Source organism: Haliotis rufescens, unplaced genomic scaffold, assembly GCF_023055435.1.
Source record: "Haliotis rufescens isolate VD_foot unplaced genomic scaffold, xgHalRufe1.0.p SCAF_7, whole genome shotgun sequence".
Lineage (NCBI taxonomy): Eukaryota > Metazoa > Mollusca > Gastropoda > Lepetellida > Haliotidae > Haliotis > Haliotis rufescens.
In genome coordinates, this window is record NW_025964361.1 from 12,628,109 (window position 1) to 12,758,728 (window position 130,620).

Consider the following 130,620-nt stretch of genomic DNA (forward strand, 5'->3'; position numbering starts at 1 on the left):
CAGAAGTCCAGTTTCCAGTTCTATTCTGTTCTTCGGTGAGGTGAGGTAAAAGTGGGTTTAACGTCGCGTCCAAGATTATTGCGTTTATATAGCAGTTTTAACATGAATACCCCACTCAGACACAGTATACTGACTCCGAACCGACCAGTCCTTGTTTTAGCCCCTTAATGCCGAGCGCCAGACAGGGTAACAAGTACCATCTTTTATCGTTTTTTGGTATGACGCGGCCGGGGATCGAACCCCGGACCTTCCGCTCTCCGGGCGGACGCTCTACCCGAGGCGGCCCCAGTTCCTGGGGACGGACCATTTGATATTATGGGCAGGAAGGGGTGAAGGGTTGGAGAGCCTGGAGGATGGAAATGGATATGTTTATTTAGACTCGGGGCCGGGTGGTGAGAGGGTGGTACGCGTGTGTCCAACTCAGTCAGAGCTAGCACCACCACCCGGCTACTCCATCACGCCTTATTTATAACACTGGAAAAAACTTACAAACACTGGTATGATGTATGCCAAGAATTACAAACAGTCAGTGATGCGCAGTGATGACGAGGCAGTTCTATAGTGAATTCTTTATTTTAAAATCACCAACGACGGTGATGCAAGAGTATAAAATTATAACAATTACAAAACAATTGATACTATGATAACAATGGCGGTTAATTTTGACATTCAGTGTGATGGCAGGTTGCAATAAATTTCAACATTTTCTTTAGAATGGAATCATTTCTAGTATAAACAGGAATTTCTAGTACTTCGGGTCAGGCAATTGATAATTAGAAGCAATATGTTCCTGACGAAACATGGAATTCGTTAGCATTACACACACTGCCTCCATTCGTATCCAACTCGTGTTATTCCGGGACAAGCCGAATTGCGGGTTACGGAAAGGGGCGAGTGGTGACGAATGCACTGCCTCAAGCCAATCTGCATATCACGTGACTGGACCTTTTTTCTTGTTTGCATAAACAAACGTAATTTGTCTGAAATCAGAACAGACCTGTCCATCCATTTCAGCGAGCTTTACACAATGTTTGGCGCGATTATAAATATATACTAATATACAACCGCGACATTGAGATGTTATCATTACACATTACAGTGAGCGTGTGGCCAGCTGTCCATACAATTTTAGTGCACGGACTTGTATATAGGTCCGTGTTTAGTGTAAGACTATATTAAAACAAGCTATGAAAAAAAACGTTTAACTTTAGCAAACACCAATAACGACTTTCTTTTCCCCCCTGAATCTAGTCGATCTAAGCATATTATTTTAGATTCGTAACTGTGTTTTGGGAATTAAAAATGGTCGTCTATATATACACAAGTGTAGTAAGGATTTACGAATTGTCAAAGAGTAATTGCGTTATGAAACAGTTCATATAAATCGACGTCCAAAGGCTAACATATGTGCGAGCCCAATATTGGCCTATCTATATACAACTCCGGTGTTGTCACGCACTATTTCTCGATCGAAAACAATAATAATAACCCCAAATTGAACACAGAGCGCTTATCCATAACTACGATATCAATATCAACACCCAGTGTTTGTGATATTATCCTGATCTATAATGACTGTTGACTGTAGTTGTTAACTGGGGCAACAGATGTCAAGCACTGGCAGCGCGTAGTGTAAAAGGACGATGACCGATACTATTACACATACGACTACTGATTAGTATGGTCTCCATCGCGCAGAGCATCCGTTGTATTTTACATGTAAAATCATTGACACTATACATAGTCCGTGTAAAATACAGTCATGGCTTAATTGGGCCAACGAACTCTCTAAACAAACAATTGCTGAGGATATGTGTGGACCCTGAACAACTCTTTGCCAATGCACGATGAATAATCACATCTACAGGGTACAATCTCATTTAAATCAGGTCTGATTTTAATGAGATTGACATGGTTACAAATAGTACCGCATTTCTTCTTAAAGATGCTGGTTCTCTAGAAGACACCGGGTTAACTCAAACTAGAAGAATACAAGCCGCGGCCGATTTCTATAATACACTCTGGTTCTAGTAAAAATAGATAGATAGATTATCCCCAGTTAGAAGGCATCTCATGAACAATCCTCACAATGAACAAATAAACTGAGAGGCAAAAGAAACTATCCCTTTCAGTTCATGTTGCCATATGTTTGAATTTCACTTTAAAAAATCTTAAATTAGCGATATTATATCCAACATATGAACTGTACTGGCGCTTAGTTAGCACTCGATCTGTTTTTTTCCTGAACTGTAGGTCCGGCAGTACAAGCACAGTGATTATAATGGGTGGGTGGTACAGACAGACAGATAGACCGATATATTTATGAGGTGAGGTGAAATGGAGTTTAACGTCGCGTTCAAGATTATTTCACTTATATAGCGACGTGCATGCACGTGTGTGACTGTGTGTGTGGCTGCTTGTACTAGTCCGGACTGATGCCGATTTATAGTGCTAGCCCACCGAGATACCATGCCGCAGTTTAACATGAATACCCCACTCAGACACAGTATACTGACTCCGAGCCGACCAGTCCTTGTTTTAGTCCCTTAATGCCAAGCTCCAGACAGGGTAACAACAAAGACCATCTTATAACGTCTTTTGGTATGACGCGGCCGGGGATCGAACCTCGAGCCTTTCGCTCTCCGGGCGGACGCTCTACCACTAGACCACGGAGGCGGTCGATTTATTTATGAACGTCTCACTTGAAACAATAATTTACAACCAATCGCTTAGCGAATTTTGGAAGACACTCAAACAATATATTTTCATATGAAAAATAGGTTTTTAAATTATTTATATAAAATACCTTGTGTTATAGCTAAAATGCTGTGGCAGGCTTTGGAAGCGTCTAAGATCAGTAATGGACTGGACAAAACAGTATGGAACTGGTCGTCATTTTGTAAACCTAAAAAAATACGAATTTTACTGTTACAAACAGCAAACAAGTTATGACGTATAAAACTGTTCGCAGGACATTTGATTAAAACATGCTTCTCTTCTTCCACACAGATTTTACAATTAAAACACATTAAAGGGAACATTTTCGTAACGCCCTGTTTCAATACGTCATGGTGCTACACGACATCGGAACTTGGCAAGTGCTCTTTTGTGAGCCGTGAGTAAATGCTGAACAAGGTATGCCTCTGATAATACTGTTCATACTGTTCAACTGTTTGTATAATTTCACAACTTATTATAAAACCAGTACAAGAACGGTTATACCTAGAGGTTTCTACGAGTTTCTGACGCCATTCTGTGTGAGCAATTCTTTCTGTTTCAGCTAGCTGACCACGGAAAAATCCTTATTCTCTCTTCTGTTGTACAACGGATACCTCTGTGTTGAAGGGCGTTAACTGCATGCTGAATGGTCATACGTTCCCCAGATGCCAGCTCCATAATCGAGGATATACCCAACCACTGAATCATAAAGTTTCGTGAAAACGTTGAAAGGCAAACCAACCAGGCTTTTGTATTTCGCAATCAGCAGACCCAAAGCTCTGCTTGCAGACGTCACCGCGCATTTAGCCATGATATTGTAGTTCAGGTACTCAGGGCCATTCCCAGGTGGGAGAGCTGGGTTACTATGTAGGTAGCAGAACTATCGTAAGTCCCCATGGTACCTAGTATGGTGACCTACCTTTGGTTATTGGTGATCTGTAGCCCATTTTGATTGTGTACTGTTAGGAATTGTTCAAATATTATGATTATATGATAGTTTCAAATCTACATCTGTGATAGTCTAGTGTTATTTACTGTCCTTTGTCGACAGATTTTTATGTCTATACTTATGTATTATTAATGTACAACTTGATTTAGTCACGATATGGCTGAAATATTGCCGATGTGACTTTAAATCTCAACTCACTCCCTCACCCAGGTAAGAGTATTGGTCCTTCACTTCCAAACTCATATCACCACACCCAAAATTAACTTCCGATCTTGGCAAGGAGGGCCCTCTAAAGTGGACCACATTTGACTTCACTTGGCTAATGGACATCTCATACTCGAAACACCAACTGTTCGGTGCTGACAGCATACTTTGAAGATCCTCTCCATTTTCAGCCAGAAGTACAATATCATCCGCGTATGCTAATACACTGACAGCTTCACCGTTCACAGACCCGTGAAGATCAGGGGTAGAATAGGTCTTCAGCAACCCATGCTTGCCGTAAAAGGCGACTATGCTTGTTGTAAGAGGCGACTAACGGGATCGGGTGGTCAGGCTCGCTGACTTGGTTGATACATGTCAACTGCGTGGATCGATGCCCATGATATCAATCACTGGTTTGTCTGGTCCAGATTCGATTATTTACAGACCGCCGTCATATAGCTGGAATATTGCTAAGTGTGGCGTTAAACAAGCAACCAAAAAAACAAACCAACCATTAGGAAGATAAAGTTTTCTTCAGTTGGATATTTACAGAAATATTGAGGTAACATTAAATTTTTTATGTCTGGAAAACAGTAGGCGATTGTTCCCCAAAGTTTGTTTGTTGTTTTAAGCCGCAGCCAGCAATATCCCGAAGCCTGTAAATAACCGCACCCGGGGCCAGGCAGACCCGTGGTTGATAGCATGAGCAACGTTCCACGTCGGTATACGGTCGACCACGTTGCGCAGCTGATATTTCCGGGAGGCTCCTTGAGTCCGTTGTTTATCGTAGGGCTCTGACAGGAAATCGAGTACTCGATAAAGGATCTGGTTTAGTCAGACTCGAGTGTTTGTGTTCCAACGACTCAGGGGACAAATCTAATATTATGAGGCCCTGGTGGGTTTCAATGACTTGGGGAATATCACGTTATCGTAAAAGTAAAAAGAATATATCCCACCGCCAACCCACCCCAAAAAATGTTACCTACCATGACAGCATGTTGACATAGCAATCTTGCGCTGCGGATAACCAGAGAATAAGAATATTATACATCGTTTCGGGCTGGTATTACATATTAATTTGCTTCCATGAAATATGCTAAAAACGGCTCTCTATGGTATTATTATACTAAATAAGCTGTTACATTTTGTAACTCTACTTTTTGTTTAATTAAAAAAGAAAATCTCATTTCAAGCACGATACATGTCATACCTACGGTAGTTGTGTGGCAAATAGTCTTATCACACCGGAAGGGAATCCCTCTGTCAGGTGATTCGTCACATGACCTAAATGACGTCAAGTAACCATCATGTCGGAAAGATGTTGTCAAGAAATTATGTGAATTCACATTGCTGCGTTAACACATAGGACGTAAGTAGTTATCTGAGTTAATTGTGACGTGGACAAGTTTGTGAAAAGTGCATGCGCTTGCTCACATTTGTAAACTGTTCGATAGTTGACAGAGCTGTTGAACATCTTGTGTGACTTCTGACATTGTCAAATGTAAATGTCTCGTGACGAGTGGGGATGGTAGTGTCAACTTGTGACATGGTTGACATGAAACAATTGCAGAAAAATTCATCGAGTAGTCGTACTGGTTTTATTTAATTTTAGGAATCAATATAATCAACAGATTAGGCCTTACAAAATACACATTTATTTGTCAAACTTTTAGACTTTCGTCCCAAAATAGCCTAGGCAAAATGATAAATACATCTAGCCTACGAAATTGCGAACAGAATAAAAAAACATGTCATGTGTTATTATCACTTTATGGCTGCAATGTTTATTTTTAAGTCATTTTTTTTTTATAAATGTTTCCATCATATGATCGTTTTTCATGGTTAGAACGTGTAAACATGGCCATGTTGCTAAAAGAGGATGTTAAATACAAAATGAAATTTCAGTGTGCCTCCATTATCATGACCGTTACTAGTCCACAGGTTAGTATGATAGAAACTGGTAGCATTTATTCGAAGGTGCCACATCTTCTGTTAGTCAAAATATATTGGGGCCGTGGGTGTGAATCTCATATTTAGTTACCCTATCTACAATGATTCTTTATTTGTCGGCATCATAGCCATGCTTGCAGTTTCACAAAAGTGACAAACGTGTGTTCCTTTGGGATTTCATCTGGCACCCACCCATACACAGAGACAGATATATATATATATATATATATATATATATATATATAGCATGTTGAGCTGATGCTAGTGGGTAGTGCTGATACTGATTATCAAAATATATACTCGGACCCTGTGGTACCGCGTCATTCATCGTATCGCGGCATTTGTGATTTCCTGTAGTTCACGCGGGACACGTCTCTTAGCAGCTGTCTGTTAATGCAAATGAGTAACCAGGAAGTGTTCACTTCGTAAACAATTTCAATTTCCACGGAATGTTCCGTCTGCTGTAAGTAAGGAGTTATTAATACGTTGATACATACTTCTGTGATCTTTTTTAATATTGCCTTACCCCCATCTATCAATGGACAACGATATAACCCGCAGTTCCCCAAGTAAAGTTTCTCTATTGAATTGAACTAGATCATCTTCATATTCATGGAGACTAATAAGGTAACGGAAGTTACATAGTCCGCACATTTTTTCCCGCTCTGTGCCAAGAATCTATTGGGAGATCATAAGGGCCATAATGCCAAACTTAGAAATACGTTCTTCGCTAGTAGCCAAAAGATAAATACATACTTTGGGCATACTAGGAGTGCTTTTTATATATTTATTGTTGACGTTAAACATTGTTCCATTTTGTGACATATTATTGTCATCCAATTTTTTTATAAAGAATCTTAGATTATCATTTCTGATATTTTGTTGTTGATTTTTAAAATATTTTTCTCTTACTTTTCACTAAACATGTATTGAAAACCGATTACTGATAACACATTTAGAATTTTACTTATCCTGTCTTTGCACTTGTCTGGACAAATCACTGATGTCTGGCATGATCATACCAAGTGGTTGGTAAAATTATGTCCTCTTTTTATCCAATTCGGACCTCCATACACAACTTTTCTCTGTGCTGCAATACGATGGAGTTCTTTCCCTTGGCAATCAAAGCGCGAGACCTGGCTTTTACTCAGAGCTTCTAATGTAAATAATGAACTTTTATCAGTAAAATATGCATTATTAGATAAAAAAAATTGACATCTGATATAGAGAACACGAATAATCATAAAGGTTAGTGAGTGCATTTTGTTCCGTTTAGCGTACATGACAAGTACCGCGATACCCCGAGGTTGCAGGCTACATATATCATGTATATTTTATTATGATTATACACTACTGTATGATGTATCGATGCTTAAAAAAATTGATATTGGTACAAATAACTTATTTCCTTTTTTAATATGTCCTGAAATTATTTGCTGAATTTTCATCCTGTCCATAAAGTATTTTCTGTTTTAGCAGCAATGATGCTTAGAGCATGTCGAGTGGGGGCTGGGCAAGAACACATAGTGGCTAGGCATGCCAGGAAATAGCTTTCACAGCAAGATATTATAACTCACAGCAGGCATGGTGTTTACAGTGGTTGCTTTACCTATCGACAACAAATTGTTTTGAATTAGTTAAATAAATGAGATGCATCTTTAATTATTTTCTAGAAGTTTCCCGCAATGTTATTGAAAATAAAATTCACAGACACACACTTCGACAACTGGTCCTCATCTTATGTGTCAAACAGCAAAATAAAGACGTTTCAAGCAAATCTTTAAATATATTATACAAAGTGATAATTATATCAACAAAAATATATCGAAAAGTTGCCAAATTGAAATCAGTTATTATTTCCATCTTTTTGTGCGATCGCATGTAATGTAAGTCAAATGACATCTCGACTTTCGTAGCCTCGATTCATAGGATCGGACACGATGTTTAATGCCAAAATATGTGCATAAAAAATCTTTGTCACAGCTCATAACCTACCATGATACATCCTTGAAGTTCCATATTTGTAATATGGATCGCGATTTCCTGCTTAAAACATTCAAAATAACGTGATTTAACCAAAACCTTTCGTCAAGATCTGAATATTATCATACACGAGGACGGTACCGTTGCTGTAACTTGATTGGCTGCCTTAGGTCACATGCTTAAATTTGACCAATCACGAATCTTGTTGTAGATTTTGGTAAGAAAGCGTCATTAGAAACCAACTTTTATCCAATACAATCGAATGTTACAGCTACGAAAAAATTCAGTGGATGTTACTTCCGTGTTATCATTATTTCGATGTACATGTTATTCATACGCAGCTTTGAAAACAGAGGTATTTCCTCATTTTAGTGAGTGGACAGTCACAATTATTGGGAAATGGGTGGTGACAGATGTTATTTGTAATTCTTTTTAAAATAAGTTTCCGATTACGTAAATGATAAAGATAAAAAAGAAATGGGTAAGTGTATTTTATGAAATCTTATAGGCCTATCTGCCGACAATCGTTAAATTTTCGCTTCCTTTGTCCTTAAACTGGACATTGTGAATGTGTTAGCTTACCTTTATTAATTTACAACAAACGTAATTAAGTTGTAAATGAATTATATAAAAAATATAATAAACATAACTTTCATAAAGAAAGACAAGTTCTATGGATGAACAACTTCTTTATTACAATTAGTCCTAACACCTTTATCAAGCAAGTGATGGATGGTGCTTACTTACTTACTTACTTTGGAGATTTAACGTGCGCTTTCCGACTGATGCGTATTTTGCACACGGGCCCGGCCAGGCCATTTAATGTGTTTCCGAAAGGGGCGAAAGTGGTCTGTGCAACCCAAGAGGGGGGTTTTAGGGGTTGCTTATATAGAATTTGGGAATTTTGAGATTTGGAATAGGTGCCGATGGGATTGGGGAGGAGAACTAAGGGAGCTGGGTATGGTGGATGTTTGTTTGGTTATTGTGTTTTTAGATGCGTTTTATTAGTTCTGTTTTTATCAAGAATACGCCTAAGGCCTTGAAGTTTTCTAATTTATTTTGTGGGTTTAGTATTGCTTCTAGAGTAAGAGCCTTGTGGTGCTTACTTACTTACTTTGGAGATTTAACGTGCGCTTTCCGACTGATGCGTATTTCGCACACGGTGTGTGGTGCTAAACAACATAGGTATATATACTTATTAACATCAATGTTTATACAGTAAATTGATTGATGGACACAGAGAGCTGATTAAGATGATTGGAAGCCAGTCAATGACTAATGGTGCAGGGTAAACAACGGAAGCTGATTGGGATGATTGGAAGCCAGTAAATTAGAAGCCAGTGAATAGTCTAATGGACACAGAGTCAGCAAGCAGACTGATAGAGATGATTGGAAGCCAGTGGATTAATTGGATGGACATGGGGATTTAGCAATTAGGTGATGGTAAGCAGGCGGGACGTAGTAGCCTTGATCTCTGTTCATTGCTGGCTGGATCCTTTTGATGTAGATGGCTTCTAGGAGTTTTCTGATTTTGTAGTCTGACTGATTGTTGACCAGGATCTTGATGTTGTTCAACTGGATGTTGTGGTAGGGGTGGGTTTGGCTGTGGTTGGAGATGGCTGATTTTGAGTCATTTTTATGTACTGAGGTCTTGTGTTCTTTTATTCTAATGGGTAGGGGCCTGGATGTTTCACCTACATAGGAGTCGCCACAGTCACATTGTATGTGATATACGACACCAGCTGGGTCTTCTTTGTTTCATGTAGAGGGCCTGCCATTGGCACTGAGGATGTTCTGGATTGTCCTGCCTCTCTGGAATACTGTATCAATGTTGGCGTGGTGTTTGAGCAGTCTGCGGATCTGGTGGCTGGCTGTTCCTATGTAGGGAAGACTGATGACAAACGGGGCTGTCTGTTGTCGTGGAGGCTGCTCTCTTGGGCTGAGGATGCTGTTGATTGTTTGTTCAACTAGGCTGGTAGGATAATTGTTGAAGTTAGTGAAGACATGGTGGAGGTGGTTGAGTTCAGTTTGTAGCTGTTGTGGCGTGGAACAGATGTTGACGGCACGGTTGTTTACCCTGCCCCATTAGTCATTCACTGGCTTCCAATCATCTTAATCACTGATAAATCAGCTCTCTGTGTCCATCAATCAATTTACTGTATAAACATTGATGTTAATAAGCATATATATACCTATGTTGTTCAGCACTATCCATCACTTGCTTGATAAAGGTGTTAGGATCTACTCTGAAACGTCGCACTAATTGTAATAAAGAAGTTGTTCATCCATAAAACTTGTCTTTCTTCATCACACCAACTTCTAAATGCCACTGAAAGAAGAGATAACTTTCATATTTATAAACAATAGGATTAAATAGACCTTTAAAATGGTGTACAGACAAAATGTAGTAGCAAAGATGTTTTATAAGCAGATAATTTCCTTGATAAATGTTGGCTTCATCTACACAAGTTGAAATAGTTAATCGGCACCCATGCTGCCAAAATAGTGTCTTTCATGCATTTCACCCATGACATGAATATTGTCATATTGCCATTTGTTCACGAGCTGTGTGGTAGGGATTTAATAAAATGTTCTTGAAAAATTGAGTTGTTTTACTTTTGTTACTCCAGAATATTTTTTTTTTTTATACCTATCTACCTTTTTAGAACAAAAGTCAAGTAAAAAAATTGTAAGAGGCTTTTGAAAAACCAAAAAATAAAAAAAGTGTGGCCTTATCCACTTGCTTTGACATAACAATGACAGACTTGGGTTTAGGACTGATGGGGATCAATTTTTTCCGCATCCATTTGGAGAAATTATCAAAATTCATCTTGTCATGATAATCACCTGTTTTGAGTTTTTCATATAAAATAAGTAGTGTATTTGGTACAAATCCATTCTCGGATCCTGCATAGATTATGATCAGCCAAGGTTAGGGCGTCGGACCTATAGTCATATCACCCTGTGTGTGCTTTGCAATAATATCTTCCATTCCTTTCACACCTTGTGATTTGACTGTCTTTTGTGCCAACTCCCATATGTTTATAGCTTATCTGTAAGCTTTCCCTTGGACCCTCATAATAATCAAATAAGTTTTGGTCATGTCATAGATACTGTCTAGAGTTTGCAGCAATTTTCGCACTACATTTTGTCCAAATTGGCAAATAACACACTGGTAAAAATCTTCAAGTTGGGATTTAATCATTGGACTTACTAACACTGACTTACTTGGGCAAATGAAACTACTCTTGTCTTTGTCATCAGCAATACCTTCTGCTCAGACCAGTGGCAATGCAAGCTTGCTTGAGATTAATTTGTACCTTCTTTCGCCATGTAATTTATGTGTATAGGTCAATTCTCGGCCCAGATTTGGCCATGCTTACCATGCTTTGACATATTTATTTGTTTGTAAATGTAATTAACTTCTATCAAACTACTTTTTTTTAGAGAATTTGGGTATTGAATTGTAACACTTGCCTCAAACACATTTTGTGGGTTGGTTCAACTTATCCTGGATTACCAGAAGGCTGAAATTTTGTCACTTGTAGCGCCACCAGTAAGTGGCTATTACGAGTTATGTCCCTCTTATTGACCGATCAGATTCCACCTCTGATATCACTTGCATTTGTTTCAAACTAAAGATGAGCCAAGACGATCTCATCGATGATCAAGATCTATATAATACAACAGGTCTTACCTGCTCATCACTTGATCACCCTGATTAAAAACATAAAAAGATTTGGAAGATATCTGTCGATGCTAAGTTGATGGCACCCATGCTTTGCAAATCGTGCAGTCAACCAAAATCAGAATGGCAGTTGCCATGATGTTTACTAACCGGATGTCAATTTTGTTATGAGATTTTGATTGGACTATACATGAACTTGTTAGTCCAGCCAAAATTTAACTCTGAAAATCCAGCCTAGTTAGGCCTCCAGTTTTCCCATTGCCTAATCACACCCCCATCATGACCTGGGTGTGTCAATTGTCTCATCACTCCCCAATCACAGCCTGGTTATATCAATGTCATCACACCTCCAAGTTGTTAGGATCAATACCATTACCAGTCTGTGTGAAGAAACATTTAAATCTACAACTCAAACTTGTCTCTTGGCACCATTTTCAATGCTAAGAGTATAGTGTTATGTCAACTATGATTAGCAGAGCCGACTAGGCTGAACTTAATGTTACTGGACTTGGGTATCCGACTGATAGCTAAAGTCACAGACTGCCTTCCCAATGGTAGTCACTTCTTCGTCTTACAAGCTGTTGAGTGCTGAGAACCTATTCCAACCAACTGGGGCTGTATCAGTTGATTTTGTCTAATTTTATAATGAATCATACAGCTAGAATAGTGCTTTCTGTGCCATAAAACACCAGTCACTCACTCAGTTCAGTAGTCACTGATTCTGCTATATCTGAACTTCCTTTGTGTCATTGTCTATGTCAGTTAAGAAATTTCCAGTGGCATTATGGTGGCATGTAAATATTCATCTTTGCTACAGTCCAAACTGCGGCTTGCACAATCAGGTCACAATCCTCTTCTACAAACTGTAAGGGAGCACTAATGATCGAGAAATCCATGATCATCGGCTATTTATACAGATCATAGAGATCATTAATTGTCAACTAAATATCGATCAATTATCATTAAATATCGGAGAAGTATTTGTGAGTAGATACGCAAAAAAAGAATTCCAAAAGAAATCAACATATTTCACTCCACTGGTGAGTGGTGGCACAGTTTTGCAGGGATTACTTTGTGGACATTTGAGACATCACAAAAACAGATACTTTTCATCTTTAGCAATTAACATTATTTGTCTGTTTATCACAATAGTTTATGTAAGGTAATATTGATGACACAATTTTCATATCGATACTTGTTAATTTTCCTTCCCATTTATTATTCTGATTATTGATCTTTTTGCCAGCCATAACATACGTTGATTCCATATAGTCAATACTAGCTGAAATTAAGGACACAAAAGAACACACTTGAGTTGTGACAGACCAGTTCAAATCATATCAGGGTTAGATTTGGTCTACAGCAACCCATGCTTGTCATAAAAGGGGAGGGCGGTCGGGTAGCCTAGTGGTTAAAGCGTTGGCTCGTCACGCCGAAGACCCGGGTTCGATTCCCGACATGGGTACAATGTGTGAAGCCCATTTCTGGTGTCCCCCGCCGTGATATTGCTGGAATATTGCTAAAAGCGGCGTAAAACCATACTCACTCACTCACTCATAAAAGGGGACAAATGGATTCGGGTGGTCTGACTCGCAGACATGGTTGATGCATGTCATTGTATCTCAATCGTGTAGATCGATGCTCATAATGTCACTCACTAGATTGTCAAGTCCTGACATGATTATTTAATGACCACCGTCATATAGCTGAAATATTGCTGATAGAGGCATTAATCAAGAAACATACATTTATTTTAACTGTTTGTCACCTCCTCTGTTTATTATTTATGCTACATTTTACTATGTTATGACAAACAGTTAAAATAAATGTATATATCAGCGTTAGAAATTGGCGCTAGTCCTGTAGTCCTTACCAAACTGCCCAATAGTAAAGGTATCCTAAGGACTAGTAGAAATTGGCCCATTTTAAGGGTATTGCTATATGTTATCATTATAAGGACTAGTGGACAAAAACTGTTTCTGACCCTGTGTATATAGATCATGTATTTATATATATATGCCACTAAATTGTTTTTATATAATCTAAAACAAAACTTATTTTGGGGACTGTGCAAGTCTAGACTGCATTGTTATTGGGACCAGCTTGCTGTACGAACTATTAACATGACCAACTATATATTATGTATAATATCCATTGCTACTGACAATCTGCTTCTGCTCACTATGGTGTGGGAGGGACACTGCTATGTGTTGACCTAGTTGGAGTGCAGGTGTTCATGGACATTTGTATGAACTGGACCAGTTGTTGATGTGTCATATGTCACCTGTGACCAGGGATATGAGTGAAACTTGTGTTAGTTACCAATTAAAAGAGGTCAAATATGTCAGTCCGAAAATCCTTTGAACTAAATCAAGATTCTGTTTTGTATGTCGATTCAATTCTTACTAAGATGGCATCAGTGGTTTATCACACACTCAACATTAAACGGCTAGTAAATTGTGCAGTCAAAGACTACATCATATGGCTTCAGGTCAATGAACATGCAGGAGATAACAAGCTTGGTCAAGGACGATGAGAAATTTGCAATTAAATATCACTCAACATGATTCAACTATTTCAGTTGTATTTCTTGTTATGTGACATTGTTTTACATGCAAAGATTAAGAGTACTGTGTGCCTTTGTCTCATAAACTACAGTGGAAATAGCTGTCAGCTGTACACACATGGGTGAGTGGGGTGGGGGTTTACCTTCATGAATAAAATACATTACAAACTAGACTGACATTAAATATCTGAAATGAACATATTTCACAGAAAAAACCCTGTTAATTTATCTTTAAAAATTTAATATAAAAAGGAGCCCAGAGACTCACTTTATTTGTAGATACTGCAGTAATCTAGACTTGCATGGGCAGTTTGGATATATTTGTTTCAGGGTCTTTATGACAGACTTGTCACAAACACAAGTCCAGATATGAACACCAGATAGTGTGAAAATAGGATTACCTTGCATAATTCAGTACAGATTTGTTTGTACGGTGTTTTAGATGGCATGAAGATGTGTGTTTGTGGGGAAAATAAGGAAATGGATGATAGCCTGTGTTTTAACAAATCTGCGGTATCATCTAGGGTGTTATTGCGAGGGACTGTATTTTTGTTTGTAAGGTGGCACAGCAATATTTGTTGATAATATAAAATGTTTTTGTTTGACTTGTAAAACTTTTAAGCAGAGTGCCATAGGCCCTTAAAGATAATTTAATTCCCACTTACTTCAGATAGATTTGTTATCATGTTTGTTTTGTGTTATCGTATTTGTGTACTTTTTATAACTGTAATTTCATCATGTTGATGACTGATCTTGATGATGTTGGTGATAGATAAACAAGCATATAACTGATGTGATTTAGGGTCAGTGGGTCCATAAAATAATAAATCCCAGTAATGTAGAAGATCCATGCAACTGAGTGAGAGTTGATGAACAAATATTGCTTTTTATTATAATTTCAGAGTCCATGATGTTGCATAAGTACAATTCTTAAATATTTTTAAACAGTACTGAATGTTTGATCTGTAATTAAATCTAATGTAGATGCAATCAGGCCAATATAACATTACAATGGCCATGCCATTTGTATAAGAGTGCGGATACAAATTTTTGAAAACAAGGTATGGGTGCACGTAAGCATAAGCAACATGCTTAAGTACTTATAACACAATTTGTGTTTAACATGTTTAAGAGCCCAAACTTTGTCATTTTATTGTAGTGTTTGTTGAAAACATGTCACCAAATGATTTAAGTTATGTTTTCTTATATACTGAACCAAAAAGCGTTAAGAAGCATGAATATTATGGGGGATTTTACATTAGTGAAAACTGAGTTTCTTTAATGTTTACGGTATATGAAAATAGTTCATGATCCCGAACCTTTTAGTTCAGTATATGTGAAAGTTATCAGTATGCTTAAAAAAAGGGGGAGGGTGCACACCCTGTACTCTTCACTGTATGGGTATATGATAAATCACTGTAAAATGTTCGCTTGTATGATCCTGATAATGCTTTCAACAGGGAAGCAAATCTGTTGACTAGATTACTACTCTGAAAATAATCTGGAGTGGCAAAGATTTAGGTCCAGATTTACCCGATAGCAAATACATCCTATCTACCTGGCCTTTATATATATTTGTCACATGTGGCCTTGATCTGATGATAGCCTGGAATGTAACTGGTCAAGTGAGTGGCGCATGGTATATATTCACCAGGAGATAGAGGGTGATATGGTGAGATAGCATGTTCATCACTTTCTATCATGGTCTTCACATGATTCATGACTAATTGGGTTTTGCAGTAAGAAAATGTGGTCCTCTGTTGTGTTGGGTTGTGGATTTCAATGGTATCTGATGTATATTACTAAAAAAAAGTACAACTCCCCATATGTTCATTTAACTACAGTTAATCTGTAATCATGGTAATGCTGTTATGGCATTTAGAAACTTTAGTCATATAGTAAATAAATATATAATAAACTATAGTGTTCCTTAAACATGTTAAATTCATCATGTTTAATCATCTTAATGAATAGTAGCAATTAGGGCTGCAACGAATACACTATGAGGCGAACACGATTTGTATCATGAATATAGGGTAATGAATAGGAATAATAATTCATGAATACAATAACAAGTCAGCAGTTGATGTATCATATGTCATATTCAGCATGTTCAGTGAGGCAACAACAACATGAATTATTTGACATGGTTTGTTAATTTTTAATATATTATTAAATATATTATTAAATTATATACTGCATTTATCCGGGTACTAGTATCTGCTCAAATGCAACGATGACCAGTGACCACAATACTGTCAAATTAAATAGTATAAGAGTGTTGTCTTATGAAAAAATCTATGCATAAAATATGTTCTTATGGGTATTTTTTTTATGTAAATGCATATGCTTGCATATTCATAAATATTCGATTCTAGTGGCCACGAATAACGAATTCAATTCATGAATGGATACGGTTCAATTCACTGAATACGCGAGTGAATCGTAACAGCCATAGTAGAATGTTAAACAACACTAGAAGACCCAGTAAGCATATTGTTTGGCTGGTAATTTAACATGCGAATATTCCGGTCAAACGCAATTAACTATTAGTATGTTATATTGTAATATAGCATGTGGTGAACAGTCTGTGTCAAAACTTCTCAATCTACTGGCCCTCTTGGCATCAGTTTCAGTATATTTAAGTATTGTATGGCTATCGTTAACCATTTGCAATAATTTCATTGGCTAAAGCTTTCCAAATTAACAGTATACATGTATTGTTATGCATCAGTATTGGCCTCATGATAAAATCCTCATAATCATGATAATCATATCCATGCACACTTTGGCATGCACTGAACAACAATGCTCAAACAAGGGTGATTTCTTATGCTCCAAATCAAAATATGATGTGAATTAAAAGTTGAACCCAAATTTCACTTGCAATTAGTCAGTCGGGTGTTAGACATGTTAAAAAATGCTGGAAATTTGTTAAGGTGTCAAACAAATTCTGAGGAAATTTATTGGTTTGGTTTAATACCAAGATGACCAGGTCGACATCAAACTCAAATGTTAAATGAAATCACGTTGTTTTGTCTCAGGATACATTTACAATGTTAGCACAGAATAGGTCCCCACTACATGCAGTACCCCATGCTTGTTGTGAGGTCTGACAGTGTGTGACATAGCTGTTTGTGTGTAAATCATACCCTGATGGCTAGGAACCCCATTCACAAGCAGTCATACTGTCGTAAGTCAGTGTTTCATATAATTTTAAAACCCAACAAGACAGTCAGGCAGGTGGCCCATAAATGTTGCCTGCCCATCATTAAAGTTATCTGCCTGCATTCAGACATGGTAATATCGAAAAATAAGAGACAAATCGTGCCTTGAATCAGTTGAAATAATGCAAACAATTACTTGAAGTTATGATAAAACTGAATATGTAAGTAGTCTTAAAATTATGTGCCAGACAGGTGGAGGAATATTTCAGACAGCCAGACAGAAAAGTTACCAGCCATAGGCAGACGGGCTGGTGCTCAGGGCAGGCAGTCAGTTATTTTGGACACTGGTTTAAGTAGGGAGTGACAGTCATAGCATTACAGTATCGTTGTGAAACTGTACCCTGAGACATTGATCATGCAATCATGTTTGCCTGGCCCAGAATCAGTTATTTTCTGGGAGCCACGATGTAGCCGGAATATTGCTGACCATGGCGTTAACTGTCCCTCACATTAGGTTATGAACACAAACAGGTTTCAACACAACTCTGAGTTTTACCCTTATGTCCACAGAACCTCATTGTGATTCAAGATGGCAGCCGGGAAATCCAAACTGCTCAAGGTGGTTCTCCTGGGAGATGGTGGAGTGGGGAAAAGCTCGTTGATGAATCGTTTTGTCAGCAATAAATTTGATTCTCAGTCCTTCCACACCATAGGCGTAGAGTTTCTAAACAAAGATGTCGAGGTCAATGGAGAAAATTACACCATGCAGATTTGGGACACGGCAGGGCAGGAGCGGTTCAAGAGCTTGAGGACCCCATTTTACAGAGGCGCTGATTGCTGTCTACTCACATATGCTGTGGATGACCTGCAGAGCTTTAAGAACCTGTCGATGTGGAAGAAGGAGTTTTTGTATTACGCTGATATTCAGGATGGGAACTGCTTTCCCTTTGTCGTCCTTGGGAATAAAGTGGATGTAGAGAAGCGCATAGTTTCAGACGAGGAAGCAATCGCTTGGTGCGGACACAATGGCAGTATTCCTTATTATGAAACCAGTGCAAAAGACGCTACAAATGTTGACAAGGCATTCAAGGCTGCCGTGAAACGACTGCGCGAACTGGAAGACAAAGTGGAAGTTAAGACATCCCATGGAAACACAGTGGATTTACGAAAGAAAGCGAAATCTAATTCAGGCTGCTGTAGCTGACATTCCTCGTTCGGTACAGATACTTATACATGTATATGTTTAGAAGTTTTACAAGAATGATGTTTGTTATCTGTGAAGATGTTGCTGTTGATCCTGTTTCCAAAATCATAATATGTCTACATATTTTGGAGCAGCTGTTTTAGTGTCTGTACATGGACAGTCGAAACTGTGCTATCATCATTTACATGAGTGATTATCAGATGATGTCCAGTGGCGACTGAAGAAATGGTTTACGACTTCTAATTCATCACTACTAACGAGCCAGGATATCCCTCCAGTGAAATCATTTATTTCCTGCACAATGCTTGTTGGTATATAGATATATTGATATATATACAGAAGACATATATTTTACAAGATGGTACATGTGATCCTACTTGGAGGGTCTTGAGTTATTGTCATGATGTCCCTTGTTTTGATACAGCTTTAATATTGCTAAAAGCTCAGGGATTTACACGGCTACCAGTTCATTAGTCCAAGTCTATTGAAAATCTGGAGAGACTAGTTGTTTTCTGCCAAAATTGAGTTTTTGTACATAAACAAACCACTTCTCTGAAACAAGCTGTTGACTCGTTGGAGAGGAAGAATGGTGTTACCCCTGATGCTTCGTAAAACCATACTCACTTGCTCACTTGAAATCCTGTTCTCTGTCATGAAATTTCAATTAATATATGATTCATAAGAAATTGCAGCCTGACAGGTTTTCACAGGTTTTGAGCCGATTAGTATGATTTTACGCTGCTTTTAGCAATAATTTGGCAATATCATGACAATCCCTTTTAGAGATCAAGATGTACATAATTCAGATAATGTTGTTATTTTATTTATTACAATGAACATATGTTTCCTTCAGTTAATCACACCCACCTAGCAAATGTCCCCTCGGATGCCAGTAATATGGACCATGATGAATAGAGGTGAATCAGATTCATTACAATATTGACCACTCATCACTGTAGGCCTAGCAGTAGACGTTCACTGTGTATATGACCAGATTGTTTCATAGTGCATTAATATGTTTGCTCAATCAGCGGCAGAGATTGAACATACTCAAAAATTAATTTAAAATTGTATATATTTGAAATGGAGAAAAGTCTGAATAAATAGTGTAACCAATTCCAAGTTTTTGCTTTATGTTTCACAAGAAGTCTAGTGGGTACATGTATATGGTGGGTTCATCACTTATAATTACATGTCTGGCAGTGAGATATAGGAGTCATTGCTCTGCGGAGTGACAATAAATGGATATTGTGACTTCAGACATGTCAGAGGTGAGGTGAAATTGGGTTTAACGTCGCGTCCAAGATTATTGCACTAACATGTGCATGCATGTGTGTGTGTGTGTGTGTGGCTGCTTATAACTAGTCCGAACTGATGCCGATTTATAGTGCTAGCCCACTGAGATACCATGCTGCAGTTTAACATGAATACCCCACTCAGACACAGTATACTGACTCTGAGCCGACCAGTCCTTGTTTTAGCCCCTTAATGCTGAGCGCTAGACGGGGTAACAACAAGTACCATCTTTTAACGTCTTTTGGTATGACGCGGCCTGTGACTTCAGAACCAGTGTCATGCCAGGATATGATTATCCTGAGTTTGAATCCCAGATTTGGCTGTATTTTTATCCTTGGTGTGTCTGTACCACCACACTCCTCATTAGCTTCACCATTGTGGTATGTCGACATCCTGAAAAAGAATCCTCCAAATTTAGCGATGAGTTCACAAGAGGGTGTATGCCTCACTGTTGACATCTGGTGCCATGTTTAGGCATGATTGGTAAGTTGTTCTTTGGTCCCTTGAGCTGACATGAAGTATATGACTGCAGTAAATTGTCAACATGACAAATGGGCATGGGAAATTGTCCTCAGGCAGTGAGAAGACTATTACAGAAACACAACTAGCCAGATACAATTCAGATCTCTTAAATCCATTATGTCCATATTCAGCCCTGAACTGCAAGTGCAGAGACAGTGTATTGGATGCATTTTGTGACCACAAATTAAAATACAATTGCATGGTGAATACATGTAATCTGTGAAACATTTTTCGTTTGATAGCACTCTAGTGTATAGGGGTGAAACGGTACATTTGTGCACTGGTGCATCGTGAGTTTTCATACGATGATCCGATACACGATACGTTTTTCACTGTATTGATAGATTCCGTGAGTTTTGATGTAAATATGCGTATCACATTGTTACCCGAGTGTCGTGACATTTATCATATCATGACCTTGGTGTATCGTTTCACCCAGAGTAGTGTCACAGGTATAGACCCATGGGGCGATCTGATTGATGTATCAATAGTTCAGGGTTGGCTATTGCCCAGAAATAATGATATCGAAATCATAAAAACTTTTGGACCAAGATATCTGCTGTGTCAACCAGTAGGCAACGGTAACAAAACTGTACACATTTACTCTTTTATAATCTTTACATCACTCGATTGAAGAAACCCCAAAGAGATCCAGATCAGAACTGGCCTTCTGCAAGCCATGCTTGTCATAGGAGGCGAAATAACGGGATCAGGTGGTCAGACTCCCCGACTCGGTTGATGCATGTCATCGTATCCCAGTTGTGTAGATAGATGCTCATGATGCCAATTACTGGATTGTCTAGTCAAGACATGATTATTTACATGTTGCTGAGTGAGTTGGTAAACAACAAATAAAATGCATCACTGAATACTTTATAATAATTAAAAATGTCGATTGTTTGTTATTTCAGGTAAATATAGGATTTAGTTGATGGTTATTGTGTTCCTATTAGTTTACCCTTGTATGCTGAATCACCTATAAAACTTCTATGTTCAGTACACAATAAGGGTGAGTACACACGCCTGCAGCCCCTTCCCCCTATACGCTGTATGTTAATTCAAAGTCTATACAACTTTGCATCAGCAGTGAGTATACAACATGTACAAATGATACATAGCATGCTATTGTGACAGGTGACAAGATGGACGCCACAGGCTGTTCATACTTTGTACAGTGACATAACACCACCTGTGTGTTCAGCCTCAACAAGTTCAATTGATGTCCAGACTGAGGATAGTAACATAAAATGTATTCACTTTGACAATATATCATGCTTTTATTTGATGAACCAGTGTTCTAAAATGTGTTTGTTTATTCACACTGTAATGGGTAATATTTCAGCTATATCACAGCTGCCTGTAAATAATACTAATTATTCAAATTGGAACAGTAACCTCGTGATGAATGACGTGATCCATGCCCCAGGCAGTAAGAGTGGTTGGGTATTTAAGGTACAGTGTGACACAGTCAGCAAAGTTGCACAGTGTGATCAGCTCATCCTCGTTTATCTGATCTTACAAGCAAGGGGTTCAAAGTTTATTTGTTTGTTGTTTAACGCCACACTCATTAATATTCTAGCTATATGCAGCGGTCTGTAAATAATCGAGTCCTGTGATTGACATCGTGAGCATTGATCTACACAATTGGGATACGATGACATGCATCGACCGAGTCAGCGAGTCTGACCACCCGATCCCGTCGGTCGCCTCTTACGACAAGCATAGTCGCCTTTTACGGCAAGCATGGGTTGCTGAAGACCTATTCTACCCCTGATCTTCACGGGTCGGGGGTTCATCAGGTACAATGACAAGCAGTCACCAAGCCTCACCACCCTATCCATTAACCTCCAGCCTGCTAAATTGTTTCAGCATAAGGCGCTGTAAAGAGGGTGGATGATTTCAAACAGTCAGTGCTTCATTAAACAAGGGACAATTGAAGAAATATTAAGCACATTTATTCCTGATAGAAAACTACAATTCACAATATAAAAAAATATCTTGATATTATTAATCATACCAAAGGTTAGACCAAAGCAAACATAATATTTGTACATTTTCTTGAACTAACCTGAATTTCGTTATTGAAGGTGTGATGCATTTCATGTAAGAAACCTGTTTAAATCGTTAAACAGTAATTGCAAGTTTTATTTGGGGATGTTCTCTGACTATGCGCCTGTCAAATGGGTTCGCCTGCAGCATTGAGAGCTTAAGTTGCCTCTTATTCTATACCTCTTATTCTATACCAGGAATCCCATGAAACTCTTGGGGCTATTACAATATGTAATGATGTTTTACATTTGTATATTTTGCCCATATTTCAATAGTATAACTGCTGATGTGTGTTTATTACACATTTTACATGATCAGCATACCTAATTTCTTGACCTGCATGAAAATGGTGTCGTGAAGATAAAATGGTGAAGTAAATGGAAATATGACAGACCTGACAACATGTAGTAGACATGGTAAGGGCAGAAACAAATATGCAAACATGAGTTCAGTGTCAAGCACCTGCTGCACAATGTGCACCTGGTGGATGTCATGCTGTATGCACCACATACTCTATTCGCTGCAATAAGTGTCCTGAACGCTTAGAAAATTGAAAAAAATACTACAACCATATTCGACCAGTTACATTTGTTTTCGGAGATCGAACAGTACTGAACAAACAATTCAAACGTCAATGTAACAAATTATTTTTCGATAATGATTACTGGGAAATAATATGACCCTTCTTCACTACTGACATCTGTTAAAAGTTTGTAATATACACAAGAAACTATGGACTGTGATGTAAATTTTTTTGTCCTAGTAGGGGGCGCTTATAAAGATTAGTTACAGGTTAGTCGTAGTTTGTGAGGGGGGCGCTTAATATGGCGACTACGGTACACACATACGTGCACAGCTGTCATGATCTCAAGTGGCTAGTGTTAGCTTTCGTCAGTAATGTCTTTACTGACTGACACAATATGAAAGTAGCATCATAAAACAAATTACCATAGTGTGTTCCTGATGTTAACATGAATACATGTAAGCCAGAATATATCCTTATAATGCATGTTCCTAAGCCCATATTCAAATGTGTAACAGCTGCTATGGTTGCTGATGCCACAGTATATTAATTGTTTGGCTTTTTTAACTTCCATGCAAAAAGTTAGATAAAATTGAAGATAGAGGCAAAAGTTTTATTATAAATCCCAACTAACACAGTGTGTAATCATAGGATGCATAAAAACAGCTTCTAATGAAAAATCAGAACTGAAGATGATTGTAGGTAAAACAAAGATGCATACAAGCACACCGCAATGAAGCATGTTCTGTGTAATATTGTATCACATGCCTGCCCAGTCTGATCTATGTCAGTCTTCACATGACTCTGACTGACACCTCTGAGTGACAAACTACTTGATCGCCCTACAGCATGTGATACGAGACGTAACACCACGCCAGGGCGTAATAGTACCGGTAGTTTACTACACACCTACACGTAACTGGGTCAAGTTGTGGACAGAGCAATGCATTCTGTTATAATCAGCATGACACTTCCCTGTTGACTGATCTAGTGAGATGCTCATGGCTGCAGAGGAAAATCTACATCCGGATATTTGAGATGTTACATCTGAGTTGATTAACTACCACAAATGCTCCCAGACATCTGAGACATCATTTGACAAGGCAAGAGATTTAGCTTCTGAAATAAATTTTGTTTTTCTTGGTTAAGCTGTCATTTAATAAATTATAGAAAGGAGTCAAGAGAATCACATTTTCAAACTACTAAACTTGGGGGGGAGGGGATTTGGTATTACTCTGAGCCTGGATATTTGTTTGTAATAAACACATTACCACACATTACTTTTGAAGCAAACAAAGGCAGACAGTATTTTGACATAATTATTGTTTTCAAGCATTTTTTCTGGAACAATATCTGTTTTTTGGCAAAATCCCAGCTCTCAGAATATCAAATTGTGAGCCCCTTATAGACTTGTGTAGGAAGTTCTGGATGCTATTGCTTCATGCTCTGTTTGAGGGACTGACATAACCTGTAGGATGTAATTTTGTAACTCCCTGAACATGTCAAAGAGCCCTCAAGGTTATAATCTCTGCAACTCCACACATGAGTTCCACAGCCACAACTTCTATTACATGTATCTATATTCATACAAGGGCAGTTTCTGTAATTTGAAGTCTTCCTCAACAAATAGCAACAAAACAATCAATATTGTTTCTCTGAAAACATTGTAATACTGTATTGTTGAAGACTATTCTACTTGTGATGTTATCATGTCAGGAGGTGTCCTGTGCATTCTTTCCTGTTGGCTTTTGTCCTGGTGTTAATTGTGCCTTGCTTCCAAACCCTCTTTGTGAGTTTAAGAAGACAAGGCTTGGACTAATTGGCAGTCTTAGCAAGTAGGATATCATTCAAAACCCATTTGGTTCATCTGAAAATAGTGCCACAGCACTGTAGCTCACCTGGATATGTAGTCAATAGCTTAAAACGTCAACAAAAACAGCATCTTAATATAAGATGCTGTCAGCATTGCTTTTTAAATAAACTTTGCTTCTTGTAAGAAGCGACTACATGACTTGGTGATGATGATGTTGTATGCTTAAAATTTCAATTGTTGGTTTGTCTGGTCCAGACTCGGATATTTACAGGCGCCATATACACACGTACATGTTACGTGCGTCTGCGACAGATATAGCCTTGAACAACAAACAAAAAATCTATTCTACTGTTGCTGTCCATTTGTAGGTTGAGTTTATTACATTAAAGTCAGATCTTTTATCAACCAATACAATTCCTCTCTGCATGAACAGCTGAGGATACCTTGGAAGGTTAGGTCAGGTGAGCTACAAGGCTCCTGAAGTCTCGGTGTGAGTGAACGTATCTGATTTCTGTAACAGCGGTATCTATCGGAGTAAAGATCTGATTTGAATGAGACTGTGTTTGCTGTGGGCACAAAGGTCTCTCATTCAGCTTAATTCAACGAAGACACTCAGAACACATCTTGATATCCCAATGTCAGGAACCTATAAATGCATCTGGTGATATCATTTACTTACACCACAGAATATCCGGGGATGCAGGTATTTGAAATGGATACTATTGATCAAGCACATACATATGCCAAGCTGCCTTGTCTAATGAAGCTGATGTTAACTCTATCCGGTTACACAATACCCTGTCATGAAACACAATCACTGAAGCTCAGGGATAGACAGCTGACAATGATATCAGTGTCTTTCTCCATACAACCCTGGACAGGAGGGGATGGATTTCAGACAGTGTGAGTGAGTTGAGATACTTTATGTTTACTGTACAAGTGTGAGAGACATGTTTACTGTACAAGTGTGAGAGACATGTTTACTGTACAAGTGTGAGAAACATGTTTACTGTACAAGTGTGAGAGACATGTTTACAGTACAAGTGTGAGAGACATGTTTACAGTACAAGTGTGAGAGACATGTTTACTGTACAAGTGTGAGAGACATGTTTACTGTACAAGTGTGAGAGACATGTTTACTGTACAAGTGTGAGAGACATGTTTACTGTACAAGTGTGAGGGACATGTTTACAGTACAAGTGTGAGAGACATGTTTACAGTACAAGTGTGGGAGACATGTTTACAGTACAAGTGTGAGAGACATGTTTACTGTACAAGTGTGAGAGACATGTTTACTGTACAAGTGTGAGAGACATGTTTACTGTACAAGTGTGGGAGACATGTTTACAGTACAAGTGTGAGAGACATGTTTACTGTACAAGTGTGAGAGACATGTTTACTGTACAAGTGTGAGAGACATGTTTACTGTACAAGTGTGAGAAACATGTTTACTGTACAAGTGTGAGAGACATGTTAACAGTACAAGTGTGAGAGACATGTTTACTGTACAAGTGTGAGAGACATGTTTACTGTACAAGTGTGAGAGACATGTTTACTGTACAAGTGTGAGAGACATGTTTACTGTACAAGTGTGAGAGACATGTTTACTGTACAAGTGTGAGAGACATGTTAACTGTACAAGTGTGAGAGACATGTTTACTGTACAAGTGCGAGAGACATGTTTACAGTACAAGTGCGGGAGACATGTTTACAGTACAAGTGTGAGAGACATGTTTACTGTACAAGTGCAAGAGACATGTTTACTGTACAAGTGTGAGAGACATGTTTACTGTACTAGTGTGAGAGACATGTTTACTGTACAAGTGTGAGAGACATGTTTACTGTACAAGTGTGAGAGACATGTTTACTGTACAAGTGTGAGAGACATGTTTACTGTACAAGTGTGAGAGACATGTTTACTGTACAAGTGTGAGAGACATATTTACTGTACAAGTGTGAGAAACATGTTTACTGTCCATGTGTGATATGCATGATGTTAACTGTACAAGTATGAGATACATGTTTATTGTACAACTGTTAGACACATGTCAACTGTACACATGTGAACTATTTTGTGTGTGTTGTTCAAGATATGTGGTACGAGAAACATATAACAACACAGCTTAATCATTGTGACTCTTTATGATTCATTATGCTTGATTTCATACATGTCTTTGTCATAGAAAATGTAGACATCAGTATTTCAAAAGATAAAACATACAATAACAATGATAAATATCAAAATATATAAAATATTAGCAGTGCTTTCAGGTAGCACAAGCCAAACCTTTTTACATATTTCTTCAATGGTCAACATGGTCATAGTAACCAAGGTAATGATTGATATGGAAGAATCAAATCAATCTCATAAACATAAATTCTACAATACCTAGTTGCATGAAGATCTAACAACACGGCCATAGGACGTCGGGGAAGACCTTTCTTATCAGCCAAACAGTGCCCATACTTCTAAATTCTCTGTACAAGTTAGTGAATCTAACTGGGGAAGTTATCATGATATAACATGTATACTAAATTTTCATATAATAATTAGATCCACAGCAAGGGCTTTCATAAGTTATCATTGTGTAACATTTATACAAGGTGTCATATAATTATAGAGCGGTGAGTAGTACATATTAATCAAGGGAAAATGCAGATACAAAATATTAGTAGTTTCAGTTATAGCTTTTAAGATAGATGCTAGCCAAAGGTAACGAGAACAAATCTCCCAGACATACTATTGAATAAGACAAAAGTTATGTCTACATAGTTTAATAGATTTAAAGCTTTTAGATAAATACGAGCCTAGGGTAACAAGATCCCATCTCCCACATATAATATTTAATAGGACAAAAGATATGTCTTCATAGTTTTATAGATTGCCTTGAACTATTGTATTTAAGTAAATCTGTCATCACCTATATTAGAATAACATTCACCAAATACTTCATTGAGGATTAGCCCCCAGACAAGCTTGTCTATATGTGAAACCATAATTTCTTTCCAAGCACCCAGTAAATATGTCAACAAGATTAGTGCCAGTCCAACAGGATTAACAGGATTAAGTATTCCCCTCTGTCTAGTCAATCATTAACCATAGGGCACACCCCACTGTGTATCAACCAATAATATTCCTTTTTATTGACTCACTGGCGAAGCTAGCTCTAGACAAAGTGGATATACAGCCTATTCCCTTTAGTAAACTAGAGATAAAAAGCAAAAGCAAAGCCTCCATAGCAGAAAGATGGCAAGCCCAATGGGACGCAAGTAAGATCGGCAGATGGCTATACAAAATTCAACCCAAGGTCCAACAAAAGCCAAACTCATACTCAAATGAAAGGAAAATTGAAATTGCTATCTCGCGCCTCAGACTCGGTCAGTAAAAGCACTATGACAAGGTTTGTTCATCTTGCAATCAGGCTGAAACCATTGCTCACGTTTTACTAGAATGTCAAGACCATGCCCCAGCCCGGTCTAGGTTAAAACAAGAATTACAGTTAGATCCGCTATCTGTCATAGATCTCCCAAAGTCAAGAGATGCAATAGCGAAGGCCAAACTAACTCTATTTCTGAGAGATGGACAGCTACTCGAACGTATATAATCAGAGCAGCCAAGGATAAAAATGAAATCATATCAATATAAGAAAATAGAAATCATATCAATACAAAAACAGAAATTATGTGAATACCAAACGCACAATAGATACGTGTACCCTACTCACACACAGGAGTCCCAAAGAGATACAGGTCAGCCGAAAATGCTTAGGCAGAAGATGACCTCTTAAACACTTAATGCAGCAACAACGATGTTAGGCAGAAGGTGTTTAGACGCTCTAACCAAGCAGACCTCTCTCCCACAGCCGAGAGGGTTGTACCGACTCTCTGTGGCACCCTCAGCTATATTCTAAGATATTGTAAATTGTTAATTGTTCTTGTTAATAAAAATGTGATTAGTCTCCTGTGACTGACTAATTCCCCCAAGAAAACAAGCATGCCATTTGGAAGGTTTTGCTCCTCAGAACAGGACCATAATATCTATCTCGTAAATGAACTGAAAATGACCAGTTCTGAATGTAAATAATAAAGGCAACATCATAATAGTGTTTATATTTGTAATATACACTCTGTTCTTTCTGAGCGCCATAGCATCTACACCCACACAGGAGTACCATCAAAAGAATATTTGTGTTCTGTGAGGTTACCAAATCAAGGTGGTATAAAAGAAATGAAGCCACACTGTTTAAGAAGCTAACATCTGATTGGCTCAAGAACCCATGCATCCTTCATTTAGATGTTGTGTAACCTGTTAAAAAACTGATAAAACATACGGAACTTGTTATCCAAAGGACACTTTCACATTCATCATTGTAATAATTAGATTTCCTTTGTGTTCATTGTAATTCCTGCATTCTGATTAGCTGAATTGGTCACATGTCATTGCATTCATTTCCCAATGAATGTAAAAAATAAGCCACTCCCATCGAGGACTACTTTTAACGGAATGTCGGGGGATCCCCATATTACAGTCGAGGGAAATTGCTTTCTGCTCACGTGTATCATTATACACAGGACATTTAGCAAAATTAGTGTGTATGCATTGTCCAAACTACCCACTGAGGCTGAAGGCCTAGAAGGAATGAAACAACAAACATGCAGGCTCCCTGGCGTGTTTTTCCCCGCTCACCTGGGTTCCACAAATTTCATGTCTTCAGGTTTCATTTCTAACCCGCACATTTCCAACTGTGTCTTCCCGTTCTCAGGGAAATTATGTTCGAATGTGGCGGTAACTGACCATGTCGTCTGAAACAGCCGTGATTGACAGGTCCTTTGAACTTTGTTTTGATCCTACTCTCTGTTGATTGGCTACTGTCTTTGTGGGCGCGGATTCATAGTTTGCACATCAGTTTCATACCTCAATAAACCGAAAAAATACACAGTCGATCCTTAATTAAATATGTCCCCAGACTGAGCATGCAAGGTTCTACAACTCACACTCTCTCTCTGTGTATGATCTCAATATCTACACAACACACTGCAAGACAATAATCTCTTAAAAACAAACCTCATATACTTAGAAACTTCTATAAACTCCTAAATAATGTCAAATGTAACAATCTCAATACATAATCATAATAATTATACCATCCTGCCAAAATAATTAAAACTCTTTCAGTAGAATTTCAATTATTTTATGGTGTGTTCCCTTGTATAAGGAAGACATGCGGTGACGCAGGCCACCAAGAGGACAAGCAGACTCCAAGTGTTGGGCACACAGAAACATTTTTGATGAAATACCAAGTCCTCTTACACTGAAAGCAGTGTATAACATCTCAAGACAGTGTATAACATCTCAAGACAGTGTATAACATCTCAAGACAGTGTATAACATCTCAAGACATTTTATAACATCTCAAGACATTGTATAACATTTCAAGACAGCGACTGATTTATCAGAACAGGTCTGGCCTTCTCCAGGATGTCCAAGTGTGGATCAAGTGACCTCCCAAGTCCCTCCAACACAGCTATGGCAAGGATCACATTGGCAAAGTTGCTCTCCAGCTTCACACGATGTGTCCTCAGAACCCGGAACACTTCCGACAACAGTTCCGCAACATGTATCTGGAACATCAACATCTTCTAAATATGTGGAATTTCCGCGATCCTCTAGATATTGAAAGCAATGAGCCGACAATGGTTTAAGAAAAACATGCATTTGAAAACTCTAGTTGTGGAATGACACCTCAGGGCAGAATAGGTCCCTTGTGATCCATGCTGTCTGTATGAGCTGACCCAAATCCAAATGATGATAGAGTGGTGTGGCTGGTCCAGACCCCATTACTCACAGGCAAATGTTCCATTTAGAATTCTACACTAGAATGTGTTTTTACTCAAAAACATATATCCTCATCCTCTCCCTCTCTCTTCACCTCTGCACCAGTTAAGGGGATGACCAATGCATATGAGCAGTTTCATAGATATGGCAAGTTTTGTTGAAAAACACTGAGTGGTTTTCAAGTCATGGCTTGGAATAGGATTGGAACACTGATGCTGATGCCAATGCCAATGCCAATGCTGATGCCGATGGGAATGGAGCCAAAAACAATATGTCTCCCCTCCCTTTGGTGGAGAGGGGGGGGGGGGTGGGGGCGAGGGGTAGGAGACATCACTTTGTAAGTTAGTAAGTTTCATCACACTAGCAACTAATTACTAATATACTTGAGTATGCTTGAAGAAAAAAATATCTATCTCCTTTTTTTTAAACTATAAAAAAATCAGTATGTTCACAACCTTAGATAATAATAATAATAATAATAATAATAATAATAATAATCATTGTTTGTTTGTTGTATTAGGCTGCTTTGTTGTTTTAGGCGGTCTGTAAATAATTGAGTCTTGACCAGACAATCCAGGGATTGACATCATGAACATTGATCAATGCAATTGGGATCTATGACATGCATCAACCAAGTCAGCCAACCTGACCACCCGATCCTGTTTGTCGCCTCTTACGACAAGCATATTCGCCTTTTACTCAAGTATGATGATGATGATGATGATGATTACCCCCGCTTTTCATGAACTAATGAAATGACTAACATGCAGTCGACTTTAGCCAATCAGAAAGCAGCTATAGCAAGCTTTACAGATAGTTTCAAACTGGCAACTTCCATGCCAGGCTACGCTTAAAAAATATGTTGACAAAGTTATCAGGAAGAGAATATATGGATGTCAACTTCTTTATTATGAGGAGCACAACGTATCGGAGTATATGCTAACTCCTTCATCAGGTGAATGAATGTCATGAGGCAGAGAGCATATATATATGTACATGTTAGAACAACAAAATTAATAAGATAACAAAAGGTCGAAACTAACAAGGGGTACAAGCTAACAAAGGAAGCCAGCAGATGATTGGCGCTGATAAGAAGATTAGCAATAGACAGTGGAAGCCAACGCTTAAGTAATCAGATCTAAGTAATTAGTAATGGACCACTGGTAAAATGGGGGTGGGGTGGGGTAATTAGCACTGACAGGTGTAAGAATGGACACAGCATATACTCCGATACGTTGTGTTCCTCATAATAAAGAAGTTGACATCCATATATTCTCTTCCTTATGTAAATCACTTCTAAATGCCTTTCAAAGACCTGACAAAGTTATCGATTTAAAATTCGAAAACTGAACATAAGGACATTCTGGAATATCTAATTCATGGTCATGAATGTATAACAGAACTTATCACCGGCTATGCAACGTCTCTTCTGTTCAAATTTTTATCCCATTGACTGTCGATTATCCCAATGACTGTCATTTGGAATGAACTTTGTTGAACCTTTTCGAGGTTGCATGATTAGAAAACACATTCCGACTGTAACTTTCCTGAATTGGTAAGTGACACTCTGATTGGTCGGATGAAAGGTCGTTCTGACATGACCTGTATTGGGATGTCCTCAGATCTTTGCTTAACAGTAGCAAGAACTAACACTGATATTAATGAGATTGACTTTCATTGAACATTAGAGTTATCTCCCCGCCTTGTGTCTCCGCCTCCTCACCTGGGCCAAGCTGAGAGTGGCCTGTCGAGCCTGCATCACCACTGCCGCCATGTCCTGTCTGAAGGCCTGGGGGTCAGAGCACTCTACATGGGCCGTCTTGTGGAGGAACAAGTCAGCAACCACCTCTCCCTGGAATAACACATAACTTTCAGCTGGTATGTTGAAATTTCAATCACGCCACAGCAAGTACTGTAAATCGTGAAATTAATGCGTCTCCAAAAGAATGCGACCACTGACCCCTAGCCAAAAATGCGACTCAATATGAATGCGACACCCCCACCCCCCACCACTCTTAAGCATCAGTGGATTTATAGCTAAAGAAATTGTCCTCTGTCAGATTTACAGGAGAATCCTCACCTTAATCCAACCTTACATTAATCTAATCACACACCAAATAGCACCACTTATTAGCGCTGAGTAGAGTATGTCCGCTAAAACAATGCATGCGCGCTGGCTCTTGTCGGCCTTTGATGCAGTCGCAAAGAACAAAGACACCGTGTTGCGTGTGTGGCGTCTGTCTGGACTTGCAGGTGTGATCAGTGATGACCGAAGTGAGTAGAACTCTTGTCTTGACCCCGGCAGTGACAATTCACAGGATGTAATTAGTGTTTGAATGACATTGTTTATATATATATATTTATATATGACATTGTTTTCAGTGTATGTCTAAGTTGGTATTTTTGTTATCCAAAATGTCTTATTGTTGATATATATGCGATGTTTAATTAATAATGCGAGCAAAGACCACTCGCATTTTTCGCATTTAATTCACGCTTGCGTTAATTTCAACATTTACAGTATGTCATCAATGAGAACAAGACCAGTCCTGCCTGAACTTTGAAACTTCCAACAATTTGTAGTCATAAAGTGAACTTTGGATATGAGTGATCAAACTGCAGGGTTCAACTTCAGTATTTCACAGATGCATCCTGCTCCTAAATCATTAACCACAGGGGCTCTGGAGGAAAACAAATGAAGTTAGTGATAAAGATTAAGTTAGATTTCATTTTGTAGAATGATATTTTAACCCTAGCTGTGAGCCTCATGTAGCCAAGGCGTTTTTGTTTTGAAACACATTTTGCCAAGATTTTATCAGTAACCAGCAGGTAATTGCAATTTAGAAGACAAATGTAGATACATCATAGGGTTTAAAGGAAGTCATAAAGGATGCTCACTGGTATGCAATGAGAGTATTAACTTTTTCTAAGAAAGGTATATAACATAATTCAGTCAAAATAAATAAAAGAAGGAAATTCCTCTGCATTTTTTTGTGTCAGTCACACTTCTTAACCACTTAATTAAGGGTGAGTGAGTATGGTTTTACTCGCTTTTAGCACTATTCCAGCAATAACACGGCGGGGGACACCAGAAATGGGCTTCACACATTGTACCCATGTCGGGAATCGAACCCGGATCTTCAGCGTGACCGAAGACCCGGGTTCGATTCCCACCATGGGTACTATGGAGGCATACAAGGAAATCCTTTATCATGTTTGCCATGTGTATAAAGGTATTATTAAGCCAGACCAGCCAGTCAAGCCTTTTCCATTTGTGAAATATAAAAACACAACTTGGAGTTCCCGCTGCAAAAATACAAAATACAATTGGTTTTTGTATTTCAATTTAGGGACGCTACTCTAAAATAAATATTGACATCAATCAAAGAATTATTGCCATTGGCTAATTCTCTACCAACAGCCAATCATAATGCACATTTACTGAACCAATTGTCGCCATAGTCGCCTTTTATGCAAACAATGAGTAACAAAGAATATATGAAAATATGTGTTTTTATTAACGTATATACAGGATTGGGCAATTAGGACCCTGGGGCTAAGTAGTAACACGCTGGATGTGACCCTTAGCATGCTGGGTACTTAAAGAGGAAGGGGTGTGTGTGTGTCCAAAACAGTTTCTCCTGTGGGAGTATGTTTTGAGGCCCAAATCAGCAATCAGTCCCCAAAGGTATGGATGGGAGGCAAGTATGTAGGCAAGCTATGGTGAGAAAGTAATAAAAGATGACATGCAGATAATTGTTCAAAGGGAGATGGGTAAACAAAATAATTCATGCGTGGGAACTTCTTCAATATGGCGAATATAAGAAGTGCTACCTGATATGCATTGTGGGTCAATTACCCGAGTCACTGTTGGTATTATTGTTTGATAGATGAATTTGTTAGTTGATAAAGCATAATGTTAATTATTTTTTATGATTTATATATATCTAGTAAATTCCTAGATATTTTTTTATATTTGTATACTTATCCTGCATTACTCCCTAATGCATATAACTGGGAACACTGCCTTTGGTCTTTGGTCATGTGGGAGCTGCGTGATGGTTTGGCCTCTCAGCTAGTTGGAGCAACTTCTTCAAGCAAAGACCCTCACACAGCTCTTTTCTCTCTCAAGAACAAGCAGTAATATGCATTAAGGAGTAATGCAGGATAATTAAAAATATAGTATATACTACTGTTATGCAGATGCACAATATATTTGAATGGGTCATATTAATTGCGGTGCTGGACACGTGTATTTACGCTGTACCTGTGCACACAGTGGAGACCTGTGTAAAGGCTAAGTAGACAACCAGCATGGTACAAGGAAAGTAGTTGTGGATTGAAGAGTTATGGATGTAAAAAATGGAGATAGCCTAATCGTGCCGGTAGGCGATGTTGTTATTGCATAAACTCATATTTATGCAAACATAACAAAGAATATATGAAAAAATATGTTTTTATTAACGTTTATAGAGAATTAGGAGGACTGATTGCCGCTGACCCTGGGGCTAAGTAGTAACACGCCAGATGTGTTCTAGGGTTACCCTTAGCCCGCCGGGTACTTAAGGAATTGGGGGGGGGGGGGGGCCAAGACAGTTTTTCCTGTGGGAGAATTAACATAGTAACATTTAGTCTGCTAGTCTACCATTTGTTTGTTGCATTATGACACACTCAGCAATATTCCAGCTATATGATGGCTGTCTGTAAATAATCGAGTCTGGACCACACAATCCAGTGATAAACATCATGAGCATCGATCTACACAACTGGGATACGATAACATGCATCAACCAAGTCACCGCGTCTGACCACCCGATCCCGTTAGTTGCCTTGTATGACAAGCATAGTCGCCTTTTACGTCAAGCATGGGTTGCTGAAGACCTCTTCTTACCCAGATCTTCAAGGGTGAATCTTTTGTATCATTCTTATCAAATACAGATGACAGATTATAGATAAACTGTTGTTTGTTTGTTTGTTGTTTAACGCCACACACAGCAATATTCCAGCTATATGACGGCAGTCTGTAAATAATCGAGTCTGGATTGATATCATGAACATTGATCCACACAATTAGGTTCAATGACATGCATCAACCAAGTCACCCGACCTGACCACCCAATCCCGTTTGTCGCCGCTTACGACAAGCATATTCGCCTCTTACGACAAGCTTAGTCGCCTTTTACTCAAGTATGTGTTGCTGAAGACATATTTATATCCTGTCATAATATCATTCTTCTTGATTATTGTCGTCAATACACACTGTGAATGAATAATAGAATTACCATGTGAGTGGGTGTGTTTGTGCTCCACTTAAGCAATATTACAGGAATATATTGGCCAAGAATATGCTTCCAACAATGCACTAATATAATATGGGAATCAAACCAAGCCATTCAGCATGATGCTTTACAAGGGCAGATCAAAAGAAGGGATCCAAAATATCAAATCGTCTCTCAGTCAATTTTACTGCCAACAACAATGTACATTCAGTTTTCAAAATAGGGGGTGGTGGATCCGCCTATGCTTCATCCAACACTTTAATGCTACTCAAGCAACCCACACAACTATGGTAATGAAGTAGAGTTACCTCCCCTTTCACCACTGCCGTGAAGACCTCCCTGAACTTGAGTCTGTCATCTTTGCTGAGGGAGGCGGTGATGCCACAGTCAAGGAACACCAGCTTCACCGGGCACTCTGTCTGCACCATTCCCGTCACGACTGTGTCACCCACATTCACCACCACCAGCTGATGGTCCTCCTCCTACAAACACATAAGTCACACCAGTGTCACACACATTCACTACCACCAGCTGATGGTCCTCCTGTGACAAACACACAAGTCACATCAGTGTCACACACATTCACTACCACCAGCTGATGGTCCTCCTCCTACAAACACACAAGTCACATCAGTGTCACACACATTCACTACCACCAGCTGATGGTCCTCCTCCTACAAACACACAAGTCACATCAGTGTCACACACATTCACTACCACCAGCTGATGGTCCTCCTCCTACAAACACACAAGTCACTGTAGTGTCACACACATTCACTACCACCAGCTGATGGTCCTCCTGCGACAAACACACAAGTCACACCAGTGTCACACACATTCACCACCACCAGCTGATGGTCCTCCTGCGACAAACACACAAGTCACATCAGTGTCACACACATTCACTACCACCAGCTGATGGTCCTCCTGGGACAAACACAGAAGTCACTGTAGTGTCACACACATTCACTACCACCAGCTGATGGTCCTCCTGCGACAAACTCACAAGTCACATCAGTGTCACACACATTCACTACCACCAGCTGATGGTCCTCCTCCTACAAACACACAAGTCACAGTAGTGTCACACACATTCACTACCACCAGCTGATGGTCCTCCTCCTACAAACACACAAGTCACTGTAGTGTCACACACATTCACTACCACCAGCTGATGGTCCTCCTGCAACAAACACACAAGTCACATCAGTGTCACACACAAGTCACACCAGTGTCACACCAGTGTCACACAAGTCACATCAGTGTCACACACATTCACTACCACCAGCTGATGGTCCTCCTGCGACAAACACACAAGTCACACCAGTGTCACACACATTCACTACCACCAGCTGATGGTCCTCCTGCGACGAACACACAAGTCACACCAGTGTCACACCCAAGTCACGACAGTGTCACACACAAGTCACACCAGTGTCACACAAGTCATGACAGTGTCACACACAAGTCACACCAGTGTCACACACAAGTCATACCAGTGTCACACACAAGTCACACCAATGTCACACAAGTCATGACAGTGTCACACACATGTCACACCAGTGTCACACACAAGTCATACCAGTGTCACACACAAGTCACACCAGTGTCACACACAAGTCACACCAATGTCACAAAAGTCATGACAGTGTCACACACATGTCACACCAGTGTCACACACAAGTCATACCAGTGTCACACACAAGTCACACCAATGTCACACAAGTCATGACAGTGTCACACACATGTCACACCAGTGTCACACACAAGTCATACCAGTGTCACACACAAGTCACACCAGTGTCACACACAAGTCACACCAATGTCACACACGTCATACCAGTGTCACACACAAGTCACACCAATGTCACACAAGTCATGACAGTGTCACACACATGTCACACCAGTGTCACACACAAGTCACACCAGTGTCACACACAAGTCACACCAGTGTCACACAAGTCATGACAGTGTCACACACAAGTCACACCAGTGTCACACACAAGTCATACCAGTGTCACACACAGGTCACACCAGTGTCACACAAGTCAAAACAGTGTCACACACGTCACACCAGTGTCACACACAAGTCACATCAGTGTCACACACATTCACTACCACCAGCTGATGGTCCTCCTGCTACAGACACACAAGTCACACCAGTGTCACACACAAGTCACAACAGTGTCACACAAGTCACATCAGTGTCACACACATTCACTACCACCAGCTGATAGTCCTCCTGCGACAAACACACAAGTCACATCAGTGTCACACACATTCACTACCACCAGCTGATAGTCCTCCTGCGACAAACACACAAGTCACACCAGTGTCACACACATTCACTACCACCAGCTGATAGTCCTCCTGCGACAAACACACAAGTCACATCAGTGTCACACACATTCACTACCACCAGCTGATGGTCCTCCTGCGACAAACACACAAGTCACTGTAGTGTCACACACATTCACTACCACCAGCTGATGGTCCTCCTGCGACAAACACACAAGTCACATCAGTGTCACACACATTCACTACCACCAGCTGATGGTCCTCCTGCTACAGACACACAAGTCATGACAGTGTCACACCCAAGTCACACCAGTGTCACACAAGTCATGACAGTGTCACACACAAGTCACACCAGTGTCACACATAAGTCACACCAGTGTCACACACAAGTCACACCAGTGTCACACACAAGTCACATCAGTGTCACACACATGTCACACCAGTGTCACACACAAGTAACACCAGTGTCACACGAGTCATGACAGTGTCACACCCGAGTCACACCAGTGTCACACGAGTCATGACAGTGTCACACCCAAGTCACACCAGTGTCACACACAAGTCACACCAGTGTCACACACAAGTCACACAAGTCATGACAGTGTCACACACAAGTCATGACAGTGTCACACACATGACAGCGGTTTGTAAATAATCAAGACTGAACCAGACAATCCAGTGACTGACATCATGAGCATCGATCTACGCAATTGGGATATGATGACATCCATCAACCAAGTCAGCGAGCCTGACCACTCAATCCTGTAGTCGCCTCCTACGACAAGCATAGGTTGCTGAAGACCAATTCTAACCCCGATCTTCATGGTGATAAATGAAGTTAGCCAGAAAACATAGAAATATAAGCCAATTCACCTCAACACATCGTGGGAATATCTTCAATTAATTAGATATAATTATAATTATTGGAAATTTAGATCATAAAACAATGAAAAAAAAATTAAACTGTGTTTAAAATGTTAATTTTTAGTTGAGTGACAAATTTACAGTATATTAAATTAAACAGTAATGTATACATAAATTAGTACTGTGGCAGACATGCTATAAACATGATAAATCAGATAGTTTCTTGTTCTGTATATGCTGAGGTAAAGAAACATTAACTCATCTGGATAAATAGTCATTCCAAACTTTCAGTCAGGGGATCTAATACAAATTGTCAGCAGAAAACAATATGCTGCACAAGAAATAGAAATGCTTGCAAGGCTTCACTACCTGTTTGAAATCTCCTGCATTCTGCACCAGTATATTGCCTGGGTGTAAATCTCCATGGACAAAGTTGTTAACAAACACCTGAAAGACCAATGATTATATTGAAAAATAAAAGTGCAAAAGATATTCTGTGACTTGGTCTTATATTGAAGTTGCAAAAATTATTGAATGCCCCTCGTACCAACCAGAGCAAAAATGAACTTTTTCAATCACTCACTCAAATCAAAATCAATCAGCACACCCAAATGAATGTGCTTCATGTAAAAGGGATTTGTATTTTAATTTGACCATACATGTTATCATTACTTGGGTGAGTAAATATTATTTCATAAATACAGCCACAAGGCTGAACCTCACCTGAATTTTTCTGAAATATTTGCAACATTTAAACATTATAAGACACAAGAAAAGGGTAACAAGAATATGCACATAGAAATAACACAAGTTGTGATACAACAAAAAGACATGAATATTTCAAAGTGATAGGCCATAACAGGGTCAATAATTCAAATATGCCCAAAACACCTTGTGTCTGGAATAATCTTCCCTCCAGTATGACATGAAGAAGCAATTCATAAATTATTTTGTTGTTTAATTCTGCAATCAGCATTATTTCAGCTATATAAAAGTGGTCTGTCCAGACAGGACCAGACAATCATGAGCATTGATCTACGCAATTGGGATATGATGACATGCATAAACCAAGTCAGCAAGTCTGACCACCCGATCTCCTTAGTCTCCTCTTGCGACAAGCATATTCACCTCTTACGGCAAGCATGGGTTGCTGAAGACCTATTCTAACTCAGATCTTCACCGGTCGTACCATCTGTAGAAGAGCATCCACTCCCAGCTGCGCCAGCCTCCTCCTCAGCCCTCCCACCTGGGTGTCATCCTCACTGAGGAAGTCCGAGATCGGCTCACCCTCCTTACAGCCGGAACACATAACACATCAAGAGTTAATGCAGTTTTACACAGATGCTTGATTGGGCTTCACACACCCCTGTGAGGAATTGAACCTGGCCTTTGGCAAGACAAATGTAACTTTTAACCCTTTTTAACTACCCTACAAGGGAGGTGAGATGACATGGCGAGGTTGTGATCAAGATCAGTTTCAAATATGCACACAAGTAGAGATATTTCTTGTTTAGGAACCCAGTTTTAGTCAGTATGGGTTTACACCATTTTTAGGAATGTTCCAGCAATATCATGCTTGAGGATACCAGAAATGGGCTTCACTAATTGTACCCATGTGGGGGAACCCAGTTTAACATTCAACCACAACTGTAGAGTACTTGGGCAAACACATTCTTACTTACCCAGCTCATGAACATGACATAAGTTGCTGACATATGTGCCTTGTATCCTATAAAAGACAAACATTTCTAAATGTCCAGCAACTCTTCAAGCAGGTTACATGAAGGAAACTCCCTTTACCTCAAATGTTTCCACCAAAATGTTCTTTCTGACCAGGGGCCAGAGAGGGCAGGGAACTCGGATGTTTTCCTGCTGGAGGAAGTCCTGGGCGAATCTGTCCAGACAGCGGGCCTCATGGTGCATGTTCATCTGGCGACAGACGATGGCAATTTTACTCTCGTGATAGGATTATATATAGATTGTTCTTCGTTCATTCATTTTATTCATACGTAAGTTTTTATGCCTCTTTTAGCAATATTCCAGCAATATCATGTCATGGAACCCCAGATATGGGCGTCACACATTGTACACATGTCAGGAACGAACATGATCAAAGTACACAATTTGATTTTTAAAATTATTTTTTCCTGAAATGAAAAGCTATGAGTGGCTTTGACTGGGTGTTTATACGTAAGTAATATGTTCATTTATAACAGTCTGTGACAAAATCATTTGTGGATGCTAGGCCAAATTTGTATTTTAGGAATACTTTAGTCTTTCTTTATGGACTAGTTTCAGCTGATGTGACTTGACCAGTAGAAATGTTGCTTGACTCAGGCTATTGTCATGCTAGTGGCTAAAGTAGCAGACTGATTGATCATGATAATTTTAAATTGATTATTAAAATATTTTTTTAAAAATGAAAATGTGTGACTGGTTGTGATGAGAGTATATACTTAGCTACGTAAATGTATATATATTAGGTTGAACATTTAATATGAAATAATACGCTTTTTAAAACCATTTACACATACATAATCAATCATAAACAATTAAAATCAAACAACATTGAATACTATGCTTGAATAAAGAAACACCTGAGAATCACCTGTTTTTTCATGGACTGTGCAAACTCCGCAACACACTCTGTTAGGCTGATCCAGCGCAGACTAGGAAACACAAACTCCATGCAGCGTGCCATAACCTTCATCAGTGTCAGGTCACGCGAATATACAGCATGGACATCAGGGTGTAACACCTGCACAAAGTCAGAGAGTGAGTGAGTTGGGTTTAAGGCCAAACCTTAAAACAAACCTTAAAACATAATTGGATTCAAACCTACAATTATAGGTGTCTGGTGTGCCCATGGGATGCAACTCTGCACAGCAAATTGCAGCACCTTAGCTGAGTGGGCCAACCATGCCCCCTCCCCCACCCAGCCTAGAATCAACAACTTCACATCAAAGCTGCAGTCAATCATGATCCACTTACAAGATGGCGACTGTAAATAATTAAGTCTCAGTCATGCTGACCAGTGGATGACAGCATGAGCAAGGGACAGAAAAGAGGTCACTATAATTGAAATCAGATCTTTTACTCTGATGTGATACCTCTCTGCATTAAGATCTGAGGACAATCTCCTAGAAGTTCTGTCAGGTGAACCCTCAGCGACCTTTGACTACCCATTCTAAATGAAGGATGTGTGGGTTCTTGAACCAATCAGATGTCAGCTTTCTAAAATAATTTGGCTTCATATCTTTACCTTGATTAGGAAACTTCTATACTGACACAAGAATACCCACGCGGACATAAATATTTCTTTTCTGGTAATACTTTTTTGGATGTATATGTCAAGGAGCTCAGATACGACAGGATGTATGAAATATCTACGAAAATATAATGGCGTGGTCTTCATTCTGTACATTTGGGAAAGGTTGTTTAAGCTCATTTTCGAGATACAGAAATCAGATATGCTGATCTGAACATGCTGAATGCTGAGAATTTAGAAGTCTTGATGCTGATTGGCTGCAAAGAGCTGATCTATATTGATTTTGGAAAGTTCTGATGATACACAATCACCCAGGTGACACTGTAACCACCTGATACACCTTAGTCAGCTGTATCAGAGTCAGAGTCTGGGTTCACAGGGTAGTCCAACTCATTTAAGAAGTCTACTCCATGGAGTAGAATACTGAATTAAAACTGAAAGTTCAGGTGACCAATAAATCTCATTTCCAATTATTCTAATTTTTGTTTAAGATATATAGTTTATAGCAAAATCATAAAAACTCTTTTGCAGAGCTGTCTATGAAAATGGTTTGTTTTCATGGTAAAAGTACAGTGTTATTTACAGCTGATTCTTAATAATTCAAGAATTTATGAATCCTAAGTTTAGAGCTTAATCTGAACTGTTAAATATTTTTTACAATAATTTTATCATTAGGAGGAATCATCAATGGTCAATTACCTTTATTGCAACAGGAAGTAGACACTCATTATTGAAGTCAGCAGCCATCATTCCTGGCTCTATGTACAACTCTAGACGTTCATCTGAAAGTAATTTAGTATGTTCCTGTACCCGAGGACAGACTTTTAATCAAAATAAGATCACTTGCATGTCTATGCATAGTCCAATCAAAATCATGCAACCAAGTAGACATCAGGTTCGTAAACATCATGGATTTCAACGTGTAGATTTATATCGACTGCAGGATTTGCAAAGCATGTGAACCGTCAACTGGGCATCGACAGATATTTTCCAAATCTTTTCATGCTTTTAATCAAGGTGCCCAAATGATTTGAGGCACTTTCGTGAGGCAAGGCCCATTTTATTACAATAGAGATCTTGATTATCAAGCAGATTATCTTGCCTGGCTGCCGCCATTTTGTCTGAAGCAAATACATGTGATGTGAGGGGTGGAATCTGATTGGTCAGTAGAAGGGACATACGACAAGGGTGGAAACTGGACTTCTGTAGTCAGTGAACACCATTGCCTCGGGAAGATGATGCCAACCCTACCTTTAGTCATAATGAAAAGTGCTTGGGCAGCATTGGCGACAATTAAACCGATCACCACTGCGCTTGACATGTTTGATGGTATCAATCTCATTAAAATCAGATCTTAGTTCTCGCTATCGCGATATGAGAACATCTGATTATGGGTCACGTCAGAACGACCTTTCATAAGACCAATCAAAGCGTTGCTTACCAGATCATGAAAGTGACGGTCGTAATATGTTGTCTAACCATACAACCTCGAAAAAGTTAACACAGGGTATTCTGAACGACAGTTACGGCCTGTACAACTGATTCCGTCAAAATTATTGTCTATCTCTCGCTTCCGTGGGATAAACACTTGAACTGAGGAGGCATTGCACAGTACGTGGGAAGCACTGCCATACAATCTCAACCATATATTAGACATTCCGGAATGTTCGTTTGTTCAGTTTTCAAAATTATATTCAAGAACTTTGTCAACATATTTTTCAAGTGTAGTCTGAAATGGAAGTTGTAAGGTTGAAACGAGTGCCGTAAAGCTCGAGAAAGCTGCTTTCTTATTGGCTGATGTCGACTTGTTTGTCATTTTAGTGGTCGGTCAAAGTTTGCGAAAGGTCGTTCTGATGTGACACATAATGGGATGTCTTCAGATCTTTGTTTAGGGGCAGTGAGAACTCAGATCTGATTTTAATGAGATTGTGATGGTATTAGAGAAGGATCCCAGCGAGAAATATCAGAGTGACTTCCCTTTGCTTTACACATGACAAGAAAACGAAATCTTTTTTTGTTTCCATTTTTTACACACTTTTTAAAGTAAAGATTGGCGGTAATGAAAAAAAAGGGGTAGTTTGTACTACTTTTTTTTTAACATTTGGACTTTGAAAGAGCAGCACATCCATAAACCGAGAAATAAAAAAACCTGTTGCCTTATTTCATGATTTGCTTCCACCACATACATCGTCTAACCAAACATTCACGTGAATCATATCTGTCACATCATTCATGACTACTATACTGACTATAAACCTACAATAGAGCTACTCATACCTGATACATTCTTCTTTAACTGTTTCCTAAAAGTTTGATTCAAACGTTCAATCTCAACACCTGCAAAGGAAAAAGCAAAAAATAAAACATAATTAAAAAACACAAAGACACTGGAAATACTGGAAATGTCCTCACCATGTATGGTTCAAGGTGATGTTACGTTATTGTCCCCGATTTCACTTTACCACATGTTTACAGGTACATCAATCTCATATTTGTTCCTCCAAAGAAAATTTTTGGAATAAACTGTCATTATTCTGCTCTTCTTACTGAGTGAGTGAGTGAGTGAGTGAGTGAGTGAGTGAGTGTGAGTGTGAGTGTGAGTGTGAGTGTGTGTGTGTGTGTGTGTGTGTGTGGTTTTACGCCGCTTTTTGCAATATTCCAGCAATAACATGGCGGGGGAAAACCAGAAATTTATTTGTTTTCTTGTTTTATAAATAGAACTGTCTGTAATTTTGCATAAAGAAACTACTACAATTATTTTTTTTTTAATAACATTTATTTTCAATTTTTCTTAAGTAACCTCAAATCAAACCTGACCATTTTTTAAATATTAACATTGCCTCCTTGCATCATGGCATATTGACACAGAAAACTCTGCCTGACCTCATCATTGCTCATAAACATGATCAAAATATCAGGATTTGCCACATTTTCAAATACTTTTTTAACAGTGGCTCAGACAAGTAAGATATGTACAAAGACATTATTGGTACGAACATGCAAGAATTTAACTTGGTGCATCAATTATTTTCTAAATAAAATATTTCTGATGGGTATTTTACCAACTGCAAAAGTCCTTTGTTCAGACAGAATGTCATCAGCCACATCCTGTTCACGAATGTCCTCTTGTATTTTCTCCAGGTCAAGTGCACCCAGGGTGTCTCCTCGTACATAGGCTTTGTATACCTTAAATTCAATTAAAGGTACTGGCTGCAATAAGTATTTCAACAGGAAAGTACTAGGGCTTGGACAGGTAACTCGGGTACTCAGGTTGGGTGGTTACTGAGAAGGACCCGGGTACCCACAGGACTACCCGGAGCTGTGGTTAGGCATGTGATATATTGTTTAAGGACAAAAATTATCTAGAATTCTATTGTTACACTACAAGTCACTAATGTTTGCATTTCTTTCTGACTATGCACCCATTTCTTCTGACTTTTATATGTTTGAATTAAGATAAAACTTCAGTCAACTTCAGTGTATGAATGACCAGATTGTTTTATACATGTATCTAAATACATTTTGCCATGGACGGGCAAACTATTCCCAGCGGGACATTTTGTACCCAACTTTTGAGACCTACAGTGTGTACCCGGGTAGGTTGGGTAACAGCGAGGTGGGTACCCAGGTAGTAAATTTGGACTCATCCCAGCTCTAGAAAGTACAATTCTGCATTACAAAAAAATACTTCTATAAATACATATATCACTCTTTTAAACTGATGAGAGTGAGAACCGGGTAAATAAAATTGAAAAGTAAAGTATTTAACTTTGATTGAGAAGCAATTATCTACTTTCTATCAATATTGACTTGGTCATAGATGGCCATCATAAAATGAGTCCCTGTCATTTTGCCAACTAATACCCCCATTCCACTAGGCGGCGATCCATGGTGATCTACGCGATCTGAAGGAGTGCCATAGATCGCCATATAATGAGGCGATATAGGGGTACTTGTGATCCGATTGCGATCAGATAGCGATCCAATAGCGATCTATGTGATCCGATAGCGACTTGATGGCGCTTGATCCCCACCCATCACCCCAAAATATGGCGATCTTGCACGATCAGTTCCCGCTCCATTCGCGATCCGATGTGATCAGGATGTGCTCCAATGGCGCTCTATTGGCGATCCGATGGCGATCATTGTGATCTATGGTGCTCTTCTCTGATCCGATAGCGATAGAGTGCAATCTATGAAGATCCGTTAGAGCTCAAGTAGCGCTCTAGGCGATCCGATTGCAACCTGATCGCCGCAAAGGGGCCCGATCCTATAAAAACCTGTGGGGTTCCACCGCGCTCTTCAGTTCTGTGCTTGGCAGCAGACGGGTATCACCATGAACCATAGAGATGCTGCCATATTACAAGTGATTTATAATCTCGTGAACCATGCCATCGTGAACCAGCAGATTGCTATTCTGGCCCAGCAGCCTCGAAGAAGAAGGAGAAGGAAGGCTTTTCGGGTGAGACCCTGGAGCGCCATTGGAGCCCCACAGAGCGCCACAGGGTGGTGCTCCAAATCGTGAACCAAACAGTGAAGCACAATCAGAGCGCCATCGGAGCACAATCGGAGCGCCAATGCATCTCCGAGGCGCCATCAGATCGCCATGGAGCGCCGAAGATCGGTAGGCCAGCTTTTGTGGCGATCGACGCTCCGATTGCGACCTTGGCGATCAAGTAGCACTCCGATGGCGATCTAAGTGATCAATTAGCGATCTGATGGCGCTCTGGGCAGAGCGCCACGGATCTTTGTGCAGGGGAGTCAACCGGCAGCAACCTTGGCGATCATGGAGATCAGTTAGCGATCTGTTAGCGATCCGTTAGCGCTTTTGGCGATCTTGGCGCTCTATATGGCGCTCTCACGGAGCGCCGTGGATCGCCTCCTAGTGGAAGGGGGGTATAATAGTGTATAACGATTATGAATGACAATTATTGATCCGAAGAGAGTACTTAAAACATGTAATATTACTTATACTGGCCATGGGACCAAGGAGATAGTAATGGTGTTAGGCAGCTCTCTGTTACGAAGCACATGAGAGGAAGAGCTTGTACTTTGAATGTGTATTTGATTACATATGTATTCAGGGTTTGACGTTGACCTTCAAGACCCCCAATAATTAATTTAAAGTTTGCTTACAGAAAATATGTGGGTGCTATAAAGTAGTGAAATGGTGTAGTGTACTATACTGTAGGATTTGATAATTACTTTAATTAAAGGACAAATATATTCATTGTTCAAAATTCTTATCAAGAAATATATATCAATATACATAAGAATTTGGTACAATGAATATTACTGTGTGTCCCTCAGGATGCAATATAGTTTTTCTGTGCATACTGGACGCACATTTCTGAGTCAAGTAAAACCCTGTGTATTTAACATGTTGAATATCTATGTGCCTGCGACAGTTATCTATGGTTATCTATGAAACACAAGATACCGTATTCGATGTAATAAGCGCCCACGGTGATATTAGCTAATATATTGGCTAGTGAACAATCCCAATTAGCACCCCTTCCGATTGATCAATGTACATAAGACTTATTTATTCGTGTATGATACGCACTCGTGTGTTAAATGCACCCTTAATTATGGGCAATTAAATTGTGGACAAATATATCTGTCGTATATAAACATTTCAGGCTGTCAGCATAATCTACGAAATTTATGATTTTTCACCAAAATAATATTCTAATAAGAGCCGCCTATTTCTAATTTTGAGAACGCCCTGGGCGCTTATTGAGTCGAATACGGTACAATGAAAACTTCTTCTATATCGTGTAAAACTTTGCATACCTGTGCCACACAACCTGATCCTATTGGTTGAGCCTTGTTGTCAAAGAGTATCATAGTTCTCCAATTTGGTCCATAAGCTCTTTCCAGGGAAATAGCAGTGTGTTTCCAGGAATGTGTTTTGGCATGGTGATGAAGTTTCGAAAATCGATCACAGAATTCTTTGGAGAATAAATCTCTTCGTGTACTCGCCCATTGTCCAAGTTTAACAAAGGCTGGTCCAGAAAACTCAACAGCTATAAGCAACATTTGCCACCACAGACTTCTAAGTGTCTTGCTGATCAATGTGAATGGATACATAAGCAGTAGAGGGGTAAATGTGATGAATAATCTGCACGCACGAATGACTATTCTGAAGATTGAGTACAGCCCAGATATCCATGTCCACAGTATGAACTGTTGTTTCCTGCTTTGTTCAAATGGTTGATTTACCATTTTCATTTCCTCACACACTGCATTAAAATATTTCCACGGGAATGCATACTTCAGGGTAATATATAAGGTACTGCCACCAGTGGTTAGCAGTACAAGAAAAGATCTGGGAAAATACCTGTTAATTCTTGGTTTCATAGGTCTTATTTTGTGATGATCGATTAGTCTCTGATTTAATCTGAATAATGATGAAGTATTATTGCCTGATTTTACTTGCCCTTGAAACTTTAAAGAGAAGATTTTTCTTTGACTCTGTTGTGTGATGAAAGGGCCTGCTCTGCTATAAAAGCGACATGCGGAAGAGGCTTGCAGCACAAGAAATGCCATTTTTGATGATTTACTGAGTTTATATCAATTATTAAAACAACAGGAGAGGGAATGTGTTCACCAACATATCCCATTACTATTTATGTCAGTATGTCTTCAGTGTGCTCTTTTCCGTCATCTGAAAACAAAAACAAACGAATACATACATATAGGCCTACTTTAAAACAGTACTTCTTTGATGTAAACCTTACCATTCATATCTTGTAAGGTGAAATACTGTTAAAAAATAAAAAAATTACTGTTAAGAATAAAGTGACCAGTAAAAGAGTCAACAGGATAAGATCAATGTCATCAGGTCATACGATCATGATTAAGTGTCACGTTATACCACAGGACCACGTAATTAATAATAATAACAAACAAACTCGCAGACGTGAGCGAAGGAATGTTTGTTATTATTATTAGTTACGACTTACATGATCCTGTTTAGTAGCTTAGTAGCTGTCAGCCTGTTAGTCTCGATCGAAATCTCGAGACAGTCTAGCGTTTGTCATTTTAATGTCTATAATGTATTTCACACATCGCCCACAATGACAATGAAACTGGTATGTTGAGACAAAAAGGGACTTGGATTAAATACACAACACGCACCTGTTTCTTGAGTTTTTAGCCGTCTGCTACAACATCCGGTAGGCCATGGTAGGTGCGCAGTCACTTTTTTAGCAAGCGATTTAATTTTTCATGTTTCCATATCGATAATGTACAACAAAGAAATAACTTTAATAATTCAAATGTTGTAGCTGTATTTGAATAAAGGATTGTTAATCATCATGTTTTGGTACCCCTGCCCGCAATCACTTCCGAATATAGCCTCGCAGATGACTTCCGTTTTTATTAATTTTGCAGACGAATATTCTCGTTTTGGAAGCGAGCAACAAGTGAGGGGGCAATCGAAAGTTGATTTGGAAAATTATAACATTAACTTGGTGGTTTGGTTCAAACGGAAGGAAACACTTATAATAATCAGAAATCGACGATATCGTATTGGTCTATTGTAGTAACTTTAGATTAGTTTTAATGCCCTCAGTTTTCGTTCACCAAGATGCAGTGAACCTTTACAGAGATTTCAGTAATTTTCTGGGCCTATCCTTAAGGTGCCATCATTTCCGATCTGTCTAAAGTATCCATTTCTCGAAACTGCCAAAAAACATTTTGCCCTGTTCGTCCATAATCAATGATGAAACGTTAGAAGACAAGGTGGCATTTGATTTGTGGTAACGGCGTTAGGCCTAAAGGTTCGACCAGATACCATATACGGCGTAGCATGGTTAGAACTTTGATGTTTTTTTGTTCTTTTAGAGTCACTATTGATGTGTCAAAAGAAGGCATCATCTCATGTAACCTAACCCCCTGAAACCGATCGTTCGTGATTTAAAAAAAATGCATTTCAATGTTTCAGAAACCAATGGCCAGATGTTACCTGATTTCATTCCTTGGCTCAGTGTCATGCAAGTTATCCTTGAAACATCAATTAGCATGGCACACAGTGTTCGTAAACACACACAGGAGTATATCTTCAAAGCCGTGTAGGTCTAAACAAATTGTAAATCTACATAATAAGAGACTAATTCCATCGTTACACATCAACTCCTTTCATTCTGAAACATGTGTAAGTCAGACTGAAGAGAAGCAAGAAAGGGCTAAGGTTGATGTGAGCGATAAAGATGATCTGGTACATAAACTGTTCAAGGGATTAACAAATGGAGACAGGGCAAGTCTTGCAAGGTCTATAACCCTTGTAGAATCCAGTCATCCAGGAAAGAGGAAACAGGCACAGCAATTACTATCCAGAGTACTTGACTACAACAAACGCAGGACCAGACATATACTACAAGAGACTCAGTCATTTAGAATAGGTAAGCTACCTATATAGATATTGTCATTATTACTACATGTATAATAATAATTACAGTGGACTGTCTCACATTGTTTGCATTGTCATGATACTCTTAAGCAATCCACAAAAGTTGATGTGAATAAACAGAAAAAAAGTTCTTTTTACAAAACAAATTGCATTGTCAGTGTCCATGTTGTCTAAGGCTATACATGCTACTTTTTAGGTAGACTTCGCAATTCTGTTAGTCTGTTAGTAGATTTATTAAAACTATATAACATTGTGCATTTCTCGTCTGTCCCCCCTCAGTCTCCTAAGACAGTCATCAAGTCATCATGGTAATACTTAATAGAAACACATGGCCTAAATATTTCAGAATGGAATGCCCTTTCTGCACACATATGCAGTACTACATCTTCATAAAACGTATATCTCACCATGCTCACAAAAACGTTTATTTGAGCATGTTGAGTAAAGATAATAGTGCTCTGTGCTTTTGTTTCACATGCCTACAATGGCTCCTCTATAGCTACCTTCAACTATTCAACTCACAGATTTGTCTACTAATGACACAAACATCTCTCTCAACCTTTTTTAACATGTTTAAGATTTTATTTCTTATGGTTTGGTTTGGTTAATGTGCCAATCTAGTACATGTTGTATGAGGGGTTTTCTGTGAAAATGAACTTTGATAGAGATGAGAAATGTAACCATGGTTACCATATATCGCTGTGAATTTGCCAAACAGATTCATTGTCCTCAAGAATCAGCATCAGATTTTGAGTATGTCAGTATTTGTTTCATTTTAGACACTTGATAGAAGTTCTGAGGGCTTCTGGGTACATGAGAAAAACAAGTAAAATGAAAAGTAGTTCGAGTTTGAGATTGTTTAATCTGTTTCATTTTTTTTAGTGTGCTATAATGTCATTATTTATGTACAATATAAATACAGTGTTATTTAGTATTTCAAAGACGTTATCATAGTCGTTATGATTGTTTGTGATGTTGAAAGCAAATCTCAGGCAACCACTATCAAGATATTCTGTTGCTGATATCAATGCATTAATCATGTTTATGTGCAAGGGCTATTCCATAACAATTATGTATAGCAATATAGTGTGAGGCTGATATAGAATCATTCAATGTGTCCTCAGCAACATATTCATGATATTGCTAGTCATAAGAAGTGACTTAATTGGGATCCCGAGTGGTTTCCAGGTTAGAATTGGTCCCCACCTTATGCTGGTAGTAAAAGGCTAGTAAAATGTGTATCAACGTACACTGATGATATGAATCACTGCACACAATGAATATCATTCACTGGATTGTCTGGACCAGATATTTCAAGCTGACATCATATAGCTGGAGTGAGTTGTGTTTATCACCGCTTTTAACAATGTTCCAGTTATATCACGGCATGTCAGCTTAATGTGGGAGGAAAGCACGAAGTGATGCAGGTCTCAGACGTTTACCACTTCGGTGAAACCCACGAGCACGGGTACGGTGCTGACAAACCTAGAAACATAATCGGGGCGAACCGGTATTCGAACCCACAATCATAGGTTTCTGGCGTGCCCAAGGGACGTAACTTTGCACAGCGAATCGCGGCGCCTTACATGATGGGCCACCCGTTCCCCCCCATATAGCTGGAATGTTGTTGAGGGAGATGTTAGACAACAAACACAAAACACACACACTTGTACTATGATTTACTTAACTGGAATGTATACTAGTAAACAGTAAATACATACATTATTATGACTACAAATATATCATTTTGGTGTCATATTATTGTGTCATATTAAAATTGTTAAGTGTGTTATGTGAAGATCCGGGGTAGAATAGGCCTTCAGCAAACCATGGTTGCCGTAAAAGGAGACAATGCTTCTCGTAAGAGGTGACTAATGGGATCTGGTGGTCAGGCTTGCTGACTTGGTTGATGCATGTCATCGTATTCCAACTGCATTGATTAATGCTCATGATGTCCATCACTGGATTGTCAGGTCCAGACGTGATTATTTACAGTCTGCCGTCATATAGCTGGAAAATAGCTGAGTGCAGCGTTAAGCAACAAACAAACAAAACATAGCGGGTTGTACTACATTATGTTACCATGGTTACAGCCCAGACTGTTATTGCTGGTTAGCTGTGAAGTTTTCTAAATGTGTTAATTTACACTTAAACAGGATTAACAGGACCACCAGGTGCTGGAAAAAGTACATTTATTGAAGCTTTTGGCAAGTTCCTGACAGGGAAGGGATTCAAAGTGGCTGTCCTTGCTGTTGATCCCTCGTCATCAACAACTGGAGGTAGAATACATCATATCTTCTTTGAAACCCTGGGTTGGGGAATGTACCTAGTGCTTGTTGAATGAAGGGAATCACAAGTATAAATACTAACCATTAAAGGTAATGGGAATAGAAGCAAGGGAGTGTTGTCATACAGACTTATTCAGCATGTTCAATATGCAGAAGGACCCGCGAAGATCCGGGGTAGAATAGGTCTTCATCAACCCATGTTTGCTGTAAAAGGCTACTATGCTAAGAAGTGACGAACGGGATCGGGTGGTCAGGTTCGCTGACTTGGATGATGCATGTCATCGTATCCCAATTGTGTGGATTGATGCTCATGATATCAATCATTGGATTGTCTCGTCCGGACTCGATTATTTACAGACTGCCATCATATAGCTTGAATATTGCCGAGTGTGGCATTAAACAACAAACAAACAATATACAGAAGCAAGCATCTTTCTTGTTTTTTACATGTTATGGATAATTAGATTTTTCAAAATATACCTACATGCAGGAGACAAACCAGACAAAATAATGGGAAAAAAAATCTTGGCAGGTTTGGTCAGAGGTTAATATGCTAAACAGAAAGATATTGACAAAAACTACAAGTTTTATAAAATAAACTAAGCATGCAAAAAGATGTTCAATTGTGCTTGTTTTCAATCAACATTATCTATTAGAGACTTTTTTTAAATGAACACTATTAGCTAAACATTCATGAAGGTTCATTACATTTTGAACATAAATGGCAAAATAAATGCTCAAAACCAGATTTGAATCTCTTGAACACATCATGCATGATGAACTGTTGCAAACCATTTTACAGATTCGTATGCAAAATGTGTTGAAATGATTTTATCCTTTTAGCATCTTGTACCTATTAGCAATGATAAATGTTAATAACATCAACATCCTGACATATTATTCATCTTAGGCCATACCATTACTATGGATTCCTTGGAACAAGAGAAGCAAAGAAAAAAATAGCATCCCTGATGAATTTAAAAAATGTCAACATTACAGATGTATGGGACCAGATTGGTAGGGCATGTTGGAGGGTGGAGGAAAATAAAAACAACAATTAAGATCAGATCTTAGTCTCACCACCGCTAACATCTTCCCGAGGCAAGAGAGTTAACTGACTATAAAAGTCCAGTTTCCACCCTTTCCGAACTAGGTTGGTATTACGGAGTTACATTTTGGCTGGTCTAACGAGTCTTTGCATAGTCCAATCAAAATCGCGCAACGAAATTGAAATCCGGTTCGTAAACTGTCATGCAGATTTCGGTCGATTGCAGAATTTGTAAAGCATTTGCACTGTCAACTAGTTGTCAACAAACATTTTCCATGTCTTTTCATGGTTGTGATCAAGGTGCTCATGTGATTTGATGAACTTCGTGATGTAAGACCTGTTTTATCACAATATAGATCTTGATTATCGATCAGATTGTCTTGACTGGGCGCCGCCATTTTGTTTAAAACAAATGCAAGTGATACGAGAGGTGGAATCTGATTGGTCCATAGGAAAGGCTTAGAAGGGATATAACTCGTAAAAACCACTGGTGGCGCTACGATCGAGCCCAGGAATTCCAGCCAAGTTTGGCAAGGGTGGAAACTGGACTTTTAAAGTCAGTTAACTCTCTTACCTCGGGAAGATTCACCGCTAACAAAAGATGTGAGGACTTCTCTTCCTATGATTACCTGTCACATCAGAAGTTCATTTCATGTTATTTGATATAAATATCAATAACTGTACTTAATTTGTTTTATTATTTTGATAAATAACACTTTTTGTGCTAATCTGTGATCCATGGACTTGCAGTGATGCGTACTAGTGACCCCCTCTCAAGTATTCACTTGTATTCACTTGTATCACGTGAGCATCTTGATAAAGAAGAATGAAAATATCTGTTGACACCGAGTTTATGGTATACATGCTTTTCAAATCCTGCAATCAACCAAAATCTGTTATGCATTTTACGAACCGGATGTCGATTTCCTTACGCTATTTTGATTGGACTATGCATAGACTCTTTAGTCCAGCCAAGATATAACTCCATAATTCCAGCCAAGTTCGGCAAGAGTGGAAACTGGACTTTTATCATGTTATAGTCAGTTAACTCCCTTGCCTCGGAAGATGTCTATTGTTATATCACGGGTAGAATTACATGAAATAGCACACCCCTTTATGTTGTCCTCTATGAGGTCCATGTAACTTCAACTCTGCTCTCCTTTGCCCAGGGGGCCGTCGGGCAGCCTAGTGGTTAAAGCGTTAGCTCGTCATGCCGAAGACCCGGGTTCGATTTCCGACATGGGTACTATGTGTGAACCCCATTACTGCTTTCCCCTGCTGTGATATTGCTGGAATATTGCTAAAAGTGGCGTAAAACCATACTCACTTACTCACTCCTTTGCCCAAACTCCAAACTTTAACACCTCACTGCTTCAGTTGCCATCTCCCATTGTATTCAGCCTGTCATCCAATGCATCCCTTAATGTCATGTTCCTTGATGTCTGTGAGCTCTCAACTCTCAGCTACAATACAATGTACTTTTTAACTGCACAATACTGGAAATAGCAATTTTCCTGAAACTGAGAATGGGAGGGGTGTGCACATTATACTCAAATGCGCACTCAAGTGTTGCTTACCTTCCAATGAGAAATCATTAAATGTTTGTGTTGTCGGCGTAATTCATGTCACTTTTAATCGTCATTTTCATTCATTTATTTTCGAAATAAGGGAGATTACTTCAGTGGACCCGTACTACATGATATGTAATTGGTGAGGCCTTATGCAAAAATAAGAACTTTAGGACATGCCTACCTTGTGTTACCCTCATGTACATTATATATGAGTACTCTGACAATTTATTTGTGTTCTAATTCTTCTGCAGCTTTGTTGGCAAAGAAGACTTTGAAGCATGTGACATGTGTGGATGATGTGATCTCTGCCTTGTAGGCTCCCTTCTTGGTGATAAGACGAGGATGCCGGAGCTGGCCCGAGACATGAACGCCTTCATCCGCCCCTCCCCCACATCAGGGAAACTGGGAGGGGTGACCAGGACAACCAATGAGGCGATTGTCCTCTGTGAGGGGGCAGGGTATGATGTCACTCTAGTTGAAACTGTTGGTATGTGCAGTGAAATATCTTTCATGAATGAACCATGAATCTGAATGAATGTCATGTCTAAGCTCTTCACACATGCAATAACATTAAAATAAGATCTTAATTCTAGCTACTGCTAAACAAATATCTGAGGACATCCCAGATAGGACCCATGAAGAGCCTGGGTAAAAAAGGTCTTCAGCAACCCGTGCTTGTCGTAAGAGGCGACTAACGGGATCGGGTGGTCAGGCTCGCTGACTTGGTTGATGCATGTCATTGATCCCAATCGCGTTGAACGATGCTCGTGATATCAATCTTTGGATTTTCTGGTCCAGACTTGATTATTTGCAGACTGCCGTCCTACAGCTGTAATATTGATGAGTGCAGCGTTAAATAACTCACAAACCCATAAACAAACCAACATCCCATTATGGGTCACGTCAGACCAACCTTTTGCAAACTTTGACCGACTAATGGAATGACTGACAAGGAATCTACATTAGCCAATCAGAAGGCAGCTTACTCGTGCCTTACGGCACTAGTTTTAAACTGGCAACTACACTTCGAACCTTATCACAAATTTTGATAAATATCTTGATTAAAAATTTGAAACTGAACAAAAGAACATTGAGTAATGGCTAATAGATTCCCCAAATTGTATGGATCCGGTCATAAAGCCCGTAACTGGCTTACGAGGTTGCAAGATTAGAAAACACATTCCGACTGTCACTTTCATGATCTGGTAAGCTACGCACTGATTGGTCGGATGTAAGGTTGTTCAGACGTGACCCGGAATGGGATGTTCTCAGATTTTAATGAGATTGTTCACACATGGCACCCATGTGACAAATGAACCAGGTTTTTAGCGTGACGAGCAAACGTTTTAACCACTAGGTTTTCCCACCGCCCCTGACCTCCAAATGTGTCATTAGATATTCAGAGAGATAGATAATGTGGGTGGCTTTTCCTATGAACGGGAGGACGATGCCTACTATGAACTCATCAAGCAATAATCACTTATCCTGTTTAATTGGCTTCATGTCCCTATTGGCTTCTACCTACCGTATGTGTTCTCTGTCCATCGTGTTGTGACAGTATTATCCTTCTGTTGTCAACACTTACTCTGTTATCCCACTCATGTATGCAATTGTTGTTACTGTTAATCCTCTACCGTCAATCCTCCACCTACTATATATATTCTGTACAATGTCCCTCATTCAGTCCTGCTTGACAACGGTATAAGGATCTATTTTCGCTTTTTACAGTATTAAAGAAGTTGTTATCCATAAAATTGTGTCTACCTTGTCATCTGTTTCTTGACATTTGGGTATTTCACTTAAAACCTGTTTCATAACAATGCCTGTGAATCATTTATAACTATGTGAATATTAGTATACCTGCTGCTTCCGGCTCCCTCTCCGAAAAGCCATTTTTGGTTTACGAAACCTAGCATTGTAAGAAAGGCCCTATTATTTTAATTACCAATCAGCGACTAATTGAGACACAAGAAGTACATTGACTAGGCACGATGTGCTTTTCAACTGCCATCTGTCAGTATGTTTGTCGCAGAAGCTTTTCTGAATGTAACTGTTGGTACATGAGTTTGGAGATCGGCTGATACACAATCATTTTATCTAACAGTTGTAATATATGCAATCGTTTTATCTAACATGTCTAACAGTTATAATATACGCATTAATTTTATTTTAATAGCGTATTTATAGTTTTTGTTGCATATATGATACCCTAGGATTTGACTTTTCTGGGTATTTCAGTTGACTTAATGCATAATTTAAGCAAATACGCAGCTTATCTTGAGCTTTGGATATCAGACAAGCAGGGATCTTTTTTGAATTTTCTGATGTGGGCCCATTTAGCACTGATAAGGGAAATTTGGAACAATTTGTGTGTGATGCCTATATGATACAATGTAATAAACCCCCTGTGCTTCTGAAGATGTAGGCTTTTTCCAGATTTAGGGGCCATTCCTAGAATTATCCCTGGATGAGGCATCATGTTGGAGTAAATTGTTGGACGTTTATAAGATCGTGGTGTAAAATCTACTCTACTGGTTGCAGGTGTAGGGCAGTCTGAGTTTGTGGTGGCAGACATGGTGGACATGTTCTGTCTTATCATTCCACCAGCAGGAGGGGACGAACTTCAAGGTGAGGTGCTCAGGAAATGTTATTTAATGTCAGCAAGTGGTCGAAATTAAAGAGGGTCATGTGATCCTTGAAACCCGTGACGATCCGGGTAAGAGTAGGTCTTCAGCAACCCATGCTTGCCGAAAAAGGTGACTTATTTGCCGTAAAAGGCAACTAACGGGATCGGGTGGTCAGGCTCGCTGACTTGGTTAATGCATGTCATTGTATCCCATTTACGTGGATCGATGCTCATGATATCTATCACTGGATTGTCTGGTCCAGACTCGATTATTTACAGACCACCGTCATATAGCTGGAATATTGCTGAGTGCAGCGTTAAACAACAAACCAACCAGCCAAACAACCTCATGGTCATCATCAAAGGTCGACAGCATCGCTTTGGATTTTCCTTGCACATCAAGCTAACATGCCAAGATGTAATTAAAAAGTGTTTTAAAAAGCGGCATTATAAAGCCAAACTCACTTTTTCAAAGAAAGCCATGATGATAAAGAACAGAACCTTGTCCACTTGGTTGCAGGTATTAAGAAGGGCATAGTCGAGGTGGCAGACATGGTGGTCATAAACAAGAGTGACGGAGATCTCGTGGCAGCCGCACGGCGGATCCAGGCCGAGTACGTCAGTGCCCTCAAGTTCAAGAGACAAAGATCGAAAGTGTGGAGACCTAAGGTAGAGCTGTTCAGAATATGCTATCTTTCATCATATGGTTATTTGAAATGAAGGAAAGATAACTCTATGGTATTTGCAAAAGAAATGTGAGATTTATTTTTCAAAGAATTATTACGTAAGATGTATCTGTTGAAAGTGTTGTACTCTTCATGATTGAAGATATGTCCTCTAGAGCATCAGTTTTTATTAATGGTAATATTCAAATGATAATCTGTTGGACAAACAGGGGAAGGAAGAAAACTCTACGGGCTTGACTGCACACATACATTGAGTGTTGTGTTGTGACTATGCTATTAAATGTTCTCCAGATGCATTTCTCGCACTGTAAACATGGTAGACATCATCATGATAATCAACTCAGCAGCCACTGGACCAGTGGAGCTGAAATGTCACATGCTAGCTTCCACCAGTGATGACCCCTCAATTTGTTTCAGAGATTCAAATCTGATTTTCATCAGGGCCGTCATTACCATGATTACTAAGCCGATTTTGTTCAAATTATAATTAAACTCTATGTATGTTTAGCATGTTTAGTTAATAGTGGGACTCAACACATGTGGTCTTCTTGTTGCGATATTTAAAGTTTGACCTTATTTTGACCTTTGTGTTCTGACCATGCATTTTTGCTGTGTAATCAACTTCTCTGAAATTGCCAGAATGAGGAAGCTGAACTTTGGAATGTCTGTTTCTTATTTTGGTGACATCATCATCATCATCATCATCATCATCATCTTTTGTTAAGAATCTATAGAATGCAGTTTTAGTTTGTCTTGTAATTTATACAGAAAATATTTGAATATTATAAAAGCGGGCAGCAGTTTTGGTAAGTTAACAGTCTTTGATGGCATTAGTAACTGTAGACTACACATCCAGATGGGCCAAAGTGCTGTGGCTCTATTTGTATATTATTTTTCGAAATTCAAATTTGAAAATTCTAGTGGATAGGACGTCTGCCCGCATAGGGGAGCTTGATGATCATATCAAAATATGTCAAAGGTAGTTCTTGTTGCCCTTCCTGGTGCTCGGCATCAAGGGAATAAACACAAGGAATGGTTGGCTCGGAATCAGTATACTGTGAGGGGTATCCATGTTCAACTATGGCATGGTATCTCAGTGGTTTAGTGCCATATAACCAGCATTATTTTGGGGTAACTGACACCACGCACGCATGCATGCATGCAACATTAACCATGTTAACCCCATTTCACCCAGTTGCCAGTATTACTCACTCAGTCACTATATTAAATACATGTACATGTATTCCCGTTTGGTATGCGACACCTTCAATGGTGTGTCATTTTCAGATTCATCACAGTCGCGGGGATGTACTTGGGTCTTACCTAATTTTGAGTTCAGGGGACTCTCAGTTATAAGTGTAAAGGTCAAGGCATGAACGTGGGGTCCTTGACTAGTGCCGTGTGACAAACCTTACTTCATGAATGTTACTGATGTCATGTCATTGCATATGCTCTGAAAACTGTAGCTTGTAGATGCAGATTTCAATATAAGTGTGAAGAATATCAATCATTTATGTTCAGAACTTTGAGTGTATTTCATAGCAGGATACTCGTAGATGTTTTGAACCCATTCGTAACGTCTATGCATATTTGACGCAATATTTAACACTGGTTAACATTCTGACTGCTTGTTCAACATGTTCAAAGTGAAGTTATACTCAAACCACTCACATTGCCGATGTTAATAACATTAAGGAACATTGTCTTACTTACTTACAGGTAAAGCGCATATCAGCATTAACTAAAGAAGGCGTCCCAGAGTTATGGGACTTAATGGTGAACTACAAAACATTAACATTCCAGTCCGGTGAGTTGCAAGTGAAGCGGGAGAAACAGCTGAAGATCTGGATGTGGAACCACATCCAAGACTACATCATGGAGGCATTCTATAAACAGGAGGGTGTGGACAAGAAGATGGTTGACCTGGAAAAGAAGGTGGTTCGAGGAGTGATCACACCTGGCCATGCAGCTGATGTGCTCCTGAAGACATTCATGAAATACTCGTGACACCGTCGTCACTGCAGCTGATCCTATATGTGTTATTCCAAATTTTTTTGTGAAATGGATTTTTTAAAACCAAAATTGAAGATGAATTGAAGGAGGTGCATACTGTTATAATATTTATGAGAGTTTCGATTTCTTTCCACAAAGCGACAACATTAATGTTAGCATAAAAAAAACAAAAGAGAGAAAAGAGCCAGGAATAGTTTCCATCAAATAAATCTTTGTACATTGCCCGTTTACTGTACACATTTAGGGTTTATATTTATGTTTGACACATGTCATTAAAACAGAAACTAAAATATGTAAAGATGTCAGACAAGTTCTACAAACAGTTTTTCTCTTCAAAATAATTGTAAATCATCTGAGTAACAGATACTTGTGTGAAGGTGATTGCTATGTCATGGTTTTTGTATGAGAGAATCACACACAATAACACTGCATAACAGATATACTGTGCATATACTGTGTCCAGTAATCTTTTATTTATACTCGATTCATTATTAATACTTGTTTCAACCAAAACTGCACATGTAGCAAAAACGATGTAGCTTTTACTAGTGTTTAATATTCAGTTTTATCTTTTGACAAATAGAAACCAGTTAGAAGGATTTTAGAAAACAACCACAGGAAGTCTATGAGAATTGCACCCTTTTTCACCTTGATAAATTTGATACCGAAAGCTGCTCTGGTGAGGTTCTCTGTCTCCTCACCAATGCGGTCACACCACTGTCTGCTGCTGGCCACTTCAATTCTTTTAATTTTGATACCTGTCTGTGTTAAGCTGAGGACACCTCCAAAGAAGGTGGCATCAGGTGAACCTTGAGCAAACTCTGACTTCCCAATCAAAATGAAGGATGCATGAATTCTTGAACCAATCAAATGCCAGGTTTCTGAAACAAATCAGCTGCAAGTTTTTTACTGCCTCAATTGAAATTTTGATCTTGGCAAAGAAATTTGCAGTAGCCAGACTCAAAATTTATTCATCAACCCTCATAATTTGAGTGAGTGTTATCTAGGTTTCTTGTGAATATTATTAACATGATTATCTTTGAATATGTAATGACTGAGTGTTATCTAGGGTTCTTGTGAAGATCATGAACATTGTTATCACTGAATATAGATCGAGTGATTGACTGTTATCTAGGGTTCTTGTGAAGATCATGAACATTGTTATCACTGAATATAGATCAAGGGATTGACTGTTATCTAGGGTTTTTGTGAAGATCATGAACATTGTTATCACTGAATATAGATCAAGTGATTGACTGTTATCTAGGGTTTTTGTGAAGATCATGAACATTTTTATCTCTGAATATAGATCGAGTGATTGACTGTTATTGAGGGTTCTTGTGATGATCACAAACATGATGCTGATCATATCACTGAATACAGAGTGATCAAGTCTTATCTAGGGTTTTTGTGGTAACCATGGACAGTGTTAGTGAATATAAAGTGATTAAGTATTATGTAGGGTTCTTGTGTTTGTTTGTTGTTGAACACCACACTCAGCAACATTACAGCTATATGACGGCAATCTGTAAATAATTGAGTCTGGATCAGACAATAAAGTGATTGACATCATGGGCATCGATCCACATAGTTGGGATTGATGACATTAATCAACCAAGTCAGTGAGCCTGACCACCCGATCCTGTTAGTCGCCTCTTATGACAAGCAGTCGCCTTTTACAAGCATGGGTTGCTGAAGACCTGTTCTACCCTGGATCTTCACAGGTCAGGTTCCTGTTATACACATGCACATTGTTATCTGTGATGATCATAAACATAGTTATCAGTGAATATAGAGTGATTGCGTGTCACATGGTTATCACTAAATATTAAGTGAGTGATTAGGTGTTATCTAGGGGGTCTTGTGATATACATGAATATTGTTATCACCTTATATTGTGTGAGTGATTGCTTTTTATCTAGGGGTCTTGATAATTGTGAACATGATTAAAACAATATACACATTCAGATTGAGTGTCATTTATTAATCTATTTTTTTGTGTGATTATCATGAACGTTGTTTTCACTATCATGTGTCACATTGACTTTGACTTGTATGTGTGATTATTAAAAGGGAAGTTAGCGTGGCGACGCATGGTCCTAAGTTCCACCAGATCGGTTTGCATCTGAAAACGCATATGTTCGTCCTGGATAATGGCCCTGGACGTCGAAGCCATGAGGGAAAATGGCTTGAGAGAGCGATGAATCTCGGTTTCCACATAGGCGAGCTTGGTGTCAACATAGAGGTGGGACAGTTGGATCCAGTCATACGGTGGAGATCCTTGTCAAGCTCATGGGTGCGGTCCACAAGGAGAAAGTGCATCGGGTAATCCCTCCTTCTGTAGCATTTAGGACTGAAGAATGGAGTAAGTGAGAATTTGCTGAGGGCCGAGATCATAACTTTGATGAGAGGATCTGGTGGTATAGACGTGGGGTACACCCTAATGGAGTCTGCTATCCACATCCTTGCCAGCGGAGGCTGCGCTTCCCTCAAGTCTGTCCGCCAGCCAGTCTGCAACCTGGTCTTGTGAGATTCCTGTTAGAGCTTCGATGGACAGGAGAGCAGTTCCTAGAACAGGGCATCTGACAAGATGGAGGTACTGGGCGAAGCAGAGTCCAAAGAGTAATGGAAGGTAGTTTATGGATCGACAGCCGGAGGACATATTGACACCCGTTGATGCTCACTTCGGGCGGTCAGAGGCGCTGAAGGCGGCATGGGCATCTGTATAGACGCTATCTGGTGGATAGACGCCGTCTGTATAGAGCGCTTAGAGAGACGCATGTATAGGCGCTGTGGGCGGCGCTTGTAGGGGCGTCAGTATAGGCAATGGGGCCGAGGCAGAAGGCGTTATCGTCTGTTCCAAGGTCTGCAAGTACTGAATGTACTGGAGGAGAAAGCAATCCATCATGGGCGGCTGGAACCTGTTGGAACCCGTAGTCTGAGGGCGTCTGTACGGTGGACTGGATAGGCGCCTTCCGGGAGGTAAGCGCCATGCGCGACGTGATGGCAGTCGTGAGGGTGCTCTGGGTAGAGAGGAGACCGTGTGGGACGACATTATGGCCGTAGTGGAGGCCGGGGAGTCCCTGTCCGAGGAAACTGACGAACCAGCCCTCCTGGTAGGTGAGGTCTCGGAAGTGTTTGGCATTTCCTCGCCTGCTGTGACTTCCGCTTTCTAGACCTCTCGGAGGTATGGCCTGAAAGCTGTGGGGGAAAGCTGGAGACAGTCTTTACATTGAGAAGACTTGAGGCATGGAGATGTACAATTTAAGCACAAGGAGTGAGGATCCCACGCCGACTTCCTACACCGGTACTTGAAACAAGATGACATGCCATCTGCAATGAAGCAGGATTAAATCAAAATGCATCCCCACCCAATTATGTATGCTATAATTTGTTTACTACGTGGGTTTACGAATGCAAGATTACGAAACACGTAAGACAACATGCAATAACAAACAATACGCATGAGTACGACAGAGATGAGGTACCAGGCAAGAAATAACACCTAAAATAAACAAGACGGCTACTTGAAACAACAAGACACATGAGAATACCATTGTGTTCTTCAAAAAGAACACCAACAGGTGTCAAAATAGTAATGCACAAGCTTAAAACATGTACAAAGATACAAACCGTATGCACAAGACAAGCACAAGGATATCAACTCAAATACGTAAAACACGTGAGGGTTCAGTGGATGAAAAAACAAACAGGTCTTTATTCTAGTGACAAGAGAAATGTGGTGATCCGTGACGTCGCTTTCCCTGGTCGCGTGAGAGCTGTGTGATGGGGTTGGCCTCTCTTCAAGAAAGATCTTCACAGAGCTCTTTTTCTTTGTCAAGAACAATCAGTAATATGCATTAAGAAGTAATGCTGGACATGTATACATATATAACAAAATATCTAGGATTTTACTGGATTTCTCCATACCGGAGAGTTTGCTCAAAAACAATCACTTCAAAACAGTTTGGCAGGATCTGATGCTAAAATCAATTATTTTTTAATGAAAAGGATAAACAAGCTGTGTGATTGAAACAATATGTTGTAATGTTGTCACGACTGTTATAGTCATAATAACTGGGAAATAACCCTGACCTACATAGGTATCATTTCCATGATACTTATTATTTAATCACATTTTCACTATTCATATGATTGGAAATGTGATTAAATAAAGAATTTTATTTGTGGTGTTTTCATTGTCTTTTTGGAAACTTGGTCTTAAAAGATAAGGACAGATTTGTATCAGAGATACTAAAGGTTGAACCCAAAAAACAACCCACATCTGTAAAGATCTTGTCTACCAAAAAAAACAACCCAAAAATATGTATGGCAATATTTATTTCATCAGAATCTGACCCGAAAGAGCCTGCGATTCAAGGGCCGGCCTTTCTAACTTTGTCCTGTAGATGTCTTACACGATTTTACCATGTATGATGCAAAGCTTCTAATATCTTTTCTTTGCTGTTTAACATCACACTGAGCAGTATTCCAGCTGTATGACGACTGTCTGTAAATAATCGAGTCTGGACGAGACAATCCAGTGATTAGCATCCTAAAATCTGTTCTAGGCAAGTGGGACATGAGGAATAAAGCCTGACGACCCCATGATGTTGGTCACCTCTTACGACAAGCATGGTTTATTGAAGACAAATTGTTACCCGAAATATTTAAATGGCATTCCTAATATAGGTATAACTGACTAATATTGATGAAGTGATATTCTCAATGCTGTGGCAATTTAATGTTCTCCAAAGTTCCACGTCGCACATCAGTATCGCCTGTGATTCATCAGTGATTCATCAGATATAGTTCTTAATTTTAGATTAAACTGCGCTCCTGAACAGATCGCTTTATCTGCTTGCATTGGAAGTACTTCACGTGCTTTTGTAAAAATGTTTTTACCTGAAATTGTTAAGCCAAGATATTTGTTGTATGCCTCCACATCAAGTATTTATGGAACGAAGAACCATTTTTCAAATAAAGATATCGTTCCACCTTTCTTGAAAACAACTTTTGTTTCGATGGTATTTACATATACGCCCTACTTAGCACAATGTGTATATAGAGCATCTCAAATATTGCAACATCTTCGACAAATAGTAAAATCAATAATGCGTGTACAACGTCGTCTACAAAAATACCATTACAATAAAAGTGCATAATATCATTCACATGTTCAATGTAGAAGAAAAAAGAAGTGGTGATAGTATGCGTCCCTGTCTTACACCTACACTTGTTTTGAATGCATCAGTCATGTTACTTTTACGACATTTAATGTTTTTACGTTTTTATATAAACGTCTTGGTAGTGTCGAATCTCACCATGTAAACCTTTACTGAGCAACGTATAAAGAAGCTTATTTCGATCCACGGTGTCCACAAAAATACGCTCAAATTTTCCACGCTTCTTTCTGATATATTACTGAGTCAGTAAATATATAATCAGTCGTAGAGTAATCTTCTCTAAACCCTGCTTGGCATTCTGAGTGTCTGCTGAGTGGAAACCCAAGAGTGTATGCGAAATTAATACTTGATATGAATCTTTGATTTATATAATCTAACATGGCAATACCTTTGCAGTCATTTCATTTTCCCCTGAGGCCTGTTTATTTCATGGAACACAATTTTCCAAAAATGCAAAAGATTTTAAACTTATCCTATCTCACCCTGTGCATCTCATCCTTCTTCTTCCGACCCATCGTCGCTATGACTGAAATAATGCCGATGCGACTTTAAATTTTAACTCGCTCGCTTTTCCGATCCTTGTGTGGAAACGTCCCCAAACAAAGTTTCCAGCTTCTAAGCTTCATTCGCCCGCACACCCACGCCTACGTTCAGATGCAAAGAATGCTCACATCTTTCACCAGAGGCTACCTAAAGAAATCCCAAAAGAGGAACGGAGATCCTAGATCAAATCGAAGAGCATAGAGCACGGACGAAGAGCAAAAGATGGCTAGCGTCAGTCCGTCCTTGAAATCAGTGGTGAAGCAACCACTCCAGCCACCATAACATCGCTTAGATTCGAGGAGGATGCTGTTTCAGATAGTTTTTGGGACGAGGAGATTCCCGACAGTTTCTCCCAATCAGCAAGTACCAGCGATCCATCGACTGCTACGAACACTCAGGCCAAGCATACGTCAAACACACATATGGTACCGGCGACGAACAAAAACCAGTCCACCGAATTATGTCCACCTACAGAGGTCGCACTCGACCAGTCGACTCTATTTCAACAAGCCATAACTCTATTGTGGATCAGTCTATCCCGGTTGATACCACCGTGACTATTGTCATATCGACCAGAAGTATGATGTCGACATCGACCTCTGAACAGGGTAGAACTCGAGAGCTATCGCAACCAACAACGAACGATCGACGTCATTCTACAAGTCGACATACTACAGATCGACCCTCACAGTAGCACCTAAAGGGTTGACATTCCCAGGAGAGGTCGACATCAAACCGTGACTCTCAAGATCGCCCCTTCAACAGCCGTCATTCAAGAGATCGACCTACAGAGTCGCATTCGAAAGGTCGACATTCTCAGGGGAGGTCGACATCGCACGTCAAAGTTGACATTCAATGGAATGCCCTTCCTCTAGGGATCGACCTCCAAATAGATCTTCCAGAAGTCGACAGCAAACAAAATCATAGTCGACTTTCCTCTCATTCACGTTCCGTGTCACCGGCTGATACGCATCCGGACCAGCGACCACGTGACAAGTCCCCCCCCCCCCCCCCCCCTTACCGACTTCATGGGACCACAGAGATCAGACACCACTTTTAATCTCTCCATACTGCAGTCCATATCCGCGGCTTTTTAGCTACGCACAGAACAGTCGAATTCATACTGCTACTGCTGTCATGACCTCGGCACAGGCGACCCCTGCTGCTGCTACCGCCACAGTCACTTCAGTTAACACACTTACTCCTCCGGATGCTACCCCTGAAAGCAAGGCTTCACCTCCGTCATCTACAAACAGTTACGCCCAGGTTGAACCCTCTATTATTCTCCCCTGGATCTCGGGCTCACTCAACCTTCCTCGCAGTAGATCCGAAGAGGATTTACTTAAGGGATGTACGATGACAGCTAATGCGGCTTCTCCCATAATGCTACCACCAGCCGCCAGCATGACGGACCTCTCTAAGATATTGGACTTCGCTGCCTATCGTTGGCAGAAGTACAAGCTATCTACGCCACGCTTTAAAATCAGCGAGACAGGGACACATGGTATGACTACCATGGCCTCTTCCCCAGAGTTGGACAGTAACAATGTCACCATCGCCCTTAAACGTTCCTCTACAACATCGGTTATAGATGATAAGGAAGCTATGTATCTAGATGTTGCCATCAGAAGGACCCTGCCCTTACCATCTACCATGTTATCGGCGACAGGGGCGATAGGGATGTCCATGAACCAGGCCAAACCTTCACAGGAAGCCTACATCGTAGGGACCATAAATCTAATCCCAAGTAAATTTCAGGACGTCACGGATCTCATCATACATCAATTGGGAACACTCACCGGGCTTGGCGCAGAGGCCTACTTTACTACTTTTCTTGGGAATAACATCACCTGGTTAGAATCTTCCAGATGCCCTGGGGTCCGTTCCACAAAGCGATCTTAGCGCTACGATTGTCGTAAGTCAGTGTTAAAGAATGGGAGTTACGATCGATTTAGCGCAAAGATCACTTTGTGGAACGGGGCCCTGGTCATCTCTCTATCTATTCGACAACAGAATACAGGATGTGGCTGAAGAAGTAACCAAGGAAACGCACCTCCAGGCAACAATTGAAGGACCAACAGAGACAAGATCGCAGACGCCCCCAATTTAATCTATCGCATCAAGTTATTTTCGTGGCAGAGGACGATGCTATAGAGGCTCTACATCCAGGACTGTTACCTTCGCCTCGCCGAAGGACTCTTCTCCATGTGACTCCTCCCACCTCCGGGGTGACTGGGAACTTCCTCTCCCAGTTGTTCCTGTGACTCTCACTCCAGTAGGCGGAAAACTAGATCGGTTTGCAGCCAACTGGACCATCCTAGACGATCCATTCGTGTCCCAGATCCTGCGAGCGAGACGGATATCGTCTTCCACTCATAACCTCCACACCATTTCAGAGGGTGGATCCGGCCAGACAACTAACAACGTTACAGGACCCCAGGGTTCTATTCGCCGATATTTTTGGTAGCGGAGTAAGACAGCAAGAATTTTCACATGATTTTCAAAATGAAGCTGTTTAAGGCACAGTTCCAAGAGAAACCGGCTCATTTTCGTATGACATCAGTCGTGGTCCAAGTAGAGGCAATGGTGTCACAACAGCTCGGTACATTGATCAAGTCTTGAGACCACACGCCGTGCGTCATTAGGCACGTCGCCGCAACCACGAGTTTCAGCATGATAACGCCCGTGCCCACACTGCGAGAGCAACAAGAAACTACCTCCAGCAGAATGGCCCCATTGAGCACCCGTGGGACGAGATTCAAAGACGGCTGAATGACGTCCGACCAAGGCCGACAACTGCAGCTGAACTGCGCCAGGCGCTCCTCAGAGTGTGGGCTCAAGTGCCTATGGCCTTGATCAACCGCCTCATCCATTCCATGTATCGACGTTGCACGGCAGTCATCAATGCACATGGCGGACACACGATATACTGACTTCTGATGCCATTTTCTCAGAGACTAGTGTTGTGTTTCACTTTAAGAACAAGCAAAATTTCATCTTTTTAATATGTCTCAAAGTATGTTTACAGTGTTTGGACAAATAAGGTTCTCATACATCTGTCCATGGTTTCGTTTCTTTTGCGGTTCAGTATATTTGGCAGTTGGTTGTATTCTTGTTGATAAATGAGTGGATTACTTTGTGATTTCTTTAGTGTTGGTAATGTCAGGTCTACCTCTGGCTTTATCAGTTGCCAAGGAGGCAAAGACAAAAGATGATAAGGAGAAATATTATCAAAGTTTATAGAAATCGAATCTTCAGTAGAAATGGCAGGTTTTTTTCTTATTCCAAGAGGGGGAATCAGCTTCTGCAGCAGAATCATGAGCAGTATGAAGCTCATGGAATGAAAATATTTCATTTTAATCTTCCCCATTATCTGATTTAAAATTAACAGTTTTCTCTTGTTGCTGTTTTTGTTAGTTTTTTAATTGAGGTACATAGTTTGAGGAGGAAGAATGTTTTGCTAACGTTTCACCGAGTTTATTTGCAATATCCGATTTGTTAGTTAATAGTTCATCCCCATTCTTAAGATGATGGATGACAGATTTAGAACCCTTACGTTTTATTTTCTGTATCATGTTCCATACCTTAGACATTGGCGTACGTGAAGTTATTTTTGAAACATAGTTTTGCCAGGATTGAGGTTTAACTTGTTTAAATGTTCGCCTGGCTTGAGCATTTACATCTTTAAATTCATTCAAATCATGCACCAATGGATGGCGACTGAAATAGCCTTCAGCTTTCTTCCTAGCCTTTCTAGCTTGTTTGCAGTCATTGTCATGATGGAGGAACATCAGTTGGAATTACTGTTTGAATTATAGTCAGAAAATGGCCACTTTCACAAAGGTAGTGACCATTCGAATTTATTTAACAGATCGGAGTTAGTAAGTGATAAGAGAAGAGAAGATCAAGAGAAGAATATGTGCCTGTTCCAGGATGTAAATATGTTTTAGTGTTATCGTTAAGGATGCATTAATCGTTGGTGAAAATGATATCTTCTAATATCTTCCTCTACTGTTTGTATCAGCACTACCCCAAAGTAGATTATGCCCATTCAAATCGCCCATAATGATACAGGGCTTGGAGAGCTGGCCAGGGAGCGGCCGAAGATCAGTTTGTTGAAGAGGAGAAGATGCAGGTACATAAAGCGAGCACAATTTGAAAACAATTTTTTAGAGTTAAACGGACTGCAACAGCTTGAAGTGGTGTATGGGCTATGTATAACAGCTGTCTCACCAAAACAGAAGATCCTCAAGTAGCCCTAGATCGTATTGTCTCATATTGATTTGACCATTATCTTAAAAATAAGTTTCTTGTAAACAAAATGCTGATGGCTTAAATCTTTAAATTATTCTTTACTCCCCTGCAATACCATTGAATGATATAATTGGAGCCGTTCGCGGTGGCTCAACTGTAGATCGTGAGCGAGAGGGAGGTCTACTCCCATGAACCGGGAGTGAGGGACTGCCCTCCAGTTGGTCCTGATGGACGAGTTGCTATTTGCTGAGACTGCAGAATCTGAGAATCAAACCTGGCAACGATGAACAAAAACTTCCAATATATCACATTTGTATTTTTAAAACTAGAGGAAACTGTAACTTAAAGTGCACGTCACATAGATCAGTGCAGTGAAGAGATCCTAACAACGTTAATGCAAAAATACTCAAAACATCGAAATAAGCGCGTATATAAGGTTGATGTGCATTTTAGTCCTGTCTATTTATTCAATTATTCAAAAAGTGAAACGACTTTATATATCGAGTCTTCATAAATGGTCCTATTAATTTACACGTTTGATCACACAAAGCTCTCTCTCCGTTTGCTGTCACAGTCGGATGAGTGAGTGAGTATGGTTTTACGCCGCTTTTAGCAATAGTCCAGCAAATACCACGTCGGGGGACACCAGAAATGTCGGGAATCGAACCCGGGTCTTCGGCGTGACGAGCTAACGCTTTAACCACTAGGCTACCCGACCGCCCCTCATAGTCGGATGAGCTACCTAGATATAGATCTCATTTTCGGATTGAACTGAAGGAATCTTGTTGCCAATACTTTTGGAACCAACGTCAATTTCGTATTTATGTATTGTTACTGTTACATTTACAGAAACTGTTGTGGTGCTGATGTTCTATCACAAAACACTTTGGCCGCGTGCTTTGCTAATTATAGCGCAACCCTAAATAAGCTTAGGCCACTGTCACAGAAACTTTATTCCAAGACCATTCCCATTCATCATCTTGCAGTCAGTTCCAGGCTTAAAACAAGTTAAAGGGAGACAATTCATTCAACTAGCAACCCTGTTTGGGAAGAATATTATCATTAAACTAGAATAAAAGGGACATTCCGCGCAGACATGATTCAATGTAAGGTACAATACGAAAAGGATAAAGTCGTTTCGACTTTTGGATATTCTGCATTCTTTGTACTTCTATCAGTAGGTTATGACTTAACAACAATATCTAATATAAGCATTTCTCTACGTTTTAACGGCAATAGGAAAATTCACTGTGAAGCATTTATTGTACAATAAAATTCTAGTTTAGAGGGGCGGTCGGGTAGCCTACTGGTTGAAGTGTTCGTTCGTCACGCCGAAGACCCGGGTTCGATTACCGAGATGGGTACAGTGTGTGAAGCCCATTCCGTGTGTCCCCCGTCGTGATATTGCTGGAATATTGCTAAAAGCAGTGTAAACCCACACACTCACACACTCACTCACTCACTCTAGTTTAGTGTGATTAATAATGCACCATTCCACTCTTGGTAATCAAAATCTGAACATCTCTGTTTAAAAGAGATATGCTTAGATTGTTACCTCCAACTCTTTGTTGATGTCCAGCTTCACCAAATCCATATCTAAAAAGCAGCAATTTTATATTTGCAGCCCAACCGACTTTACCATTTCTTCTCTTTGATACTGGAATGTATACAAATGCTTCAAGATAAAATTTTCTTGCGAAAAAAGACTCAGCCCAAACTTGATTATCTTTAGATAATGAAATACTTTTATTTTACATCTATTTACGAAACCTCTATTATTTATTCGGGGCTGTTCTTTTGAGAGATAAGACAAGTTGGCAAAACCGACCATGGGCATTTTCTATATCTGGCGAATCGTAAGTCGTAAAGCATAACAAGTAACTTTTTGCATAAAAAATATCGTGAAAACAAATATCATCTGATAGAATCGATAATTTACCCAAAGATGACTGTAACATCTGAACTATCTTTCACCCTTGTTGTGCTAAAGTTCTTTGGGTTAAAAACATTGATCCTGGTGAAGATAATTGCACAAAAAGTTATAACTTGGTACCATCTCGAAGTTTGAGTTATCTTTTTCAAACCTTTTTTATAATTTCGCAGTTACTGGCTTTGAGGAAACTTGTTACTTGACTCTCTTTCAGTATTAATTGTTAACTTCCATTTATCACCATATGTTCTGAATACATTCAGACCATTTTGTAAGTAAACCAAAACTTACATCCATAATGACAATGTCATCAGCGAATAAAATGGAGATTTCGAAAAAAACCAAGAGTAAACCCAACAACTATGATATTATCGATATAAATGAAAAACAAAAAATGCAATAATTGGCTTGCATGGTTGATTGATTGGTTGGTTTGTTGTTTTAGGCTGCACTCAGCAATATTCCAGCTGTATGACGGCGGTCTGTAAATAATCGAGCCTGGACCAAACAAGCCAGTGATTGATATCATGAGCATTGATCCACGCAATTGGGATCGATGACAAGCATCAACCAAGTCAGCGAGCCTGACCACCCGATCCCGTTTGTCATCTCTAACGAGAAGCATAATAGCCTTCTACGGTAAGCATGGGTTGCTGAAGACCTATTCTACCCAGATCTTCACGGGTCAATTGGCTCCCCTGTTTTACCCGAGAGTGACACAAAAAAAGTTAGAATATCCATCTGGTAGTGAGATACAAGACGGAACACATTCATAAATATTTCGGAAGAATTTAAATGTTTAAAAGCATTTCACACCGCTATACAAAGTTTAAATAATAATCCATTTCGATAAACCGAATCGAACGCAGTCAATAAACGCAGGATACATTCTCCCTCCTTTCTGGGACAGGTATTTAATTATAGTAGATCAACAATTACAGTCTGAAATCCCTTTCGAAAACCCGCTTGTTCTCTGGCATTACTGTTATCTTGATGGTTCGTTGAAAATATTCTTGGCAAGTATCTCACCCGCTACATCCAAAAATGTAATTGGCCTTTAATTGTAAGGAACATTAAGATTATCGTTCTTAAACACAGGAAGAATAGCACCAAAAAAACATTGGTCATGATAAATACCTGTCATCAGTATAGTATTATATGATTTTTAATATCTCAATGCAAACAGGAGGAACATGATTAAAGAATTCAATAGGTATGCCATTAGACCCGAGTGGCTTTCCAGATTTCATACATTCAATTGCTAAATCGATTTCATGTAAAGTAATGTCAAAGTCACTTACAACATCAACGTGTTTGCTATTATCTTTTCACGAAGCGAGTCTACAAAGTCATCCACAAAGGATAACAGTTCGTCAAATACAATACATTCCCGGCTACCTTCAAATAAGGTATCCAAATTATTCATCCAATCTTGAACATGTATATTTTGTTATAGTGTGAATGACTTTCTGGTGACCATACGCCAGAATGTTTTACCTTGATTCTGACCAAGGGAAGTTGTTTATTGCTCCGTTATAGTGTGGAGATTTATGTCTTTATCTCCTCTCCATACAGGTATGTATTACTGACGATCATCTTTACTGTTCAGTGATATATCCAATGTCTGCACGTCTGAGATCTGCATCACTTCGGACTTTCCTCCCACATTAAGATGACACGTCGCGATATAACTGGAATACTGTTAAAAGCGGCGTTAAACCAAGCTCACTCACTCCAATGTCCGAAAACTCCCCCAGAGCTGAGGTGATAGTAAACATTTATTGGTTCGTTGGTTGATTTGTTGCTTAACGCCGCAATATTTCAGCTATAAAACGGCGGTCTGTAAATAATCGAGTCTGGACCAGACAATCCAGTGATTGATATCATGAGCATCGATCCACGCAGTTGGGATCGATGACATGTATCAACCAAGTCAGCGAGCCTGACCACCCGATCCCGTTAGTCGCCTCAAACCACAATCATAGTCGCCTTTTGCGGCAAGTCTGGGTTGCTGACGACTGTAAACATTCGGATGCCTGTGCAGTTTCCTTGGTGGGAGTATATCCTCATTGTAAGACTGGATATTTGATACTTTACAGTTAGTCAATGTACAGAAAATAGTTTAATTTTCACAACCAGGCTTCGAAAGCAGCACTCGTCATCACGATAACAGTTGTACAATTCTCGTTAATGAGATACAGGGGGCACGGGTGGCCCATCGTGTAAGGCGGCGCGATTCGCTGTGCAAAGTTGCGTCCCTTGGGCACGCCAGAAACCTATGATTGTGGGTTCGAATCTGGGTTTGTCAGCACCGTATCCGTGCTGGTGGGTTTCACCGAAGTGGTAAACGTCTGAGACCTGCATCACTTCGGGCTTTCCTCCCATATTAAGCTGACACGCCGTGATATAACTGAGTACCGTTAAAAGCGTTAAACCCAACTCACTCACTCACTAATGAGATACATTTGCTGGTGTTTTTATACAAGAGTTACTGTTCATCTGATACTCTACATAAGAATTCCTTGGTGACATTTCCGTTGCTATTATCCCATAAAGTAGTTTTCTTTAGCTGTTTCACTCTTACTTCAGCATAAAAAAGTATTAACAATAATTTGGAAACCGGATATACCAATTATTAGTTTAAATAAACCCAAAACAACAGAAAGTGTAGATGAGATAAGATAGATCATATTTATTGCAATACATTCCAATGAAGAACAGATGCAATATAATCAAATGTTATCAACTCATGTTTATAAAGAGAACATTGTATGAGCATTTACCAGAAGATCACATTAAACACCCTCATCATTATCATGAGGCTAATACTTTCAGCTAGGTGAGCAATTCGTCATAAATTGGTAGAAACATTATTCTATCCTGACGTCATTTCCGATGATTCAAATATGCGTCGTAAATTGGACGTAAATATTTGAGAGGGAAGTCTCTTGTGAGTTTCTCCCCATAGATGTAACTGGGAAACGTAGACAAACGCAATGGACGGGAACGAGTGGGAAAGATATGGCCCTCGGTATTAAAGGAACAGGTACAGATAATCGACGTTAGGTTTGTGAGAATATGCGGGCAATACCAAACTTAACCCACCTGTTCATAAAATGGACTTGTCACACATTTCCGAGGTCGAATTCTATTCAGGAAGTCATGATTTTTAAAATTAGGGTAAATATTTTTACATCTTGTACATTTTATCCACATCCTTATAGAGGCTGTACATAATGTTGATATTTGATATATAGAGGTTATTACGTGAGTGTGTTTGGGGATGGTAAATATCCTGCATTAGGAATAAACATTGTATTTAGAGAGCCTTTGCGAGCTAAATACATAGTGTTTATTCCGAATACAGGATATTTACCATCCCCAAACACACAAGCGTGATAACCTCTTTATCATATAATGTCATTCTTTAATTCTGTGCCTTAAAATCGCTTTCCCTCTCTCACAAACATTACCGAAACATTGCGAGTTTTCCTGGATTCCGCGCATTAATATTTATTACGTCACAGGGTAAGTGATGTGTCAGTCGGACAGAGACAGTAGCCGATATAGTTCCAACTGAAAGTTGTTTCTTATACAGTGACACATGCGCCAAACAACAATTGTTTTTAATTGCCTTTCGCGGCAATCCATCGGTCTGTCCGCTAGAGTAACTGCCCTTTGTCAAAGGGAAGCTACTCTAACCCTAGTCTGTGAGACGTCACGGCCACGGTCAGACGTTGTTGACAGTCGGTCTGTCCTGTTATAACGTTAAGAAGTGTAGACAGATGTACACGCAGCGACAAAACGAAACAAGGTACCAATTCAAACATATTTCGGCCAAATCTAACTTAATTTGTGGAGAAGGTTTTAAGCCGCAGAGGTCTACAATCACTGATATGGCTACTGATCCCGCTTGGCTAGGCCTCGTGCCCTCGCAAAATTGTTACGAAATTTATATCTCCAAAGTTGCCAAAACTTATAAAATGCCTTAGCTACGTCACAGTTACACACTGATTTTCAGTATATTAGACTGCTCTTTTGATAATGATAGCAATTATCCCTGTAGTTTATCCAGATTACCGATGGTTAATGCCGACTCGATCGCCGAATGACGAGGGCGACGCCATATTTGTTTATAAACAGTGAAAGTGGTTCTACTTGACCTTTGATATTTGCATCTCTATCCGCATATGACCCCAGCGGATATCGTTTTTATCCGTTGGCTTTATGCTGCCGAGACACCTACCCATTATATGATAAAAGAACGGATTGTGGTCGTTGATTATTGTAATAAACCACTCAGGACTGCGCCCCAATGGTTTATTCTCCCTGCAGTGCTTTTGTTATATCTATAAGACTTGGGACATAACACTTCTTGCCAACAGTACATGACACTTTTCAAGCATTTGACCCACCGGTTCCTATTTATAGCAGGACATACTTCACAAGCGACCTGTTGTGTAAATGAGGGAGTGAGTGAGTTTGGTTTAATACCGCTTTTAACAGTATTCCAGTTATATCACGGCGTGTCAGCGTGTCAGCGTGTCAGCGTGTCAGCTTAATGTGGGAGGAAAGCCCGAAGTGATGCAGGTCTTAGACGTTTACTACTTTTAACCCACGAGCTGACAAACATAGAAACATAATCGGGGCCGAACCGGGATTCGAACCCACAGTCATAGGTTTCTGGGGTGTCCAAGGGACACAATTCTGCACAGCGAATCGCGGCGCCTTAGACGACTGGGCCACCCGTGTTATGTAAATGACATTCTAAGGACACGCTGCACCAGCACTGTATTTCTGGGTGCCATTCTCCTAAATCTTCGATTTCCATTTCTGTCTGTCTTTGCCTAAAATGCAGAAAGGTTTACATAGAAATTTATGAAAATAATCTGCTTTTCACTCGAAAATCAACGTTTCAGTGTTTAGTTATTGCAGTGATTTACTTCAAGGTGTACCTATTTTTCATTTTAGTAATGTCTCACAAATTTGTATTCTTTTCTTTAAACTTCACATAAACATACCTTGGTGTTGAACATCTTGGTTTCAGTTTTCGCTCCCTTTTGTGGTGTATCTTCATGACTGCGTTTCCTACCCCTTCTTGTAATTGCTCGAAGGAGTTCGCTTTCCCGAATGGTCAACAAATCCTCTGGCCTCATAGTATGAACATCAGGCCCAAGATACTAGTTAAACTGTTCCTTCAATGTCCCATTTTAGGCAACCATTTTCCATGAAATTAGTCAACTCAGCATTGTGTGTTCCAGCCGTTAACATGTATTCAATCTGATAATCAGGGGCGGTCGGGTAGCCTCGTGATTAAAGCGTTCCCTCGTCACGCCGAAGACCCGGGTTCGATTCCCGAAATGAGTACAATGCGTGAAGCCCATTTGTGGTGTCCCCCACCGTGATATTGCTGGACTATTGCCAAAAGCGGCGTAAGACCATACTAACTAACTCACTCACTCACTCACTCAATCTGATAATCAATGAGATAGCACTTGCTAGTGGCATCCACGGGTGTGGATGTTTAAAATATATCTTCTTTGGATGTCTGATTGTCAATTAGCGTATCTGTTCCAGAGACAAGGCCAGCATACCAGTACGGACAATTTAGACATTTCATGAGCTACTTCTGTTGATAGTGATTGATATCATCTGAGAGGAAAACGCCAAAGAGGGTGTTCAGGAATCTGTCTGTAAAGACTTCTACAAGAGAACGATGTAAAATAACAAGGTATTTCAGAAGGAAATCATCCCCACTCATGCACAAGACAATGGCAGTTTTCACTGCTGTATGCTTCATAGCTACCAGTGTATCTGTGCCATTTCTGCCTCTCCTGATGAATCCTTGGTGCTTGTCAATTTCTGACCTTTCTCTGTAAGAAGCGACTCAATCTTGCAATTATTTGTCAATCCGTTATTTGTCTTCCTGGCTGAATGTTCTATGCTGAGGGATGCTCAAAGGATGTTGATGATTGCTGACTTCATCCCTGTTGAGTTTTGGACCTGTGGCTTGGTAACGTTAGGTTTTAAGATCGCCTTGAGTCTTACCCCATCTACAACTCACTCTTAGCCATTGGAACCAGACAGGATACATGAAATTGAAAGTGTTCAGGGTTAAGCCCGTTTGTGAAATAAAAAATAAATAAAAATAGCAAATGTAGAGGAGGGCCGGGGCACTTCAACACTTGGGGGTGCCTTCTCCTGCAAATAGCCCTGCAGAGGTTTATAACTGCTTTGAACCTTTGGAGAGGGATGTTGTTCCCTCATTCCCAGTCCATGGGAAAGGGTCTTCCTCTCGCTCACGATCCCCAGTTGAGCCACCATGAACAGCGCTAATAACATTATTCAGTGGCATTGCAGAAGGCTAAAGAAGAATTTTAATGATTTACAGTTATTAATACAAGCCTTTAAACCATCAGCATTTTGTTAACAGGAACTTATTTTAAAGATACCGATCAACTCCAGATAAGACAATATAGTATATATAACTAAACAGCCCCATGACTTATAGCCACTGGAGGATCTTTAGTATTGGTGAGGCTGGGCGTTATACATAACCCTGTTCCTCTAAATACATCCCTTCAAGCTGTTGCTGTCTGGTTAACTATAAACATTGTATTTATGCTCACTCCATGTTCCTCCATCCTTTCCTCTTCAACAAACTGATCTTAAAGCACTCCATGACCAGCTCCCCAAGCCCTGTATCATTTAGGCGACTTAAATGGAAGATTTTAGATTTCATTTATGCATTTTTAATGCTAACTGTACAAGATTTTTACATCCTGGCGCCTTATTCCTCCCAAGACCTACCACTTGCGACCTCAAGATTTGCTAATTAAATTCGAATGGTCAGTCCACGACGACCTCTGTACTGATGTTCCTCTATCACCAAGATGGAATTTTACTAAAGCTAACTGGTCTTTGTTCGAGTTACTCTGTACGAGCAAAATAAATCCTGATCGTTTTGTTGTTGATGTTCCTGGCTCATTAAATGAGTTCTCTAATGAACTAAACAAAATAGCTGATGATTGTATCCCCAAGTCCTCTGCAAATCCACATATTCGTAAACCATGGTTTAATGATACTTGCAAGTAAGCTAGAAAGGCACGGAAGAAAGCGGATAATTATTTCCGTCGCCTTCTTAAGGTACAAAATTTGAATAAATTCAAAATTGTAAATGCTTAAGCACGGCGTACATTTAAGCAAACTAAACGCAACTCTTGGCAAGCTTACACTTAAAAAATAAATTCACAAACGCCGATGTCCAAGGTATGGAACATGATTAAAAACAAAGGTAAGGGATCAAAATCTGCCATTCCCCATGTAAATTAACGGGAATGAATTGTTAATTGATAAATCTGATATTACTAATATACTTGGTGGAACTTTGGCTACACAATCTTCCTCATCTCACTATGTGCCTCAATTCCCAAAATTTCAAAAACAGCCGGAAAAGAAAGCTATTAATTTTAATTCCGATAACGGGGAAGATTACAATTAATTGTACATACTGCCCTTGGACATGCTCACGATACTGCTACAGGAGCTGATAATATACATTATCAAGTCCTGAAGCACTTACCAGAATCACTGTTGAATATTTTTGATGAGATTTGGACGTCAGGACGATTTCATCCTTCTTGGCGTGAGGCAATAGTTATTCCAATACCTAAACCAGGACATGACACACCGATCCATCAAATCAGTTACCAATTTCATTGACAAGCTGCGTTTGCAAAACCATGGAATGCACGATAAATAATCGACTAGTTTGGCACTTAGAAACCAATAATCTTATTAATAGGCTAATGAGCCGTCCCTAATGTAACGCCGCATTAAATCGTCTTTGCAGTACATTTCTAAATTACATTCTCCTAATATCCAATCCAGCGTACAGCTGTGCTTTTTTTCATCCTCTTTATGAAGAACTTTACAATTAAAAAATCATCACTTATTCCACCTCTTGGAATAAGAAAACAAACTCATATTTCTGCTACAAAAATATATCTTTATAATATAGCCCCCACTCAGCTTTTTTCTTCTCCACCATGGCAGTTGTACCTAACATGAAATAAACTAAAGAAATCTGATGCAAATCAAATAATTTATCTTATTCGCATCAGATTTCCATATTGCCAGCGCCACTGTCATTGGATCCAGGACTATCTCATCCAGATTACCTGATAGATGTTCTATTTTAACAGAAGAAGCAAATGCAATTTTAACATATCAACAGCCAAACTAAATATAAACATGTTTTTTTTCAGATTCTCTTTCTTGCCTTCAGACCATTAAAAACTTGTCCTGCTCACATCCACTTTTAATTGAAATTGTTGAGTTCTTTAATTATCTTGCTTCTGGCCAATACGTATACGACATTGTTTTCTGTTGGTTACCCAGCCATGTTGGTATCATAGGTAACACAATGACCGATGCTGCTGCAAAAGCAGCACTCAACAAATATGTGATACCACTTCCCATACAGTGATCATACAATGACGATAAACCTGTTGTTAGTATTACATCCGAGATCTGATGCATTAATACATTTTTGTAAGCTAATACTTTCTGCTTTTCAATGTTCTCAACTAGTTTTAAATTGAATCGGTGATATTCTAGTTATTGTACTGTCCATCGATGACAGGTTTTTATTTGTCTAAATAAATGTATTACTAATGTATAACTTTTCGTCACGATATGGCTGAAATATTGCCGATGTGACGTTAAATATGAACACACTCCCTATGTTTTAGTGTTGTTAAAATGGTGTTTGCGTCTACTGTGAATATGGACTGTAATCTGGTAATCGTGAAGATGCTGTTCTGGATCCAATATAAATATACATTTATAAGTGTCATATGTGTTTCTTAATTGATTGTATTCCTGTATATTAATGTGTTTGTGTCAGATTTCTTAAGTTTTGTTTATATCAAGTCGACATTTCACCTTACCATTTGCCTAGAAGGTGATGAAAAGAGTTGAGAGGGAGCTATAGCTTAACACTCATATTAGAAGGGATCAGTTACCTGTATAAGGGTTGTCTGATCCCCTCCCTACTTTGAATTAGATACAACTTTCAACAAATCGGGTGACATCAGAAATTTAGATCTAAGTGATTTAATGTGTAGTAAGAAAGTTAACTGGCTATCAAAGATCAGTCCCAAGAATGTGGCCTTCTCTACAACTTTGCCAGTAAATAAAGGGTTCTTATGTGGCTTATATATGTTCTTCACAAATGTATGTATAGTTAGTTTATATTTTGAAAATTTACATCCGTTTTCAAGAGACCACGTTGAATTTTGTTCAGACAGATTTGTAACTACTCCACTATAGTATGCGTACTTTTACCATGGCAGGAAATATTAAAATCATCCAAGAAAAGTTATCCATCTATCGAATAACTTAAAGCCTTTGACAGACTATTTATGTTAATACAACATAAAGTGACAGACAAAACACTGCGGGACAGGCTGATCCTGTTTAAAATAGTCAGACAGATTGGTACCCACTCGGACCTTAAATTGCCTGTCTGTTAAAAACCGTGATAAAGAAACGACCTCTCAAGCCAAAAGCATGTAAGTCCTTTAAAATGCCATACTTCCAGGTACTATCGTATGCATTCTCAAGATCAAAGAAATTGATACTGTATGTTGTTTATTTATTATAACATTATAAAACAAATGATTCTAATCATATAATATATTTGCCGATAACACATCGAATATTTGTGAGAAGATTTTTGGTTTCCAAATACCAAACTTATCCATTATTCTCCATGGTTTTACAAACACAATTGGTTAGAGATACAGGGCGGTAATTTGAGGGATCTGTGTGATCCCGGACAGGTTTTGGTTAGGGGACTACAATGGCATCATGCCACGAAGGAGGAAAATTCCATGAATTCTATATCTTGTCAACAAATCTTAAAGTGTATCAAAACATGGTTTAGGCAAATGCTACAAAAACTGATAATGGATATTATCTTCCCCTTCTGCAGTATTGAGAACGTGTTGTCTCACGGTAAGTTTTCCTTAAAATAAAATAGATGAATTGAGGGAAAATGATTTATTCAGATGCAGTGTGTGAATCAATAAACATTTCGATTCAGTTTGTCATATAAACACAAAACTAATAATCATAAATTATATTATTACAGATAACGCCTTGGTTTCTTATAGCATAACTACACATGGTTAGCAGAAAGTATTTCGCTTTAACTAATCCAATAAACATATCAAATAATCATACCTTACATTATACATATATACGTAAATAGTATCAGAATGGATCTTTAACAAGCGGTACAATAACTAAACAACACACATGATTCACTATCCCAATGTCACCTTGAAATGATGCAACATTAATGAGGGACGTATTTGTAGATGTATTACGGTAATACAGTTTTGCACATTTACCGTAGTTCTTCTAATGCAAGTGTTATTGAATATTTTATGCAGAGCTCGCATACGAGCGTTTTCCATTTAACCACAAACATTAAGTTACGAGTGTTGCATCATTTTCTATAAAGAACAAAGCTGACTGACTATTTAGTCCATATATAAGTCCAGTTAGATATATCTTTTTTTGTATTGTTAACATTATTTCATGCAATGGTTTTGGTTGTTGTTTCTGTTTCTTTGTTGGAGCTGGAACTGGAGCTGGAGCTGGAGTTTGAGCTGGGGCTTTGATATCAATTTTATTATTCGTATTGTCCATGACACATCTGACCGACGGTGTACAGATGCTGTTGTAAATAGGATAACTGTTTTGTAAACAGAAGCAGAAGAATGTTGGTTAGTGTTTGGATGTGAGACTAACTTTGCTTGTGAAGCTGATCTTCTGATCAGATTTATTGTTTTGTACAATGGCTTGAAACTTATGGTCACTGCAGTCAGTTGAATAGGACGTAAGTTTACCCTGACAGTTAGAGCATTGGTTTAGTGCAGGCATGAGCTTGAATGGAAACACACGCCATCTTTGCGATATGTGAATCGTTTGGCTTCAATCACACCCTGACTCCGAAGTTCAGTTAGAATTTCTTCAATAGTTTTTTCAGCGAGCCTGCCATTGTGGTCTCGGATTATGGCCTTGCTGAAATTTAGGGTCTTGTGAGCAGAACAGCTAAACAGGCATATGATACAGTTTAGTTGATGTCATGAGGTTGAATATACCAGGAAAACACAATCTATCAATCAAAAGCGCTCCAGATCGTAATATCGTAACATCCTTCAACTCACCAACTTTATCCTTTTCCTTTTTCCAAACGTAATGGTGAATACGAAGCTAAAGTAAGGTCACCCTTGGCTTCTATGACAAGGAACCGAGGCCGAGTATCCTTTTCAGAATACAATAATCTTGTCACCGTTTTCTCATCAGATGAATCAAGTTCAGAATCAGAATCAGAAAGTTGCCGGGTTGTTTTTTACACAGAGTTGTAGTAACTGTGGTTTAGCAATCCTGCTCCCTGCCCCACCATGGAGCACAAACAAGGGCGATGCCATACGTAAGCAGAATTCAAGCAAATTAACAGCATAATGCAAAAATATTATACTCCAGCAGAACAATAAAATCAACCAGATTGGTCGGAGAGCTACCGTCTTCTGGGGATACGACTCTAGGCAAAGTTAGAAATTGAATTTGTACGTGTGGAATATAAGTAAAATATCATTTGGTCAAGACTAAAACAAACTATGACAACATTTAGATATACTTGTGTGAAACAATAATGACGAACAGGGTTTGGCATGACCAGGCGATTGATACACCAATCCCATCCTACCTCCCGTCAAGGGCAATGTAAGGGTCAAAGTGATGTGTTGGACAAAGAACACTATTGCCAACTCTGGCGTCCTCAACCATAAGACTCCCTTTTTCTCTGCCGTCACAGTGATGCAACCCACAGTAAGCAAGTTGCCCAATTCGCTCGCCTCTTACGACCAGCAATTGGGTGCAGGGGACACATTCTACCCCACTAACCATTTACTTGCCTGCTATTACAGGCTCTTACTCTAAGCACACTCCTCCAGACACAACTTTAGCCACTTCTCAGCTCTTCAAAATATTTTGTAACAGTCTCTAGTATTATCATTCCTTCCAAGTTGTAAATATATAGTTGCCCATTAGCTTCCTCGTCTGAGATACACCCAATGGCTATTTCATCACCAAATGCTGTTAAAGACATAGCAGCATCATAGTTTTCAGGGCACGTCATTAAAAAAGTATCCAGGTTATTTGTAACATTTCGCATGTATACTCTCAAATCTACAAGACCGTAAATTAGAAGATCTTTCAAAATCACAAGTTGTAACAAATGATGCGGAGCCGAGATGCTCGTAAGTATTTGCGGAATGACAGGGGGCTGGTGATTGTATATCACATAATACACATCGTACCTATACCTTCTGTTGACTGTCGTCAATTTGCACCACACGAACATCTTGTCCCTACTTCCGCCTATAAGATAATTGCTGGCGACTATGTGCTCGTTAACATAGGCAATAACAACTTGGCTTGGATTGTCAATCTCTGTTGCCATCAGTTGCCAGTTGGAATCCCGTCCTTGAAAGAAATAGATATGTTTATTCCTTCTGTCATAATAAAGACCGCAGATTTTATCATAGCCCTCACTAACCAGCATTTTTAGAAAACGGCCATCAAGGGAGTGAAGTCGTATGGTGTAATCATCTGGCTGAACAATCAGAAGACAGGCACGCGAATCCACTGCCCAGTTCATGGGAGAATGTAAGCCAGCTATGCGTACCCAATTTGTTCCATTTGGGCCCAACACATATAAACCCATTTCAACTGTTTCCTCTCCGAAAAGCAAATCCTTTGAAGAGCCCATTCGAATTGTGAGCGGGATGCCAGTACATCTGGTTCTTGGGGATAGAGCTGTCCTGTTGGAAGCCACACTTGGACCAACATGAAAAGAAGTATTTGTTTTTGTTGACCAGTTTCCTTCACTGCTGCTCGGGACAAAAGAACAATTCATAATTCCCGATTCATATACTATCGCACAGATAAAATTGCCAAAGTTCTTGAAGGTACTTTGTAATAGGTAGTTGTTTGTTTTGCTTTCAAGTTGCAAATGTTTCCATTCAATACATTCAGAAGGAGGCGTTTTAAAGCAGAAACAGGCTACCATCACCACGACGTTTCTAAGGCATTTCATGTTTATGTGTAAGGAGTTGACTATCCAAACGGCGACTTCAGAATAAGTTTCAGGACAGAAGGTCTAGACAGAATATTCCAATTAACTATGAAAGCCACAGAAATATATTTTATCAAACAGGACCTTATCAGTGATTTAAAAATAAGCAAAATTCGTTTGCGATTGTTTATGCATTATCATTAGATCTGATCTCTAGATTTGCAGTCATATGCTCAAAAGAAGAAAGAAGACGAAATAGCTATATACAGCTGTCTTTGCAGTATGTTAACTCAACAACCGATGCTGCAGCTGAAACAGCTCTATGCAAACCGTTATCCTCACCATTGTCCCGTACATAGATATCAAAACAACCATCAAGCATATACTCGGGGTCGTATGCAAAACAAAGGGGAACACCCAGGTGGGAATCAATAAACTTCATTAGTTTAAACCAACAATCGGTCACACCTACATGTACGTGGGTATTCAGTAAAGACATGAAGACGTCATTTTGCGACGAGGTTCTATTGGACACGATTATCTGTTTTCACAGATGATGACGAACCTCCTAAGTGTATACTTTTTAATGAAAGGTTCACCGTCAAGCATGTTGTGCTTGACCGCACATGTGTGGTCTTGGCAATTGCAAGGGATTCCCATTATTAAACAGTAAGTCTGAAGGATCTTTTTTCCCCTGTGAGCGGGCTATCACCATCAACTTCCTGACAAAATTATTCTGTATAATAAATTTTAAATATATATGGTAGTTATTAAATTTGCTGTGATGCTTTTTGTCAACAGAGATCATGGACTGCCAAGGAAGTTAGGAAGTACCGTAAAATTATTATCCCTCTATGTGACACGTAGTTCCTATCATAATCGATGTATCTATAATCAACACATGTTTTAAGCCAACATACTATTAGTCGGTTTTTTGAACATGTTAAATAAATAGCTTTTAAATCGAACTTTTTAATCCGCACTAGTATATATATATATATATATATATATATATATATATATATATACACACATATATATATATATATATATATATATACACACACACACACACACACACACACACACACACACACACACACACACACATAAATATATATATATTATAGAAATATTCCAGCAGTTCTATCCTTTAGTGTCTACAATTTTGAGGTACAGTCGATCATGCTGTCTACGAAGATTCCAAAGAGCATTAAAGAAGTCAAACGTTGTTTTATCAAGAATACAATATTCGAGGCATTGGTGAAGCTTTCAAAAATGGTTATGGTAGACAGATGGTAGACAGGTAGACAGGTGGAAGACATTTCCAAATATTTCGCATTACTGATAAAAGTGATGTACGATCGAATTATCACCCAGTTGAATATTTGCAGATCCCCAGAAAGTTCTTAACGTCCACTTCATACAGCGTTTTTAAGAGATGGCCCATTAGCCAGATTCAGATAATGGGGAAGATTACAATAAAAATGTCTATTCATGAACTACATAATGCCCTTGGACATGCTCACGATACTGCTACAGGAGCTGATAACATACATTATCAAGTCCTGAAGCACTTACCAGAATCATGTTAACAATCACTGTTGAATATTTTTGATGAAATTTGGACGTCAGGACACTACATGGAAAGATTTACGTGATATTGGATTGCGAGGCCGTTTGCCTTTTTTAAATCCAATTTTTCAACAGTCAGAAAATTTCAAGTCCGCTTGGGTACGGTGCTGCCCTGTCCCCTCATCATAATCAGGATCAGGGCGTCTCACAGGGCAGTATTTTATCTGTCATATTCAGCAAAAAGATCAAAAGTTATAATTTATTCAGTTGATGGATAATTTTGTGTGGATGATTTTAATATTGCCTGTCGTGGTAAAAACATGGATACTATTGAAAGGCAACTCCAATTATGTTCAAATACAGTTCATAAATGGCCACTCGAAAATGGTTTAAAGTTTTCTAAAACTGTTGCCACTGCCACTGTCATTGGATCCAGGACTATCTCATCCAGATTACCTGATAGCTGTTCTATTTTAACAGAAGAAGCAAATGCTATTTTAACAGCTCTTAAATATATCAACAGCCAAACTAAACATAAACAGTTCATATTTTTCAGATTCTCTTTCTTGCCTCCGGGCTATTAAAAAACTTGTCTTGCTCACATCCACCTTTAATTAAAATTGTTGAATTCTTTAATTAATTTGCTTCTGGCCAATACGACATCGTTTTCTGTTGGTTACCCAGCCATGCTGGTATCATATGTAACACAGTGGCCGATGCTGCTGCAAAAGCAGCACTCAACAAATCTGTGACACCACTTCTAATCCCACACAGTGACGATAATCCTGTTATTACTTGCCCGTGAAGAGATCACCCGTTTAATAAACATACAGTTGTGTTACAGATTGTTTATTACCAAAACGCGTGCTTTTGTACTCTCAGAACACGTTTCACGAACAAATATTGAAAGCTCACAACATCCCTTGGCTTATTCAACGACATTGCATGTGGAGAGGAGCTTATGCACACTTGATAACCCCAGCAACCTTGTTGCCAGGCTGACGTCACATGACACTGTTTCGCCGATGGATCTTGCAACAAAATTCCACAAATTACTCGCTTTCGCTCATCAGATACCACAACTATTCACTCGTTTCATAAACTTAGTATCACATGGGAGCTCGTTTAGTATTCTCTCTTTATTAGATATTACATTCGAGATCTGATGCATTTTTATATTATGTTAACTTATACTTTCTGCTTTTAAATGTTCTCAACTAGTTTTAAATCAAATCGGTGATATTCTAGTTAATGTACTGTCCATGGATGACAGGTTTTTATTTGTCTAAATATATGTATTACTAATGTATAACTTTTCGTCACGATATGGCTGAAATATTGCCGATGTGACGTTAAATATGAACTCACTCTATATGTTTTATGTCAGGTCGACATTTGGCCTGACCATTTGCCAAGGAGGTGATGGAAAGAGTTGAGAGGGAGCTATATCTTAACACTAGTATTAGAAGCAGAAATGACAGATTTAATTCTGAATCCAAGTGTTGAAACAAGAGACTTTTGTAAATAACCCTTACATTCTCCAGTATAGACGATGGAGCCGTAATCAAATTGGTAAGGGTTGTCTGATCTCCTCCCTACTTTGAATTAGATACAACTTTCAACAAATCGGATGACATCAGAAATTTAGATCTAAGCGATTTAATGTGTAGTAAGAAAATTAACTGGCCATCAAAGATCAGTCCCAAGAATTTGGCCTTCTCTACAACTTTGATAGTAAATAATTCAGGGTCCTTATGTGGCTCATATTTTCTCCACAAATGTATGTATAGTTAGTTTTTTATTATCTAAAAGTGTCTGAATACATGGTTTAGGCAAATGCTTCAAAAACTGATAATGGATATTATCTTCCCCTTCTGCAGTATTGAGAACGTGTTGTTTCACCGTAAGTTTTCCTTTAAATAAAATAGATGAATTGAGGTAAAATGATTTATTCAGATGCAGTGTGTGAATCAATAAACATTTCGATTCAGTTTATCATGTAAACACAATAATAATAATCATAAATTATATTATTACAGATAACGTCTTGGTTTCTTATAGCATAACTACTCATGGTAAGCAGAATATAAATCAACAAGCATTTCGCTTCAACTAATCCAATAAACATATCACATAATCATACATTACATTATATATATATACGTAAATAATATCAGAATGGATCTTTAACAAGCGGTACAATAACCACACAACACACATGATTCACCATGCCAATGTCACCTTGAAATGATGCAACATTAATGATGGACGTATTTGTAGATGTATTACGGTAATGCAGTTACGCGCATTTACCGTAGTTCTTCTAATGCAAGTGTTACTAGATATTTTATGCAGAGCTCGTTTTCGAGCGTTTTGCATTTGACCTCAAACATTCAGTTACAAGTATTGCATCATTTTCTTTAAAGAACAAAGCTGAGTCCAGCATTACTGTTAGCAACTACTCTACACATATTCACAACATGACAAATTTTACGTTTGATAATTGCACTAGATTTCTTATTTATCAAACTGTTATCAAGAATTTGATCAGGAATAATTATTTTCATATTTGGGTGATCGAAATTACACTAGAACCTGTACAAGTGACTCATATTGTTGGAATAGTACACACTTTTTAAAGTTCCTAAAACTTTATAGAAGATTCAGAAATACATTGAGCAATAACCTTACAATGAAGCAGCGCATGTAGATCAAATTATGCAATGTTTCAGAAATCATAGACAATAATAATCAAGATATTTGAAAAGAACCATTGAAACAATCTAAGACAACAATCATAAAACACATTCAACATATATGAAAACGACCATTGAAACACCGCAAGAAAGTGTCTTACCCTGAAATAAAATAGATAAATTGAGGATATATAATGACATCAGAATTGCTAGCGTTTCAAGATTATATTCCGATGCAGTGTAAATTGGCGGTCTACTTATGTCTTTCTCTGTTGTTAGATTGAACGTGCGCTTTCTGCATTTTGGTGGGTAGGGGATGTAATAAATGAATATAATAAAGTGGAAAAAGCTGGGCTTGGGTTGGTGGGGGTTGGGTCAAGCGCTTGAAGCACGGCGTCGGCTGGCGAGCCTGTGTGTTGAGAAAGGCCCTTCGAGCGTCTGGTGGAGTTGCCTTGCCAGGAGCTTCATTGCTGTGCTCTCTTCCTGTTCACTGATGGCCTTGTACAATATGCCGGTAAGCTGGGCGGCTATGTTGGAGATGTACGCCTGACGTATTATCACAGTGCACCAGGAAATCAAAGAGATCCTTCTAACTGTGGATATCATGCTCGAACCTCTCCTCCATGTACCATACCATGACCAGCGGTGGGCGCGTACGAGCGCTCGCGAAGTGTTTACCAAGGCTGTTGTCGAAACGAGGGGCGGGGTTGTCCTTGTGCTGCTCCAGAATAAAGTAAGCTATCCGTGACAAATCCATACGGGGATCCTCCTTCTCTCTTGGAGGAAGGGCCACCTCAATCTCCTGTCTGGAGACTGAAGGTGTCTCCTTCTTTTTATTCTGGGGTCTGGGTTTCTGCATCGGGAGTGACGCAGAGGGAGCCAGTTTGTACTTAACCGTGGACTGAGCCCAAGCCTAGTCCAGGGGCCTCTTTCTTTGATCGAGATAAAAGATGGTGGAGAATGTTGAGGTGTTCTTTCTCTAGGGCGTCTGGAGGGAGAAGTCGCTAACCCGGTACGTTAGAAGCGGTTCCAGGATGGCGACTAGCTCCCTCGGTAGGGCCTTGCTAATATCTATCATGATGGGCGCTTGGGGGGTGTCAAACTGCACATACTTATATCGTGGAGGGACGCATAGCAATCTCTGATTGGTTAAGTTTCGAAGACATTATTTTAATTTATTGTCACCATTAGTTCCTTTGTTATTCTCATAGGTAACCTAACTTATGTCCACCTATAGTGGATTATGGTAATAACAAAACAAAGCCTGGCGTGCATGGCTGTTGGCATGTATAAATTTAAGTCAGTTTCGGGTTCACCGGATTTCTTGTTATTGTAAGCAACAGCAGTATTTAGGCAATTCACTGGATCCTAAACTTAAAACGGTACTAACTAGGGGCATTAAAATTAAAATGCCAATTCAGGGAATGTAAATGGTACAAAGGTGTTCTCCTATTTGTAGATTCTCAAAGGTTAGCTGCCAATCACACCCTAGAATATTTTCTCTCAACCCCTGATACTTTATGAATACTTTATGACATTTTATGGAATACAAATCAATGCTGATTAGTCAAACTGCTATGCAATTTTCTTTTTCAAAGGAAATTATGCCTTATTCTGTAAAATTACCATTGGCTCGGGTAGAACCGCTGGGCTAACCACGCGGTTCAAGATAATTGAGCACTGTTCGACTTTTTTTAACCGAGCGTTCCTAACCAAGCCAATGAAAATACTACATCATAAATGAACTGTTTCGATTTGCGTGGTTTTACCAACCGCTAGTCCCTAGCAGTTTGCAGTTGGTGAAACTGCGCCAAACCGCGCACAATGGAAACTAAGTCGCCGAACTTTTAAGCATAGTTTTTGTATATAGCATTTTAACCGCCAAGCTAAACGTCCCCCAAACCGCGTGGCAAACCGCGCACATGGAAACTCAGCCCAAATGGCGGCGGCTTTTACATAAGCCAGTAAAGCTTGTTTGTCAATCCCCATTCATATATTTATGTATAAAAATCTGTTGAAACAAAATACATTGTTAAGCCTGGTTTGTTTGCATTAAAATCAAAACAAAGGAATCTGTAAGGTGTAAAAAGCTTTTACATAAACGAACAAAATACATGGGAGAGAGTAAATACATAATTCTATATAATTTTCTTGAATGGAGCACATGTGAAAAAAAGATAATCCAAGCATATGCGATATTACCGTGTTTAAAGAATTTATATCAGTCATATATTTCTAACTTAGATCACCAGTATGTAACCCAGGTAAAGCATGCATATCGGGGAACATTGTAATGTTGGTACAGTTTATCGTGTCTTCGTGCTTTATAATTAGCATTACACATTGTCTTTTCATATTCCTCAAGGTTTTAATGTTTATTTGTTTATGTACTTTTTTATTTATTTTATTCTCTCCTTTATTTTTTCTGGGTTATATATTTATCTAAATATACATTTAGTTACTAGTATGTGTGGGGGTGTTTAACAGATACCTGGTTGCACCATGATATTCAAGCCACTCCCAGGAGAGAGAGTTTATTGCAGTAAAGGGGCCACCGGCCCATTATACAATACATATTTCATTGATTTTTTCAATTCAATTGGGCGCCATACAATATTATGCATTGGTCAATCAAAGTGACAATTAATTAATATTGAGTTGTTTACATCTTTTTTTCATTGACAGGAAAATATATTTCGCTAAGACATTTACAGTGTAGGCATTTTGTGACGACAGTAGTTGTTGGAATTTAAAAAGAGTTGGTTTTGTACATAGTATTTCGGTAATAGACTTCTTATATCATTATAGAATGGGCATATCATACAAAAATGGTATTCAGTTTCAACACAAGGTACGAAACACAATGGACAGAATCTTTCATTCGCACTTATACCAAGTGTACGTCCGTATTCAATCATAAGTCTATGGTTTGAACATCTAAATTTAATCAGAGCATTTCTATAAGGATGTACAATGACAAGTGATAGGTATTCTTCAAATTTAAAGACAGTCTTAACAGATTGGTACATTTTCAATTTAGAATATTTTGACAAATCCTCAAACCACATTTGGTAATCAATCTCTTTACAGCGTTCTTGGAACTCTGACAAAAAGGAAGTGATACAATTAACATTTTGGTTTTTCCAAACAAATCCAAAACCATACTTAAATAAAAGCATTTTAACATTATATGCCCAACAACTCTTATCTAATTCAGCTAACCTATATTGAAAAGAATAGGCCTGCTGTAAAATCACATTATCTTGTTGATAAATTAATCTCAGCCAATACTTAATTATTTTGATGTACATCTTAGCTTTTAATGAAGAATATCCAACTTCACCTCTAGCAACAACATTTGGTGTGTTTCTACCAAGACAGAGTAATTGCTTAAAGTAAGTATCATAAACACGGGTTGCGTCTGGCGATGGATGAAACCCCCAAATTTCAGATCCATAAGTCAACACAGGAAACAATTTAACATAAAAAATATACAGCAATACTTGCAATGATAAATTTCTAAAATTATTACATTGGGAGCGCATTGTATTCAAAACCTTGGACATTTGAAAAGACAGAGTTTTCTGTGTTTTATACCAGGAACCACTGCTAGAGAACTGAACACCTAAATATTTATAGGAAGGAACTATTTCTAATGGTCTATTGTCAAGATAAAACTTTTCATATTTCCTAAGTCTACCACCTTTTCTAAAAACAACTACTTTTGTTTTCTCAACATTAACACAGAGGCTCCATTTTTTACAATAAACAGAGAGTTTGTCAAGTCTTTTTTGTAGACCCTTTACTGTACTATCTGGTTTTGCTGTATGTATTATATCCATTAATGTCTACTTTATCTTCTTTATTCAACCAAGATTCCTCGAAACATGCTATATGATGTTTATTGATAAAATCTAAAGAAAGACTCTTTTGTATTAATCTCTTGAAACCTTCACAGTTCCACACTGACAGTTTTAGGCTGATATCTGTGCATAATGGACGTTGGCCACGCCCCTAATCATCATCATTCGTATCTGTTGCTTCCGCTGATTCCATCACTGCTGCTGCGTTGTTTATACCACTCCTAGTGACTGGTGAGAATGTCTTTATGTGTATTAGGTTTTCATTTATGTGATCAAATCTGTACAGTTTGTTATCAATTTGAATCTTATCATATCTCAGTACTGCATACTTCATTTTTTTTTTCATCTCTTGCCTTACCTAGAAACGTTTTCAACTTACGTCGGGTTTGTCGTACTTTTTCTGGAAAATCCTGAGAGACACCAAACTTCGATCCTTTCAGTTTGCTTGATCCTTTCAATATCGATTTTCTGTCAAGCGAATTTCAAATAGTCATGAGTACAGGTCTGGGTCCCAGTGATTTGGTAGGAAGTCGTCTGATGTCATCATATACAAAGTCTGTGGGTCTCAGTTCCATTTTGGTGATAACTTCTTTAACTTTATTTTCGATTTCGCTTGTGGTTTCGCCAGTAGATTCTTCAATATTATAGAATTGACGTAGCGCGCCTTTGGGGTGACGTAGCTTGTCTTTTGGGTGTACTACTTAATTGGGGGAATTAGCGGTAGCAGCGGTCACGACTGGCTATCACCTTTAAGGACAGAGAAGGCTGTTGAGTTGGTGGCGTTTATTGGTGGAAGCAGAGTGAAGTTTACACAGTAGTACATTTAATTGTAATGGCACGATAATATATGTAAGAGGTTGAGTCACATTCATCTAATTGCATACATGTAATTATAACAATTCAATACGTGTACAACACGTACGATCATAATAATACAATCGGCATACAACCGGTAATAACATGACTGTAAAGATGTACAATATATTTGCTTAACGGATGGTTATTAAAAGGCATTAATTACGCGAAAATATGTCTGGTAGAAAACAGTAGAAAAACAGGTCACTCGTGGATATTCTGTTATAAGAGACAATATAAATACATGTTGGCCGACTCAGTTTTCAATGTTACTAAGTTGCAGGCAAATCATTGCTATGAGTATGTGTCACTGAATGTAGGAACGTACAAGTTATTGACATTGGTACACATACTCATATTGGGATGTTGCCGTGCAACTAGTATACTAATACTAATATATGTTCGCGAGAGGAAGTATTGTCTGGATATTAAGTCAATGATAATTTTCACAACGCTACGATATAGTCGTAATAGATCTAGCCTACATCTAACGTATTAAGATCGTAGCTGACAAAATAAGTTAACAGTTAAGTAAATAGTGACTTACCTTGAAGGACAGAGAAGGCTGTTGAGTTGGTGGCGTTTATTGGTGGAAGCAGAGTGAAGTTTGCTACCACCGACCGCCGTATATATACAACTCAGGCCTTCATTACGTTACATAACTAAAGATCACAACATCCCAGGTGTCAGCGGTTGATCGGCTGTAACAATGAGTGGGTGTGTCATTATTTACGGATTTATTCAAGTAGGTTGTTATATTGCCTAACTGACCCTTATATCACAGTCGGACTGACCATGTGTGCCGGCCCTGTGACGTGAAGTTACCTCACTAATCACTGGTTCTCAGAGAGAGTGACCCTTTGTGTCAGCCTGGCTGGGCAGACTTGCATAATGAGCCACTGTCTCACAGCTGGAGTGACCGTGAGTTTAGCCGCATATGTGAAACATAAAATATCTTGGATGCGGCGGTCAGTTAGTGCATTCGCTATACTGAATTTACTTTAAGAATAGTCAGATTAGTTTACCGATATAGGTTGATTGATATATATTTTCTAATAGGAATTTAGTGTTAGAAGAAAGCTATGACAGAATCTTAGATTATCTTTCTTGCTAAGTCCCTCCAGATATTCCACTTTATTTGATAGATTATTCACAGTGTCTTTCAGTTCTTTGTTTTCCTCCATCACCAATTGCATTTCTTTCAGTTCTTTTAGGACTTCAGAAGCAGAAAACTCTCCCTCAATCGTCAGTTGGCGGGTTTTTGGCGGGCCTGGGTTGGACTCAACATCGTTGCTAAGTGTCAACGTCAACACAGACACAAACAAACAGAGACGCAGATATAACCTGGTGTTCTTCGGCACGTGCAGCACGTGCGGCCTCATGGCTCCTCGTCTAGCTCTTTTGAACATGAAGTTGATAAAGATTGAGTGAAAACAGCCGATTCTGGCTGTATAATCTGCAGTTTCACAGCTCATCTACTAGACGTTGTTGATATGAGGAACTTCTCAAAATGTTACCTTTGGTGGTAGATTGGTTTTGACGTTATTTCATTTTTTTCTCAGAGCGACAATTCTCTGCTGCTGCACTACACACCGCTAGGTGGCGCCCTCCCGATATTCTAGCCACTGATATTACATTGATACCATTTTCAAATCGTAGCCTGTATTAAAGAATATATTTTAGATCTTAAATCAGAGTATAACGGACAGCCTGAGCTGGAGGCGCGCGTGGATATGTTGACAGTTTTTACGTAGTTAGTGTGAAAACCGAATGTTTGCGAGGATTAATAAGATTTCTGAATTCAGTTACAACAGTAACCATACAATCATGTATTTGTTGTATGATATATGTCTTATAATTATTTTAGGATGGAAGGTACAGTTACCAAATAAAATATGCTAAAATATCAATCCATTATGACCATATTTCATAATCTATTTTTAAAATTAACCCTCCTTACATTAAAGATATCTATTTAAAGAATATAGTACTTAAAGACATTGCAACAAACCGGATAATCAGGGGTGGGGTGGGGGTGGGGTGGGGGGGGGGGGGGGGGGGGGGGGGATTTTATTTCAGAACAGATTCACCTGGGGGGAATCTGTACCGGTATAAAATCTCCGGTGGGAGAATTTGTACAGGGGAGAGTTTATACCGGGACGCCGCATTCAGGCTGACTGCCGACTTGTATAGGGGATTACCATTATTGGTCAGCGTGTCAATCTAGAAATGACACGCCATCCGTGAACTATACAGCAAGTGTTTGCACTATGACAGTATCATGAGCATGTGATGAAAATACTTCATTGTAATCTTCACCATTATTAGAATCAAAATAAACTCTTTGTCTTTTCCTGTTGTCTCTGATATCTCTGACTCAGGGACATAATTTGTTGATGAAGAATATTTGGCAAGAGTTTTGCCAAGATTATTTGCAATGGCAGATTTATCAGTTATAAGTTTATCACTGTTTTTAAGACGGTGTACAGAAGATTTGAAACCTTTGCCATTTATGTTTTTAACATGTACTATCCCATATGAAACAGCTTAGTTGATGTCATGAGGTTGAATATACCAGGAAAACACAATCTATCAATCAAAAGCGCTCCAGATCGTTATATCGTAACATCCTTCATCTCACCAACTTTATCCTTTTCCTTTTTCCAAACGAAATGGTGATTACGAAGCTAAAGTATTGTCACCCTTAGCTTCCATGACAAAGAACCGAGGCCGAGTATCCTTTTCAGAATACAATAATCTTGTCACCGTTTCATCATCAGATGAATCAAGTTCAGAATCAGAATCAGAAAGTTGCCGGGTTGCTTTTTACACATAGATGTAGTTACTGTGGTTTAGCAATCCTGCTCCCTGCCCCACCATGGAGCACCAACAAGGGCGATGCCATACATAAGGGGAATTCCAGCGAACTAACATCATATACAGAAATATTATACTCCAGCAGAACAATAAAATCAACCAGATTGGTCGGAAAACTACCGTCTTCTTGGCATATCGAGTTAGAAATTGAAATTATACGTTTGGAATTTAAGTAAAATATCATTTGGCCAAGACTAAAACCAAGTATGACAACATTTAGATATACTTGTGTGAAACAATAATGACGAACAGGGTTTGGCATGACCAGGCGATTGATATCACCAGGCCCATCCTACCTCCCGTCAAGGGCAATGTAAGGGTCAAAGTGATATGTTGGACAAAGAACACTTTTGCCGGCTCTGGCGTCCTCAACCATAAGACTTCCTTTCTCTGCCGCCACAGTGATGCAACCCACAGCAAATAGGTTGCCCAATTCGCTCGCCTCTTTCGACCAGCAATGGGGTGCAGGGGACACATTCTACCCCACTACTTGCCTGCTATTGTAGGCACTTACTCTAAGCACACTCCTCCAGACACCACTTTAGCCACTTTTCAGGTCTTCAAAATATTTTGTAAAAGTCTCTAGTATTATTGTTCCTTCCAAGTTATAAACATATAGATGCCCATGAGTTTCGCCTTCTGAGATACACATAATAGCTATTCCATCACGAAATGCTGTTAAAGTCATATCATTTTCAGAGTTTTCAGGGCACTTCATTAAAAACGTATCCAGGTTATTTGTAACGTTTCGCATGTATACTCTCGAATCTGTAAGACCGTAAATTAGAAGATCTTTCAAAATCACAAATTGTAACAAATGACATGGAGTCGAGATACTCGTAAGCATTTGCGGAATGACAGGGGGCTGGTGATTGTATATTACATAATACACATCGTACCTATACCTTCTGTTGACTTTCGTCAATTTGCACCACACGAACATCTTGTCCCTACTTCCTCCCATACGATAATTGCTGGCGACTATGCGCTCATTAACATAGGCAATAACAACTTTGGTTGGATTGTCAATCTCTGTTGCCATCAGTTGCCAGTTGGAATCCCGTCCTTGAAAGAAATAGATATGTTTATTACTTCTGTCATAATAAAGACCGCAGATTTCACCATAGCCCTCACTAACCAGCATTTTTAGAAAACGGCCAACAAGGGAGTGAAGTCGTATGCTGTAACTATCAGGCTGAACTATCAGAAGACAGGCACGCGAATCCACTGCCCAGTTCATGGGAGAATGTAAGCCAGCTATGCGTACCCAATTTGTTCCATTTGGGTCCAACACATATAAACCCATTTCAACTGTTTCCTCTCCGAAAAGTAAATCAATTGAAGAGTCCATTCGAATTGTGAGCGGGATGCCAGTACATCTGGATCTTGGGGATAGAGCTGTCCTGTTAGAAGCCACACTTGGACTAACATGAAATGAAGTATTTGTTTTTGTTGACCAGTTTCCTTCACTGCTGCTCGGGACTTAAGAACAATTCATTATTCCCGATTCATATACTATCGAACAGATAAAATTGCCAAAGTTCATGAAGGTACTTTGTAATAGGTAGTTGTTTGTTTTGCTTTCAAGTTGCAAATGTTTCCATTCAATACTTTCAGAAGGAGGCGTTTTTAATCAGAAACAGGCTACCATCACCACGACGTTTCTAAGGCTTTTCATGTTTATGTGTAAGGAGTTGAAAATCCAAACGGCGACTTCAGAATAAGTTTCAGGACAGAAGGTCTACACAGAATATTCCAATTAACTATGAAAGCCACAGAAATATATTTTATCAAACAGGAGCTTATCAGTGATTTAAAAATAAGCAAAATTCGTTTGCGATTGTTTATGCATTATCATTAGATCTGATCTCTAGATTTGCAATCATATGCTCAAAAGAAGAAAGAAGACGAAATAGCCAAATACAACTGTTCTGGCTGTATATTAACTCAACAGCCGATGCTGCAGCTGAAACAGCTCTATGCAAACCATTATCCTCACTTCTTGTCCCGTACATAGATATCAAAACAACCATCAAGCGTTATGCTCGGGGTCGTATGCAAAACAAAGGGGAACACCCTGGTGGGGATCAATAAACTTCACCAGTTTAAACCAACAATCGGTCACACCTACATGTATGTGGGTATTCAGTAAAGACATGAAGACGTCATTTTGCGACGAGGTCCTGTTGGACACGATTATCTGTTTTACACAGATGATGACGAACCTCCTAAGTGTATACTTTTTAATGAAAGGTTCACCGTCAAGCAAGTTCTGCTTGACTGCACATGTGTGGTCTTGGCAATTGCAAGGGATTCCCATTATTAAACAGTAAGTCTGAAAGATCTTTTTTCCCCTGTGAGCGGGCTATCACCATCAACGTCTTGACAGAAATTAATCTGTATAATAAATTCTAAATATATATGGTAGTTATTAAAATGGGTGTGATGCCTTTTGTCAACAGAGATTATGGACTGCCCAGGAAGTTAGGAAGTGCCGTAAAATTATTATCCCTCTATGTGACACGTAGTTCCTATCATAATTGATGTAATAATAATGTATAATCAACACATGTTTTGAGCCAACCTACTATAAGGCGTTTTTTTTTTAAAACATGTTAAATGAATAGCTTTTAAATCGAACTTTTAAAATCGCACTAGTATATATATATATACTTGTATAACATGTTCTCATCATCGTGTGGCTGGAATAATTTCCACTCACTGACTTACTCACTTGATCGCTTTCATTATAGAAATATTCCAGCAGTTCAATCCTTTGGTGTCTACAATTTTGAGGTACAATCGATCATGCTCTGTCTACGAAGATTCCAAAGAGCGTTAAAGAAGTTGAACGTTGTTTTATCAAGAATACAATATTCGAGGCATAACTGATAAAAGTGATGTACGATCGAATTATCACCCAGTTCAATATTTGCAGATCCCCAGAAAGTTCTTAACGTTCACTTTATACAGTGTTTTTAAGAGATGGCCCATTAGCCAGATTCAGATAATGGGGAAGATTACAACAACAAAAATCTCTTAATGAACTACATAATGTCCTTGGACATGCTCACGATACTGCTACAGGAGCTGATAACATACATTATCAAGTCCTGAAGCACTTACCAGAATCATGTTTACAATCACTGTTGAATATTTTTGATGAAATTTGGACGTCAGGACACTACGTGGAAAGCAAATGACACTACATGGAAAGATGTACATGATTTTGGATTGCGAGGCCGTTTGCCCTTTTTTAAATCCAATTGTTTAACAGACAGAAACTTTCAAGTCCGCTTGGGTACGGCGCTGCCCTGTCCGCTCATCATAATCATGATCAGGGCGTCTCACAGGGCAGTATTTTATCTGTCATATTCAGCATAAAGATCAATAGTTTATCAAAAGTTATAATTTATTCAGTTGATGGATATTGCCTGTCGTGGTAAAAACATGGATACTATTGAAAGGCAACTCCAATTATGTTCATAAATGGCCACTCGAAAATGGTTTAAAGTTTTCTAAAACTTTTGCCAGCGCCACTGTCATTGGATCCAGGACTATCTCATCCAGATTACCTGATAGCAGTTCTATTTTAACAGAAGAAGCAAAAGCCATTTTAACAGCTCTTAAATATATCAACAGCCAAACTAAACATAAACAGTTCATATTTTTCAGATTCTCTTTCTTGCCTCCGGGCTATTAAAAAACTTGTCTTGCTCACATCCACTTTTAATTAAAATTGTTGAATTCTTTAATTAATTTGCTTCTAGCCAATACGACATCGTTTTCTGTTACCCAGCCATGCTGGTATCATATGTAACACAGTGGCCTATGCTGCTGCAAAAGCAGCACTCAACAAATCTGTGACACCACTTCTAATCCCATACAGTGACGATAAACCTGTTATTACTTGTGAAGAGATCACCCGTTTACTAAACATACAGTTGTGTTACGCATTGTGTATTACCAAAACGCGTGCTTTTGCACTCTCGGAACACGTTTCACGAACAAATATTGAAAGCTCAAAACATCCCTTGGCTTATTTAACGACATTGCATGTGGAGTTGATATATCACTGAGAGGAGCTTATGCACACTTGATAACCCCAGCAACCCTGTTGCTAGGCTGACGTCACATGGCACTGTTTCGCCGATGGATCTTGCAACAAAATTCCACAAATTACGTCATCGGGTATTGTGACGTTATTGTAAACTTTGAGGTGCAAGGGCAGTTCCGTCTGTTAAAGTATGTGAGTTGCGATAGTCTTAGCCCTACGGTAATGTTGTGAATTCTAAAGGTGGACCATTATATGGTATTAAATTCATACGTTTTTTAATTTTGGGCTTGTTTGAATGATTCTTCTGCTAAACTCAATTGGATTATGCCGTGGATCAACAGTATAATTCTAAAAACGTTATAAATGGCAAGTAATAAATAAAGTACTAAACTCGCTTCCGTGTAAAACCAATTTTATGAAACTCGTGAATAGTTGTGGTATCTGACTCGCTTTCGCTATATCAGATACAACAACAATTCACTCGTTTTTTAAAAGTGTTATCACATAGGAGCTCGTTTAGTATTCTATCTTTATTAGATATTACATCCGAGATCTGATGCATTTTTATATTGTGTTAACTTATACTTTCTACTTGTAAACGTTCTCGACTAGTTTTAAATCGAATCGGTGATATTCTAGTTATTGTACTGTCCATGGATAACAGGTTTTATTCGTCTAAATATATGTATTACCAATGTATAACTTTTCGTCACGATATGGCTGAAATATTGCCGATGTGACGTTCAATATGAACTCACTCTCTATGTTTTAGTGTTGTTAAAATAGTGTTTGCTTCTACTGTGAATATGGAACTGTAATCTGGTAATCGTGAAGATACTGTTCTGGATCCAATATAAATATACATTTATAAGTGTCATATGTGTTTCTAAATTGCTTGTATTTCTGTATATTAAGTAGTGGGTTTGTGTCAGATTTTTTCAGTTTTGTTTATATCAAGTCGACATTTCACCTTACCATTTGCCAAGGAGGTGATGAAAAGTGTTGAGAGGGAGCTATATCTTAACACTAGTATTAGAAGCAGAAATGACAGATTTAATTCTGAATCCAAGTGTTGAAACAAGAGACTTTTGTAAATAACCCTTACATGCTCCACTATAGACGATGGAGCCGTAATCAAATTGGTAAGGGTTGTCTGATCTCCTCCCTACTTTGAATTAGATACAGCTTTCAACAAATCGGATGACATCAGAAATTTAGATCTAAGTGATTTTATGTGTAGTAAGAAAGTTAACTGGCTATCAAAGATGAGTCTCAAGAAGTTGGCCTTCTCTACAACTTTGATAGTAAATAATTAAGGGTCCTTGTGTGGCTTATATTTTCTTCACAAATGTATGTATAGTTAGTATCCGCCGTAGAAAATGTATGTTGTTCTAGGGGATACTTCTTCAATACACAACACAACTCCGTCTGCGGGTCCAGAACGTTTGATTGTGCATGGGAGCTTGACTAGCTGTTTCGTGTTCAGCCCCCAGATCTCAACTTCCAGCTCGCACCGGTCTTGATGGATATATCTCTCTCTAACAGTCATTACTATTCTTTATAAGGTAATACAGCTATGCCATGTAGTATCTCGTCCACAACCCTCATGCCTCACGTGCAGTGGTCGCCCTGGTGATCTTACTCTTGGTCTTATAAGACAACAGCATGAAGTTGCAGTCCCACAACTCCAAGAGTATGTATGGCCGGCCTCCCGCATCCCTCACTAGCCCCCAGTGAAACAGCTGTCCAGTGCACGCCTGACCTGTGACCTGGTCACTCCCCCACGAGGGGTTTGCTTGAGGGAGAGGGGGAGGAAATGTGCGCTACTGCCCAGCGCACACTGCTCGCGGTACATTGTATATTACCGCATGTGGTATACTGTATATCTCTCTTGAAATACTGTATACTGCATGTGATATCACCATGTATCCCGGGCTGTTACGTTTGGGATATCTGTCCTTCAAACACAGGAGTCTATCAGTGGGTCCACAACACTTTATTTGTGATATGATAATTACAGCATCTATATGATTACGATTGTGGTGATGGGACAGACATGGCCAGGCAGCATATCAGAGGCATCAGAGAGCCAACCTGCCTAGCCGCTGTCCGAGGGTCAAGTCCCCAGTAACAGAAAGCGTACTATCTTTAACCCTCACTGTCAGACTGCCATGTATCGTGTTACGTAACATACATGGACAGCCTGCAGTATCCCGCACCTCATCCACAAAGTTAAGCTTCAGTGGCCAACCGGCCATTCTCTGGCACTAATTAGGAGCCACTGACCTGCACATGACTCCGTGACGTTGGCCATAGTAATAATAGCCCAGCTGCTGTTATAATTTGATTTGGGCAACGATGTGAATATTTATCTATATATACATTTAACTTATTTAACTCAGGGAATATATAAGACATATATATATTCCCTGATAAAACCTATACTCTGCCAAACTGCCTACGATATACTAGTTTTTTTATTATCTAAAAGTGACTCAAAACATGGTTCAGGCAAATGTTTCACAAACTGATAATGGACATTATCTTCCCCTGCTGCAGTATTGAGAACGTGTTGTCTCACGGTAAGTTTTCCTTGAAATGAAATAGATAAATTGAGGGAAAATGGTGACATTCGATTTATTCAAATGCAGTGTGTGAATCAATAAACATTTCGATTCAGTTTATCACATAAACACAAAACTAATAATCATAAATTATATTATTACAGATAACGTCTTGGTTTCTTATAGCATAACTACTCATGGTTAGCAGAATATAAATCAACAAGCATTTCGCCTCAACTAATCCAATAAACATATAAAATAATCATAATTACATGATACATATATACGTAAATAGTATCGAATGGATCTTTACCAAGCGGTACAATAACCACACAACACACATGATTTACCATGCCAATGTCAATGCAACATTAATGAGGGACGTATTTGTAGATGTATTACGGATGTAGATGTAACACAGTTTCGCGCATTTACCGTAGTTCTTCTAATGCAAGTGTTACTAGATATGTTATGCAGAGCTCGTATACGAGCGTTTTGCATTTAACCTCAAACATTCAGTTACAAATATTGCATCATTTTCTTTTAATCTTTCGATCTTTGGTGATCGTAATTACACTAGAACCTGTACAAGTGACTCATATTGTTGGAATAGATTCAAACATATATATTGAGCAATAACCTTACAATGAAGCAGCGCATGTAGATCAAATTATACAATGTTCCAGAAATCATAGACAACAATAATCAAGATACTTGAAAAGAACTATTAAACAATCTTAGACAACAATCATAAAACACATTCAACATATATGAAAACGACCATTGAAACACCGCAGGAAAGTGTCTTACCCTAAAATAAGATAGATGAATTGAGGATAGGATCAGAGTTGCTAGCGTTTCAAGATTATATTCCGATGCAGTGTGACTTGGCGGTCTACTTATGTCTTTCTATGTTGGAGATTGAACGTGCGCTTTCTGCATTTTGGTGGGTGGGGGATGTAATAAATGAATATAATAAAGTGGAAAAAGCTGGGCTTGGGTTGGTGGGGGTTGGGTCAAGCGCTTGAAGCACGGCGTCGGCTGGCGAGCCTGTGTGGTGAGAAAGGCCCTCGGAGCGTCTGGTGGAGTTGCCTGGCCAGGAGCTTCATGGTTGTGCTCTCTTTCTGTTCACTGAGGGTCTGGTACAATATGCCGGTCAGCTGGGCGGCTGTGTTGGAGATGTACGCTGGAAATCAAAGAGATTTCTAACTGTGAATATCATGCTCGAACCTCTCCCCCATGTACCATACCATGACCAGCGGTGGGCGCGGACGACCGCTCGCGTAATGGTTTACCAAGGCTGTTGTCGATACGAGGGGCGGGGTTGTCCTTGTGCTGCTCCAGAATAAAACCAGCTATCCGTGACAAATCCATACGGGGATCCTCCTTCTCTCTTGGAGGAAGGGTCACCTCAATCTCCTGTCTTGAGACTGAAGGTGTCTCCTTCTTTATATTCTGGGGTCGGGGTTTCTGCACCGGGAGTGACGCAGAGGGAGCCAGTTTGTACTTAACCGTGGACTGATCGAGATCAAAGATGATGGAGAATGTTGAGGGGTTCTTTCTCTAGGACGTCTAGAGCTAGAAGTCCTTAACCCGGTACGTTAGAAGCGGTTCCAGGATGGAGACCAGCTCCCTCGGTAGGGCCCTGCTGATATCTATCATGATGGGCGCTTGGGGGTGTCCAAGCCAAGTGTGTGGTCACTTGACAGTCAAACTGCACATACTTATATCGTGGAGGGACGCATAGCAATCTCTGATTGGTTAAGTTTTGAAGACATTATTTTAATTTATTGTCACCATTAGTTCCTTTGTTATTTTATGGATTGGAGAAAACACGCTTACGAGGTTTTGGTAGACAGAGCATGCCCTGGGGGTCGGGGAAAACCGCGGGGGCTTCGCCCCCTTGGTTTTTCCCTAGGGACTAGCGGTTGGTAAAACCGCGCAAATCGAAATAGTTCATTTATGATGTAGTATTTTCATTGGCGTGGTTAGGAACGCTCGGTTAAAAAAGTCGAACAGTGCTCAATTATCTTGAACCGCGTGGTTAGCCCAGCGGTTCTACCCGAGCCAATGGTAATTTTACAGAATAAGGCTTAATTTCCTTTGAAAAAAAATTTGCATAGCGGTTTGACTAATCAGCATTGATTTGTTCTCCATAAACTGTCATAAAGTATTCATAAAGTATCAGGGGTCATTTCAACTTGCAAAATGAGTGACATAGTCCTTTATAGAGCGAGGATTGGGCTGTTTTCTCACCCGATTGACTGATATTACAACATTCACATGGTTTAGAATGGTACAATGAATGGTAAAGCATGCAAATTGCACTATTACGCGATATTTCATAAGATAATAACATATCTCAGTTAAAAATAAAACAAATATTTATAAGTCCACATACTGACATAAGACTTTATCACTGTATTGAATTCCAAAAACTTAGTTATAAATTTTCGGACAATTCAGTTCTAAATTCTTCGCCCCCTTGGTTTTTCCCTCTCCCCAGGGCATGCTCTGTCTACCAAAACCTCGTAAGCGTGTTTTCTCCAATCCATAAAATAACAAAGGAGAGGGGAGAAGCCCCCGCGGTTTTCCCCGACCCCCAGGGCATGCTCTGTCTACCAAAACCGAGGGAAAGTGATTTTCCATACTTATAAACCGTCTAAATTGATTAAATGTTGTAACGAGCATCTATAAATGAGGCGCTTCATTATAGAGCTTCCTTGAAGACGTGATGTCATAACTTGCACGTGAAATTCGCTGACTTGCCGGCGTTCAAGAGCACTTGGATGTGTCAAAAACAAACCACAACTAAAATACTTACTTTTAAATGAAAGTGAAATCTTCGGTTTCTAAATGTTTGTGTTGTAATATTCCACTTCTTTTAAACTTTTCAAAAAGAAAATTCGCAAATTTTAAAATTGATTTTTTGCTTTACAAGATTTTCAACTTTAAACAATCCAACTGTTACATAGAGGTAGTTGTGACGTAACAGCTATCAGTTACTGCACGTGCAAATTGTGCAGCATTGGTAAGCACTAACTAGAGGCATTAAAATTAAAATGCCAATTTAGGGAAAGTAAGTGGTACAAAGGTGTTCTCCTATTTGTAGATTCTCAAAGGTTAGCTGCCAATCACACCCTAGAATATTTTCTCTTCCCCCCCCCATTATTTATACAGACGTGTCATGCAGTTCAATAATTTTATGTGTATTAAATGCAGTGTCTGTGGGGTATTTTGTGATGGACCTAAATACTAGATAAGGAAATGTATGTGGTAAGAATGTGTTCAGCTGTAGATTCTCGTCGTCTAGCTACAAATCCTGTGATGTATTAATGGTTGAAGAATTTAGAACTGAATTGTCCGAAAATTTATAACTAAGTTTTTGGAATTCAATACAGTGATAAAGTCTTATGTCAGTATGTGGACTTATAAATATTTGTTTTATTTTTAACTGAGATATGTTATTATCTTATGAAATATCGCGTAATAGTGCAATTTGCATGCTTTACCATTCATTGTACCATTCTAAACCATGTGAATGTTGTAATATCAGTCAATCGGGTGAGAAAACAGCCCAATCCTCGCTCTATAAAGGACTATGTCACTCATTTTGCAAGTTGAAATGATCCCTGATACTTTATGAATACTTTATGACAGTTTATGGAGAACAAATCAATGCTGATTAGTCAAACCGCTATGCAATTTTTTTTTCAAAGGAAATTAAGCCTTATTCTGTAAAATTACCATTGGCTCGGGTAGAACCGCTGGGCTAACCACGCGGTTCAAGATAATTGAGCACTGTTCGACTTTTTTAACCGAGCGTTCCTAACCACGCCAATGAAAATACTACATCATAAATGAACTATTTCGATTTGCGCGGTTTTACCAACCGCTAGTCCCTAGCGGTTTGCAGTTGGTGAAACCGCGCCAAACCGCACACAATGGAAACTAAGTCGCCGAACTTTTAAGCATAGTTTTGTATATAGCATTTTAACCACCTCCCTAAACGTCCCCCAAACCGCGTGGCAAACCGCGCACATGGAAACTCAGCCTAAAGGGCGGCGGCTTTTACATAAGCCAGTAAAGCTTGTTTGTCAATCCCCATTCATATATTTATGTATAAAAATCTGTTGAAACAAATACATTGTTAAGCCTGGTTTGTTTGCATTAAAATCAAAACAAAGGAATCTGTAAGGTGTAAATAGCTTTTACATAAACGAACAAAATACATGGGAGAGAGTAAATACATAATTCTATATAATTTTCTTGAATGGAGCACATTTGAAAAAAAGATAATCCAAGCATATGCGATATTGCCGTGTTTAAAGAATTTATATCAGTCATATATTTCTAACTTAGATCACCAGTATGTAACCTAGGTAAAGCATGCATATCGAGGAACATTGTAATGTTGGTACAGTTTATCGTGTCTTCGTGCTTTATAACTAGCATTACACATTGTCTTTTCATATTCCTCAAGGTTTTAATGTTTATTTGTTTATGTACTTTTTTCTCTCCTTTATTTTTCTGGGCTATATATTTATCTAAATATACATTTAGTTACTAGTATGTGTGGGGATGTTTAACAGAAACCTGGTTGCACCATGATATTCTAGTCACTGATATTACATTGATACCATTTTCAAATCGTAGCCTGTATTAAGGAATATATCCGCCCGGGGGAGATTTTATTTCAGAACAGATTCACCGGGGAAGAATCTGTACCAGTATAAAATCTCCAGTGGGAGAATTTGTACGGGGGAAAGTTTATGACAGGACACGGGCCGCATTTCAGGCTGACTGCTGACTTGTATAGGGGATTACTATTATTGGTCAGCGTGTCAATCTAGAAATGACACGACGGCGGTGAACTCTAAAGCAAGTGTTAGCACCATGACAATATCATGAGCATGTAATGAAAATACTTCATTGTAATCTTCACCATTATTTAGAATCAAAATAAACTCTTTGTCTTTTCCTGTTGTCTCTGATATCTCTGGCTCAGGGACATAATTTGTTGATGAAGAATGTTTGGCAAGAGTTTTGCCAAGATTATTTGCAATGGCAGATTTATCAGATATTAAATTATAACTGTTTTTGAGATTTGAAACTTTTGCCATTTATGCTTTTAACATGTTCAATCCCTTGGATATGGTGGTGCGTGAAGTAATTTTTGAGTCGTTCTTATAAGCACGCGATGCCAGGACATAAGTAATTCTTTACATTTTCAAATTGTGAACTGTAGCATGTCGGTGGAAATATTTTCCCACTTTCTTCCTACACTCCGTTGTTTTTTGCAGGCGTTATTAGATGATGGTTTACGAATATGAGGGTTTTCAGAGGACTTTGCAATTGTTTGGTCAGCAATTTCTAGTTGAGCCGAAAACAACTGGATGTGATCTTGTGAATCTGTGAAATTATAGGTTTTAGTTTTTGAGGACATAACATATTATACAAGGACCAATTGGCTTTCATAAAACTCCACCGTGATGATGAAGGTGGGTCATCATTCGCTTTTACAGCTTTTAGGACAGTAGGGAAGTAATCACTTTCACAAAGGTCGTCATGCACAGACCATTCGAACTCATTGTAAACGTTTAACCCGAAAGAGTCAGGATGTAAAAAAACACATACATCATCATCAGAAATATAATCTGCAATGACTTTAACCTTATTGGTAGTAGCTGCACTTCCACAAAGTGGGTTATGTCCATTTAAATCGCCCATGATGATGCAGGGCTTTGGGAGCTGATCATGTAGATTCTGATGATCAAATAGTTGAAGAGTAGATGAAGGTGGGACATACAGAGAGCACAAAGTCCATGCAGTGTGCAATGTAAGTCGGACAATAACAACTTGAAGATAAGTATTTAAATGAACAGAAGTATGAATGATGTGCTGCCTGACTAAAATAGCAGAGCCCCCAGACGCATTATCTCCCGGAGGAGAAAATGAATGATGAGAGTTGTACAGCCTCAGGTCAAATGTTCCCCTATGTTTAAGATACGTCTCTTGGAGACAGATTGCTGACAGCTTAAAATCTTGTTTTCGGAAATGCAGCACATTAAAATGGGTCCCGAATCCTTGGCAGTTCCACTAAATCAAGTGATTTGTGTTACTCATTAAGGTGGAGTAACAGGGGATCGTCTCCTGTCTTCCTTTTTTGGGAGAGTGGCCACTTGTACGACCACTTGTGCTCACGTGAAGGGATACATATCCTCTAGCGACTCATACTTGTTGTTGAGCTACAGAGGAAGTTTTAGTGTCTTTGACACTCAGTTAGTTACATATTTCTTTTTTTGTATTGTCAACATGCAATGGTTTTGGTTGTTGTTTCTGTTTCTTTGTTGGAGCTGGTGTTGGAGCTGGAGCTGGAGCTGGAGCTGGAGCTGGAGCTTTGATATCAATTTTAGACACTGGCTTAGGTGTGTCTCGTATTGTCCATGACACATCTGACTGACGGTGTACAGATGCTGTTGTAAATAGTTTAACTGTTTTGTAAACAGAAGCAGAAGAATGTTGGTTAGTGTTTGGATGTGAGACTAACTTTGCTTGTGAAGCTGATCTTCTGCTCAGATTTTTTTTTTTTTTTTTACAATGCCTTGAAACTTATGGTCACTGCAGTCAGTTGAAGAGGACATATGTTTACCCTGACAGTTAGAGCATTGGTTTAGTGCAGGCATTTCCTTCATGACCCATCTCACCACATCTGAAGCAAGTAGCCTTGCCTGTACATGAATTCTGCCCATGTCTAAATTTCTGGCATTTGAAACAGCGAGTTGGTCGTGGAATGCAGAGGTTCACAAGCATACAGAAATAACCAACTTTAATAAAGCTTGGTGGAACTTTTGTATCGAAAGTCAAAAGGTATCTGCTTGAATGGAAACACACGCCATCTTTGCGATATGTGAATCGTTTGGCTTCAATCACACCTTGACTCCGAAGTTCAGATAGAATTCTTCAATAGTTTCTTCAGCGAGCCTGCGATTGTGGTCTCGGATTATGGCCTTGCTGAAATTTAGGGTCTTGTGAGCAGAACAGGGATATGAAACAGTTTAGTTGATGTCATGAGGTTGAATATACCAGGAAAACACAATCTATCAATCAAAAGCGCTCCAGATCGTAAAATTGTAACATCCTTCAACTCACCAACTTTATCCTTTTCCTTTTTCCAAACGAAATGGTGAATACGAAGCTAAAGTATTGTCACCCTTAGCTTCCATGACAAGGAACCGAGGCCAAGTATCCTTTTCAGAATACAATAATCTTGTCACCGTTTCATCATCAGATGAATCAAGTTCAGAATCAGAATCAGAAAGTTGCCGGGTTGTTTTTTACACATAGTTGTAGTACTAGTAACTGTGGTTTAGCAATCCTGCTCCCTGCCCCACCATGGAGCACCAACAAGGGCGATGCCATACATAAGGGGAATTCCAACGAACTAACATAATATACAGAAATATTATACTCCAGCAGAACAATAAAATCAACCAGATTGGTCGGAAAACTACCGTCTTCTTGGCATATCCAGTTAGAAATTGAAATGATACGTTTGGAATTTAAGTAAAATAACATTTGGCCAAGACTAAAACCAAGTATGACAACATTTAGATATACTTGTGTGAATCAATAATGACGAACAGAGTTTGGCATGACCAGGCGATTGATATCACCAGGCCCATCCTACCTCCCGTCAAGGGCAATGTAAGGGTCAAAGTGATATGTTGGACAAAGAACACTATTGCCGGCTCTGGCGTCCTCAACCATAAGACTTCCTTTATCTGCCGCCACAGTGATGCAACCCACAGCAAATAGGTTGCCCAATTCGCTCGCCTCTTACGACCATCAATGGGGTGCAGGGGACACATTCTACCCCACTAACCATTTACTTGCCTGCTATTACAGGCTCTTACTCTAAGCACACTCCTCCAGACACAACTTTAGCCACTTTTCAGCTCTTCAAAATATTTTGTAACAGTCTCTAGTATTATTGTTCCTTCCAAGTTGTAAACATATAGATGCCCATGAGTTTCGCCTTCTGAGATACACATAATGGCTATTCCATCACGAAATGCTGTTAAAGTCATATCATTTTCAGAGTTTTCAGGGCACTTCATTAAAAACGTATCCAGGTTATTTGTAACGTTTCGCATGTATACTCTCGAATCTGTAAGACCGTAAATTAGAAGATCTTTCAAAATCACAAGTTGTAACAAATGATGCGGAGCCGAGATACTCGTAAGTATTTGCGGAATGACAGGGGGCTGGTGATTGTATATTACATAATACACATCGTACCTATACCTTCTGTTGACTTTCGTCAATTTGCACCACACGAACATCTTGTCCCTACTTCCTCCCATACGATAATTGCTGGCGACTATGCGCTCATTAACATAGGCAATAACAACTTTGGTTGGATTGTCAATCTCTGTTGCCATCAGTTGCCAGTTGGAATCCCGTCCTTGAAAGAAATAGATATGTTTATTACTTCTGTCATAATAAAGACCGCAGATTTCATCATAGCCCTCACTAACCAGCATTTTTAGAAAACGGCCATCAAGGGAGTGAAGTCGTATGCTGTAACTATCAGGCTGAACTATCAGAAGACAGGCACGCGAATCCACTGCCCAGTTCATGGGAGAATGTAAGCCAGATATGCGTACCCAATTTGTTCCATTCGGGGCCAACACATATAAACCCATTTCAACTGTTTCCTCTCCGAAAAGTAAATCCTTTGAAGAGTCCATTCGAATTTTGAGCGGGATGCCAGTACATCTGGATCTTGGGGATAGAGCTGTCCTGTTAGAAGCCACACTTGGACTAACATGAAATGAAGTATTTGTTTTTGTTGACCAGTTTCCTTCACTGCTGCTCGGGAGAAAAGAACAATTCATTATTCCCGATTCATATACTATCGAACAGATAAAATTGCCAAAGTTCATGAAGGTACTTTGTAATAGGTAGTTGTTTTTTTTGCTTTCAAGTTGCAAATGTTTCCATTCAATACTTTCAGAAGGAGGCGTTTTTAAGCAGAAACAGGCTACCATCACCACAACGTTTCTAAGGCTTTTCATGTTTATGTGTAAGGAGTTGAATATCCAAACGGCGACTTCAGAATAAGTTTCAGGACAGAAGGTCTACACAGAATATTCCAATTAACTATGAAAGCCACAGAAATATATTTTATCAAACAGGAGCTTATCAGTGATTTAAAAATAAGCAAAATTCGTTTGCGATTGTTTATGCATTATCATTAGATCTGATCTCTAGATTTGCAATCATATGCTCAAAAGAAGAAAGAAGACGAAATAGCCACATACAACTGTCTTTGCTGTATGTTAACTCAACAACCGATGCTGCAGCTGAAACAGCTCTATGCAAACCATTATCCTCACTTCTTGTCCCGTACATAGATATCAAAACAACCATCAAGCGTTATGCTCGGGGTCGTATGCAAAACAAAGGGGACCACCAAGGTGGGGATCAATAAACTTCATCAGTTTAAACTAACAATCGGTCACACCTACATGTATGTGGGTATTCAGTAAAGACATGAAGACGTCATTTTGCGACGAGGTCCTATTGGACACGATTATCTGTTTTACACAGATGATGACGAACCTCCTAAGTGTATACTTTTTAATGAAAGGTTCACCGTCAAGCAAGTTCTGCTTGACTGCACATGTGTGGTCTTGGCAATTGCAAGGGATTCACATTATTAAACAGCAAGTCTGAAAGATCTTTTTTCCCCTGTAAGCGGGCTATCACCATCAACTTCTTGACAAAATTATTCTGTATAATAAATTTTAAATATATATGGTAGTTATTAAAATGGGTGTGATGCTTTTTGTCAACAGAGATTATGGACTGCCCAGGAAGTTAGGAAGTACCGTAAAATTATTATCCCTCTATGTGACACGTAGTTCCTATCATAATCGATGTATCTATAATCAACACATGTTTTAAGCCAACATACTATTAGTCGGTTTTTTAAACATATTAAATAAATAGCTTTTAAATCGAACTTTTTAATCCGCACTAGTATATATATATATATATACACACACACACACACACACACACACACACACACACACACACACACACACACACACACACACACACATAAATATATATATTATAGAAATATTCCAGCAGTTCTGTCCTTTAGTGTCTACAATTTTGAGGTACAGTCGATCATGCTGTCTACGAAGATTCCAAAGAGCATTAAAAAAGTCAAACGTTGTTTTATCAAGAATACAATATTAAAGGCCTTGGTGAAACTTTAAAAAATGTTAATGGTAGACAGATGGTAGACAGGTGGAAGACATTTCCAAATATTACGCATCACTGATAAAAGTGATGTACGATCGAATTATCACCCAGTTGAATATTTGCAGATCCCCAGAAAGTTCTTAACGTTCACTTCATACAGCGTTTTTAAGAGATAGCCCATCAGCCAGATTCAGATAATGGGGAAGATTACAATAAAAATGTCTATTCATGAACTACATAATGCCCTTGGACATGCTCACAATACTGCTACAGGAGCTGATAACATACATTATCAAGTCCTGAAGCACTCACCAGAATCATGTTTACAATCACTGTTGAATATTTTTGATAAAATTTGGACGTCAGGACACTACATGGAAAGATTTACATGATATTGGATTGCGAGGCCGTTTGCCTTTTTTAAATCCATTTTTTTAACAGTCAGAAAATTTCAAGTCCGCTTGGGTACGGTGCTGCCCTGTCCGCTCATCATAATCAGGATCAGGGCGTCTCACAGGGCATATTCACCATAAAGATCAATAGTTTATCAAAAGTTATAATTTATTCAGTTGATGGATAATTTTGTGTGGATGATTTTAATATTGCCTGTCGTGGTAAAAACATGGATACTATTGAAAGGCAACTCCAATTATGTTCAAATACAGTTCATAAATGGCCACTCGAAAATGGTTTAAAGTTTTCTAAAACTGTTGCCAGTGCCACTGTCATTGGATCCAGGACTATCTCATCCAGATTACCTGATAGCTGTTCTTTTTTTAACAGAAGAAGCAAATGCTATTTTAACAGCTCTTAAATATATCAACAGCCAAACTAAACATAAACAGTTCATATTTTTCAGATTCTCTTTCTTGCCTCCAGGCTAATAAAAAAGCTCACATCCACTTTTAATTAAAATTGTTGAATTCTTTAATTAATTTGCTTCTGGCCAATACGACATCGTTTTCTGTTGGCTACCCAGCCATGCTGGTATCATAGGTAACACAATGGCCGATGCTGCTGCAAAAGCAGCGCTCAACAAATCTGTGACGCCACTTCTAATCCCATACAGTGACGATAATCCTGTTATTACTTGCCCGTGAAGAGATCACCCGTTTAATAAACATACAGTTGTGTTACACATTGTGTATTACCAAAACGCGTGCTTTTGTACTCTTGGAACACTTTTCACGAACAAATATTGAAAGCTCACAACACCCCTTGGCTTATTCAACGACATTGCATGTGGAGAGGAGCTTATGCACACTTGATAACCCCAGCAACCTTGTTGCCAGGCTGACGTCACATGACACTGTTTCGCCGATGGATCTTGCAACAAAATTCCACAAATTACGTCATCGGGTATTGTGACGTTATTGTAAACTTTGAGGTGCAAGGCCAGTTCCACAAGGCGATCGTATTGTAGCGGAACGACAGTCGTTAGTCTGTTAAAGTATGTGAGTTGCGATAGTCTTAGCCCTACGGTAATGTTGTGAAATCTAAAGGTGGACCGTTATATGGTATTAAATTCATACGTTTCAACTTTTGACGTGTTTGAAGTATTATTCTGTTAAACTCAATTGGACTATGCCGTGGATCGTTTCGGTGCCAGCCTATTCATACTCAAAAGTATAATTCTAAAAACGTTATAAATGGCAAGTAATAAATAAACTACTAAACTCGCTTCCGTGTAAAACCAATTTTATGAAACTCATGAATAGTTGTGGTATCTGACTCGCTTTCTGACCTCAACTATTCACTCGTTTCATAAAATTTGTATCACATGGGAGCTCGTTCAGTGTTCTATCTTTATTAGATATTACATCCGAGATCTGATGCATATTTATATTGTGTTAACTTATACTTTCTGCTTTTAAATGTTCTCAAATAGTTTTAAATCGAATCGGTGATATTCTAGTTATTGTACTGTCCATCGATGACAGGTTTTTATTTGTCTAAATATATGTATTACTAATGTATAACTTTTCGTCACGATATGGCTGAAATATTGCCGATGTGACGTTAAATATGAACTCACTCTCTATGTTTTAGTGTTGTTAAAATGGTGTTTGCTTCTACTGTGAATATGGACTGTAATCTGGTAATCGTGAAGATACTGTTCTGGATCCAATATAAATATACATTTATAAGTTTCATATGTGTTTCTTAATTGCTTGTATTTCTGTATATTAATTAGTGGGTTTGTGTCAGATTTTTTCAGTTTTGTTTATGTCAGGTCGACATTTCACCTTACCATTTGCCAAGGAGGTGATGAAAAGAGTTGAGAGGGAGCTATATCTTAACACTAGTATTAGAAGCAGAAATGACAGATTTAATTCTGAATCCAAGTGTTGAACCACGAGACTTTTGTAAATAACCCTTACATTCTCCAGTATAGACGATGGAGCCGTAATCAAATTGGTAAGGGTTGTCTGATCTCCTCCCTACTTTGAATTAGATACAACTTTCAACAAATCGGATGACATCAGAAATTTAGATCTAAGTGATTCAATGTGTAGTAAGAAAGTTAACTGGCTATCAAAGATCAGTCCCTAGAATTTGGCCTTCTCGACAACTTTGATAGTAAATAATTCAGGGACTTATGTGGCTTATATTTTCTTCACAAATGTATGTATAGTTAGTTTTTTATTATCTAAAAGTGTCTGAATACATGGTTCAGGCAAATGCTTCAAAAACTGATAATGGATATTATCTTCCCCTTTCCTCAGTATTGAGAACGTGTTGTCTCACCGTAAGTTTTCCTTAAAATAAAATAGATGAATTGAGGGAAAACGATTTATTCAGATGCAGTGTGTGAATCAATAAACATTTCGATTCAGTTTATCATATAAACACAAAACTAATAATCGTAAATTATATTATTACAGATAACGCCTTGGTTTCTTATAGCATAACTACTCATGGTTAGCAGAATATAAATCAATAAGCATTTCGCTTCAACTAATCCAATAAACATATCAAATAATCATACATTACATTATATATATATACGTAAATAATATCAGAATGGATCTTTAACAAGCGGTACAATAACCACACAACACATATGATTCACCATGCCAATGTCACCTTGAAATGATGCAACATTAATGATGGACGTATTTGTAGATGTATTACGGTAATACAGTTTCGCGCATTTACCGTAGTTCTTCTTATGCAAGTGTTACTAGATATGTTATGCAGAGCTCGTATACGAGCGTTTTGCATTTAACCTCAGACATTCAGTTACAAGTATTGCATCATTTTCTTTAAAGAACAAAGCTGACTGACTATTTAGTCCATATATAAGTCCAGCATTACTGTTAGCAACTACTCTACACATATTCACAACATGACAAATTTTACGTTTGATAATTGCACTAGATTTCTTATTTATCAAACTGTTATCAAGAATTTGATCAGGAATAATTATTTTCATATTTTGATGATCGAAATTACACTAGAACCTGTACAAGTGACTCATATTGTTGGAATAGTACGCATTTTTTTAAAGTTCCTAAAATTTTATAGAAGATTCAAAAATTACATTAAGCAATAACCTTACATTGAAGCAGCGCATGTAGATCAAATTATACAATGTTCCAGAAATCATAGACAATAATAATCAAGATATTTGAAAAGAACCATTGAAACAATCTAAGACAACAATCATAAAACACATTCAACATATATGAAAACGACCATTGAAACACCGGATGAAAGTGTCTTACCCTGAAATAAAATAGATGAATTGAGGATAAATAATGACATCAAAATTGCTAGCGTTTCAAGATTATATTCCGATGCAGTGTGGTCTACTTATGTCTTTCTATGTTGGAGATTGAACGTGCGCTTTCTGCATTTTGGTGGGTAGGGGATGTAATAAATGAATATAATAAAGTGGAAAAAGCTGGGCTTGGGTTGGTGGGGCTTGGGTTGGTGGGGGTTGGGTCAAGCGCTTGAAGCACGGCGTCGGCTGGCGAGCCTGTGTGGTGACAAAGGCCCTTGGAGCGTCTGGTGGAAATGCCTGGCCAGGAGCTTCAGGGCTGTGCTCTCTTCCTGTTCACTGAGGGTCTGGTACAATATTCCGGTCAGCTGGGCGGCTGTGTTGGAGATGTACGCTGGACTTATTATCACAGTCCACCAGGAAATCAAAGAAATCCTTCTAACTGTGGATATCATGCTCGAACCTACCCCTCCATGTACCATACCATGACCAGCGGTAGTCGCAGACGAGCGCTCGCGTATGGTTTACCAAGGCTGTTGTCGATAGGAGGGGTGGGGTTGTCCTTGTGCTGCTCCAGAATAAAGTAAGCTATCCGTGACAAATCCATACGGGGATCCTCCTTCTCTCTTGGAGGAAGGGTCACCTCAATCTCCTGTCTGGAGACTGAAGGTGTCTCCTTCTTTTTAATCTGGGGTTTCTATATCGGGAGTGACGCAGAGGGAGCCAGTCTGTACTTAACCGTGGACTGAGCCCGAGCCTAGTGCAGAGGCCTCTTTCTTTGATCGAGATCAAAGATGATGGAGAATGTTGAGGTGTTCTTTCTCTAGGACGTCTGGAGGGAGAAGTACCTAACCCGGTACGTTAGAAGCGGTTCCAGGATGGAGACTAGCTCCCTCGGTAGGGCCTTGCTGATATCTATCATGATGGGCGCTTGGGGGGTGTCCAAGCCATGTGTGTGGTCACTTGGCACTCAAACTGCACATACTTATATCGTGGAGGGACGCATAGCAATCTCTGATTGGTTAAGTTTTGAAGACATTAATTAATTTATTGTCACCATTAGTTCCTTTGTTATTTTATGTATTGTTCCTGGTTGATACCATATTCTCATAGGTAACCTAACTTATGTCCACCAATAGTAGATTATGGTTATAACAAAACAAAGCCTGGCGTGTAAGGCTGTTGGCATGTATACATTTAAGTCAGTTTCGGGTTCACCGGATTTCTTGTTTTTGTAAGCAAAAGCAGTATTTAGGGCATTTCACTGGATCCTAAACTTAAAACGGTACTAACTAGAGGCATTCAAATTAAAATGCCAATTTAGGGAATGTAAGTGGTACAAAGGTGTTCTCCTATTTGTAGATTCTCAAAGGTTAGCTGCCAATCACACCCTAGAAGTCCCCCCCCGATTATTTATACAGACGTGTCATGCAGTTCAATAATTTTATGTGTATTAAATGCTTATGTTATGCAGTGTCTGTGGGGTATTTTGTGATAGACCTAAATACTAGATAAGGAAACGTATGTGGAAAGAATGTATTCAGCTGTAGATTCCGGTCATCTGGCTACAAATCCTGTGATGTATTAATGGTTGAAGTATTTTGATCTGAACAGTCCGAATGTTTATAACTAAAATTTTGGAATTGAATACAGTGACAAAGTCTTATATCAATATGTGGACTCATAAATATTGGTTTTATTTTTAACTGAGATATGATATTTTCTTTACCATTGCTTTACCATTCATTGTACCATTCTAAACCATGTGAATGTTGTAATATCAGTCAATCGGGTGAGAAAACAGCCCAATCCTCGCTCTATAAAGGACTATGTCACTCATTTTGCAAGTTGAAATGACCCCTAATACTTTATAAATACTTTATGACAGTTTATGGAGTACAAATCAATGCTGATTAGTCAAACCGCTATGCAATTTTTTTTTCAAAGGAAAGTATGCCTTATTCTGTAAAATTACCATTGGCTCGGGCATAACCGCTGGGCTAACCACGCGGTTCAAGATAATTGAGCACTGTTCGACTTTTTTTAACCGAGCGTTCCTAACCGCGCCAAGATGGGCGCTTGGGGGGTGTCCAAGCCATGTGTGTGGTCACTTGGCACTCAAACTGCACATACTTATATCGTGGAGGGACGCACAGCAATCTCTGATTGGTTAAGTTTTGAAGACATTAATTAATTTATTGTCACCATTAGTTCCTTTGTTATTTTATGTATTGTTCCTGGTTGATACCATATTCTCATAGGTAACCTAACTTATGTCCACCAATAGTGGATTATGGTAATAACAAAACAAAGCCTGGCGTGCATGGCTGTTGGCATTTATAAATTTAAGTCAGTTTCGGGTTCACCGGATTTCTTGTTTTTGTAAGCAAAAGCAGTATTTAGGCATTTCACTGGATCCTAAACTTAAAACGGTACTAACTAGAGGCATTCAAATTAAAATGCCAATTTAGGGAATGTAAGTGGTACAAAGGTGTTCTCCTATTTGTAGATTCTCAAAGGTTAGCTGCCAATCACACCCTAGAAGTCCCCCCCCCCCCCCCCGATTATTTATACAGACGTGTCATGCAGTTCAATAATTTTATGTGTATTAAATGCTTATGTTATGCAGTGTCTGTGGGGTATTTTGTGATAGACCTAAATACTAGATAAGGAAACGTATGTGGTAAGAATGTATTCAGCTGTAGATTCCGGTCATCTGGCTACAAATCCTGTGATGTATTAATGGTTGAAGTATTTTGATCTGAACAGTCCGAATGTTTATAACTAAAATTTTGGAATTGAATACAGTGACAAAGTCTTATATCAATATGTGGACTCATAAATATTGGTTTTATTTTTAACTGAGATATGATATTTTCTTTACCATTGCTTTACCATTCATTGTACCATTCTAAACCATGTGAATGTTGTAATATCAGTCAATCGGGTGAGAAAACAGCCCAATCCTCGCTCTATAAAGGACTATGTCACTCATTTTGCAAGTTGAAATGATCCCTGATACTTTATGAATACTTTATGACAGTTTATGGAGTACAAATCAATGCTGATTAGTCAAACCGCTATGCAATTTTTTTTTCAAAGGAAAGTATGCCTTATTCTGTAAAATTACCATTGGCTCGGGTAGAACCGCTGGGCTAACCACGCGGTTCAAGATAATTGAGCACTGTTCGACTTTTTTTAACCGAGCGTTCCTAACCGCGCCAATGAAAATACTACATCATAAATGAACTGTTTCGATTTGCGCGGTTTTACCAACCGCTAGCCCCTAGCGGTTTGCAGTTGGTCAAACCGCGCCAAACCGCGCACAATGGAAACTAAGTCGCCGAACTTTTAAGCATACTTTTTGTATATAGCATTTCAACCACCTAGCTAAACGTGCCCCAAACCGCGTGGCAAACCGCGCACATGGAAACTCAGCCCAAATGGCGGCGGCTTTTACATAAGCCAGTAAAGCTTGTTTGTCAATCCCCATTCATATATTTATGTATAAAAATCTGTTGAAACAAAATACATTGTTAAGCCTGGTTTGTTTGCATTAAAATCAAAACAAAGGAATCTGTAAGGTGTAAAAAGCTTTTACATAAAAGAGCAAAATACATGGGAGAGAGTAAATGCATAATTCTATATAATTTTCTTGAATGGAGCACATGTGAAAAAAAGATAATCCAAGCATATGCGATATTGCCGTGTTTAAAGAATTTATATCAGTCATATATTTCTAACTTAGATCACCAGTATGTAACCCAGGTAAAACATGCATATCGAGGAACATTGTAATGTTGGTACAGTTTATCGTGTCTTCGTGCTTTATAACTAGCATTACACATTGTCTTTTCATATTCCTCAAGGTTTTAATGTTTATTTGTTTATGTACTTTTTTATATATTCTTTTCTCTCCTTTATTTTTTCTGGGCTATATATTTATCTAAATATACATTTAGTTACTAGTATGTGTGGGGTGTTTAACAGAAACCTGGTTGCACCATGATATTCTAGCCACTGATATTACATTGATACCATTTTCAAATCGTAGCCTGTATTAAGGAATATATCCGCCCGGGGGAGATTTTATTTCAGAACAGATTCACCGGGGAAGAATCTGTACCAGTATAAAATCTCCAGTGGGAGAATTTGTACGGGGGAAAGTTTATGACAGGACACGGGCCGCATTTCAGGCTGACTGCCGACTTGTATAGGGGATTACCATTATTGGTCAGCGTGTCTATCTAGAAATGACACGACGGCGGTGAACTCTAAAGCAAGTGTTAGCACCATGACAATATCATGAGCATGTAATGAAAATACTTCATTGTAATCTTCACCATTATTTAGAATCAAAATAAACTCTTTGTCTTTTCCTGTTGTCTCTGATATCTCTGGCTCAGGGACATAATTTGTTGATGAAGAATGTTTGGCAAGAGTTTTGCCAAGATTATTTGCAATGGCAGATTTATCAGATATTAAATTATCACTGTTTTTGAGATTTGAAACTTTTGCCATTTATGCTTTTAACATGTTCAATCCCTTGGACATGGTGGTGCGTGAAGTAATTTTTGAGTCGTTCTTATAAGCACGCGATGCCAGGACATAAGTAATTTTTTACATTTTCAAATTGTGAACTGTAGCATGTCGGTGGAAATATTTTCCCACTTTCTTCCTACACTCCGTTGTTTTTTGCAGGCGTTATTAGATGATGGTTTACGAATATGAGGATTTTCAGAGGACTTTGCAATTGTTTGGTCAGCAATTTCTAGTTGAGCCGAAAACAACTGGATGTGATATTGTGAATCTGTGAAATTATAGTTTTTAGTTTTTGAGGACATAACATATTATACAAGGACCAATTGGCTTTCATAAAACTCCACCGTGATGATGAAGGTGGGTCATCATTCGCTTTTACAGCTTTTGGGACAGTAGGGAAGTAATCACTTTCACAAAGGTCATCATGCACAGGCCATTCGAACTCATTGTAAACGTTTAACCCGAAAGAGTCAGGATGTAAAAAGACCCATACATCATTATCAGAAATATAATCTGCAGTGACTTTAACCTTATTGGTAGTAGCTGCACTTCCACAAAGTGGGTTATGTCCATTTAAATCGCCCATGATGATGCAGGGCTTTGGGAGCTGATCATGTAGATTCTAAAGATCAAATAGTTGAAGAGTAGATGAAGGTGGGACATACAGAAAGCACAAAGTCCATGCAGTGTGCAATGTAAGTCGGACAATAACAACTTGAAGATAAGTATTTAAATGAACAGAAGTATGAATGATGTGCTGCCTGACTAAAATAGCAGAGCCCCCAGACGCGTTATCTCCCGGAGGAGTAAATGAATGATGAGACTTGTACAGCCTTAGGTCCAACGTTTCTCTATGTTTAAGGTACGCCTCTTGGAGACAGATTGCTGACGGCTTAAAATCTTGTATTAAAAAGTGCAACTCATTAAAATGTGTCCTGAATCCTTGGAAGTTCCACTAAATCAAATGATTGGTATTACTCATTAAGGTGGACTAACAGGAGATCGTCTCCTGTCTTCCTTTTTGGGAGAGTGGCCACTTGTACGACCACTTGTGCTCATTTGAAGGGACACATATCCTCTAGCGACCATACATGTTGTTGAGCTACACAGGAAGTTTTAGTGTCTTTTGACACTCAGTGTGTTAGATATTTGTTTTTTGGATTGTCAACATTATTTCATGCAATGGTTGTGGTTGTTGTTTCTGTTTCTTTGTTGGTGCTGGTGTTGGAGCTGGTGTTGGAGCTGGTGTTGGAGCTGGAGCTGGAGCTTTGATGACAATTTTAGATACTGGCTTAGGTGTGTCACCTATTGTCCATGACAGATCTGACTGACCTTGTACAGATGCTGTTGTAAACAGAAGCAGAAGAATGTTGGATAGTGTTTGAAGGTGAGACTAACTTTGCTGGTAAAGCTGATCTTCTGCTGAGAATTAATTTTTTGCACAATGCCTTGAAACTTATGGTCACTGCAGTCAGTTGAATAGGACATATGTTTACCCTGACAGTTAGAGCATTGGTTTAGTGCAGGCATTTCCGTCATGACCCATCTCACCACATCTGAAGCAAATAGCCTTGCCTGTACATGAATTCTGCCCATGTCCAAATTTCTGGCATTTGAAACATCGAGTTGGTCGTGGAACAGAAATAACCGTTTCATCATCAGTTGAATCAAGTTCAGAATCAGAATCAGAAAGTTGCCGGGTTGTTTTTTACACATAGTTGTAGTAACTGTGGTTCAGCAAACCTGCTCCCTGCCCTCCAAGGAGCACCAACAAGGGCGATGCCATACGTAAGCAGAATTCCAGCAAATTAACATCATAATGCAAAAATATTATACTCCAGCAAAACAATATAATCTACCATATTGGTCGAAGAGCTACCGTCTTCTGGGCATACGACTCTCGGCAAAGTTAGAAATTGAAATTATACGTTTGGGATTTAAGTAAAATATCATTTGGCCAAGACTTAAACAAACTATCACAACATTAAGATAAACTTGTGTGAAACAATAATGACGAACAGGGTTTGGCATGACCAGGCGATTGATATCACCAGGCCCATCCTACCTCCCGTCAAGGGCAATGTAAGGGTCAAAGTGATGTGTTGGACAAAAAACACTATTGCCGGCTCTGGCGTCCTCAACCATAAGACTTCCTTTCTCTGCCGCCACAGTGATGCAACCCACAGCAAACAGGTTGCCCAATTCGCTCGCCTCTTTCGACCAGCAATGGGGTGCAGGGGACACATTCTACCCCACTAACCATTTACTTGCCTGCTATTACAGGCTCTTACTCTAAGCACACTCCTCCAGACACCACTTTAGCCACTTTTCAGCTCTTCAAAATATTTTACAGTCTCTAGTATTATCGTTCCTTCCAAGTTGTAAACATATACATGCCCATGAGTTTCCTCTTCTGAGATACACACAATGGCTATTTCATCACCAAATGCTGTTAAAGACTAAGCATCATCATAGTTTTCAGGGCACTTTATTAAAAACGTATCCAGGTTATTTGTAACGTTTCGCATGTATACTCTCAAATCTACAATACTGTAAATTAGAAGATCTTTCAAAATCACAAATTGTAACAAATGACGCGGAGCCGAGATGCTCGTAAGTATTTGCGGAATGACAGGGGGCTGGTGATTGTATATATATAGAATACTAAACGAGTTCCCGTGTAATACCAATTTTATGAAACGAGTGAATAGTTGTGGTATCTGACGATTGGTTTTACAGGGGAGCTAGTTTTGTATTTTATTTATTACTTACCTTTTATAACGTTTTTAGAATTACATTGTTGAGTATGAATAGGCTGACACTTACACGATCCACGGCATAGCCCAACTGAGTGTAACAGAATAATAGATTGTAATTCTAACACCTTGAAAGTTGAAACGTATGAATTTAATACCATTCAACAGTCCACCTTTAGAATTCACAAAATTGTCGTAGGGCTAAGACTATCGCAACTCACATACTTTAACAGACTAACGACTGTCGTTGCGATCGCCTTGTTGAACGGGCCTTGCACCTCAAAGTTTACAATAACGTCAAAATAACCGATGACGTAATTTGTGGATTTTTGTTGCAAGATCCATCGGCGAAACAATGCCATGTGACGTCAGCCTAGCAACACGGTTGCTGGGGTAATCGAGTGTGCATAAGCTCCTCTCAGTCCACAAGCAATGTCGTTGAATAAGCCAAAGGATGTGGAGAGCTTTCAATATTTGTTCGTGAAACGTGTTTCGAGAGTACATAAGCACGCGTTTTTGTATTACACAATGTGTAATACAGCTGTATGTTCATCTTGTTCCTACTTCCGCCTATAAGATAAGTGCTGGTGACTATGTGCTCGTTAACATAGGCAATAACAACTTTGGTTGGATTGTCAATCTCTGTTGCCATCAGTTGCCAGTTGGAATCCCGTCCTTGAACGAAAATGATATGTTTATTACTTTTGTCATAACGAAGTCCGCAGATTTCATCATAGCCCTCACTAACCAGCATTTTTAGAAAACGGCCATCAAGGGAGTGAAGTCGTATGCTGTAACTATCAGGCTGAACTATCAGAAGACAGGCACGCGAATCCACTGCCCAGTTCATGGGAGAATGTAAGCCAGATATGCGAAACCCAATTTGTTCCATTCGGGTCCAACACATATAAACCCATTTCAACTGTTTCCTCTGCGAAAAGTAAATCCTTTGAAGAGTCCATTCGAATTGTGAGCGGGATGCCAGTACATCTGGATCTTGGGGATAGAGCTGTCCTGTTAGAAGCCACTCTTGGACTAACATGAAATGAAGTATTTGTTTTTTGTTGACCAGTTTCCTTCACTGCTGCTCGGGAGAAAAGAACAATTCATAATTCCCGATTCATATACTATCGCACAGATAAAATTGCCAAAGTTCATGAAGGTACTTTTGTTTTGCTTTCAAGTTGCAAATGTTTCCATTCAATACTTTCAGAAGGAGGCGTTTTTAAGCAGAAACAGGCTACCATCACCACGACGTTTCTAAGGCTTTTCATGTTTTTGTGTAAGGAGCTGAATATCCAAACGGCGACTTCAGAACAAGTTTCAGGACAGAAGGACTGCACAGAATATTCCAATTAACTACGAAAGCCACAGAAATGTATCAAATACATTTATGTGGCTTTCGTATTAATTTGAATAATCTTTTGCTTATTTATAAATCGTTGATAAGCTGTTGTTTTATATTTTTTTCATAAAACAACAGCTTATCAGCGATTTATAAATAAGGAAAATTGTTTCAAACTCGATTCATCATTATCATAAGATCTGATCTCGAGATTTGCAATCATATGCTGAAAAGAAGAAAGAAGACGAAACACCAAGATACAACTGTTTTTTGCTTTAAGCTAACTCAACAGCCGATGCTGCAGCTGGAACGAATCTTTGCAAACCTTTATCCTCACTTCTTGTCCCGTACATAGATATCAAACCAACCATCAAGCGTTATACTCGGGATCGTATGCAAAACAAAGGGGGACACCCAGGTGGGGATCAATAAACTTCATCAGTTTAAACTATCAATCGGTCACACCTACGTAGGTATTCAGTAAAGACGTCATTTTGCGACGAGGTCCTTTTGGACACAATCGGTGTGCCAACGAATATCTGCTTAACACAGATAATGACGAAGCTCCTAAGTGTATACCTATTGTGCTTGACTGTGCAATTGCAAAAGAGATTGCTTGACTGTGCAATTGCAAGAGATTCACATCATCAAACAGTAATTGCGTTTTCCCTGTGAGCGGGCTCTCATCATCAGCCTGGGGAAAGACATTAATCTGTATCATAAACTATAAATATATATGGTTTAATTAAATTTGGAGTGATACTTTTTGTTAACAGAGATTATGGACTACCCAGGAATTTTGGAAGTACCCTAAAATTATTATTATTCCTCTATGTGACAGGTAGTTCCTATCATAATCGATGTAACTATCATCAACACGCTTTAAACTCATTGCTATGCGTTTCTTAAATAAAATATTAAACATGTTTAATAAATTTGCTTTTAAATCTATCTTTTTAAACGCTATATACTTGTTGGAATAATTTTCACTCACTCACCCTTTCGATCGCTTTCATTACAGAAATATTCCAGCAGTTCAATCCTTTGGTGTCCAATTTTGAGGTACAATCAATCATGCTCTGTCTATGAAGATTCCAAAGAGCGTTAAATAACTCTAGCTCAAACGGTGTTTTTTCAAGAATACAACATTCGAGGCCTTAGTGAAACTTTAAAAAAATGTTTATAGTAGACAGGTGGAAGACATTTCCAAATATTACGCATCACTGACAAAATGATGTGCGATGCAATTCCCTATTTTGACTTGTACCATATTTTCCTGATATTATTACTGTTTGATTGAAATCATTTGGCCATTGACTTGGCTTTGCGTGTGTTTGTGATTTGTTCCATCGTTGGAGCTCACCTTTCTGTGAACACCTATGTGATAGTGATTCATAAACACATGTATAGTCGGAATCGTAAAGTCGACCATGCTTTGGGCAGAGATTTTTTATGAAAGTGGAAAGGGGGGAGAAGGCGGAAAGGGGATTTATTACCCAGTTCAATATTAGCAGATCCTCATGAAGGGGATTAAACACACAACTTAAAGTTCACTTTATATAGCGTTTTTAAAAGATGGCTGATCAGTCTAAACGTTTAGACTGTCAATAGGAGGTGATCTGAACGATCATTGAAAGAGACCTTGAAGATAGATTGATTCGAGTAATAATATAATAGTAATAATAATAATAATAATAACAAGAGTTTGCCACTTATGTGGCTGTATCCCACCCCTGTTGCAGAATTTGCGACATAATTAAATCTAAGCAAACTCTTAGCTTTTTTAACCGAGGTGGAACTTGTCATGGAAATTGTCAAAAAAAGAAGAGTTTGGAACCTAAGTCCATCTTGTTGCCATGGAAACGTAATAAAACAAAATTTCTATAATTTCTAAATAGCAAAAGGCACCAGTTCAGCATGTACCTGACAGACCTGCAAAGTTTGATGAAAAGATATGGAACGGTTTATGAGTTATGCGCCGGAAACGAACCCCACCCTCCCAGAACCTAAGTCCATCTTGTTGCCATGGAAACGTAAGAAATAAATATTTCTAAAATTTCTAAATAGCAAAAGGCAACTTTGGTGGGCGGGGGAAAATAATAATAATCACTTATAGCCACCAATCATAATGGGAGGGCGTGGTTTGATTAACGTGGGGGCTCTTCTTGATAGAAATGTATTGTGCACTTTTGCACACATTTATTTGTCTGATGAAAACAATTCCACAGTTTTCTTTAATGAACCAACCAAGCGAAGTGCCATATCAAATCGGCAAAGAATAAGTTTTTTCCATGGAGAGGATGTCTGAACGACCACTGCATCGAGTCTATGGGCAGTGTGTTGAGAAGATCAACAACCCAGCGGAGTCCTTGAATGAGGTCAGCTGGCCTGAAAAGTGTAACAGGGGGCTTTCTGTTTGCTGCTCAGGGCCAGTCACTTCGCACTCGAAACCGTCAATTTGAGATTTTGCATCAAAATGTAAATATGAAATGTAGAATGTGCAATGAATTTATTGAGGTAAAGCTTTGGGTAACGGATTGTGGATCACTTTCAATACCACCAACCACACAGTTTTAATTATTTAAATTATAAACATAATTTAACAACACAATGTTTATTAATTACATTGTAAAGAATATAATTATTCTTTTATGAGTATTCTGTATACAGTCAATGTGGTGGGCACAAGGATGCTCTCGAAGATTTAACGTACACTTCTATCAACATTGAAATATTCTATTCACAGTACAGAATAATAATACTGGGTATATTACTCTTGAATTTCCCAAGGGAATGAATCTAAATACTAAACAACGCGACAGACAAAATACTGCCTTGTGGAACATCCTGATCCTGATTATAATGACCAGACAGGGTAAATCCCACACGAACTTGAAATTGTCTGTCTGATAAAAAAACGGGATATAAATTGAGGCAAAGAGCCTCTCAATCAGAAGTCATATAAATCTTGAAAAATACCGTATTTCCATTTTGTGTCATATGCTTTTTCTAGATCTTGTATTTCTTGAATGGCCAATACGACATCGTCGCTAATTGACCTCATCAAATCTGGACTGACAACCCAGGAAGGTGTATACGAGTGAGTGAGTGACTGAGTTGGGTTTAACGCCGCTGTATTCCTGTTATATCACGGCGTGTCAGCTTAATGTGGGGGGAAACCCGAAGTGATGCAGACGTGTACCACTTCGGTGAAACCCACGAGCACGGGTATGGTGCTGACAAACCTAGAAACATAATCGGGGCGAACCGGGATTCGACCCGCAGTCATAGGATTCTGGCGTGCCCAAGGGACGCAACTCTGCACAGCTAATCGCGGCGCCTTTGACGGCGGGGCGACCCGTGCCCCCAGGTGTAAACGATATTTGGTTTAATTTCATGTGATTTATTGATACCTACAAGGGTGTCCCAATTCCATTAGATCATGGGTGTAAGATCTATCCACGGGTTTATAATCAGTGTATGGGGTGAGAAGTGGTGTCACGGATTTGTTGTGTGCTGCCTTTGCAGCAGCATCAGCCATGGCGTGACAAATGATTCCAGTATGGCTGGGTAACCAACACAAAACGATGTCGT

The 130,620-nt window shown here is 39.0% G+C and overlaps 3 protein-coding genes across 7 annotated transcripts; 2 read left to right on the forward strand and 1 right to left on the reverse strand.

Moving 5' to 3' along the window:
* The first annotated feature begins 5,130 nt into the window (after positions 1–5,130).
* Positions 5,131–19,546, forward strand: LOC124141898 (ras-related protein Rab-9A-like). Its single transcript, XM_046510091.2, has 2 exons — positions 5,131–5,240; positions 17,796–19,546. Exon 2 carries the CDS (start codon positions 17,815–17,817, stop codon positions 18,427–18,429), a length of 615 nt encoding a protein of 204 aa, XP_046366047.1. The 5' UTR covers positions 5,131–5,240; positions 17,796–17,814; the 3' UTR covers positions 18,430–19,546.
* Positions 19,547–28,251: 8,705 nt separating this feature from the next.
* LOC124141897 (uncharacterized aarF domain-containing protein kinase 2-like) lies at positions 28,252–49,365 on the reverse strand. 2 transcript variants are annotated; one of them, XM_046510090.2, is made up of 12 exons: positions 49,321–49,365; positions 47,974–48,847; positions 45,240–45,363; positions 44,455–44,514; positions 42,877–42,959; positions 41,518–41,667; positions 40,710–40,838; positions 40,099–40,200; positions 39,279–39,356; positions 36,056–36,229; positions 32,192–32,320; positions 28,252–30,254 (listed from the first exon to the last, which is right to left on the reverse strand). In XM_046510090.2, exons 2-12 carry the CDS (start codon positions 48,727–48,729, stop codon positions 30,066–30,068), a joined length of 1,974 nt encoding a protein of 657 aa, XP_046366046.2. In that variant the 5' UTR covers positions 48,730–48,847; positions 49,321–49,365; the 3' UTR covers positions 28,252–30,065. The 2 variants fall into 2 exon arrangements, with proteins under 2 accessions (XP_046366046.2, XP_048243445.1); XM_048387488.1 differs by lacking the exons at positions 28,252–30,254; positions 32,192–32,320; positions 36,056–36,229 and adding an exon at positions 36,238–36,869.
* A 167-nt stretch (positions 49,366–49,532) lies between these two features.
* Positions 49,533–62,412, forward strand: LOC124141896 (methylmalonic aciduria type A homolog, mitochondrial-like). 4 transcript variants are annotated; one of them, XM_046510088.2, is made up of 7 exons: positions 49,533–49,607; positions 50,129–50,585; positions 52,750–52,872; positions 55,817–55,987; positions 58,042–58,128; positions 58,647–58,795; positions 60,532–62,412. In XM_046510088.2, exons 1-7 carry the CDS (start codon positions 49,548–49,550, stop codon positions 60,817–60,819), a joined length of 1,335 nt encoding a protein of 444 aa, XP_046366044.2. In that variant the 5' UTR covers positions 49,533–49,547; the 3' UTR covers positions 60,820–62,412. The 4 variants fall into 4 exon arrangements, with proteins under 4 accessions (XP_046366044.2, XP_046366045.1, XP_048243448.1 ...); XM_046510089.2 differs by having other exon boundaries at positions 49,558–49,996; XM_048387490.1 differs by lacking the exons at positions 49,533–49,607; positions 50,129–50,585 and adding an exon at positions 55,099–55,172 and having other exon boundaries at positions 52,754–52,872; positions 55,752–55,987.
* Positions 62,413–130,620: the final 68,208 nt, after the last annotated feature.

Coding starts and splice junctions, on each gene's coding strand:
- LOC124141898 (XM_046510091.2), top strand. CDS start 17,815: ATGGCAGCCGGGAAATCCAAACTGCTCAAGGTGGTTCTCCTGGGAGAT.
- LOC124141897 (XM_046510090.2), bottom strand. CDS start 48,729: ATGGCATTTCTTGTGCTGCAAGCCTCTTCCGCATGTCGCTTTTATAGC. Junction 45,364..47,973: donor GATCAGGTTGTGTGGCACAG/GTATGCAAAGTT, acceptor ATTGAATTTAAG/GTATACAAAGCCTATGTACG. Junction 30,255..32,191: donor CCACTCTCAGCTTGGCCCAG/GTGAGGAGGCGG, acceptor TTGATGTTCCAG/ATACATGTTGCGGAACTGTT.
- LOC124141896 (XM_046510088.2), top strand. CDS start 49,548: ATGACTTCCGTTTTTATTAATTTTGCAGACGAATATTCTCGTTTTGGA. Junction 50,586..52,749: donor GACTCAGTCATTTAGAATAG/GTAAGCTACCTA, acceptor ACACTTAAACAG/GATTAACAGGACCACCAGGT. Junction 55,988..58,041: donor CACTCTAGTTGAAACTGTTG/GTATGTGCAGTG, acceptor TACTGGTTGCAG/GTGTAGGGCAGTCTGAGTTT.